The sequence below is a fragment of the Pecten maximus genome, chromosome 14 (assembly GCF_902652985.1).
Source record: "Pecten maximus chromosome 14, xPecMax1.1, whole genome shotgun sequence".
NCBI classification, from domain to species: domain Eukaryota; kingdom Metazoa; phylum Mollusca; class Bivalvia; order Pectinida; family Pectinidae; genus Pecten; species Pecten maximus.
In genome coordinates, this window is record NC_047028.1 from 19,692,091 (window position 1) to 19,819,130 (window position 127,040).

At 34.8% G+C, this 127,040-nt stretch overlaps 3 protein-coding genes and 3 long non-coding RNA genes across 7 annotated transcripts; 4 read left to right on the forward strand and 2 right to left on the reverse strand.

Moving 5' to 3' along the window:
- Positions 1-13,792: 13,792 nt before the first annotated feature.
- LOC117342470 (tumor necrosis factor ligand superfamily member 6-like) lies at positions 13,793-24,816 on the forward strand. Its single transcript, XM_033904636.1, has 5 exons — positions 13,793-13,960; positions 18,685-19,148; positions 19,895-19,931; positions 20,412-20,513; positions 21,902-24,816. Exons 2-5 carry the CDS (start codon positions 18,705-18,707, stop codon positions 22,324-22,326), a joined length of 1,008 nt encoding a protein of 335 aa, XP_033760527.1. The 5' UTR covers positions 13,793-13,960; positions 18,685-18,704; the 3' UTR covers positions 22,327-24,816.
- An 11,674-nt stretch (positions 24,817-36,490) lies between these two features.
- Positions 36,491-85,364, forward strand: LOC117342000. Its single transcript, XM_033903944.1, has 26 exons — positions 36,491-36,553; positions 37,038-37,236; positions 38,453-38,523; positions 40,818-40,852; positions 41,044-41,104; positions 42,043-42,106; positions 42,629-42,709; positions 43,394-43,503; positions 46,028-46,065; positions 63,537-63,619; positions 64,195-64,234; positions 65,947-66,030; positions 66,868-67,031; positions 68,401-71,099; positions 71,660-71,735; positions 73,853-73,955; positions 74,512-74,642; positions 75,097-75,249; positions 75,878-75,966; positions 76,540-76,571; positions 77,680-77,802; positions 78,089-78,165; positions 79,436-79,556; positions 80,897-81,085; positions 81,856-81,942; positions 83,453-85,364. The coding sequence occupies exons 2-26, from the start codon at positions 37,087-37,089 to the stop codon at positions 83,653-83,655; spliced, it is 5,064 nt and encodes a 1,687-aa protein (XP_033759835.1). The 5' UTR covers positions 36,491-36,553; positions 37,038-37,086; the 3' UTR covers positions 83,656-85,364.
- On the reverse strand, positions 45,165-60,118 carry LOC117342002. Its single transcript, XR_004535729.1, has 2 exons — positions 60,054-60,118; positions 45,165-48,340 (listed from the first exon to the last, which is right to left on the reverse strand). It is a non-coding gene; the product is annotated as an uncharacterized LOC117342002 (long non-coding RNA).
- A 73-nt stretch (positions 85,365-85,437) lies between the features above and the next one.
- On the forward strand, positions 85,438-89,942 carry LOC117342003. 2 transcript variants are annotated; one of them, XR_004535730.1, is made up of 2 exons: positions 85,438-86,409; positions 86,505-89,942. It is a non-coding gene; the product is annotated as an uncharacterized LOC117342003 (long non-coding RNA). The 2 variants fall into 2 exon arrangements; XR_004535731.1 differs by having other exon boundaries at positions 86,600-89,942.
- LOC117342004 lies at positions 87,363-88,630 on the reverse strand. Its single transcript, XR_004535732.1, has 2 exons — positions 88,575-88,630; positions 87,363-88,506 (listed from the first exon to the last, which is right to left on the reverse strand). It is a non-coding gene; the product is annotated as an uncharacterized LOC117342004 (long non-coding RNA).
- Positions 89,943-97,198: 7,256 nt separating the features above from the next.
- On the forward strand, positions 97,199-105,071 carry LOC117342731 (protein toll-like). The gene is made up of 2 exons (XM_033904949.1): positions 97,199-97,433; positions 100,075-105,071. Exon 2 carries the CDS (start codon positions 100,203-100,205, stop codon positions 103,983-103,985), a length of 3,783 nt encoding a protein of 1,260 aa, XP_033760840.1. The 5' UTR covers positions 97,199-97,433; positions 100,075-100,202; the 3' UTR covers positions 103,986-105,071.
- The last annotated feature ends 21,969 nt before the right edge of the window (positions 105,072-127,040 follow it).

Sequence of the window (127,040 nt, forward strand, 5' to 3'; positions counted from 1 at the left end):
AGTCCTAGAAGGAGGAAACGGTTGCCCGAGGTTCCTAACATCACTGATGAGTCCTAGTAGGTGGAAACAGATGTATGATGTCCCTAACATCACTGACGAGTCCTAGTAGGTGGAAACAGATGTATGATGTCCCTAACATCTCTGACGAGTCTTAGAATGAAGAAACAGTTGCGTGATGCCGTATAATTTATTTTGGCTCCACTTTATCTTACAGGCACTGAAAATTGCGTGTAGATTATGTGTCTTTTGTACAACCTTTTGATGTATCAGAATAATTAAACAATATAATATAATTCTGTTGTATTATTGTTCATGCTTCAAATGTTTGTGGTCGTTCCTCTACATCATGGATATGCTGCTAATATTTGTACTCGTAAAATACGTGTATAACTTTTTAACTTCTTTGTAAATTAATATCTATTAAATAATCACAAATACCTCGTACAGCAAACAGAGCTAGTCGAAGCGCAAGGCCGGTCAGAGCTAAAGAGAAACCAAATAAAACAAAAAGACCCATTGACTTTCAAACCAGAAGTTAATTACCCGTTCGGTTTTTGCCAACACATGCATCCTATTTAGCAATTAAGCTAATCACTGAATTGTCTGAAAATACGTCAAAGCATTGTTTTTTATCAGTCGCTGGCTTTTGGTAATATTTCGCATGATTCACTGTCATAATTATAAACATCGTTAGTACTCCAAACATATGTGAGCTAATATATATTCACTCATCTCAGTGAAATTAATGAATATACCTTACCATACATTTAGTACTCCTGTTGGCCTAGCTGTTTGTATATTCTAACATAGATATTATTGTCGAAGTTGTAATTTACGGTCATTTGACATGTTTTTAAAAGGAATATGTTGTAACATTCTCAGTTCGATTTTCTTTTTTTAAACAATATCTTGGCGGTTCGCTTTTCAAGTTTTCATCTCATTTATATCCATATGATTAATCTTGTCTGTATTAAAATGCTTTCATATTAAACATTGGGTTGAAATGTTTGCTTGGCAATATAAAAATGTTTGTTATGCAATCTGCTTCTAAATAAACGTAACCTGTGATCCTAATGAACACTTGTCTAAAAATCATATAGCAACGTGTAGCTGTCGTTCTATATTCTGTGGTGAATTCGAGTTGTATTTTATGTGCTCTGTTGTAAAGTTTTAAAAATTACAGGATTCAAAACAAAAGCAAATAGTTCACAAACTGGTTGTGCTATACTTAAGGGTACGTCGGTTAAATATGAAGCTTGGCCTTGATATTTTAAGACTAGGTCTGTTTGTCAACAGCTGGGTCAACAACAATGATAACCAGGTATTCAGCAAAGTTCAAAATATGATAACTGACCTACATCTATAGGTATCATATTTAACAGAGGAATACATTATCTAGACTGGGAATACACAACAGATTCCTAATCCAGAATGGGAATACCTCCAGTATATGCATCATCGCTCATCTTTAATAAAGATATACTGCATATACTGACTAGAAAATAAGGATCCAGGTTGAGGAATTGATGAAAAAATAACATACGTACCAATTAAAAATGTATTTCATAATACTATTTCTTTATGAAACAGATTTCACAATAACTATGAAACGTTGAGGATTGCAATAATATTACCAGAGGATAATGGCAGATGAACTCTGTGTGTAAAAGTGATGCGGAGTCTTCATATATCAATAGATAATTAACCGGTGGGGTCTGTTGACATCTAGTTAGTGTATGGTGGATAAGTAAGGGGCCTTATCAAATGATGTGCTACAGACCAGTGTACCTGGTTGACATTCCAAGGACACCAAAATTTTATAAGTAATTAATCTGATAGGAAGAGTAAAAACAAACGGTAGAGCTCAATTTGGGCAGTCATAGACGAGGGTTAGCTCGGTTATACACCTTGTACTAAACGCTAGTTTAGACGAGTCTGGAAAAAACATATATTAATGTGTTGATTGTCGTAGGTGTTGTGCAACACCAGTCGAGATATGTTTTGTCCGTTTCAGTAGATATATCTTCTGTCCGTTTGGGTATAGAGATATTTGCTGTTCTTTTTATAGAGATATTTATTTGGAACGAAGTTTATTTAGTGTTTAAATGCATAACATGGCTTATATACTTTTATTTCAAATTCAAAAGACAAAAATCTATTTAAAGAACCTTCCGTCATTAAAAAAGCAGGTCAATGTTATCTACATAAAAACACTATAGCTATTTTACCTGAGCACGTGTCAGTTACACTGTATGTTAAATATAACAGATACTGGTGTCACTATTCAGAATATCTAACAGGTAAACATACTCGTCTTTCCGATGTAATGTACTGTAATGTGATGTATAATAATATTTTCTTTTCTCTCTCTCTCTCTCTCTCTCTCTCTCTCTCTCTCTCTCTCTCTGAGTCATGATCTAGATTTTAAATCAGATATCCTGTCCTAGGTGCAACATGATTGTAAACATAGTAATGGAAGAGGGTATGATACCCCGATAGTCGGTTAGTACGAGGTGTATATACCGTGATAGTCGGTTAGTACGAGGTGTATATACCGTGATAGTCGGTTAGTACGGGGTGTATGATACCACGATAGTCGGTTAGTACGAGGTGTATATACCGTGATAGTCGGTTAGTACGAGGTGTATATACCGTGATAGTCGGTTAGTACGAGGTTATGATACCGGGATAGTCGGTTAGTACGAGGTGTATATACCGTGATAGTCGGTTAGTACGAGGTGTATATACCGTGATAGTCGGTTAGTACGAGGTTATGATACCGTGATAGTCGGTTAGTACGAGGTTATGATACCGGGATAGTCAGTTAGTACGAGGTGTATATACCGTGATAGTCGGTTAGTACGAGGTGTATATACCCCGATAGTCGGTTAGTACGAGGTTATGATACCGTGATAGTCGGTTAGTACGAGGTGTATATACCGTGATAGTCGGTTAGTACGAGGTGTATATACCGTGATAGTCGGTTAGTACGAGGTTATGATACCGTGATAGTCGGTTAGTACGAGGTTATGATACCGCGATAGTCGGTTAGTACGAGGTTATGATACCGGGATAGTCGGTTAGTACGAGATGTATATACCGTGATAGTCGGTTAGTACGAGGTTATGATACCGGGATAGTCGGTTAGTACGAGGTGTATATACCCCGATAGTCGGTTAGTACGAGGTGTATATACCCCGATAGTCGGTTAGTACGAGGTTATGATACCGGGATAGTCGGTTAGTACGAGGTGTATATACCGTGATAGTCGGTTAGTGCGAGGTTATGATAACGTGATAGTCGGTTAGTACGAGGTGTATATACCGCGATAGTCGCGGTTAGTACGAGGTTATGATACCGTGATAGTCGGTTAGAACGAGGTGTATATACCCCGATAGTCGGTTAGTACGAGGTTATGATACCGTGATAGTCGGTTAGTACGAGGTTATGATACCGTGATAGTCGGTTAGTACGAGGTGTGTGATACCACGACAGTCGGTTAGTACGAGGTTATGATACCCCGATAGTCGGTTAGTACGAGGTGCATGGATTGGCGTTTCCTACCCGCATTTGTCTGTGTTTCTCCGGAAGCTGAGAAACGGGTCGATGTGTGCAGTCGTGGTTATGTCCTTGGGCAAGACACTTTATCCTAATTGCTCTGAATGGCATACGACGGGCTTCTCGTATGTTGTTCAGTGAGATAGTCAGCAACTACTAAAGTGTGACCCGCCTCAAAATAACCCTGTCTAATCAATGGGCGATCAACTCAATTACCAAACGAAATTAGCATAGCATAACTAGTAATGAGGTAAATGGTAAACAATGGTAGCATGACAAATTATACAGAAGTACTAGACCTTGTAGATAATGTTTAACATATCTACAGTTAATACTTGGAGAAGCATTTTAAATGATATATACATGTGTATATATTAAAGCTTTTTTTAGTATGTCGTATGTACTGGAATTCACAAGTTTCGATTTGGATATAGGCTAACACTATGCTTAAACTTATGACGCTAATGTTGTTTATGCTCATCAAAATTAGGTATATTATTATTTGATAAAGCTTTGATAAGTCATTTTATTTAGGTGTAGCTGTCCTAGGTGATGTAAATATGTTAAAAACACCACTCATTTTTATGGTTAAAATGTAATTTTCAAAAAAATTTGCATAGTTTTTTTTTTCTTCTTTTTTCTTTTGATATAAAATACATACAGTAGATCTTTTTGATCATGCAAACTTTAAAAACTGATTAGGTCTGTCAATAGAATATATTACTTTCAGTCTAATAAAACCCACTACGGAATCCTTTAGTATACTAACCGACTTTTAAAAACAAATTAGTGAATGTTAGGATATACCAAATCTAAAATAACTAAAAACCAAATAACTATTCAGTCTGATAAAAAGTATTGTTCAACAAAATGTTCCAATATCCAAACACTCATTAGAAAGAATTCAAACATATACTACTGATAAAAGTAATATTTCATGTACAAAGAAATTTATTTTTCAAAATTTTAATGTTACGAGCCTCACTTCTGGAATGGTGGTGGTGGTGGGGGGGGGGGGGGGGGGGGGGGGCGTTAATTTACTATTACTGGATGGAGGAGTATCTACCAAGCCACTATTTCTGGGCAAATGTCAGGCTAGAATATTTGTTGAGCGCTGATTACCGTCATGAAAATAAGATAGTTAGAAATAGTTTGGTATTATGTATCACAGCAGTGTAAATTATGGTCGTTAGTGAAACTGCTAAAATAAAATTTAATGTTGTTATATGGGAGTTTATCAAATGATGTATTTAAATAATTATAAATACATTATCAATAAAAATTTATAAAATATCTCAAAATGGAATGACAACCTCTATTTACTTTTTTCTTTTTTTCTTCTTTTTTACAATTATTAATTTTCCGTTGCTTGTTTGCAGAATGCAGCTTTCTGTTCGGTTGAGTTTTTTTCTTTTCATACCTCTATATTTACATTTACTCCGCATTTTCCTATTGACACAATGCTAAGAAGCAGTTGCCACCATACGCCTATAACACCCACTGTCTCAGGCTATAACGCCTAGTGGGTAATGTGACATTAATAAAGGCGGGTTTTTTTGTGTTGGTTTAGTTTTTTTCAAAGGTGACGAAAATGGTAAGACAATGTAAATATAAGCAATGAACAGTGGTTTTAATGTTGTTATAGTCGATATGGCAGCAAGATGTATGGTGGGCAAATGTGTAGCATGGGAACCCTAGCAGTTCCCATGCCATTTGCCAACCATACATTGTACTGCCATATCGACTATAACAACTTTAAAATCACTGATCATTGCTTAAATAATTAATTTTCCATACTTTGCATGCAGAATGCGGCTTTCTGATTGGTTGAGATTTTTTTTCATGCCACTATGAAAAAAATTACGAGAATCCGCAAAAAATGTGACGTCACAATACGACAATTGACGTTGCGTACTGATTTGAGAAAAAGAATCCCATATAAAACCAGTAAAATTGTACATAAAATATGTTTTAAATTAGAAAATTACATAGTATGATGCGCCTCTATTAGCTACAAGGATGTGTCTTTACTACGTCTGCAGTAAGATGCGCCTCTATTCCATCTGTAGTAAGATGCGTCTCTAACATGAGATGCGCCTCTAAGATTAAAATGCGCCTCTAATACGTCTGTTCATGTAATAAGATGCGCCTCTATTAGCTACTAAGATGCGCCTCTATTACATCTGTAGTCAAGTGCGCCTCTTTAAGTAAGATGCGCCTCTATTATATCTGTAGTATGATGCGTCTCTTACGTGAGATGCGCCTCTAATACGTCTGTACATGTAATAAGACGCGCCTCTATTAGCTACTAAGATGCGCCTCTATTACATATGTAGTCAAGTGCGCCTCTTTAAGTAAGATGCGCCTCTATTAGCTACTTCAAACTTACAATGGTGTCTACGAAAAGGGAACAGATAATCTTGCGTCAAAGTACATCACATAAAATCTCGGTAAAGAACTACAATGGGGAGAATTGTCAAGAGGAAACAAACAAACAAAATAAATTTTCTCTTCGTCTACCGTTTCTAATGAGTGCACCTATGCCAGAATGAAAGTGTTATGAAGGAATGACTCCCGCTATATCGCTCTTCGTATTCATGTGTAATATACATTGTAAGTCGCTATCCATATGATCATATCATCTAACAGACGATTTGTCGCTCTGATCATCTAAAGAATTGTTTAGGGATGTCGACTTAGATATATCTGACATGATTTTATGGTACCTTAGAGCGTGAGGTTGAGACCCAATCAGAACCCGATTTGACTTCCTAGATAAAATATTACATATCTTTCATGCGTCTGGTTATTTTAAATTGGCATCAACCAATGATATACATGTAATCAGAAATACTGTTTACTGAAGTGTATGTGTGTCAATATTAACTTGTCAAAGTCTGACATATACAAAGGTCAGATTCATTTGAAATCCACGTATGCTCCTCGTACAAAATTTAAAAAATATGATCCAATGCGGAAGAGACATATTGGTCTAGATGATCGCAAGGGGCTTTTAGTCGGGTGTACGGGTGATTAAAGATATAATGTAAACTTAACACGCGAAAAATGTTGAGTAGTAACCATTGAAAATGCAATTCACGTTCATCCTTGTTATGGAATGCCAAAGATAATGTGTTCCCAACAGTTGTTGATAGCGGGCATTATTTCACCTCTCTAACTACATGTAATTAGTTTTTTGTAATCATTTTGATCAAATTAAGTCCAAGGTCAGATATAAAAAGACAACTATGCTGCTTCCGCTTGCACATAATATGTCCATATAAGTGTTGTAGATTGTTTTTATAGATGTTGAAGGCAACAATTCATTAGTTATAAGATATTTATTTGCTTAAATGAAAACCGGATTTTGATTACAAGCTGATACTTGCACGACGGGGGTATTTTTTTCAATTAAGTTCAATTCAAATATCTTTATTAAAGTATCACACATCAGATTCACACTACAAATTCATAGTAAAATAAGAGTTATTGTAAAAACCTTTTTTTTTTATATATTCACATCCATACAACACTTGAATCTGGTATCCGTTCCACATTTAGATTATGAGTCATTGTTAGACAAAACTTTTTTTAAATCACTATTAAGATAGGATTTGTCTACGTCGTCATTAAATATTATAGCAGGTTTTGGCGGTAAAACATATTACAACAGGATTACTGGGGAGCGCTGACATTTTATCTGTATTATTCCTAGTTATAATTATCAATAAAAAGATGTAACTTGTGTATGGCGGTTATTACTTATGCCAGCATACACCGGACATTCAAATAAACATGCTGCTCATATTCTCTTCTACATAACCCAATAGGATAAACAACACAAATACAACAACTGTATTTCACAGCGACATAGGCACTGACTGATGAATAATCATTACTTATGCCACCATACATCAGACATTCATATAAAACAGGCTGCTAACATTCCACTTGGTATGTACAATTAAAACACAATCTCCTCTCCAATGGTAATCTTTCATATCGTCCCGTTTTAATGCCTACACCACTCCTGAATTTACTCGAATCTCTGTTAACATTCCAATTTCATTCATCTTAAAACTTATCCATTCCTCTCTGCTCATCTGCACATGGCAATGGGAGGAAACCGCAAGATCGGTAGGTTACCATTTATACCTTTCCGCATCTGATCGAGGAATAGAACCTCGGTCGCAAAGGTTAAGGCGATAAGTTTTGTGTTCGCTTCTTGTATCGGTATAAAATGTACCCTCTGTTAAATGTGATATATAATTTAATCTTGTTTATAACAGGCATTTGCATTGGCTTAGAAGTTTATGTTATCAGTCCATAACGTAAACAATGACGTCGCCATTTATGACGTCGCTTTTGATTGGCGATTGTAGCAGGGTAATGATTTGTAAATGAAAAGAGTCCTTAAATTCAGTAAATTTTATAGGGTATAGATTAAACTATAAGGATTAACTAGAATATATTTTAATGTTATTGAGTTATAACACACTGAACACAATCACTGTAAAATTCTACTTTTAATTATGAATTATTTTCTCTTTGACAGGGTAACACCGCTATATCACTCAATCAAAAGTAGCGTTACAAACGACGTCATCTTTTGTTATGTTATGTGCCAATCGGAACTCCTCGGATATGCTTGAAATACTTGTTACAAACAAGATTTGATGATACATATAGCGATGTTGAGAGCAAAACTGTGTATATCGAATAAACTAAACATGGAAACACCATAGGTTGGGAAAGCAAAAGGTTACAATCTAGAAATGGAAAATATCGATCCTAGTTTTCTTGGTTGGTTACGTTTTAGCTCACTATCGTCTGCTTCTGGTTAGTATTAATAGAGAAAAAAATATTATGAAACAGGCAATGCCTGAAAAGAGCGAAGCTAGCAAGTATGCCAATGTACAACATAAACATAAAGTGATAAACGTTTCACCGTTTAAATACGAGAATGTGACCTTATATGACATGACCTTTGACAGTCGTTAACTATCGGTAATTTTCGACATACCGATTCTGCAACTGGAAACTGTTGGTACTTTCCGTCCAAATGCAATCGCAACATCTCGGTTAATTTCCGGCAATCTTCGGAAATATGCCGAATGTTCCCAGTTCCGTCCTCGAAACCATAACTCGAGCTATATTTTATTCTCACGCTATATTTAGATATATTTTTTATGAAAATAATTAGTCAGCATTATGAACACACCAACTGGATTGTACGTTATATATACCTCTGTGTCTAGTATTACTTGACTTCAGATATAACACCTATTTCTGGTAGTTTATAGGTTTGCAATTGTGATGTATATTGGTGTTAGTCGGCCCAGTGCAATAGTATTTTTCTGTCCAAAAAAGATCAATATATGACGACATAGTCAGTTAAGACGATTTCTTCACGTATTTCATTATAGAATCACAAAAATTTTCTATGACGCCTTGTATAAAACTCAAAAACATCATTAACTACTTAATGGTTTTGATTATTTCCATTTATAATTAGAAATTCATTCTAATATCTATCAATATCAACATTATCCTCATTGCCTTATTTTAATATTCAGCATTAAATCGGTGTCTCATTTCTTTAATGCGAAGTAATACTCAAAAATTTGTAAAAGGTTAAGCTGTTCAACCGTCTGTATCTTATAGTGCACATTATGTCACTTTTTCGTCTTCCTTTCTCAAACTCTCACTTTTTATCAATGCATTCTATATGCGTTTCGCTAATGGCCCATATCTTCATCTGAGAACCAACTACTGATAAGTTCGGTAGTGTGGTTCTACCAACAAGATGTTTTGTCGATTTACATGAGATCAGGTATCTGTGGTCACAATCAGGAAGTGCAAGTGAGTCATTTCCACTTGTCTTTGTTTGTTTGAAATCAAAGCTGATAAATCCGTGTAACTTAAACTTCGTTCGTGGCGATTTAAACATGTGACAGCCAGGGACATAAATTTCGTGTGTAGCATGAATCTACCTACGTGTAGTATTATCACTATTAAGTTAAACAGTATATATTTAGTAGATATTAAATATTAACGTACGGTGTAACAATAATAAAAATGTTGTTGTTCCTGTAAGATGTATATTACTGTAATAAACTGTATACACTCGAGCTTTCCTATTGTCATCCATCAGGTTTGTTCTGTTATATTGTTTTTTTTTTTGTAATTCAATTCTGACCAGTCCATTGTCACAATATTAGAATGTCATGGATTTAGTAGTTATTTCAATGCCATATTTCAAAATTACATTGGTGTAAAATACAATTACATAACAACATTAAGCTGTGATCTACATTTAGGAAAGAATCATTTCTATGTATTCGATACAGTAAAATGTTCTACTGTTGTTAATCCGTCCGAACACATTCGTGTTGAAACGGTTTTAATGTCGAATTCGTCTATATAAGCCATCGTATAATGTAAAAGCATAAGTCTCAAATCATTGATTAACATCAATCATTAAAGTCAAGAAGAGGAATGACAAAGAGACATTAACATCACAATGGTAAATTTATTTTTGTATAACTTATTTGATTAAGTTCATTTTTATAACGACACTACAGACAAAGAGTATTCTAGCAAGACACACATATCCAGAAATGATATACATTTTACGATAACCAGAAAAAATATTGTAGTTAGACCGTCGGACCTTTTCTCAAATCACACAAAAAATGAAACGATGTTCCAATTTATTATCAATTAATGTACTATGTATGTTTTCAAAGAAGAAATAATCTGCAAAAAATGATCTGTGTTTTATCGTTAAACATGGTTTTGTGTGGTTTTGCCCGGAAATGACTCAAACCACAAACAATCAAAGGGACATTACTCGTCCATCCCAAACCCGACAATAGTGTTATGAGAGTTTTCGGGAGGTATACCAATTAAGAGACTTTCATTTTCCAGATATCTTTAGTCAGAGACTCTGCTTTAGTTGTTTTAAGTTGCGTTCAGAGTGACACAGCTCAACCTTGGAAACTGAAGTATACCCCAAAAACGGTGAGGAGTTTGATTAACGAATCAATTGCCATTTCTTCTACCTCAGCCAATTATCAGTTATATTTCTTGTAAAGTATTAACGTAGAATTTACTGAGCATGACAAGCGTCCAATACCTGTCAGAATTTGTTGTACGTAAATCCACCTTAGTGTTAAGCCTAAAATGATGCCTAGTTTAATCATTGCCCATTGTAACACACAGGGGTGTCAACAAGTACACAAATCAATACTGTTCAGATTACGGATATAAATAGTTGTAACAACACTTTTGGAATTTTCTGTTGGACGTCTAAGTTAAGTTTTTTTAACATCCTTTGTACTAAAACTTGTAGTTCAAGTGAATAGCTATTCCATCCTAATAATGACTGGATTGAGTTTTTTTCTGCCTTTGGGAAAATCAAATAGTTTTGTATTATTGGGCAATTTCAAGCATACTATTAAAGTATCGCCTGTTTTTAAATAAATATAAAGTTTAATATAAACTTTTCCTTTGAATAAATTCATTTACTTCATTTATTCCAAAGTTCTTGATTAATATAACTGCCAAATGCTTCTACCAATGAGAATTTTGTAACCAGGTTTCATAAATCCGTACCAAAAAAAAGAGAGAAAAAAAAGCATTTTACTTGATAAATCATACTTTGAATTTAACAGCAGTAATATCATAATTGAATTTTAACGAAGTAGGTTTAAATCAACAATACTTTTATTGAGGACTGAAACAAGGTTTACAAAACTCCATACCATCTTCACAAAATTGTCTCTTTTAGAATATGTGAGCGATCTAAAATACTGATTCTTTATGATGAAATGAAGCTATCAGGAAGATGATGATTTAGTGACGTACGAAGTGACATTGACTACGGCTGGAAAAACACTAATGGAATCACCTCGAATTTTGCACACCATTCAGTGGTCTCCTATATTTAGCATTTCCATGTACAGTTTTTTGTGTTTTGAGCAACGATGAACTTCATAGATAAAGTCATAAAATAATGACAACGAAATAGCGAAGGTCACCGGTCAGACCAATATATATACCAGGAACAGTAACATAATACCAAACTACAATAACTGAACTGCTTATCAAAATTAATTAGTAATTATCTCAAGTGAAACTGTACTAATTGGACAATTTAAACATTATGTTTTAATTCTGTCCTTTCAAATGTACGTTAAAGTAGCATATATATATTATATATATCTAAAGAGTGATACCCGTTTCTAAATTTATTAACATATACATTGTACGGTTTAGAATAAATGTATTAATTTGTTCTCTTTGATCTTTAATTTCTATCTTGCTCCTGTTAATTTTCTAAGAATTTTTCTAAAAGTAGATCAGCATTACATCCTGGTTCCATTGCTACATGTATTGTACGGAGTTTACTCAGATATGTGTAATGTAGTCCCCTAGAATACGTGTTGAAATGGGGTCTCTACTTCCTGAACTGGGGCAATATATTAATTCGCTCGAACTTGCTCTTTTTTAAACGTATGACAAGCCAAGCTCTGACTAATTAATGGATCAACATTGATACATATTATCAAATTGTAAAAGCTATTTATAATAATAATATATGATATATTTCATGCTTTTTAGATAACATTTTAAGGGGCATCCCTTCGCTTGAATAAAGTGTAGGTCGTCAAAATTAAACTTACTGGAAAAAACGTATTTTTTATCAGTAGTAAAATGTATAATCTTTACATTTAGTAAGGCAGTTTTACTCTCAAGATAAACCAACGTTCTTCGAGTATTAAGTCCTGAAAATTCTTAATTCGACCCGAAGTGTCACTAATTACCGCAAAGACATACGGTATTTGTATACGATACGCATTTTTCTTGTACATATTGGCGTTAATTTAATTACAATACATGTAGGCACAGACACTCATATAATCATCGTTCGGACAAAATTGTCATCAATAGCAATTGTGCACGTTTCTGATGTCCGAACGAAGGAATGTCCCTTCAATCAAGTTGACGATATATCTAAACATTTTATAAATACTTTATATGCATTTTCATTTGATATAAATAGTGGATCGACATTGCCCCATAAATAAATACAATTTGGTTACAACTTTGTTTTCTATGAGTATTTGTAATGTGTTGGTATTTAAGTTGTTGCCTTTTAACAAATACTCTTCCCTGAGACTTTTATTTGATTTGTTCCGTGATAACTTGAGTTAGTCTGGACATTGACCCCCTCTCGGAGCGTCTTCCGTGTATAATGTGTAAATGTATCTTCTGTGATTGAGTTTCTACTTCACCCTTGAAGTACACACAGGGGATTGACACGTTCCTTTGACAAAAAATGAAAAAAATAACTCCAAGAGGGCGACCACTAGATCAAGTCAAGAACGCAAATAAATAAATGAATAACTAACCCAGAATCCTACCCATAAATCAAGTCCAGAATGAAAAATTAATCCCAGTCCTACCCCTAGATCAAGTTATCCAACCCCTAGATCAAGTGATATAATTGTCGGCCTCTGGAGTTTTGGGGGTTTTTTTCTGTTGTTTTTTTAATTATTTTTCTGTGTCATAAGAACTTGTCAAGCCCCTGTGGGTACACATTATGTACATTCAATGTATAAAAATCTCTATTATATAGATATATTTGTATAATCTCTATTTTCTGCTTTGTAGTAAACAAAGTTCCACGTATAAAACCTAAGATCATAATATTCTTAATACATTAAATACAATGTACAATCATACTCATTCAAAATAAATTTCGTGAGTGTAGTACTCGAAGCAGACAAAGAGGTCATAAAACCCTGGAGGAGGATATGCCGGACTTAGATGAATGTTTTAGTCAGTTCATTGATTTAAAGGTTAAAAGTATACAAAAAGGTGTTACATTATGATATCAAACAAAAGGGATCGGTAGAGTTCCCTCCGATTAATAATCTGATTTATCAATACAAGTGGATGTTACATTGTAGTAACGAGATCATTCACTCTTCTTCCTACAACCAAAGTGTCAGTGAGGCTCAATATCCGCCACTCGTAACAAAACATGTATATATATACAGCGGGGCTACCCCCTCTGTTTATACTATGATATCATTTCCGATATTTAAATGTTTTCGGATCCAGTGACCTACATATATAGAAACTTGGAGTTTTGACGGTGTCATACTAAACTACAGGTAATCATATATATACCTGTACCTGTGCGCGTGGCTATAGCTGTTATTATCTACTGACAGTGGATAGAGGATATATTTAACACTAATGAGTCATTCCGGATTGAACCGGGTTTTCTGAAGGAAATTTAATATAACTATCTTACAAGAGAACCGAAAAGGATATATCTACTTCTTCAGAGGCCATAACATTGGAAAGCTACAAGGTGTCGACACCACAGGTAAGATATAAAATGTTACCGGTGAACGCATGTACTTGTACAATATGTATTCAGATATTGTAAACATTTGGTTCATATGTAAGATAAATAAATAAGCAAATAACTAATTTTCTTTTGCAGATTTTTATTTTGATATTGTATTTGTATTGTTCAGATGAATATTGATAAATACAACAATTTTAGCGACGATCTATATTTACTAATATTAATATTTTACCTGTATGATTGACTGTCATCCGCTACCTACTGTATATAGTATTCAGCGAATTAATTGTACCTCAGTTACATGTTATTAAAGATAAAATCAAATCGAAACTAGCAGAGCATTGTATACACACATGTGTATATACATACTATGGAATAGGTCGCGGTCAAACTAATGTTAATTTCATTACGTAAGACAATTACAGTACCAATTAATTAAATTTGACTTTTCTTTATTTGAATTTTTTAACATCTTTATAGATAAGATTTTTTATTGATAAATATTGTCCCTCACGGAGGACAAAGGATCTGTATATTTTTTTACTAATCTGCCAACTGACAAAGAACACATGTTGTCCGAAATGTCTAACTCCAATACATATTCATTTTAAATACAATATTAGAAAATCGTTTGTCTTATAAACAGTATGTATCAAATCATTTTGTTTTGATCGGGGCAAAATGTAGATGAATATAAAATCATGTATTATTTTAACATTGTCAAAATCAACGAAATCTTGCAGTAGTTTTATATTTTTTTTATAAATAGCTGAGATAGCGGATTTCGTTTTTGTGCTGATTACCAATTAATTATTTTATTCCTCTTGTTAAGAGATACAAGTTTAAAACAAGCTGAAGAAGATATTACATCATATACATGTATGTCACATAAGCTTTAACGGGCAAAGTCTTTTCTTCATCATAATTATATATTTCGCACTATCTAGGTAAAATGCATTTGTGCCGTCATCGCGGTCACTATGACGACTGTTAACGCTGATGTCATTCTAATTGGTGAGCGTCCTATGGTCAGTAATGACATTGGTTATATATAGTGTCACGTTCATACTATCACGACCAAATAGGCCGAGAATCAGGGGCGGAATATTCTAAAATTATTAATTCCTGTACAGGCTCATTATAAAATGCAGACCTAGCCTATAAAAAGGCCACTTATGTTTGTCAAGTGTTGATAAGTACTTCACTGGGCCCAATATACATATGCGAATAACAACTTGTACACTGCATGTATTGCATTTACACCACGGGAGTCACGTCAATACCGATGTCGCTACATGTTATATGACAGGCAGTACTCATATCATTCTGACAGTGTAAGGACAGAAGGAGGTCTAAATAAACATTTTATTGATTGGTTTTATGTGGGGTATACCTCATTTACATATTTAGCAGTTTTACGTTTGCAGTCACCTAGACTTCCTGGAATAAATGTGGAAACGAAAGTAGTTTTTATAGTCCATGATGTATATTAACACTCACGCATAAGTATGTGTAATTGTAGCAGAAATGTTAAATATGTGTAAATTGTGCACTTGTCAGATTTCATATTTCATTTCTCACAGACATACCGCGAAGTCGAGTGCTGCATGTGCTCTGGTCGGGATTTTGATTTTTTGCTTCTTTTATTTTTATTCATATTGCTGTCATCCAAATTCTTTTAAAAATGTTGTTATTTATGATCCGAAAGTAGGTGAAGACCTCGATTTCGGTTTCATAACAACATCATAGCACGAAAATAAATACATTTATCTCTACGCCGATCTAATCACTTATTTATCAAACATATGGTACATAGGTTTAATGTAGCTACCTCGATAAGTATATATAAACGTGAAGGTAAAAGATTATAGTCAGAATCTAGGACAAACCACTAGTTTCGCTTTCGTAACAGCAAGGTTGAGATAACACACGGGAAATCAACACAATTTATCTCTACCCCGAACTGATCAGGCTACATACAGTATCAAAATGGATGTGACTGATCACGAAGTAATCCCGCGTTATAACGTCACCCTAATAATTCATTTTCATAATTTTGAAATGTGGTTGAAATATGATTACATCTTTGTCTTTAGCTCTAGAAATATTTCCCTCGAATTCAAAAAGAAAGTTAAAACAACGATAGATGGTCTTTACTTGAATATATTGATTTGAATAAAAACAACAACAACAAAAAACACAAAAACAAAATAAAAAAAAAAAAAAAAAAAAAGTAAGATTATTGGAACTGCTTAAAGTACATTTTGTATGTACATAGATAAATAGAAAAACTGACAATTAAACTCGTGTAAAGAATATATCTTATTGTATAAATTATTGAAGTAATTTCAAATGATTAGGGAAATAGTTACGACTTGTCTTTTTCCACTTAAGTCCGATGGCGAAATAAACAAAATGGCAAGGTAAGCGATCGATAGAAAATCACAAAAACAAATTCGATAATAGTCGTTATATAATCTCGTAATATCGGAGTCAGTGGGCTAATGAGAAAAAAACAACAACACTTTAAACTATTCCGAATATATTTTTTATACATTGTTTTATTGTAGAAACTTAATTTTTATTTCGAGTTAAGCACAGTCTAATATAAGTTATCAGACCTCGAGATTACAAAGTTGGACTGTAAGTGGTATTATCATCAAGATAACTTGGAAATAAAGAAGGAATCTGCACTAAAATAACAACAGTATTTGCACCAAAGAAAACCTCAGCTTTGATGATATAACCAGTCTGTAGTTCATCCAACACAGTCAGGGGAAGTTCAGTTTGACGATGCGTGTTATAACCCGATAATGATAACTGTCTGTAACCACCAAATAATAACTGCTCCCCGAAGGTCCGGACAGCCGTGAGCTTGTCACCGTTTACTGTATACGCCACAAAAAAAGTGCACCCGGTGACCCCAGACCTAATTTTCCATGTAAAGAGAAACGGGAGTTTGTAACAACAAACGTACATGGACGGAATCACTAGACGTTCAATCGAGTCACTCCCTCGCCCCGTCTGTGTAGTCTGACATAAAGGATGGAAGTTTTTTGTCTAAATTACTGATATGTATACTCTCTGGAGTAACAAACGTTTATTAATACCTCGCCAGGCTCATCTGAAGTAAGGTTGTTAGACAACCTGCTTCTCAGATACGTTATGGCCGAGTTCACAGGAACCGAGATATGTAGAATGCTCTGTCTATAATACATGATTGGCATGGGAAGTGCATTTAGGACGAGAATAAGCGAATTGAACTAGGTTCCTACATAAGAGTTTCGTAGTACACATACCATAAATTACGTGATATCAGCATAGACAAGTCTGTCCAGTACGGACGCGCTCTCAGAAACGGACGACAGACAATGCATACGGACGTGTTTCTGCAGGGACTAGTATTTTATACACCATGATTACAATTCATGATTTATAGTAAATTATCTTTAAAAGAATATATTTGATGCTGAAAGTGAAAAGGTTGAAACTATTAATGTGACCATTTAGGCACCATATGCATCAAGTGTAGAACTAGAGCAACGGTCTAGTGGAATATAGATAGCAGTCGAAATGTTTTTGGTGAGTAAATTAATATATTTGTATAATATATTCATTTTTTTTTCATTTTTTTTCCATTAAATGTGTTACCTATGCTTAATTATGTATACTTTATAGGACAAGTTCATGGTTAAGTCAAAGCGTGTTAGTAAATAATATCAGATTTTATAATTTAACAGAAGGATGTATCATAGTTTTCCATTCCTACCGAAATATTTACATCACTTTTATACTCTATGATTATGATCTGATGATGTCATATATCCTCAGCATAATTAACATATTCGTCTGTCTAATTAACATATAAATGTGTTTCTGTGATATATACATGTAGCAGACTTTCGTTTTCTATACACATGTAGGTAGAAAATCAGCGTCACAAAACGACCCGAAACATCAATCTTTTCCACTTTTTACCTTAATTGACACCCTTCACATGTCACGCGCTGTCACATATGTCGTCATAGTAGAACATTGCTTACACCTGTTTCATAAAAGGTGTAGTGATTCACCCCTATTGACGGAAGGTCGGGGTCACGACCCCTAAAGTGTGACGTATGTAAGGTCTCTGATGCATGACTTGTTGAACAGTATCTGAGAGATGATCAGAAATTATATGTATTACAATATTTATAGTAAACATATAACCGGAAACTAAGTACAGAAGTGATACATTTGTACCTGATCCCAGTCTCTCTAAAGGTACATACTGTCGTGCATTGTGACTGGATTTGATTTGTTTACAAATATCGGACATTTTTTTCTTAAACCGACGAAAATTGCTTTTACAAAATGTGCCTGTTTATTGACAATTACAACAAACAAAAATTTAAGTGTATGTTTGCATTGATTTGAGTTGAGTTTTTAAAATGGAATGCAGACCTCCTGACTGTCATGCATGATTTTGTAGTTGTTATGCCACAAAAACAGGAAATGATAAAATTTTAAAATGTAATCTCTGGAAATTTTATGTGGCATGACCCGCTTTTAAAGTGTTTCAACAAAAAACAACATTCCTACAAAATGATGGCATATTCTGCAAACCATCATTTTCCCTAAAAATAGCATCTTACCGTCATTTGCACGAATATGTAATTTCTAATAGAGCTAATCATACGGACTGTTAATTTTCACACCTCATATTTTCAACATGACTTATCGTTTCAATTATTTTTCAGCTTGCGACCTTTGACTTGAAATGGAGCCCTGCCCAAGCATGCAGTCCATCCAGTCGACGGCTTCATCTTCAGTTCTAGTACCAGACGTTATGCAGCATCAACATAAAAATGGCGACGTTCGTCGCGGGGATATGGAATGCGCGCACGTGCCAAACAATGCCTTTTCCACTCCGAGACGAGTCCTCCTCCTTGCCTCCGCTGCCGTGGTCGTACTCCTAGTATTACTGACCAGTTTGGTCATAATCTTATTTATCCAAGTGACCAATCTTAAGAGTACTCTCAATTCGGAAATTTCCGCGCACGCCAAGGATTTTGGAGAAGTGTGCCTCCCGTGTGGAGAGCTCCAGTTGGGACCGTTTGAAGAGGATACCCCAGACTTGGTTTTACTGGAGAAAGTGAAATCGCCGGATGGGGATGTTTGCTGTGCCAAGTCACCAAACCAGACCAAAATTTTATTCGAACTGGTGAGTGGTCATTTAGAAAGGCAAGAACACCAACAAGTTTTAGTGAATATATATTTTTTTATTTTTGAATCTTCTAATTGAATAACAGGCAAACCCTTTGACTTCTCATACGTGATATCGTTCAAAGGAATTTTATTTGAAATATTGCGAAATTATGTTGTAGATACACATTTTATACGAGTTTATACGTATTAATGAAATTGAAGTATGCTTGGAAGTGATTATTTAGCGAATATTACCCCGCGTTATAAATATATGTTGTAAATCGACGTAAACCGATATAGTTTGTTTCAATGGTTAATCTTCGTTATAACGAAAATTCTCTTTTTAATTTATTTCAAAGTTACTTTTTGTTCTTGAATATATCTCGAATTTTTAATTCAAAATGACGCAGTTAGTTATTTAAGCAGTGATGTAATGACTGCTTTGAAGCAGTAGCTGTCATGATTTTCGAATAAGTCTTTAAATTGGTGATGTATTACTGTATCTATGTAGTATTTAGGTTACGAAGAAATCTCGGTTAATACCTTTTCCTACTTTGGACAGTTTTAATGTTAGATATTAGCCGTATAATTGTCTACATTGGTTTTCCCAAACACCATTTGACCTACAAATCGTGTCAGTTTATCTAAATACTTATCTAAATGAAGTACGGATGAGTCGATATGTTAGGACAATTAGTGTAGAGCAGTGCCCGCCGTATCGGCCAGATGTCATCCGTAACAGATTACCTTATATTTCTACAGCTGTACCAGAAGAAGAAGATGCAGGAATACCGACATGGTAGGTCATTCACTCCACCTCTCATATTATCTCTTTGTTAGGCAAGTGTTCCCATTTCATATATATATATATATATATATATCTCATAAGCGAGACAGATAATTTCCTCTGTTGGATCCGGCCTATTGTATACAAAAGAAATAACAATCGGTCATCCCATCCCTAAACCAAAGGACACTAATAAATCTAAACTAGCGAAATAGCATTGTTCCTCAGTAACCTTCATTTTTTTCTCGTCTCTCATAACATCATAAATATCATATCTAAATGCATTATTTTGGAAAATTACACAATTCGGAGAGCACAGTTTATTTCACAGCTTTATGTGTATGATTGAGCATTTCGACCGTTTGATATAGATATGTTGTAAATTGAAACCATGTATGTTTTCGTTCAGACGTACAGACATGTTATAATTATGGTAAGTGTTTACTTTTGCCTGTAAGATGTGTGTTATAGACATATATATACTTGTTGTAGATATGTTGAAGTCAGAGAACGTTGTGGACAGTGCCCCTAAAACTAATACCGTATCAGCACATCTAGTGGTCAGCGGAGTACAGCCTGCTGTTGCAGACAAATGTAAGTCAATCTTATCCAAATCGTTCGCCGATATCGACCTATACGCTTAATATTCACTGCCCAAACCGAGGTTACATCTCAAAACTCCTGGTGTGGTCACACCACACCTCACACCGGCCTAATCAGAGGTCTCCCCTCACCACCCTTTCCAAGGTCAACCCTCAACACCCTTATTATTGTTCACACGTCACCGCGCAACCATAGATACCCCGATTAACCCCGAGGTCACCTCACCTCCCCACCATAGATAACACCTCACCATCCCCACCCGAGGTCACCCCATCCGAGGTTGCCCCTCACCACCCGACCATAGATAACCCCTCATAACCCCCACTTGAGGTCAACCCCTACCTCAGGTCACCCCTCACCTCCCCCACCTCAGGTCACCCCCACCCGAGGTCACCCCTCACCACCCCCACCCGAGGTCACCCCTCACCACCCGACCATAGATAACCCTTCATCACCCCCACCTGAGGTCACCCCTCACCACCCGACCATATATAACCCTTCATCACCCCCACCCGAGGTCGCCCCTCACCACCCCCACCAGAGATCGCCCCTCACCACCCCACCCGAGGTCACCCCTCACCACCCGACCATAGATAACTCCTCAACACCCCCACCTTAGGTCACCCCCACCCGAGGTCACCCCTCACCACCCGACCATAGATAACCCCTCACCACCCCCACCAACTGTATGACATTTCCATTATCGTCCTATTATGTCGTCAAATTCACAGAACTGTTAAAGGTACACACAGTAACCTAAACCCGACATTGAAATACAATGAATACCATAGTAAAGTTTACAGCGGGAGGGAGTGACTCTATTGGACCTGCCAGATGATGGGGAGGTAACTAAGATAACAGATTAGCTGATTTGGCATTTCTCAAAAGGTTTGATAGAAAACAAAGGATAGGATTATCAACACCTTGTGGAAAATGGCGATAGAAAAAGACAAAAGTCTTCGGAATTTGGTTGGTATCGGGACTCGGCATCACATCAGATTGTTTAGTTCAGAGAACCCCTAACCCGCAATGCTTTGGCTTTGTTTCAAATTTCACTTCTATATTTGTAAAAAAAACCGTCCTTATCGAACTTGCAAGTCTAACAATACACACACATATAACGTGCTACAACTGTTGCGTAAGCCGCTTCATTTTCAACATTTAAAATTTTGAAAATGGTTTGAATAAATCCGAAATATGCAAGAAAAACCCATTTGTGACTAGTTTTAAGTCACCTTTAAAATAAAATTTGATAAGGGTTGGTATTTTCTGAGAAATGGTGAGTTACGTTCCATTTTTATTCTCATTGATTATAACTTTGTGTTTGTGTTCTCGCCATCTTGTCATAGTAATTTAAGATAAATCTGACCTCCTTTCAGCTTATGGACGTTATCCAATCAGAAACTGGAGCCATGATCACGTGATTGCAAATATAACTGGACTATCGTTTCAAAACGATCGCTTGCGTATCAATACGTCCGGTTTATATTTCATCTATAGCCAAGTTTACTTTGATCGGATGTGTAACCATGTTATGCAAGAGACAAATACACCATATCCAATTTACCATTACGTATACCGTTTCAACGTCATTTACCCGAACGGTGGAGAACAGTTGCTGATGAAAAGCGTGCGGACGCCATGTTGGACACAGGAGAAATCCCTCCACGGGGATTATACGAGTTATACCGCGGCCGCTATTAGGATGGCGGCAGGGGACGAAATCTACGTGATGGTTTCCAACATATCCATGGTGTCTCCAGTACCGGAAGCGAGCTTTCTTGGATTATTCAAAATCGGCTGAAACTACCAAATCCCGTGAATTGTAAGTTATATCTGTGATTCTTCCTGGTGGTCAAAACCGGAAGTGAATTAGGTTACCATGGTGCTTTCCTAGCCTATCAACTTATGGATGCTATATTGGATGCCAAGGTGATGATCGGATTGTCAGGGTCGCCGTTTGACGTTGCGCAATAACTTCACCGGGTTTGTATTTTGTGAAAATACTCCTGGTTTGACAAGCAAAACTATTTACCTCGCAATATTGTAGTGTCTTAGAAGAGACGTTATTGGGATCAAAAGTATTTGCAATGGACACGAAGCATTGGAAGTCTTTGTATATATACAGAATTCAAAAATATGGGATACGCATTGCGTTTTACAATGGTCTTGGGTGAATTAATATCAAGAGATTGGCATGTGAGATTCAAAGCCCTAATGACTATGTGCCCGGTGTACTACGAGTTGTGATTACTTTATCAACATTCCATATCGCACCAACTAGCACTGTACCGAGTGTAACTATATTCATTTTCAAACTCATCGTGACGTTGTTTTGAAGTAAACAACACTAACAGTATTCCGTCCTCTGTTTAACTATCGGAGCTTGTGCTGTGAGTCAGGTTCCGTGCTCATATGACACAAAGGACTCCATGTCTGTGACTAGTGCCAAACTAAAGTGCTACATATACCACATCATAGTACCCCTTGATCTCTAAGACATGATCTATGCAATATATTGTACACGTGACTGCCTGCATTGCGTGAAATACACGTGTATATATCTTTGTCACGCGTCAAACAACAAACTGTGATGAAATCTCTTGTTTACAAATTCATGTTTGTTGTTTTTGTTTGTGTGTTATGTATTCTTGTGATATGTACCGAATGTACTGTATACATTTTTAACATATAGGATAGGATAATAATTACTGACCTGAGATTTGTTATTTTCTTCGTGTTGAAGAGAAAAAACCCAAATATTTGTCTATTTTGACGAGATTTAACTGAATTTTACTTTCTGTCGACGATCTTTAAACAGAATTTCATTTCTTGTTCAAATTTAATTGAAATATTTCCATATGCTGTCGAACTTTGTGCCACATTTATATCCGTATTAGATAAATTTGACCATTTTTTTCAATGTTTGAGATAATTAATCCAAATTTCTTTCTAAAATTCACATTTTAATCCCACACCGGATCTCAAACGGCCGTCAAATGCTCACAAGTTCACTTTAGCGATTGTGACCATTTTTTGGTTCTTGTTAAATGCCAATGACGACCCTTTATATTGACAGAAACAAAAATTCAAGTCGATTGTTTATAGGTTGTTTCATTGTCGTTAATTATGACACTGTTAGTTGTATATCCTTTCAGAAATCAGATAACCCCTGATACCGTGCTTATTGATATGTGTGAGGCTGTGTATGTTTGATTAAGCTATTTCTGGCTGGTTTAAATTTCATTTATAATATTTTATGGTCTCATTCGTATATCTAAATGTACACGTACTTGTATAGTTTAATATGTATAGATATTTACGATAACCCCAAGTGTTCAACCGAGTGAAAGTCACTATATATGCCATCCCTGATCAGCGCCTAGCTCATTAAGATATACATTACTCATTGTTGTCCTTATCTCTCCGTCAAAACACTATCCGTTGAGGAAAACTCCTTCAGGTAACTCAAATGTGTGGACATAGTATTCATTTGACATATATCAGACAGTCTATGTCCATGTCAGTCTATGCACGTGCTATTTAACGGACTTAGTTGTAATGAACGCCTTTCTATTTTTCAGAACGTTTTCATTAGTTTATATCCCGACAGATTATTATCTGGGAAGTCTTTGTATATCTGAGGGATGAGAACGCTTAGCCACTATATACAGAGATTTTGTCCCTTTGTTTGGCAATTTGAAGGATTTGTAAACAATGAATTACTTACTTCAGATAATTGTTGCCTTTTGTTTGGTACCGAAAATTTGTCGGAGTAGAAACGATGGAGCATTTGCTATACGGAGTTGTTGCCCTTGGTTTTTACCGTTATTTGTCATCCATGGCTACTATTTCTGGCTTGAGAGATGTTTGGTATGTAAATGTATCGTCCATATGTTAAAGTTTAATACTTGTTGATATAAAACTATGCCTTTGTTATCGTGTTATTACAGTCCCAAGTTTAATTTAACACCGATAACCTCTTTTTTCATAGTTATAATAGAATTTGTATACCCCGAATTTCCTTTGGCCCTACAATTGGTAATGTGACAATTTTTGCAGAAATATGGATGGTATTGGCTCTATCAGTCACGTGTTTAGCTCTTGGTGTAGCGACCAAAGGAAACTCGGGCGCTTATTTGTAAAGTGCCCAGCGTTCCAAGTGCTGTTTATAATATACATTTGTATAGTGTCCTGTGTTCTATGTGGTGTATAATATACATTTATACAGTATCCTGTGTTGTATGATATACATTTATACAGTATCATGTGTTGTATAATATACATTTATACAGTATCCAATGTTGTATAATATATATTTATACAGTATCATGTGTTGTATAATATACATTTATACAGTATCCTGTGTTGTATAATATACATTTATACAGTATCCTGTGTTGTATAATATACATTTATACAGTAAACTGTGTTGTATGATATACATATACAGTATCCTGTGTTGTATAATATACATGTATACAGTATCTTGTTGTTTTAGTGTTAAGTACTATGTTTGTATACATTCCGGCCTCACCACTTAGACACTCGCCCAATTAAACAGATAGCTATCTACATGTTATTACCGCGACTGTTGGGTACACAGACTTCTAACAATGCACTAGTTTCTTCATAATTATAAAATAAATATCCAACGTATTTTTTTGGAAGTAAAGCACGTGCTGTTGCACGCGAGGTAGGCTGTCGTGCCTTTTGATGTGTGTGCATGTCGTACAATATCGAGTTATTTTTAAGGTTATGTAAAGATGTATAGAAGATTATAATATGAAGGTATGAGAGGTTTATCTGGAAATAGTTTACCTAACAAATTTATATGGATAATTTTTGGTTACACGAGGAGCTCTAGTTTGGACTTCAACCATACACGATTTTCTGATTGATGTTCACAAAAACTCAGGTATATCTTCCTCTTAGCATGATTTTCATCTTTTTTTTTATGAACAATGTGGCATTTTCTAACAAGTTGCTCCCAAATTTCATGGAATGAGGCCAGCTCAGTGAGTGCTAAGTGTTAGTTCGTATGTGTATGACAAGACTCAATGTGTGTATGTATGCTTGCGCTTGAAAGAGAATGATCAATGCAAATGGTCTGCACTGCATATTTATATTGAATTAAAACGTAAAAATAAAATCGTCTTTTCGTTTCCTTTCTTTTGAAGACTCTGAATGTTCACAACCTTTGTTTTTGTACAATCTTTTAATGAAGGAGACATGTTTAGATCAAAGAATAACTACTACCCTGATATAAGTATATAATCTACCATTCTATCATTACTTTAACGGCGATGTTTGATTATGGTAGATTCAAAGTGGACGCCACTTAGTATTCTTGTCATTCTTATACAAATATTCGCGAAGGATTTGAATTCGCGTTTGACCCTCTCGCGAATTAACGCGAAAATAAATCCCACGCGAAATATAAGTGATTTACAGTATCGTTTCTGTATAATTTAATCTTGTTCGTAGCAAGCATTTTCGTTGGCTTAAAACAGATCTTATCAGCCCATAAAGATGAAGTAGCCGTTTGTAACGTCGCTTTTTATTGGCTAATACAGTGACAAAATATTTCTAAAATAGAGTTCGTCAATAAAAAGGTTTTCCTCGGGGATTGTGTACTGTAGATTGAATTATAAACGTTATATTGAAGTTATATTTTTATGTTATGGAGCTATTAATAAACGGAGTGTACTCTCATCAAAGACCGCTGCGCTGTTTAGTTATAGCACATTCCTGTTTGTGTGCGATGTCTTCATAACACAAAAATTCAAGTTAATTGTTATATATACTGTAGAGTTGATAAATTTTATGGAGCTAATATTTTGCGGTTATCCCAGAGGGACTAGTTCTCGGGTAAAAACTAAATCGCCTTGTAAACTTTCCACAGTAAACTTGTATGCATTTGTATATAAAAATATTCGCTTGGTATCTAGTTTAAACTTTCTTTTATTTTATTTGAAGCATATCAAATATATACAATAAACAAGACGATATTGGAAAAAGGAACAAGTGTCACAGACACTTATGTTAACCTATCACTATTACTAAACAGCAACTTAAAACTTCGGTAAATGGCAATACCATTAATTAATACACCAGTACTCGCTTACACACACGCTAACCAAATAACTAATGGAAAAAACATATTAAAGTTGTAAGGAGGAAGATAAAACAATATATATTTTTCAAGCCATATTAGTCTACATTAGAAAATCTATCTATTTTAGTATATAATTCTGAGCGGCTAAGTATTATTTTCGCGCTAAAATACTTTTTTCGACAATTTTGATCATAACAATGTTTATTTTACTTAAATAAATACCAAATATTCATACAACTGTCAGCGTACGGCGACAGGAGTCTATCGCTGCCATACTCGGTGACAAGGCGATGACAAACTCCCGGAAGTTCGGGGGGGGGGGGGGGGGGGTGCTGTTCCTCTTGACATTGTCACAAAGTTGTTGACAGCATCATACATCTTCCCACACACGTTGATGGCCTTGTAATACGGAACATTATAATGAAAAGTAGGCCATTATCGCTGATTGGACATATATTTGTGTTTGGTACATGTACCCGCAATGATATTAGGATACATTACCTGAAACATCGTTATAATCTATTGAAGGTATGCTATATGTTCTCGCCTTTCATTCCCTTTATGAGCATAGAAGATAACCAAATGGAATACACTAAATCAAAATATAACTAACAATTTCTATGAGTAATACAATACAATACAAAACAAATACAATACAATATACAATACAAATACAATACCATACAGTACAATACAATTCTTTATTAACGAATCCCGGCCCACATGGGGCAATGTAGGAAATACAATCACAAATAGGTGGAGTGGCCAAAAGACAGATTAATGGACATGCATTTATACTAATACAAATTACAAAAACATAGACAAAATTGCTTGTAGCTTGCTCATGTTGTACCCGATGACTTGGAAGTCAGCTAGATTGACTATTACAAAATCATTATACAATGTGTACAGAAATAGTTTGTATTATTTTAAATTTGACATAATGAAATTAGATAACAACTTTAAAATATCCCCATCTTCATTATTCATCAACCAGATGTATTTTTGTTCTGGATGTAAATTTGAAAAATTGAGAGCTATGAATAAAATTGTACATGAATAGTAAACATTAACACAATGCCTTACAAAGCAAGTAGAGTTGTTATTATGTTTGTGGTATCCTTCTTAGAATGTGTCAATAGAAAACAGCATTAGATGTATTTTCAAATTTATCATGTATTAACTATTTATATACCATTTAACAATGCTTTTGAGTTATTACCATAAACTGTTAAACATAATCTCGTCTCAGTTTCAAGAAAAGAAATTTGTACAGTTACTTGTGTCGGCATCTTATTGTATGGAAGCGTCAGTGAAGATGCTGTCTGTAACAAGTGGATTGTTGTGACACCATAGTCTAGCTACTCGGCCTGACATCGTGTTTAGATGTGTGGTTTTAAACTTACCCATTGTATAACCACAAGGGTCAAGCACCGCCGGTGTAAGTGCGAACGGCGGAAACCACATCTGTGCCGAGTATCTTATGTCAAATTGTACTCAGAACATTCTACAGATCACTGAAACCGTCAGGAAATGTGTAATTCAAGCAGTTATTCCCATGTTGTTTGATGTGTATTAGATTAAGTCGTTTATATTTATAAACATGTTTGAAATACGTCACTTCCTTTAAATTGTGCACTCACTTCCGGTCAATTATCATCGGATTTCTATTTTTCCGTGAGGCCGGTTGGTGTAACCGTTCAATAACACTATAATTTTACATACAAATACAAAGGATTTCCGTTTTATATGTAGTGGGCGAAGTCTCGCTGAGGTCGGTCCATGTTTCACCAACTTCTACAAATTCACGTTTATGAATGAAAATGGCTGCAGATCTAAGCGACAAAACACTAGGGTGACACAAGTACACCGTCTGGAGAGGTGTGCGCTACCAAACATTCTGTCGGTACTTAGCGAGGTCGTTAATTATATTTATAGTATAATTTGATGTTTGATGAAAGGAACTGTTGCATAATTGTTGCATTGAACTGCACTGACTATTTTCCACACTTGTTCGCCGCTCATCATGGGAAAATATACTGCAAACTGCTTCAAAACATCTGCCTGATCCACGCTGTCTGGTTTACGTATAATTCTTCTTGTTCTGAAATTCCAATATTTCTATGCATGATCAAATGTCAGACTATATATATATATATGGTGGGTTTTTTTCATTTGAACATTTTCTATTGAATTTATTATTGGATTTTATATAGATAGTTATTGCTGAAAATTATCAGGCTATAATGAAATGACACACGTGTTTCTGCAGTCACAGATGAATTATCTAGTAGAATTAAAGCAAAAAAATTCACTTCACCAAGTGACATTCCAGTCATGGATCATACATTGAACCTGATTTTTGTAGATGTCTGTCAGTATGTTCTAAAATGATGTCACATCCACAATATTCATATCCTAAAAAAAGCATACTTGGTATTGCCCCAAAAGCTCTGAAACTACAACTTGTCCCAGATATCATGGTACTTTATCATTGTGTAAAGTTTAATCAACATCACTCGAGGAATGAAGCCACAAGAGCGCTGGCAAACTTATTGTTGAAAACAACAAAGTGAACAAACACATCATTAAATTGAAAATGGTCGTTTTATTGATAGAAAAAACGACAGTTTGTGATATGATCATCCTTTCTATTTGACATCATAACATACATAAACATATCAGAACATTTGGTCTTAGGTTGGGGGGGGGGGGGGCACAAAATATGCCACCATTAGTTCCAGATATATAAGCCCTATAGTCCTCCTCTGGGCTAAATAGATTTGGAACCATGACCCCAACTAGAGCGCTGACAACCTTTGATATTACGACCTATACTGTATACATGTACGTACAAGACGGTTGGTATTACGACCTATACTGTATACATGTACGTACAAGACGGTTGGTATTACGACCTATACTGTATACATGTACGTACAAGACGGACAGATAGGAAACCTCCTGTTGAAATCAATAACTATTTAGCACCAGCCGCTTACCTCAATCATTACAACGTAACCAGCGGGGACAGGTTACAACTAAGGTGCATGATAAGTGTGATGATTTCAGTTTCCCAATTGTTAATTTTCCATTTCTAGATAGCAACATTCCTGCATCCTCTTCTACATGTGGTGTTTACATGTTCCAGTTGATTCGAAATTCAAGGGCTTGTTCCCCTTATCACGATTCTCGTGGCAGATGTCGAATAGTGACGCAGAAATCAGCACAACAACGTTTCGAGAGATGCATGTTGATGAAGACCACGGGAAAGGTCATGATCGACATCATGATCGCATTTGGAAATAGTACATAATTTTGTATATCACCTTAGGTGAGATGATTCCAGAGGGGTTTGATGCTTGCTGCGGCATGATATGCCTATTGGTTCTGTCATCACCACCTGAACTCTCATTTGAGATTGAGACCTCACCCTGATTTGACCTTGAACTGCACGGCGGATGACGTCGATGAATCAGAAGACGCTTTCTCTTCTGGACCACCTGGTCATATTCTTCTTTGCAGGAATCTCCATACAAATCTATATTATTGTTTATAGTTTGCCCTCGTTTAGTGGATTTTGGGTTTGAATTATGGTTTCGTTCTTACCTTATTTATTGTTTTGTTATAATTCTATGACAGCTCATGAATATGTATTTATTGTCCTCTTTTCTCTCGCCCACGTGAGCGTTGGCCCCTCATGGGTTCACTAAAAAATACCCTTTAAGAGTCACATAATGTCGCTGAATATACAAGCGCCTATACCAAACCCACGCACCTGTCATTGAGATTACGTAATGCTGTGCGGTACCCAAGATAAGTCCATGTATATTAGGCTGTATAAAAATAAACGCTTTCGGAAAACTACCTGACACGAATGTGACATAAAATTCATCGACCGAAATCAACATGATCACGATTCTTTTACTGAAGATGACATCACCCCGCTGCTTATCATTATTACTACAATTATAGTTTATACGCCCACGTCTCAACACGGCGTCACGACGAGGAACAAGGATATGTAGTGGATCATGTTCATCTAGCCAAGTGTCATTTACGGAGTTGTTGCCCTTTGTGGATTACCATTTTGTTCCCCGTATCTGGGTTATCTATTGAAATATTAGGGTTTTCAGTGCCGTCTTTTGTTGTGTGTTTTTTCTGTCGATCAATTGTATACCACGCTTCTCTGAAAACATATATTTTAGATAATTTGTCGATTGTATGCATAATTATTCTCGACCAATGAAACTCCGCCATAGTCGGTGTCAACAACTTAAGTTACTTCAAACATGATATCGCTTTTTGTTTTGTTTCGTTCAATGCTGCAATCTCATATATTTTCTTTATTGGCATGATTTTCCGGCAGATTTTTTTACCAAATTAACTTTTGGTTTTGAAATTCACCGTTTGTATCTGCATTTATTTACATCTTTAACCTGTACTCCACTTTGTATTTGTATTACTGTTCAATACCAATAGTATGTATTGTGTTGTTTATAATATGTACTTATGGACCGGATATGGTCCACAGTCAATAAAGAATTTTAATTTGAATATAAGGCATTTGATCGCACCAACAATAACTAGACATTCTGCCCTGACAAACAAGCAAAGACGGGTGTACAATTGTGTATAATCCCATCCACAGACACGTGCTACGATGTACGGAAGGGTCTTCTTGTTGGACAGATGCTGGGTGCTATACGGGATATAAGTATACCGGTCCACCTTCAAACATCATCACGCGTGTCTGCGATCCACCGTATATCTTTAGACGGGTGTATGTCCCTTATAATAACCGGGTATCGTAAAGCAGTTATTGTACAGGTCGCTTGTCGTGTGTACAATGGGGGCCTATTTTTAAAACATTTCTTTGTGACGATTTAATACATACTAATTTTAGACTGTCTTCTTGTAGACGCTTTTCTGTAAGCCAATCCCTACATTTTGAAAACCACTAAGTTGTTTCAAGGAACCGAGGAGAAACGGAAAGTTGTTCTGCGGATACCTGTACCTGTTCATCGTATCCACGTATACACGTGTAATAATGTTTTGTTATTAATGACGTAAGTAATATAACACAGGTAATGAGGAAGAGGATGTAAGGTGTGCACTTGTGTAGAAGATACATAAAACAAACTTATTGTACAGGTGTCTTCTATTACGGTATACCAGAATTAACCTCTATATAGGCGGGTGTAAAAAGACAGTCATATTGGAGATTTTCCGCTCAATATTGGGGTTTTGCTTGGTTTTGTATTTTTAGATACGGTCCATCGACAGATGAGGTCATTTATGACTTCTTCTCAATAACAAAGGCGCAGAATAAAGGGGTACGGTGACAGGAAATACATCAAGCATTGTGGGTGTAATCTTTATAATTTTAAAGAAATCTTGAAGATGAATTAATGGACGTGTACTTGTGGTGTTTATATTAAGGTTATCATTTTTAGATGATAGTGCTTCCTAAATAATATAGGGACATTAGAGATTCAATCAACTTGGTAACATTATAAAAAACACGTGTAATATTTCTTTATAATAAATATCCATTTTAGATGTTAATACTATTTTGCAGTGGGCCAATAGAGATTCAATTTACTCGGCAACATGATTATAAAGATACTTGTTATCTTTGAATTATCATAGATATCAATCTTAGATGTTATAATAATATTTTGCAATGCATCAATAGAGACTGTCTGTCTATTAACTTGGTAACATAACTTGAAAGTATTTGTAAACGATGCATAAAGATTGCCTTGCAATAGCAAGGGAGGCTAGAGCACCGGCCACGTGACTCGGGTGAAGTTCCGAGGAGCATGGTTCGATGCTCCCTACATGTTGAGGAACGTACCGGTCTGTGCTTCCATAGTTGTACCCTGGGCAAGACACTTTTCCCTTATTGCTCTGGGTGGCATGCGAAGGGCCTCCCTTTTTTTGATATCGTCCTCAACTACTGCAAGGAGACGCTGCCTCAAAATGACCCTGACTGTTCACGGGGAGGGGTTTCTTGGATCACGAGAAAAAGTTGTTAAAATATTTTTAACATGTGACCGTAATGTAATTATTTGTTTGCATATCTGGTCCCCACACCTAGCATGCTATTGGTATAATACATATTACGTACATCTTGGTTAGTGAAAAGAGGTTGAAAAGGTTGACACCTCTCGTGCGACAGACGGCCAGACGGGAACACGTGATTATGTGTTAGTTCCATTATATTTTACTTTTGATGCCATAACTGTATATTTCACGACGACTGTCACTCATAATAGGTATTATGAACACGTAGAGTATACTTTAAGAGTGGAGAGTATGTAGCTCAGATCTGGGAATTTCCCTGTGGCCTAATGGTAGGGTGTCCGCTCAGAGAGCGAGAGGTCACTAGATTTGGTGTCGTTGACTTGACCACTCCGTGTGTATGTTATAGGAGCTTGTAATGCTTCCTTGGAGTTTGTAATGTGTTTTTCTTCTTCTTTATTTTACAACTATCATGAAACAAGTTATAGCAACTTATATCAATCACCTTTGTTGGCTCGTTCGGAGGCGTGAGAGGGGTGTTAGGTTGGAAAGTAAACGGAATACATGGAGAAAACCCACGTGGTCGGGTTGGTGACCACATACCTTTTCACGACCGATCGGAAAATTGGACCACGACGGCCTACGTGAAAAGGAAAGTGCCACCCGCCCATGCCACTCTGGGCTGTGATTGTATTCAGGGGCGAAGACTTTGTGAAGGAGTATGTGTAACAAGAGGCCCAATGGGCCTGTATCGCTCACCTGCTTCTAAAATGTAACTTTAAAACTGATCTATGTCATTTATGCACATGCTAAGTTAATAGACTCTTGATTCATTCAATTGAAATTGTAGCCTTCACTCCAATTTCGTGCATTTTAATATCTGGTCTCTATATAGGCCTTTTAGCTAGTCAGATATTCTATTTGACCACTGTGACCTTGAATGTTGGTCAAGGTCATTCATTTGAACAAAATTAGAAGACTTTCACCAAAGCATGCTATATCTTCAATATCATGTCTCCTTGTCATTGAGAAAAAGGTGTTTAAAGATTTTAGCCTGTTTTACCCATGTGACCATGAATATATGTCAAGGTCATTCAGTTGAACAAACTTGATGGCCCTTTACCTATGCATACTACATGCCCAATATCGGGTCTCTGTAGTATTCATGGTTATTGAGAAAAAGTCGTTATAAGATTTTAGCCTATTTTGACCCGGTGACCATGAACATTTGAACAAACTTGGTAGCCCTTCATCTCATCATGCTACATGCCTATAATGATCTTGGGCCTTTTTAGTTATTGAGAAGTTGTTTGGTCAGAAAAGTCGATGAACGATTCGCCACGGCACAAATTGTATATCATTTCCTGAATACAGATATCGAGGAAAATATTCCCATTCTTGTATATATTTTCTTGACGACTACGTGCAAGGGGAGATAACCCTTGTTTCAATGCGAGTGAAGTTTACAAACGCCATGATCATCATGTTAGAAATCTAGATCTTAGGTAATATCAGTGAAATATTAAGGTAAAACAATTGTAAAATCAGAACAGATCTAGATATCTAATTCTATTAATTTTGTCCTTTGAAACACACATGGACATTTCAAAATAACTAAATTATTGTACCGTGCGTGCCAGGCATGCGTATGCAGGACACATTTTTACAAACTGTTATAATAGCATGAATCAAAGACTAATAAATCTTAGTATATGCCTCTGCATGGCTCTACCGTCTATCTGTTGAAATTCAACGGTGTTTAGCAATCACATCAATAGTTTAAATGTGTTAGACTCTACACTTAAGCCTCTTTTCCACAAATAACACATAAGCTTTTTGGCCAGGTTCGTTGACATTTGCGAGATCGTTTGTAACATCGATTGGCATGACAGCCATGACAGCCATTGTCATGATGTTAACCGATGCCTTCTCTTCCGTTTTGAATGGATCACTGTGTTATTTAATGGTCGCCTTCAGAGCCTTCACATCCCTTTCCTTTACATTCGGGGTAAGTCCAGGTCGTGATGAGATGTAGATTTATCTGCTTTCGTTCTTGACATTTCAGATTTTTCCTTCGCTAAAGCAAACAGGTGTGGCGAAACAAGGAAGAAGCGAGAGAGAGCATTTTCATTGAGGGTTATTCCGATGAGACCACCCGATACCTTCATTATTTTGTTGATATGCTATAGAGCATGGTCCGGCCCGATTGCACAAAACGGCACTTGATTCTTATTCACAACCCAGCTTATGTCCAGTTTTCATGAAAATGACCCGATTTGAAAAATAAATACGAATCATTCATTTTATTCACTATTGTTTGAGGAAGTAAAGATTTACGGATTTTCTGTAAAAACGCCCGATAATCTGATCCAACATATTCGCACCTTGACTTGTAAATAAAAACTTTTTTTTCATTTCTAATTTCTGTATCTGATAAAAAAAATTGTCAATCGTATTCCATTGTTTACTTCATTAAATGAATCTATAACAAGCTATCATTGATTTCCCTATGTGCTTGTTACAGAAAATAACGGTAAAAATAACACTTATTTTTGTGTATTAATTATTTTGATGGTAAAAACAGCAAATATATACATGTATTAATTTACTGTTCCATTTTTATAGCGTTATTGTTCGAAATAATTGTTCAAATAAACAATGTTTGACTTAAATGGTCCACACACAGGGGCACGCCCTAAGTCTAGTAGGTCTAATACTTATTATGGTATTGTATACGCTTTAATATTTGGCCAATAACAGGTCATTTGATAAACCAGCAACTCAAATTCATCTGATATCAATTATAGTTTGATACATGTAACAGTGTATCCAATGTGATAGCCAGACGTATCCCTGTTGTCCGACAACGGCAGTAGGCATTCCGGCAATAATGCATATTTTGTTTCGAGCTTATGGTTGTTTCATTACATGTTTATATTGCAGTTACATTTATTTCTAGTATTAATTACCTGAAATACTCATATTGGTCTTAAAACCAGCATGTTTCTTTCAATAAAGGGCGGCAATAACTTGACCGGAAGTCTGGGATTATGTGAAAATAACTAAAAGGAACCGACCGTCGGATCCGGAAACAAAAAAATCTCGAAAAGACCGACCTCAAATCATTTAAAAATCGATTTTATACGAAATACTTATATATTTGATTTTATGATGTTTGGTTAATATCAATTGTGTATATAACACCTTAATGACATCATAAAGATCATAAGCTTTTGGATATAGCGAAACTATATGTACTCTAACCCTAATTTCAGCTATGAACCAGACACTAATATTCCAAATATTATATTATTTTCGGGATATACTTTAATACATTAAATTCTGAAAAAATGTTTATATACGTGTTTACGATATTCAACAAGTTAAAACTTTTTAAATAGTAAAAATAACAACATAGTGTGGTTTGTTTTTAGTCTTTTGTGTAACTGGTATAAGCGTCATCGGCCATCTTTGTGACGTCATACTGACCACTGGTCGCGGCTTCAAGACACAAGGCATTGTTTTCTGACGCTTACGGGTGTCCTTAACAAAATGGTATAGAATCTATGCCTTGACATTTCTTCACGAAATGCACACGGGAGCATTTTTCACGCCCTAAGGCCCCAGACATTTGATGCCGAGACATATGTTTGCTTTTAGCATATACTTTTGTATTCCTGCTTCTTAAACTTTTAAAAATTGCTTCAAACTATCGCGACAAGATAAATCTATAAACTGGTAAATCTCCGATATATTTGTATTTTTCGCGGGCTTTTCCCAACACAATATTCAAACGCAGACAAGACGCAGACATTTCGCAAATATTTACTTCCGGTAAGACCGATGAGGAAATTTCACCTCGTGAGATACAAAAACAAAAGTTAAGGTAACAGTGTTGTTTTCTTGTGCCTAGCTGGTGTTTTATTGAATAGATATCTTAAATGTTTTTATGAAATCACGGACACTGAAATACAACATAATGTACATCCCCGATAGGTGTTAACAATCGCATAATATCCAAACTATGATGCAATATTCAACGTTCACTAAAGAGGCTGGATACATATGTGTGAAAAAAAATGGTTCCGCTACAGTAATATTTGCATCATTGCACTGGTTGTTGAAGTGATATTGTATGAATATTGCGTAAAGTGATGACATGTCATCTTCGTATGTTCTATATTGAATTATTCATGTTCTAAAGTATAAAAAATAAATCATTAAAAGTGGTAATCGCATAAATGCGACTAGGCCAGACCAGGGTTGGAGGCCAAGGAAGCATCTGAAATATAGACATATATTATCTTTTAACCAAATAATTACACTTCAAATTAATCTAAATAAGGCTATCTCATTACCATGTTTTTCAGTATGAAGATATGTACTGATCTTGTCGGCTAGACAGGACAAGAAGAGAAGATGAATGCAGAGAGTGGAGGGTCTACCCCTATGGATGACGGAGGACACACAAATGAGTCACTTGTTGACTTACAGGGTCTGGATTTTGACTTTGTCACATCAACAGAGAATGAGAATATCTGGTGTGAGCAGTGCAAAGTCCTCAAGCAGGTATATACTTATGTGCTATATCTGCACATCCCAGATGTGATTATAGTTTGTAATGTTTGGTTTGTATCGTTTAATGTCCAATCAGATGCTGTGGTCCTCTCTTGAGTGCAAGGTTCATGTTTTCGTCATAGGAGGCTGAATGTGGTATCTTCTTGATAGTACAAAACTTTATAGTGCTACCTCACTAAAGGATATAGCCCGAGTTTGCTCTGGCCCTGTCAACATGTCTGGTGTAGGGCCAGAGCGCACTACTATATGAAAACCTGGAATTATCGCATAAAGCGAGGGTCTATACGGACGAAATAAAACACCTAGATGAGACTAAATGGGTGTTCTGGGGTAAATAAATATCTCATTTATCCATATATGTTAGGTAGGTGTTATGTCACACCCGATTTTATTGTATTTGCACCAAATTCTTAGCGACACCAAACGGTGTCGGATAATTCCACGTTTTCATATAGAAGTGCGCTCTGGCCCTACACCAGACATGGTGACAGGGCCAGAGAAAACTCTGGCTATAAAGGATACTGCTGAAGACATCCACCAGGTCATCCCATCTGGTTATGTTACACTGATAACCGGGAAAGCCGACATCCCATTTTCATAATGATCAGCATTTAATTAGCACGAGGGGCAACTAATGTTTTTAGAGACTCGTATATGTCTCAGTCAAGGGACATAACTCACATCCTTTCCTAACAAGGGCAAATGCTAATTATAAACTAAGGCCAAAGCTGATGTTGGCCCGGGTCACTGTCAAATGGAGTTCTTAGGAAGAACAGAGTTGTTTAGAAAGAGGAGAAAAAAACTTACTCACCTCTTGTCTGCAGGTTTTTATACATTCTACTGCAGATATAATTTCAATTTTTCCTTTGAAGCTATTCCTGTTAACTTTCAAAGCACAAAAAATAAAAATGACCAAACTCAGTAATTTACAAAAGAGGCAATTCAAATTATGCATCGGAAGGTAGCTAGGAACTTATTTTTTTCTGCAAAGACCGCACTTATAAAATACACGTACCTCGCAAAAACCCTGGAGTTTCTAATTCATGTAAAATTATCTGCATATATATAAATCTGCTGTAGAAATGAAACAACCTAGAAAAACACAAAATTAATTTGAAAATAGATAGCTTTTGGTAGATATACTTGTATATCAGGAAGAATTTAGTGGTTATAGGAATGGTGTTTAATTGTCAATGTTTATTTTCAGGAACTTCAAAAACTGCAGCAAGAACATTCATTGAACTACACTACCTTGAAGAAGAAGGTGATTTCTACTGAGTAAGTTAAATTATCGGTTTCCTTCAGAGTTACAATTAGTCAGTATCGCATTGCAGTGAATGTACCTACAGTAGTGGTGTACTGTGTAACGATTCACCGATACATCAATATATTTAATGGCAGTGTGGTGCATTGATGCATTGTCTATCCGATACTTGAAAATTTGTAGTTGTCTCCCTTGACCAACGTTAGCTTATGTTTTGTAGTAAACAACATGACTGATCCGGACAAGGCTGTTTCAGCAGCTTAAAAAGCTGACTGTTGGGGTTTTTTCAAATCCAAATTATCTAAATTCAAGAGCGCTTTGTGGGAAACTGACAAAACATATGTTTTTGTAACAAATGTTGACAAAAACTCAAATATTTCGAAAATACCACAAACACAACTACTGTACGATGGCAAACAAGATATCTGGTAGGTCATCAGCTTCTAATATATTGTGATATGTATCGTATCATGACCCTGTATTGCAATACGAATCATATTGCTACCCGCCTTGCGATACACAGCTCTAACCAACAGTTCCCTGTTTTCAGTGATACACATTAAGAGTGTTTCCTGTATGTGTCATGGACTGACATTCTGTTACATTCATTGTGTCACCACAAAGTGGATTTTAACTTTATAATTATATGTAAGAAGGATAATAGTCTTTTTTTTTTATCATACCAGATATATACTGGAAATTGCATGAAATTTGCATGAATTCAATGAACTATGCACTTGACTATATTTATCATTTCCCAGTTTTCTCAGTTTTTTTAATTGGACTGAATTATATAATTACCTCCCATATATGTGGGTTATAATTACGATGACATCACTTTTCACCAGATGTCATATAAAGGTAAAATACAGATTGGACCAAAAAAGGAACAATTTAGAGAGAACTTCAGATATGTGCTAAATTTAGACATAAACTGATCAGTTAAACTGCTTCATTATTGATTATTTAGAACAAAAAATGAATTTGTTGAACAGAAAGAATTGTTTAATCTATTTCATCTATTTACACGTGCACTCACACAAACCCCTACTACAATTAAGCTGTTACGTATACGTATATAAGGAATTTAATAAATGCCTTGTTAGTATGACTAATGCAAAGTAAATGTAGCTATTAGTTCTGATGTGGTATAACTATATATATAATTATAATGAGTCTATTGTAGAATGTCTCATACATCTGTATAGCTAAGATTACTTCCTGTTAAACAGTGCAGTAAGATAATGATCTAGATACACTGCTGCGATATACATGAAGCAACTAATAATATTCCCTGTAGTTACCAAGTCCAGGAAAAAACTTGTTAAAATAATACTCCTATAACAGTTTTTTTTTCTTTTTTTTCCTGTAGAGTATCTAGATATAACAGTTATAAGATATACACTGTTTATATCTCCGTTATAATTTATAATTACCAGGGTGAGAAAAAATCTAGGTTCGATGGCCCAGGGCCAGTAAATTTGGTCTGTGGGCAAGTAAATATTGGTGACTACTTGACCGATTGGCAAGTGCAAAATTTCTCAAACTTTTTACTTTTCCCTTAGAGTAATTGAAGATATTAAGATATTACTAATTCAGTTTAATTGGACCACTATGTTTCACCTTTGGGCAAGTACTTTTGAACCTAAACTTGCCCGAAGGACCAGTGATGCTGAAAGTTTTCTTCCTGCCCTGATTACTAGACACTTAAAAATGAATCCAATTTCAAGTACAGTAATAATAATCTGGCAATAAGCTATTGTCTGGTATGTAATAGGCCCATCCATACCTATTAAAAGTTGAAAAAATGCATTTCATTGTCTTACAATATGCATGGCCATGAGGTAAGGTCTTCTTCAGAATGTCATCAATTTAAAACAACTTGTGTTTGCTTAAATTAAGAAAATTTTACAATGTTTACTTTAGAATTGATTAATTAAGATTTTTTTTTTTATTTTTTTTTTATTATTTTTTAGAAAAATAATGCATCTTTTTAGCAGGAGAGTATTGTTGGAGCAGGGCAAAAAATATCACTGCACTTTGAGTCAAATTAGATGTGTTCACTTGACCTCTGGGCTTATTGGAGCATAAATATAGTAATGGTTTCTGTGTGTTTTATTGAATCTGATTAATTAGACATATTCATTACACATTCCTGTAGATGTGACTGAACTATTGATGAGAAATAACGCAGGTGTTTATTTTCACTGGTAAATTCTTCTATAAATCCATGGATGTATAGTCATGCAGTTACTTAACAATTGATCTCGTAATTTACTAATGAATTCTTAAATGTATTATTTTTCAGCTTGTTGATCAAGAAGTACAAGGCAAAGTGTGAAGATATCCTTTTTGTACTGTAATTATATAAGTAGTCAATCTAAAATGACAAAGTTTCATTAAATATTGTAGAGAAAATCTATCATCACTTTTACTATTTGATATATGTAAACAATATATGTTTAAAAAATCATGTAGATTTCAAAACTTCAATTGTCTTAAATGATATATGTATTTCCTTGACTGATACCTACATCATGACACTCAAAGCAAGACAATGGAGGATATGACAAAGAAGATGGAACAACTACAGCGGTAAGTATCATCACTGTTCTTTAGGTTATAACTTGGGGATAGTTGGAACAACTACAGCGGTAAGTATCATCACTGTTGGTTAGGTTATAACTTGTGGATAGGTTATAACTTGTGGGTAGGTTATAACTTGTGGGTAGTTGGAACAACTACAGCGGTAAGTATCATCACTGTTCGTTAGGTTATAACTTGTGGATAGTTGGAACAACTACAGTGGTAGGCATCATCACTGTTCCTTAGGTTATAACTTGTGGGTAGGTTATAACTTCGTTGGTATTTTACACTTCATCCTCTTAGCGATAGTGTTATGCATCCTCTGAAGTAGTTTCAAAGTATTAGATTGTATATTATCAGAAAATATGATCTGTCAGAAGTTGAGGGAGAAATGAGTTATTAAATACATGTTCATTCATATTAACCACATCGTATAAAATTAGAATATTACATTGTAATTTTAATTCCTTACTTATAAACCTAGTTAATTATGTAAAATTGTCTAGAATTAGTTATAATAAAAAGATCATATGCTAATTGACTTGTGATCAATGTGATCTTTTTAAATGTGTATATTTCAAATATAATTTTTGCTGTCATTATCAACATTCGCAGTAAAAAGTATTTTGTTGCTGTATAATTCTATATAATTATGTGAATGTTTTCAAGAATTTCATCATTTCATACTTTGGTATACAACATGTTGTTGTGTCCGACTGGCCATTGGGGTCTTCAGCAGTATTCTTGAGTAAGGTAGCACTATAAAGTCGGCATCAGTTCTGTGCTATCACAAGGTGATAAAAGACTAACATTCTGCAGCCTCCCAAATCCAACACACACCAAATGCATGCATTCATTCAATGACCGTTAACAAAAACGTTAACAATACCAAACCAAACCACCTGTTACAACCATTATGACATGAACATGATTCTGTTTGTTTTAAGGGAGTCCAGCACACTTAATGTACAGTTGAGCAGTTCATTACAGCAAATTGAACCACTGAAAAAGGTAATTTTAGAAACTTGATATTAGGCAATGCTATATTACTTTTAATATAGAAATATCATATATACTGTAACAACTTTTTCTAATGACGCATATGGATATGGCTTCAGACATGCTAAATCTATGATTTCTCAAACCATTGATGATGAAACAACGATGTCCATATATTATAGTACAGAAAGTAGCATTTCTAATCAACAGACATAATTTATCCTGATTTTCTGTGATCATGAATGTAAAAAGATGGATGTACTTCCCCTTAATAGCTTTGATAGTACGACTTTCAAACTTTTATATCACAAACTCGGCTATAAAAGACAAGGAGAAACTACCTAATAAAATAAAGATGATTTCTCTTCGATTCAAAAAGGAATGAGGACTGGTATTGTTTGCTTTTTTACTGTAACAGTTATATTCTGTCCTCCATATATATATATGTATATCATAACATTGATAGTCAGATTTGAATATTGCATTTTATATTTCATATTTTAGATTTCTCTATTCTAATTATTTTTACTACAGGCCAAACATGCTCTTGAAACTGAGGTGAAACAAAAAGTGAAGGAAATTCAAACCCTACAGGACAAGCTTACAGCATCCTTGGTAACTATATACATTAGATATATTTACATGAAAGGCAAATGTTACACGGTTTCCAAGGTATCCAGACAGCACATTAATTATGGGTATACAATATGTAGACCTGTATTTTGTAGGTTTGGTCAGCATACTTTGGTGACAACTTTCCATATCACTTACAGTAGAATTCCATATGTCCAAAAGCCACATCTCTAAACTTTCAGTTATCCAAACTCCTGCCTTGAATCCCCACATAAGATGTGTTGTTGTATACGCACATATCTTAACATTTTGAATATTAAGTTTTCCTGATCTGTTCTTCCAGGTAATATACATTAACACCCTATCATAAGTATCATAAGAGTAAAACCATGTGTAATTACACTATTGTGATGTCATAATCACATGCCATCCAATAAAAAAAAATCATCTATCTTATATTGAACTTAATAGAAATTGATTTGAAAGTTTTCATGTATATCAAAATGATAAACAGAATTTTAGAATTGTGGCTATATATCATGTTGATTTTATTAAACTCCTTCAATGATTGCTACTCATCTAAAGCCTGATAAATTTGACCTGATGAAGTCATTCAAGAGAGGCCCTCTTTTTATCACATGGGTTAAAAATAAAATTTCTGTACTCAGTATTTAGTAGTATGACAGTGTTATACCCTTTAGTGTAGTGGTGTATTTGTTGTCACAGGCTGTCAGGAAACAGTATGAGTCACTGGCCAAATCAACGACCAGTGAGAAAGAGAAAACCGAAGAGGAGAGGAAGACCAACTCTAAACGACTGAAGGACCTCCAGGCCAGGTACATGTTCCCTCTGTACACACTAATGTAGCCTCCCTAACATAAAATAGTCTTCCTCTGTCATAGAGAGCTGCTTAGTAACACCCAGAGCTCATCCTCTGTCATAGAGAGCTGCTTAGTAACACCCAGAGCTCATCCTCTATCATAGAGAGCTGCTTAGTAACACCCAGAGCTCATCCTCTGTCATAGAGAGCTGCTTATGGTAACACCCAGAGCTCATCCTCTGTCATAGAGAGCTGCTTATAGTAACACCCAGAGCTCATCCTCTATCATAGAGAGCTGCTTATAGTAACACCCAGAGCTCATCCTCTGTCATAGAGAGCTGCTTAGTAACACCCAGAGCTCATCCTCTGTCATAGAGAGCTGCTTAGTAACACCCAGAGCTCATCATCTGTCATAGAGAGCTGCTTAGTAACACCCAGAGCTCATCCTCTGTCATAGAGAGCTGCTTATAGTAACACCCAGAGCTCATCCTCTGTCATAGAGAGCTGCTAAGTAACACCCAGAGCTCATTTATCTTTGAAGGTGATGCCCCAAAAATACTTCACACCAAGTTAAAGGGTTCATTTGGTAATGGTATATGTATGACCCAAGAAGTTATTGATCAAATTATAAATGATTAATTTCTGAGACGGTTTAAGTTCATATTACAAGTCATGTCTCTTATCATCCAAATGCTTAATTATTGATTCATAACATATAATATTATGCTTATGGCATATCAATAAGTAAATTAAATTTTGTCAGAGAGCAATTATGTTCAGACAGTGTCCTTGTCAACAGAGAAAAAGAAGTTTTATTTGTGATAGTTTTTAGTCATTGTCTTCTGCTTTCTTCTGGTACAAACATACTCTTTCAATATAAAACCACCATCCTTAGATCTTCTATGGCTGTATTTATAAACTCTTGTAAGAGAGGATGTTATTGTAATCCCCTTGGTAAATAATTCTTCTTACAAGATGCGGACAGGGAGAATTTGTCATTTTCAACTGATAGACTATATTTATAGTAACAAAGAGATCTATGGTTCTCTCTACCCAGAGGTTCGGGGTTGAATATGTAGTGGATGGATGATAAAACAACCCCTGTCAATCCAATGTTCAGTCTGTGACAGAGAAATTTGCTGGGGAAACTGTCAGAAGATAATCAGTGAAATAAGACTTTGAGGAGATCTATCCAATATTGTTTTTTAATCTGACACATGTATTTTACTTAACTGAAAATCGGTCTTGTCTGACCAAATAATTTTGATGCAAGTACAATTTTGCTACAAGTCTTATTGCCCCATGACTATGCATGTACACTACAGCATGTAGTAGCTGGTGGCTACCTCACTGAGCAGCATACAGGAGGCATATTTCATGCTATCATGACACAAACACAAAAGTTTGTGACTGTCACTGGCCTCAGCTTGCTTGAAAACACAAACTGCCATCAGTAGTGATCGATTAAACCTTGATCTTCACCTGAAAAAGTTGCACTGTCTGTTGCTCTATCAACGGAGCAATCTGACTCTCCTTGGTTTTGCTATCAAGCCAAAAGATTTTGATGTTGGTAAAAGAAAAGTTTCACTCAAAAAATGTCTTTGATGACCAAATGATTTCATCAGTTAAGACAGGCTCTACTATAAAACAAAAAATACAATTCCTGTGTGTGAATAGTTTTTAGATGTATTTTTTATTAAACTTAAAAGATACAGAATTACATAAAAAATTTATATAAAATTACAAGTGTCATACAGAACTTCATATTTATTGAAGTGTAATAAATTCTCCAAGATTGTTGGACTAATGAATCATTGGAATGGACATGTTTTATGCTTTACCGGTTAAATACTTACATATAATGCAATTGATACACTTACATCCTGCTAGACACGTATTGATTACATCATTTACACCAGGCAGTACAATGTCTGAATCATACAGAGAATTTGATTAAAGTTACCATTAATTGATTCAAACTTCAGCTCGGTACAAGATAATTTGATAAAAGTTTCCATTATGTGATTCTGGTTGTACCGGTCTTTATATAACAATGTAGGTAACAATGAATTGCAATTAAATAAATATTGGCCGAAGTAAAAAATGTCTTGATCCTATAGTATATATTTGTATTTTTCATCTACAATTAAATAATGCAGTCTTGGGTACAAATGTCAAGGCACCAACTGGGTGCTATATTTGACCTATATTGCGAGCTTCAGTTACTAAGTTACATATTTAGATGGAGTAGAAGTGGCAAATAAAAACAAATATATATGAAATATAATATAGCTTATATAACAACATATACAATCTGGCAAACCTAGGATTTACTTAGTCATTCATAAGTACAGGACTAGCTCCAATATTAGCTTCCTGGCAGTGGATTTATAGTCATAAGCTCTAAAGAAAAAAAAAAGAAAAGAAAAAAAAAAAGAAAAAAAAATGATTGGCCCATAAACCCCCACCTTACCTTAAACTGAATGTATATGTACATGTATGTACACTATGCTTACTTCATGATTTCTTTTGTGTTGCAGTTTTAACAAACAAGAACAGCTGGTATCTAAACTCAAAGGTAAGCCATTTAATATTTCCTATCATTAACCAGTAAATTTTCCCTTTGGTACTTGTTTGGGTGGGAGTATTTTGTATGAATTCTGAGCCAGGTTCTGTTTTAGAAGTCACAGGTGTATATTTTCAAATTCATTTAATTGTTGACTTTCTTCGTGAAGAAAAAAACAGCCATTTTATATATTCAAGACATTAACTTACATTGTGCATTATAATTATATACACATTAAAATATATATCAAGGACAGTTTGTTTTTACTTTATTATAACGTTACTTTTCTGCTAGTGATCAGTTGTACCCCGCAATTGAAGGGGAATAACTCTGTCAGGACTGTAAAGATTAGCCTCTCTTTTTCAATATTTGGTGACCTTTAAAGTTAATTCATGCTGACAGAACACTGACCGCCAGTGTAATTACTGAGATGAAGCCTAGAAATAGGGGGATTTATGTTGGTAGTAAATCGGTGACTAACTAAAGTTAATTCCTGGAATAATTGAATGTGTATTACGTATACAAGTACATGTAAATTAAAATATATTTCGCCCTCTCATCACTCTTGTCTGATACAGAATGACACTGATACAAGTTTTCACTCTCATCTGTTTATAATATATTCATTCTCATTTGATATAAAATGATGTTGTATTCAGTTTCAACTTTGGTCTGATATAAGATGATATTGTATACAGTTTTAATTCTCGTCTGACATAAAATTATGTTGTATACAGTTTTAACTCTCGCCTGACATAAAATGACATTGTATACAGTTTTACACTGGTCTGACATAAAATGACATTGTATACAGTTTTACTCTGGTCTGACATAAAATGACATTGTATACAGTTTTAACTCTCGTCTGATATAAAATGATGTTGTATACATGCAGTTTTAACTTTCATCTGACATAAAATGATGTTGTATACAGTATTAACTCTCGCCAGACATAAAATGACATTGTATACAGTCTTAACTCTCATATGACATAAAATGATGTTGTATACAGTTTTAACTCTCATCTGACATAAAATGACATTGTATAGTTTTAATTCTCATCTGATATAAAATGATGTTGTATACAGTTTTAACTCTGGTCTGACATAAAATGACATTGTATACAGTTTTAACTCTGGTCTGACATAACATGACATTGTATACAGTTTTAACTCTGGTCTGACATAAAATGACATTGTTAACATATACAGATTTAACTGTCGTCCGATATAAAATTATGTTGTATACAGTTTTAACTCTGGTCTGACATAAAATGACATTGTTAACATATACAGATTTAACTGTCGTCCGATATAAAATTATGTTGTATACACTTATAATTCTGGTCTGACATAACATGACATTGTATACAGTTTTAACTCTTATAATTATCTAGTATAACATTTATCTGCATATATTTTTTTCACTCATATCGGTTTGATATATTGTTACATTGTATGCATTTGTCAGTCGTATATAAAATTTCATCTCATCTATTTGATTTTTAACTTTACATCAAATTGGTATAAAGTTACTCTATATTCAGGTTTCAGTCTTATTTACCTGTATAACATTTCACTGTATAGTTCTCATTTTGTCTGACAAAAACATTTTAAAATATTTCACTTTCTTGTCTGATATGAAATCCCTCTGTACACAGTTTTTATGTTTAGTCTGAATCACACTGTCGGACATTGTACATGTTTTCACACCCTTCTGTTTTCCTTCCTTGCTTTCATTTTGTTCCTCCTATTTTGAATTAACCTGTTTGTAGCACAGCCAATGAAGATAACGATGAGGCCGATGTTGATTCCTATAATGATCATTCCCTCGAGGAAGTAACTTGGCATGTTATACACTTTAACATTCACTGTAGAGTTATACGCCCTTGATTTGGTGGTACAGACAAAATCTCCGGTGTCAGATAGAATAAGGTCTTCTAGTTTAAGGACTCCTGTCACAGACTTTATCTGGGTCCTGTTTAGGTCATTTACATCTGTCCCATTCTCATTCAGCCACATAATTGTATCTGATTGGTTGGCCTTTGTTGGGAGTGCACAAGTTACCTCCCCTGATTTTCCTACCTCTATTGCAATTTTCTCTGGAGGTTCTAAGACGAGGGTGTCTCCCTCTCCACTGACCGCAGTTGTCATGGTGAAACTCAGTAGTAGGAGACATGTTGCTAGAGTAGGTGTTAATCTTTTTAATTTCCTCATGTTTAGTTGAGAATTCAGTGGCCTACTTTGATAACTCAAACTGTCATCACGGACTCTGTGCTATCCTGAAACTGAGAGATAAAGGCCATAAGATTAAGTGTATACCACATTACCTTGTGACAATCCTAGATTGCACACTCATAATCTCTGACTCATTAACAGAGGATGGGCATATTACATAATTATCATTTGTAATTTTTTTGAAGAGTGACAGCTATAGGCAGAATAATTCGTAGACATGGGTTTATTGTTGGATAAGTTTGGTATCATATCAAGCAATAAGCCCATGCCTGGTAATAAGCCATGATTAAACATGTTCAGTGTAGTTAAAAGTTCTGTAAAGTTGTTTTTTCGTTGTGAGGCAGTAATTAAGTCCACCAACTACATTCATTTAAAGTTTAAATGTGCTGGCCTTCAATCTACATAGGTTTATTTACACTACAGGAACAATACGGTAACATGTATCACTTTCCTTCAATCTACATATAAGTTCATTTACACTGCAGGAACAATACGGTAACATGTATCACTTTCCCTCATCTACATGGGTTTATTTACACTTCAGGAACAATACTGTAACATGTATCACTTTCCCTCTATCTACATGGGTTTATTTACACTTCAGGAACAATACTGTAACATGTATCACTTTCCCTCTATCTACATGGGTTTATTTACACAACAGGAACAATACGGTAACATGTATCACTTTCCCTCTATCTACATGGGTTTATTTACACTACAGGAACAATACGGTAATATGTATCACTTTCCTTCAATCTACAAGGGTTTGTTTACACTACAGGAACAATACGGTAACATGTATCACTTTCCCTCTATTGACATGGGTTTATCTCCACTACAGGAACAATACGGTAACATGTTTCACTTTCCCTCTATCTACATGGGTTTATCTACACTACAGGAACAATACGGTAACATGTATCACTTTCCCTCTATTGACATGGGTTTATTTACACAACAGGAACAATACGGTAACATGTATCACTTTCCCTCTATCTACATGGGTTTATTTACACTTCAGGAACAATACTGTAACATGTATCACTTTCCCTCTATCTACATGGGTTTATTTACACTTCAGGAACAATACTGTAACATGTATCACTTTCCCTCTATCTACATGGGTTTATCTACACTACAGGAACAATACGGTAACATGTATCACTTTCCCCCTATCGACATGGGTTTATTTACACTACAGGAACAATACGGTAACATGTATCACTTTCCCTCATCTACATGGGTTTATCTACACTACAGGAACAATACGGTAACATGTATCACTTTCCCTCTATTGACATGGGTTTGTTTACACTACAGGAACAATACGGTAACATGTATCACTTTCCCTCATCTACATGGGTTTATTTACACTACAGGAACAATACGGTAATATGTATCACTTTCCCTCTATCGACATGGGTTTATTTACACTACAGGAACAATACGGTAACATGTATCACTTTCCCTCTATTGACATGGGTTTGTTTACACTACAGGAACAATACGGTAACATGTATCACTTTCCCTCATCTACATGGGTTTATTTACACTACAGGAACAATACGGTAACATGTATCACTTTCCTTCTATCTACATGAGTTTATTTACACTACAGGAACAATACGGTAACATGTATCACTTAAATTTCCTTCTATCTACATGGGTTTATTTACACTACAGGAACAATACGGTAACATGTATCACTTTCCCTCTATTGACATGGGTTTGTTTACACTACAGGAACAATACGGTAACATGTATCACTTTCCCTCATCTACATGGGTTTATTTACACTACAGGAACAATACGGTAACATGTATCACTTTCCTTCTATCTACATGAGTTTATTTACACTACAGGAACAATACGGTAACATGTATCACTTAAATTTCCTTCTATCTACATGGGTTTATTTACACTACAGGAACAATACGGTTACATGTATCACTTTCCTTCAATCTACATATAAGTTCATTTACACTGCAGGAACAATACGGTAACATGTATCACTTTCCCTCTATCTACATGGGTTTGTTTACACAACAGGAACAATACGGTAACATGTATCACTTTCTACACAACAGGAACAATACAGTAACATGTATCACTTTCCCTCTATCTACATGGGTATATTTACACTACAGGAACAATACGGTAACATGTATCACTTTCCTTCAATCTACATGGGTTTATTTACACTACAGGAACAATACGGTAACATGTATCACTTTCCCTCTATCGACATGGGTTTATTTACACAACAGGAACAATACGGTAACTTGTATCACTTTCTCTCTATCGACATGGGTTTATTTACACAACAGGAACAATACGGTAACATGTATCACTTTCCCTCTATCTACAAGGGTTTATTTACACTACAGGAACAATACGGTAACATGTATCACTTTCCCTCTATTGACATGGGTTTATTTACACAACAGGAACAATACGGTAACATGTATCACTTTCCCTCTATTGACATGGGTTTATTTACACAACAGGAACAATACTGTAACATGTATCACTTTCCCTCTATTGACATATAAGTTTATTTACACAACAGGAACAATACTGTAACATGTATCATTTTCCCTCTATCTACATGGGTTTATTTACACTACAGGAACAATACGGTAACATGTATCACTTTCTACACAATACAGTAACATGTATCACTTTCCCTCTATTGACATGGGTTTATTTACACAACAGGAACAATACGGTAACATGTATCATTTTCCCTCTATCTACATGGGTTTATTTACACTACAGGAACAATACGGTAACTTGTATCACTTTCCCTCTATCGACATGGGTTTATTTACACAACAGGAACAATACGGTAATATGTATCACTTTCCCTCTATCTACATGGGTTTATTTACACAACAGGAACAATACGGTAACATGTATCACTTTCCCTCATCTACATGGGTTTATTTACACTACAGGAACAATACGGTAATATGTATCACTTTCCCTCTATTGACATGGGTTTGTTTACACTACAGGAACAATACGGTAACATGTATCACTTTCCCTCTATCTACATGGGTTTGTTTACACAACAGGAACAATACGGTAACATGTATCACTTTCTACACAATACAGTAACATGTATCACTTTCCCTCTATCTACATGGGTATATTTACACTACAGGAACAATACGGTAACATGTATCACTTTCCCTCTATTGACATATAAGTTTATTTACACTACAGGAACAATACGGTAACATGTATCACTTTCCCTCTATCTACATAGGTTTATTTACACTACAGGAACAATACGGTAACATGTATCACTTTCCCCCTATCTACATAGGTTTATTTACACAACAGGAACAATACGGTAACATGTATCACTTTCCCTCTATCGACATGGGTTTATTTACATTACAGGAACAATACGGTAACATGTATCACTTTCCTTCAATCTACATGGGTTTGTTTACACAACAGGAACAATACGGTAACATGTGTCACTATCCTTCAATCTACATATAAGTTTATTTACACAACAGGAACAATACGGTAACATGTATCACTTTCCCTCTATTGACATAGGTTTGTTTACACTACTGTATAATTATTAAACTAAATGAATAGTCATTAATGTATTATTCACAGTAACAGCAACTAATGTTTGAATTTATAAAATTAGAATTTAAGAGTTAACAACTTATATAGTACTGAATAACAGAATAAATCATTGCTGACTAGATCTACTTATATAATAAATTAAACATCAAGCAAGAATGAATCAATCTTACAAAAATAGTTGAGATATTAAACATTAGTTTATAACAATGTGATGTCAATCAAGTTATAATACAATTCAGATTTGGCTTACTCTGATTAAAGTTTAATTACTGATCTTACTCTGGTAGCATTATAAAATTGGTATTGAACACAGTTATATAAAGTACAACCAACATGTATTCGAGGATCATATAAACTTATGTGTAGTCATTTTACAAGTAAAAAAGACATTGGATAATAAAAAATATCCATAAGTTTTAAACATTTGATGTAAAAATCTTAAATTTGTGAGTCCCAGATATTCAATATCCTCATCTGACAGTTCTTAGTTAAATGTATTTCGAAAAAAAATATACAAATATTTTTTGCTTTGTCAGTCTGAATTCAATATCTTTTCGACATTTCATAGTAAGATGTATTTTCCAACAAATTTTTAGTTAAATCAAAGTCTGATGTATCGGATACCCAAACTACTGATTAAATGGTGCCATGATCTGTCTAAAACGTTTCGTTTTTATCACATTGAAGAATATTATATTTTATAGTGTCGCTCTATAACATACCAATAATTCCATGTTGTTTAACAAGTGAGAGCCTGAACACACAATAGATGTAGTACTCAGGGTATTTCATGGCTATTTTCATTAGTGATACAATTAATCAAGATTATGATGAATTGATTTAAATCTGGAAAAAACCCATTATCATTGACATGCATTCTAACCATGTATTATCTTCTGTCCTGTAGATACTCCACTGTACCCATCCTGGATATGACCTAAATTATATATCAACAAAAGTTTCAGATGATTAACTAAAAGTTCAATAACTGATCTGACTCGGTTAGCATTATAAAATGGGTACGGTATGTGTAAATTGACATAAGTACATAGACTCTATGTAAACAGTGTCCAGTGATATGTCATTAAATCAATATGGATTATATACCACTACTGTATGACATGTCCATTAAAACCCTTTAAAAATTCATTGATTTTTAGCTCATCTGGCCCAAAGGGATTTTGATAAAATTTGATTTGGAGTATTATTGGGCTAATGAGATCTTATATATAAACAGAAAGCATGGCTTCCCCTGGGGCAGGAGGGGATGTTATGCCCTATATGGGAACTTGAGGTACAGTAAACCTCCGATTAATTCGAACACACGGATAGTTCGAACACACATTTTTTTCAAGAAAAACAATAATTTTTTAGCTAGTAATAGTTCGAACTCTGGCTGTTTATAACTGACACCATTTCGGATAGTTCAAACTTATCAAATGAAGAACGTAAAGTAAGATTTTTTCCCCCTGTAAACTCCATTGAAAGCTCGTGACGACTCAGCCCCGATGACCGGCCCAGAAAAAATGCCAAGATTTAAATTTGAACAGCAAGCATGTTTAGCGCTTGGTTATTAGATTGTATGCGTGTTCATTAGAATGCGTCTGTGATTTAATATATGCCACATATTTTAGCGTTAATTCATTTTTTTTACATTCCAAAATACACCAGGCACGAGACAACTGGTTGCAAATTTAGGCCCCGACAATGTTTAAATAACATGCGATATTTGTATTCACGCTGTAGGGCAAACTAAGAAATCGTCCGTATAACTAGTGTTAACTTAGCATTATGATTATTTAATTGTGACTGGACATCTCTTAATTATTGCCAATCAAGGTATTATTTGAAAACCTGCGACCTCACGCTAGGTAAGCAGGCCACGCGAGGTGTCGCTTGCGGTAAAGTTGACAGGATCGGCTGCCCGATCGTGCTTAGTGATGTGAAGAGCATTCATATCCAGTCAAAACAATCCACAGGCGCCCCAATTAGTGATGGATAAGTTTGCAGGTATCAACTATGTTTGGTAGATAATACGACTGGGCATATTTAAAAGCAGACATGTTGATGTTCTGACATAATTTTACCAACATATATCGCATATTTTTACAGTAGTGCTTTCATAAACGCAACAGGTTATGCAGACTGCTTTCGATGTATAAAAGAGACCATTTATTACAATAATATAGCGATAGTTTCTGATTCAGATAAAAAATATAACCATGCAAAGATTATACTGTACAAATGCTTAACTTTTGTGTCACAAATGAAACTGTACTGTTTTGGGGCCTACTGTAGCTACGCATTAACCGAGCGGCTTCGCGCAATAACCATAATAATTATCGCGAAATGAAGAACGTTTAACAATCATTTAACATTGAATTAAATAAAATACTATCATTTTACTTTCTTATAAATGTGCCATTGTTCAGACCGCCGTTGTTACGTATCAGATTTACGATGAAAGGTGTTTGTGTCTAATGATTTCTGTCTGCCGAGATTTTCGCCGATTTTGACTCGAATAGTTCGAACTCACGCTTATTTTCTGAAGCATAATTTTGATTAATTCGAACTGGTTCGTCAATATTTATTTAATTTTGTTCGAACTAACCGGAGGTTTACCGTAAATCCTTCAAATCCCTACCTGTCCAGAATGCCTAAATGGATTTAGATGAAATTCGGTCTTATTTGGCATTATTTGGCAAAGGAGTTGACTAGATCTAATGTTGTATAAATGGAGGATGTGGCTCCCTTAATGAATATTGAACTAAAGAACTGTGCAGATCGATCTCTGAGTATTGAACTACAGAACTGCCTATCTCTGAATATTGAACTACAGAACTATGCAAATCTGTAAATATTGAACTACATAACTGCTGATCTATGAATATTGAACTATACAACTTTGCAGATCTCTAGATATTGAACTACAGAACTGTGCAGATCTATGAATATTGAACTATACAACTTTGCAGATCTCTAAATATTGAACTACAGAACTGTGCAGATCTATGAATATTGAACTATACAACTTTGCAGATCTTTAAATACTGTGAACTACAGAGCTGCATGTGGAGATCTCTAAATATTGAATTAAAATGTATTTTGTTAACAATGATGTTGCTGAAAATAATGAAACTGTGATGGATGATATGGACTATGATCTGAATATAGAGTCACCAGCTATTACCTGCTTTCAGAATAAACTAAGTTCAACTCTAAGTTTATAATGATATCTTAGTTTTCAACTGACATTACAAAATATTTTAACAAGCAACATTGATGTTGCCTCTTATTAAATGCTGTAAATAGATAAATATTGATATCAAAGTATTGAACTTGAATGTCTGAACAAAAAAAAAAACCCAGTAAACTAAACTGTCTGAACATTAAAAAAATGTGATTTCTGAGCATAGACCTGTAAAACAGGTCAATACATTTTGTGAAATAATTTACACATACAACAATTAAATCAAATTCAGGACATTAATGACAGTAAACAAAGGAGAACATTGATCAATCTAATTAAGATCTAGATGGTCATTCTCACTACGTTACATGAACATCTAACAACATCCCATAAGGGGTCTTGTTCTGATGACCATTGAGATACATATGTGTATGTCACTTTCTGGGCGAATCGGCATTTTGTCGATGTCATCAAAGTAAAACATTTCGGCACAGTATATAGCTATATGCTTTAGGGACGAAATGACTTGAAACAAATTGACAGATTATACAAGCTTTGCAGTCTAGTCATATAAAATTCACTTCCAAGATTCTGGAAGTAGCCATTTGATTGGCTAATCCAAAAGGTCACCCTGATGTGACCCCTTATGGGATGTTGTTAGATGTTCATGTAACGTAGTGATAATGACCATCTAGATTTTAATTAGATTGAACATTGATAAACACATTTTAAGTTAACATAATGAATTGCCTATGTGTATAATGCAATATGTAGTAGCTTGTGTTATCATTGACCTCACCGACATCACTCAGATGACAAAACTCTCAACAAAGACCACCCTCATTATAAGACCATCTGATGCCTGTCCCATATAGGTGGTCCCATAAGAGGGGGACCACCAGTGTATCAGTTATATCAATGTTGAACTTTCGACATTAATAATTATGAAACTACCAATGTCACAAAAAATAAATTTATTGAAATTTACTCCAAACATGATAAAGCTGCATGACTTCTGCATAATACAATTTGGTATTTTGATATTATGTACCGGTATATAAAATTCAGATATTTATGTTCCAATATCTGATCTTTCTATAATAAATCAAATTATCTCTAAACAGACTGAGGTGATAAATCACTCTTTTTTCATCACTTTGATGACCACTCGATTATTTTCTTTTATTGACCCTCGATCATTTTCTTTTATCTGGGTTAAAGGGAGTGTTTGTGATTTTTGTAAAAAAAAAATACTGGGTATATCATGTTCCTTCATGACAAGTCAGAAAATGGACCTTCCTGATATTGATTGTATTTCATATAATTACAGGCGGTATACTTCCAGTGATGTCCCCACTATTATATCAGCAGTTCAGGCCTGTCAGACATTTTCTTGTCACAAAAAACTGACATAATAAGGCCTTTCATATATAAAAAATGACATACCGTAATAAGGCCTTTCATATATATATGTAAGTAAAAACTAGGGTAGGCCCTATTGGATTTTAAATGGCTCGTTGTGAAATCTATGTATAGTCTTTAGGAATGGTAAAAGAAATACATTGTTTGAGTTAAAATGAGTTCTGTGACATCCTTTATTCCGTACAGATCCTGATGATCAGGTTTTCATAAGTGGGAGACTTAGAGTGGCCTTGTACTGTGATTACACTAGACACATATTCCTGTGTGTGTTGCGGTACTAGTGTAATGTGTTGACAAGTATGCCACTACCTGGTACCAATCTACAGTATATACTGTGTGTTATATAATGTATGGAATAAATTTAACGCTGTACTGCTGTACCAATAGTACGCTGGATTTGTATACTAGGTACAGAATGACATGTTATTACAGTGTAGAAAATGTGTATTATCAATGGTATGCTGGCTGTCTGTAATTCTTTTTATAAGAAACACATATTTAATACACCCACCATTAATTTTATGAGGAGTTAGGTAAATTGTAGTGTAAACACATGTCTGTTCTGGATATATCTTGACGTTACCCTTCAACAGATTTGGTTTATATTTACACAATAACATCATAACATCAAGGTCTACACCTGCTTACATTTAACTGGTCATCATTGGTCGAGTTTAAAGGGTCAAAGGTCAAAGTTGACACCTTCTTCAATGGGGAAGCAATATTGTTCCGAAATAATGCACTATCTTGAGAATCCCTAAACAGATTTGGTTCATATTTATACCATAACATCAGGGTCTACACCTTATTACATACTCATTGACCAAGTTTAATAGGTCAAAGGTCAAAAAGTTCAACTTTGACACCTTCTGCAAGGATACACATGAATATTGTTCAGAATTAATGTTCTATCTTGAGAATCCCTCAACAGATTAGGTTCATGTTTATACCATGGTGTCATGATACCATGTTTTTAACCTGATCATATTCTGGTCGCCATCTTTCAAGGTTAAAGGGTCAAGGGTTAAAGGTATCTCTTGAATGAGACATGATGCATCCTGTCTTGTTCCAGATCTTGAGAATGCTATAATAGATTTGGTTCATGTTTACACACCATTTGATATCAATACACCAAGATCTTTACATAGGATCTGGCTCAGGCATTCATGTTTTACGGACATTCTCTGTGTTAATTGTGTGCTCCGACTTGTTGTTGAGCATTTGATTTAGTTCAGTTTAAATGGCTCTAATTGATTATGTAGTCACAATCTTCAGCCTATATTGTTTACGATTAATGATAGTAGGTTTTATATAATCTGTCCATCAGCCTATTCTTATAATGAGCCGACTCATGTACATGTATATATTGCAGTTCAGTTGATGCATTGCTAACATTAAAGCTATTTCATTGCCCTGGTTTAAGCCACAGGGGGCCATGATAGCTCAATTAGTTAGAGTGTCAGTAAATGTTACCTCAGATGATGATGAAGATCTGAGGTGTATAGTCTCTCTAGTATGACACTAGTTCCTACCAATGTCGGTTTGTATATCTGGGGAAGCTTAGATACTGGCCAGTCTGTACTCTCGTGGTTGTGTCCTTGGGTAAGACACTTTACCCTAATTACTCTGGATGACATGCAAAAGTTCTCCCATATTTTGTTTAGTGAGGTAGTCATCAACTACTAGGAGACCTCACCTCAAAATGACTTTGGCTGTTCATGGGACAATAAACCCAACAAACATACGAGGTATAAGATTTGAATAAAGCCCACCCCTAACTATTAAACCAGTATCTCAATTTGAAAGTTCTTTTGTTGCCCCCAATGGGCTTATACAGGATAGATAAGGTTCAAAATACTCCAATCTGTCACGATCATGATGTACGTTTTATGTACATGTGATTATTGTCTAATGATTAGTGTAGTCGGTCTCATTATTATATTTGAAAGGTAAGCAAAGCACAGCTTGTGTAAATAAAAACCCCTGTAGAAAAATAGTGATAATTATAAGCATTTAAAAATCTCAATTTGTAAGTAAATACCTTGATCATATCAGTATCGGCATAGCCGACAATATCTGGATTTAAATTTTATGAAATCAAATACAAGGATGATTGATCAAATCTGATAACACAAACGTCCTACCCGTAATGGGTGATAAGAGCCGATACATATGTCACCTCGGTACTGATGTCACAGTAACAGGTTCAACACTCGGAAAGTCAGAAATATTTCTGCCATCAAGTTGCCATCTAACGACTTAAATATGTCGACTTTTTCTGAGAAGATGTCAACATCATCAAAAAATATAAACCGAAAAAATATGTTGACTTAATAGTTTACTTACCGAGAAAATATTTTCATGATAATCTAGGAAGTCGATGGCAGAAATACGCCACAGTACAATATAAAGCCGTGTTTCAGACTTCCTAGATAATTATCACAGCATTATTATCTCGGCAATTAAGCTAATAAATAAGTCTATGTATTATCGAATTATGTCAACATATTTGTTTATGATGTTGACATCTTCTCAGAAATATGTCAACATCTTTAAGTTGTAAGTCAGCAAATCGATGGCAGAAATATGCCACCATACATTTGTACAGATTTATTATCTATTTATTTATAAGGTACAATATAAAATGCTGTTTTCAGTTACCTTGCCTAGATTTGTTAAGTGTTAATCAAGATATTAACTGTTACCATCTCATGCCCATACTACAATATATATAAACATTTATGGATCTTTTGCAATATATAGAAATAGGATTTTCACATTTTTTCATATAACTTTTAACTATGTATCTCGGCCATCTTTGTGAGATTTACGTTGATCAGGAAAAAAAAAAATGTTTGCATAAAATGTTAAAAAATTGAAATGATCTGTTTCAGCCAATGAAAAGTCTCATGTATTCATATATCATATTGGTTATTAAGAGAAATCTAAAGTAGTAAGTTCAGTTGAAATCAGGAGACAATTTTATTTTCTCAAATTTCGATAGACCAATGTCGACCTAATTCTACAGTGCTAGTCTTTCTATAATCATGTAAACTAATTATGCTGCAATTCAATTAAATATTGTATTTTTTTCATATTAGGTTTATAGACAATATAAATGCCACTGCATTAAAGAAAAATAGCCTGAACTTTGAAATACTGGTCAATATTTAACACTAGGCTAGCTACTGGTTTTCACCAGCTGATAACACAAAAAGCAGTGTCGTAGGTATGTAGCCTAGATAAGACAACAGGTGCTCAGTACAAATTCTAAGTGAATTTTGTAACCTCGAAGTTAAAGGCTACTGTTGTGATGTTTTGTTTGCAAATTAAATAAGGATTTCAAAAAGTGCTTACACATGTAAATTGTGTCCACCAGGAGTTAAAACAAAAATAAGTATTGATGAGTAAACAAAAAATAGTGATTGTATTATCTGTATATCTAAAATTCATAATTCCCAATGTTGACCTAATCCCTAATTGAAACATTTAAGATAATTAAAGACTTAATGAACTTGGACTTATTTCTGTGATCTTACCTGCTAATTATATACCAGAGGTTCAGTATGTAGACGGTGTGTGAGGAGTTGCTATCTGTTTGCACTGTCTTTCTGATAGCCTATACATGTATATATACCAGATACCTATACCCAATAAATAGTGTGGCGTACTATAACACATGGACTGTACATACCAAAGATATCTATACCCAATAAATAGTGTGGTGTACTGTAACACATGGACTGTATACCAAAGATATCTATAACCAATAAATTGTGTGGTGTACTGTAACATATGGACTGTACATACCAAAGATACCTATACCCAATAAATAGTGGTACACTGTAACATATGGACTGTATACCAAAGATATCTATACCCAATAAATAGTGTGGTGTACTGTAACACATGGACTGTACATACCAAAGATATCTATACCCAATAAATAGTGTGGCGTACTGTAACACATGGACTGTACATACCAAAGATATCTATACCCAATAAATAGTGTGGTGTACTGTAACACATGGACTGTACATACCAAAGATATCTACCCAATAAAGAGTTTGGTGTACTGTAACATATGGACTGTACATACCAAAGATATCTATACCTAATAAATAGTGTGGTGTACTGTAACATATGGACTGTACATACCAAAGATATCTATACCCAATAAATAGTGTGGTGTACTGTAACATATGGACTGTACATACCAAAGATATCTATACCTAATAAATAGTGTGGTGTACTGTAACACATGGACTGTACATACCAAAGATATCTATACCCAATAAATAGTTTGGTGTACTGTAACATATGGACTGTACATACCAAAGATATCTATACCCAATAAATAGTGTGGTGTACTGTAACATATGGACTGTACATACCAAAGATATCTATACCCAATAAATAGTGTGGTGTACTGTAACATATGGACTGTACATACCAAAGATATCTATACCCAATAAATAGTTTGGTGTACTGTAACACATGGACTGTACATACCAAAGATATCTATATCCAATAAATAGTGTGGTGTACTGTAACACATGGACTGTACATACCAAAGATATCTATACCTAATAAATAGTGTGGTATACTGTAACGCATGGACTGTACATACCAAAGATATATATACCCAATAAATAGTGTGGTGTACTGTAACATATGGACTGTACATACCAAAGATACCTATACCCAATAAATAGTGTGGTGTACTGTAACATATGGACTGTACATACCAAAGATATCTATACCTAATAAATAGTGTGGTATACTGTAACGCATGGACTGTACATACCAAAGATATATATACCCAATAAATAGTGTGGTATACTGTAACGCATGGACTGTACATACCAAAGATATATATACCCAATAAATAGCGTGGTGTACTGTAACATATGGACTGTACACCAAAGATATATATACCCAATAAATTGTGTGGTTTACTGTAACACATGGACTGTACATACCAAAGATATCTATACCTAATAAATAGTTTGGTGTACTGTAGCATATGGACTGTACATACCAAAGATATCTATATCTAATAAATAGTGGTACACTGTTACATATGGATTTTATCTTTATTACAAAAAAAGAAGAAGACACAATTAACAATATGATACCTCTACATGGTGTAATATAGTGTAAATCGCAGACTTTTTAATTGTAATGCAATGAGTTTGATTTAAAATGGAAACAGATCAAGCTAATAAAGCTTTATCTGACAATATCTGTCCTTGTTGTAACATTGTTCGGCCAGTTAGAGACATTGACCACAAGTGGCTCTTAAGTATATCATTGACATTACCATTATGATATGTTGCTATTAGCCATCAAACTCAACCAGAAGATTTGTTTTGTTTATAGTCCTTTTGGTTGTCGTTATAACATGTTAATGGATCATTCCATATTTTAATGCATGCTAAATTTGTCCAGTATGTCTTAAAGGTAAAGTTGTAATCTCCAAAATTCTAATTAATTCAGCTATAAAAATGTTCATCATCATACCATAATGATTGTATATACCACTATCAATAGGTCATATCATATGAACGGGTCATTGTCTGCATGTTTACTTCGACTCCTATTGTCTGGACTACTGACCTAAAATGTCACCCTCCTTCTGACCAACATCTTTATCAGTCACCGTCAGTGTTAATGGTTCACACAATTACCACATTAGGATCGGTCAATCACTTGATCATCTACGAATGGTCAATCACTTGATTATCTACGAATAAGTGACAGTCAAGAATATATGAATATTATTAAGTGACATCATGTATCTTTTTGTGAAAGAATGTTGAATTTTGCATGTTGTAAATATTTCTTTGTTACAAAGTGATGATCATCACCGTGGTTATCCAGAACTTTGTGTCTCTGTCTAGTTTTGTTTGTTTGTTTGATAACCTTTTGACTTTAATCTGTCAGATACTTGTTCTTGTGCATCAGTGAATTTTATATTATTTTTTGGCTTTAGAGGGACGATCTAGTCAATCAACATTTTTTTAATTTAAATAGAATGGCAAATATATACTGTCTCTGTTAGGTACATGACCCATAACACCTGAAAATGTTCACTCTAACTTTTTTATCTGCAATCTTAATAGTGAGACGAGATTTGCACATTGATCATGTAGATAAAGCTTAAGATTTACAGAGAAATCAAATGCTGATACGCTTTCAAGATGCCAGTACATGTACATGTTATACAAATAATATCCCATTTACAATTGATTTACAAACAACAGAAAACATAAGCTTGTGTCAATCTATATGGGTATAAATAGTTGATAAGGAGTACAGAACTTTTATTATATTTATTTTATGAAAGATTTTATGACATGATAAAAAATAATACAGAAACTTTGTGTGAGAACCCTTCTGAGCTCAGAGGATAACACTATTGATAGGGCTCCCTGGGCTCCCTAACCCTGGCAACTCCTAATAGTTAAAGATGTGTGTATACAATTATTGCTTTGCTATTATTGTATGCACACATTTATTTTTTCCCAGCTGGGGGAATAGAACATTTGTACCGAAGAAAAAAAAAAACTTGACTAAATTGCCCCATTTAGTTATATAGAAATAATATGGAATATAGGCATAGTTCATCAGCAGGTTCCGATTCGAGCTGTTGTATAAGAATAATGCAGGGTATTCCTCCTACTACATTTAAATATCAATTAACTCACCAGGAAACTCTCCGTGGTGTCCTGTTAATTGATGTCATCACATTAGTTTTACTTAAATTTACCTTTAAAATGGTCGAGTCTAAGTTTTACAAGCATGTCTTTATGGAGTCACAATTTAATATGTTCAACAATTTACTAAGGAGAAAATTAGATTATTTCACAAAAGTTTCTTGGGGAAAAGAGCAAGTTCTAGAAACCTATGGGTGGATTTGTTCATATCAATAAATTAAAAGGCCTGTATTGGTAATTTCAAGGACAGTTGTATTATATTCAATTAATTTTAAATCAGTTGATGTAATTGATATGTTGTAGATGAGAACAAAGCCCTTAAAGCAGAGCATGCAGATGCGATGAAAAAACAGAAGAAACTACAACAACGACTGAAAGTCTCATTGGTAGGTTGTCATAATAACTTAATAGTGTGTATTAATCATCAGATAATTATGGAACGAGGTTGTAACATCTGGACAGTATAAACATTATATTAGGATTTTGTGTTAGCTCCTTATGACAAATATGTAAATCACTAAAGGCCACTTTCCCGATTATGAATATTTCATACAATTAAGAAGCTTTTAATTAAAATCTTTATTTACAATAACAATATATTCATGTTTCATCCCACAGCAAGACCCCTCACAATTCCATGTGGGCCAACAACAAGAGTGATTCCTTTGAAATTGTTGTAAAATATATTAAGTTCATCTTTATATCTTCCTATTCTGTAGGTTATTAAGAAGATGACCTTTGATCTTGTTTCATTTTAAACTTTGATCAGTTAATCTTTTTTCACAAAGAATCCAGGACTAATAAGTGTTCTTAAAAGTATATGCATGCAGTTACAAAATATTAAAGTTTGTGATGCTATAAAGATATTTATCACAACACGTACAGGTGAAAATATACTAAAATAAAGCACCTGTAAAAATGTACATTAACAATATACTGTGGCATGTCTTTCTGTTTGTAGGAGAGGTTTGACAAGTACTGGGCAATACTTAAGGAACATGGTAAGTAATATATTCCATGACCGTTTTCGTTTTTGTGGTCCAAAAGGTTGGTCCAGTTATAGCTAGACCGGTGTTTGTTCCTTTATGAAATAAAGACAGACCTGGCTATTTGATATTGTTTTCAGACGAGCCTTTACAAAGACTCTGAAGGCTTGTATTAACATTTGCAGGTCCTTCAAGATTTATGTTTGAAATATAACATTAAAAAACAAACAAACTGGTTTGTCAGCATAAATGAACAGGCCCCATCCTACTCATAACTGCCATCCTTAATTGACCATAGCTGTTGATAGGATGGTAATCAATACACAGAGGAGGCCGTCCTTAAATGACCATAGCTGTTGATAGGATGGTAATCAATATACAGAGGAGGTCGTCCTTAAATGACCATAGCTGTTGATAGGATGGTAATCAATATACAGAGGAGGTCGTCCTTAAATGACCATAGCTGTTGATAGGATAGTAATCAATATACAGAGGAGGCCGTCCTTAAATGACCATAGCTGTTGATAGGATGGTAATCAATATACAGAGGAGGTCGTCCTTAAATGACCATAGCTGTTGATAGGATGGTAATCAATATACAGAGGAGGTCGTCCTTAAATGACCATAGCTGTTGATAGGATGGTAATCAGTACACAGAGGAGGCCGTCCTTAATTGACCATACCTGTTGATAGGATGGTAAATCAATAAACAGAGGAGGTCGTCCTTAAATGACCATAGCTGTTGATAGGATGGTAATCAATATACAGAGGAGGGCATCCTTAAATGACCATACCTGTTGATAGGATGGTAATCAATATACAGAGGAGGGCATCCTTAAATGACCATAGCTGTTGATAGGATGGTATTCAATATACAGAGGAGGGCATCCTTAAATGACCATAGCTGTTGATAGGATGGTAATCAATACACAGAGGAGGCCGTCCTTAAATGACCATAGCTGTTGATAGGATGGTAATCAATATTCAGAGGAGGCCGTCCTTAAATGACCATAGCTGTTGATAGGATGGTAATCAGTACACAGAGGAGGCCGTCCTTAATTGACCATACCTGTTGATAGGATGGTAAATCAATAAACAGAGGAGGTCGTCCTTAAATGACCATAGCTGTTGATAGGATGGTAATCAATATACAGAGGAGGGCATCCTTAAATGACCATAGCTGTTGATAGGATGGTAATCAATACACAGAAGAGGCCATCCTTAAATGACCAAAGCTGTTGATAGGATGGTAATCAATTGCAATGTAAAACCAAATTATTCAGCCTCTGAACATCAAGCTCCATTTGTAAGAAATTTAGAGTTCAAATTATCACTCTCTTTTGACTGTAGTCAACTGTAGTCTTTATAGAAGGTTGGCCTATTTAGAAAGATGACCATGGTCTTTATAGACAGTTGACCTTTGTACACACGACTTATATAAATAAGTGGTCTGTATCGACAGGTGATCTGTATAGACAGGTGATCTTTACAAACATGACCTTCATACACAGGTGAACTTTAGAGGCAGAGACAGGTGGTCTTTGTAGACAGATGACATAATAGACAGGTGGTCTTTATGGAAATGACATTCATACACAGATGACTTTCATAAACAGGTGTTCTGTACAGTGGTCTGTACAGGTGTTTGATGATTATAATAAATAGACAGGTGTATTTCAGATAATCTTTACAGACACATCATTCTAACATAATTTTTATGTCCACAGACTTGATACCCAAGGGAGAGAAGCGACTTAGAACTTCCACACACCTGGACACTGATGAATCGGACCTTGAAGAGTTAGAAGAAGGTAATACAATCTAGTGTAACTTATAATTACATCTGAAAAAAGCAAGTTGGTTATTGATATATCAACCATTGAAATAACTGAGAATACTGAAATATCAACGAAATCATAATTCCAATTTAAAATTGATAGAAGAGAGCAAAATACAAACAAAATAAGATTTGTATTTAAGACCACTGAAAAAACAAGGAGAATAAGACCAGGTGTTCCGGAAGGGTAAGCGTCTACTGCTTCATCAACAACACCCGCCACACAAATCTAGGTCAAATCCAGGTTATGTCAGTTGGACAGTTCTAAAAATGAGAACTAGGGTGGTGACAACAAAAATCACTAGACATATCAACAAGCACTGACCATGTCTAGTTAGTTTTATATCGCTCAAGATAATAGAATATTTCCAAATGAGATCATGATGCTGGCCATAAAACTTTCCAACCTCATCAACCTGGCATCTCACAACACCTTGTGTGAGCACTTCCGTTTCTGTAAGTGGTAGATTTTTTCAGAATTCATACGACCAGCATTTCTCATATTTTACAAGATGATGCAATAGCTATAGGATATGTAGATGAACGCTTGCTGTCTTTTTGTGTCAATCCAACATGACCAAAATCTTTGGATCAAAGGTCAAGGTCACATTTAGAATTAATTGAAAAAAATTGTTTTATGATCAGTTCAAGCCAATTTCAATAGGGTCAAACACATATTAGGGACCATTTCTGACCTGCCAATGCTCTAGTTCGTGGAAGAAATAAGATTTGAGATATCTTGAATTAACATTAGAAACATGATTATATATATATATATATGTATGAAACGAAAAATATTTTGTTTTTACAGTAGATGATGTATCGCCTCCATTTGTCAGCTGTCATGTCATGCCGGAGAATACTGGGCCTGGCGAGAATGACAAGGACAGTGACGAGGAATCCCTGCTGTGGACTTTTAGTCCCATTGTCCATGTCTTGTCTCCCCTTCCCCCATCACCAGCCCCACCCAGACAGGTAACAGTTCTATCAAACATTAACTTCATTTTCAGAGCCAAGTTGTTTTGTTTGATTGGCATAATATCCTGAATTTTTGAAATTTTCAAATAAATCAAAAGTTTTGAATTAGAACTACATACATGTTTGGGCACTCTTAATTTCAAAGTAAATACATGTATAAAAGTAAAGGAAATGAAAAAAATATAATGTACACATTTTACATGTAAACATTTTAGTGTCATGACACGTATCAGTTGAAAATCAGTTGAATTGAGTATTCCAACATCCTGTCTACTCTGATGTCCAAGTGTTTCTACATTCTGCCTGCTCTGAAACGTGAATATTTTGACATGTACAATATATGTTTCAATGAGAACTATCATTGTGTACTAAAACATCCAATCTAATTTGACCATAATATATTGTCCCACTAGGCTGCAGTTTTATCAGTATTCCTTAACTCTTTTCCATAGCAAGGCATTACAGAAATTAAGGGTGAAATCTTAGTTAAGGAACTTTACTTTAATTCTGTAATGCTTTCCTATTGAAAAATTTTAAGTTAAGGAATATTGATGGGGCCAGGTGTCAGATTAGTGTTACAGGTATCTGATACAGGTAAATCTGACCGATAGATTAAAATTAATCATCTGACAAATATTTGTGTTTCATAAGGTGTCAGATTAGACAGGTTAATATTAATCTGATAAATATGATGTGCCACACAAGGTGTACATTTCAAAAGTCTAATCTGGCCAATACAAGGGCTGATTGATATGTTGTAAGCCTCATATTGAAAGATTTGAATTTTTCCAGACATATTGTATTATTTTTCAACATAATCCCCTTCAGTATCTATACACTTTTGCCAGCAGTGTTTAAGGGCCTCAATGCTACTTTTATAGAACTCCTTTTCTTGGCTGTTCAGAAAGTCATCCACTGCATGTTAGGGTTAGGGTTAGGGTTCCTTAAATAGCTGGCCTCAGTTTTGGAAATAGATGAAAGTCTGATGGAGATGCTCAATCAATTTAAAGCCACAGTCGTGTATGGCAGCCATGGCAATGACAGACTCTTTCACCCTAACCCTAACCATAACAAATTTTGTCCATTTTTCAAAAGCAACTTGTCTTGTTTACTTTATAGAGTGCTTCTTCGTCAATATAAGCAAACCAAATGAATAGTAGGACTTAAAAAGAACAACCTTGCGTACCTCCTTCAATACGAGGCTCACAACGTATCAATCAGCCCTCGTATGTGGTGTCTAACAGTGTCATGTTAGACAGGTTTGTATGTACCACAGGGTGTCAGTTTAAACAGGTTCACATAACGGAAGTAGCTTTTACAGTTATCTTAATATTATAAGATTTTAACCTTTATTTTCTCCTTATAGTGTGACTCACCTGTTGATGGGTTGTCCCAGAGTGATGAAGACAGTCGAGCTCTGGAGTCCAAACTCCAACAGAACCATAGGAAAAAATTAAAAAAACAGAAAAATCAAGTCAAAGGCAAGAAAGATATTTCAGTTATGAAATCTGTGGAAGGGAGGCTACTGCGTCGACAATCTGCCACAGTTATTGACAATGAGCTACATTTATCTGAGGAGGAAAAGTTGGACGAGACTCTTGTTCCAGAGTCTAAAAAGCTTCAAGGTCTCAAAGACAATTCCAACTGTAATCTCAGAAAGGACGATGATTTAGTCCGCACATCCGACACTGCAATTCATACCACACCAGAAGAAGAGGAGAGTGTGGAAATCATTAGTCCTCGTAGACGGAGAAATTCTAGTCGCATTGTATCAGATAGTGATAGTGACACCGGTGGAAATTTTACAAATTCTAGTCAGAAAAGGTCACAAGATCTGGAGCAGTCAGGAGTATCAACAAATAAAAAACAGGCAGAGGGGCAGAACCAAGGCAAATCATGTACAAAAAGTGGGATTAGATATTCCCTACGGCGGTCACCTCGGTGTGACGACATGGTGCCCCTGGGAAAGAGACTAACTAGGTCAATGAGCTCACCTATTAAGGTCAGCCCAAAGGGAGGTAACTCAGACAGAAGACATAGTCCAAGGTTGTCATTAAGTAGTGAAATGGAGTTTTCAAAAAATGAGGACTCGTCAAAAATGCCAAATACTCATAAAGGAAGTAGTAAAACTAAATTAGATTTAGAAAAGTTAAAGAGAGATTATAAAGCGATGCAATCTTCTCATAGAATTCAAAATAGTGTTGAAGATGACGCAAACTCACATTTATTTACACGCTCAAAGTCAAAAACTATTCTGCCTACATCAGGTGCCAAAGGAAGAAAAAATGTGGTAACTGCTAATACAACTGATATCTTGGTAGATACAAAGGCAAATCCCAGTGCATCTGTGATTAGGAGTTTTAAACAAAAGGAAAATAGTGAAGAAAGTGTCTCAAATATTGGAGTGGACAAAAACAGAAATGGAGATACAGAGAGGACTGACAATCACAGTGATAGAATGAAAGGTAGAGTGATGCAAGAGGAGGATAAACAAGGAACACAAAATAGTGAGGAAAAAGTAACGGAAAGACAAAATGCTGACAAAACAGAAACAGAAAGACAGAGTGGTGACAAAATAGAAACAAGAAGACAATCTGGTGACAAAATAGAAACCGGAAGACAAAATGGTGACAAAATAGAAACAGAAAGACAAAATGGTGACAAAATAGAAACAGAAAGACAAAATTGTGATACAGAAAACACAGGACAGAATAGTGAAACAGAAGGAACAGAAAAAATAAGTAGTAAACTCCAAGATGGTCATCTTGAACAAGTTAGTGACAACTTAAAGTGTGATAAAAAAGATGCAACAGAACAGGAAAACAATCAAACAGAAGTAGCTGCTAGTGATAAAATGACAAATGGTGAAACTGAAACTTGTCAGGATAAAACACTGGATAATTGTGCTGTACATAATTCTGACCTGTTTTCTGTACCTAGTTTTAATGGTGAGGAGGGTGAGAGTGAAGCCCGTGAATCGTGTAGGAGTGTTGTATCTCGCCAATCCAGCACAGGATTCATCCTCAAACCCTCAGCCTCAATTGACAGTGTGACAGATCAGACTTTTACTCCTCCACAGTCTCCAAGTCCCAAGTCTAAGTCATCTGAAAGCTTACAACTTGGACAGACTGTAAACAAACATTCATCTGAATCGGCTTGCTTTTCTATTTCTAAACATTCGGAAGGTGCTGCGAATAATGGATCACGATGCCATAATGAAGTTTTTGAGAAAGACCACAATTCCAAAGTGGATATTATAGATCAAACAAAGCCAGTTGATAGAACATCAACATTAAAAACTAGGGTAGAAAACGGTGAAAACATGGCAGAAAGTGTTTCCTTAGTTAAAGACAGTTTTCTCTGTAAGGAGGACAGTGTAGAATCATGTGATAACTTGGGTGCTGACAATTATCTCAACAGGCCATCTGCCTCTACAGACACTGAACTGTCATTACCAGTATACATTCCATTCTCATCACATTCTAGTCAGAACATACATTCTAATGTTACATCTAGTACAGTTATCTCCCCTGAGACGTCACAAGATGGCAGCACCATCTCAGGATCTGTTCGTGTTGGTCATAGTTCCTCATCCTCACTACAGACAGCTTCTCCTGTCTCCCCACTACCTCCTTCACCTATAGATTTTATTATTCCCTTTGCCCTTTCTCCACTTCCTCCTTCTCCCATTCATGAACAAGATCCACTCTCCCCACTACCAGGATCACCCTGGGATGAGGATTCAGCTCCAACTGCCAATATTGGATTATCTAGACTTGCAAACTTGCCTTCTTCTGACAATAGTAGTGAGAATACTCCAGTGGTCACACCTGTGCCAAGCTTTCTTGCTGCCAAGTCAGAATCGCCAATTCCCATTACATGTGGTCCTGCTGGGGAGAAGGCTGGTCATTCTTTGTGTAGCTTTCATGCTGAGGCTCCCTCTGGTGCTATATATGTGAAGCCAAAAGCTGTTCCAAACAAACGTAGTGCTGACCTGAACATAACACAACATTCCAAACCCAAAATTTGCCGGGCTGAAGTGAACCAGCCAACAGCTAAACACAGGTAATGGAATACATAATGTATCTAAAAACAGAAATGATGTCTGTAATTTACAGAAATTCATTATTTGTTTACTTTTCTATTTCATTCCAATATAATTTATCCTTGTATGTTTCTATATTTTAAAAGAACAATTGTAGTTAATGAGCCAAAGCAAACCACATTGAATCTACAGATTATAAATTATCTTCTCTACTGTTAAAGTCCAAATTTGCAAATTTATTTATTGAACCTATATTGTAAAAGAAATTAACAGATAGACTTAAAACAATTGTTTAAGTAAAGATATGATTTAAATCTAATTGAATTTAAATTCAAATTTGTTTAACAATGATTCTTGTTTTAGATGGATTAATTTTTTTTTAATCTATAGTAAGTGCTCTTATTTCAGAGAAGTTTGTGTATTGTGAAGCACAAAGAAATCTTAATAATATAAACTTATGAATGATTTTGTTGTCTTTTTGGAATAAAGTTACTTTTAACTCATTGCGAAGGGACAAAATGGTAGTGAGAGACAAAATGGTAGTGTACATCATCATAATACATACTATTTATATATCTAGAGTTGAAAAGACGTTAGCAGCAAAGAGAAAAAGTACAGACAAGTTACCAAGTCTTGTTTCCCCGGAAAAAAAACTGGTAAGTTCTCATCACAGACTTTGAAGATTGTTTGATTCAGTCTACATAATAACAATGATCTTAAAAAAAATAATCGTAAAATAAGTAAGCTTTAACAACTTGTAGTCTCCTCATCATGAGGTGTGAAGGGAAAATCTGCACTTAAATACATTTTATGTAACCCAAGTATTGTCTCCCTCTATCAACGTCTTTTATCTGATGGTTTTAAGATGTATTCCTTTGGTGTCATACATTGTATCATCTGTATCCCTGTTGTACCATTTAAGGTGTATTCTTTTGGTGTCATATCATCTGTATCCCTGTTGTACCATTTAAGATGTATTCTTTTGGTGTCGTATCGTCTGTATCCCTGTTGTACCATTTAAGATGTATTCTTTTGGTGTCATATTATCTGTATCCCTGTTGTACCATTTAAGATGTATTCTTTTGGTGTCATATCATCTGTATCCCTGTTGTACCATTTAAGGTGTATTCTTTTGGTGTCATATTATCTGTATCCCTGTTGTACCATTTAAGATGTATTCTTTTGGTGTCATATTATCTGTATCCCTGTTGTACCATTTAAGATGTATTCTTTTGGTGTCATATTATCTGTATCCCTGTTGTACCATTTAAGATGTATTCTTTTGGTGTCATATTATCTGTATCCCTGTTGTACCATTTAAGATGTATTCTTTTGGTGTCATATTATCTGTATCCCTGTTGTACCATTTAAGGTGTATTCTTTTGGTGTCATATTATCTGTATCCCTGTTGTACCATTTAAGGTGTATTCTTTTGGTGTCATATTATCTGTATCCCTGTTGTACCATTTAAGGTGTATTCTTTTGGTGTCATATCATCTGTATCCCTGTTGTACCATTTAAGATGTATTCTTTTGGTGTCATATTATCTGTATCCCTGTTGTACGATTTAAGATATATTCTTTTGGTGTCATATCATCTGTATCCCTGTTGTACCATTTAAGATGTATTCTTTTGGTGTCATATTATCTGTATCCCTGTTGTACCATTTAAGATTTATTCTTTTGGTGTCATATCATCTGTATCCCTGTTGTACCATTTAAGATGTATTCTTTTGGTGTCATATTATCTGTATCCCTGTTGTACGATTTAAGATATATTCTTTTGGTGTCATATCATCTGTATCCCTGTTGTACCATTTAAGATGTATTCTTTTGGTGTCATATTATCTGTATCCCTGTTGTACGATTTAAGATTTATTCTTTTGGTGTCATATCATCTGTATCCCTGTTGTACCATTTAAGATGTATTCTTTTGGTGTCATATCATCTGTATCCCTGTTGTACCATTTAAGATGTATTCTTTTGGTGTCATATTATCTGTATCCCTGTTGTACCATTTAAGATGTATTCTTTTGGTGTCATATTATCTGTATCCCTGTTGTACCATTTAAGATATATTCTTTTGGTGTCATATCATCTGTATCCCTGTTGTACCATTTAAGATGTATTCTTTTGGTGTCATATTATCTGTATCCCTGTTGTATCTTTTAAGATGTATTCTTTTGGTGTCATATCGTCTGTATCCCTGTTGTACCATTTAAGGTGTATTCTTTTGGTGTCATATTATCTGTATCCCTGTTGTATCTTTTAAGATGTATTCTTTTGGTGTCATATCGTCTGTATCCCTGTTGTACCATTTAAGGTGTATTCTTTTGGTGTCATATCATCTGTATCCCTGTTGTACCATTTAAGGTATATTCTTTTGGTGTCATATTATCTGTATCCCTGTTGTATCTTTTAAGATGTATTCTTTTGGTGTCATATCGTCTGTATCCCTGTTGTACCATTTAAGATATATTCTTTTGGTGTCATATCATCTGTATCCCTGTTGTACCATTTAAGATGTATTCTTTTGGTGTCATATTATCTGTATCCCTGTTGTACCATTTAAGATGTATTCTTTTGGTGTCATATTATCTGTATCCCTGTTGTACCATTTAAGGTGTATTCTTTTGGTGTCATATCATCTGTATCCCTGTTGTACCATTTAAGAAGTATTCTTTTGTGTCATATCATCTGTATCCCTGTTGTATTCTTTTGGTGTCATATCATCTGTATCCCTGTTGTACCATTTAAGATGTATTCTATTGTAGTGCCTGGTCAAGAGCACCAGTGGTTCACAATCAGCCACTCGGATATCACCAGGGTCAAAGAGGTCACAGGAGTCACCGAAGATCAGTGCTTTGGTGTTGAATGGTGAGCATAATCTACAGTATACTAGTCTAGCTATGTAATAGTGTTATGGAGAGAATTTTCCTTCTAAGATTTAAGTTTTAGCAATGCTTTTTATAAAGATGATTCTTCTTTATTCTATATTATAAAATGTGTAAGTCTTAGAAAAGTTCTATCATTCATTAAGTATTTTGCCAAACATTGTTAAAAAACAAGTTTATTTAATTTAGTTAACAATGATTTAGAAGCATAAGTCACATTGAAAATGCCTAGTACGTACCATCATCCACTATCATAACAAAATACATGCATATTTGTCCAAAATGGCAGAATGAAGTTGGTTTGAGGAAGATTTTGTTACTACTATAATTGAAAACTGTCGTTTCATGTACATACATATACAGACAATCAAAGGATAGAATGTTTTAATAACTTATAACTGCTGTTTTGAAATATTATCTAAACTTGCACTTTATTATTGATAATAACATAATATATTGTACAGTTGACTGTTACCATAGGTATGGCTGTCAGATGTTTGAACTATAAGATCTACATTATCTCCTCTGTCTTATCCCAGTGATACAGATGCTGATGGAACAGTACATGGACTCCACGGAAATGTCGACATCTAAGGCAGCAGAATCTCTACTGGCCGCAGACAAGGACGTGGTGGTCGTTCTGTCGACTTGGATCCACTGGCTTGTACAGGTAATGCAGAATTTTATAATAATAGTAAAATATTGCATTCTCAATAATTGTGATGATATTTGTGTGTGCAAATCTTTTGTATTCCCTAACCCCTTGACAGATTAAGATTCGAATCACACCATAACATCACATATTTCATCATTGGTCAAGGTTAAAGGTCTAAATTCACACTTTGTCAGTTGATGAGGGGATATATTTATGTTTGACCTGATCGCACACTTTGCTTTGAATATCATAAACTCAATAAAATCAACTATGTGACCTTCAAATCTTACACAACCACAATACTATCCTCACCTCATTGAACAACTGCAGGCTGCTTCAGCTTCTGATTTGTGTGTAAGTTTCATATTATCAAGGAATGGTTATTCTTTTCATCATTTGATCTCTTGGTACACACTGTAGATACTATTAGTTTGTGATTGATGATACTGACATTTTGTGGCTCTTTCAGCATCTCCTTTGCTCAACTGTAGAGAGCTTGGCTCTCCTCAAGCCAGTCTATGATGGTGGACAGGATGCCAGCTCTGACCAGTGTCCATTTCTAGCTGACCAGGAAGTCAAAATGCTGCAGTTATACTCAGAACTACAACAGAGGAAATTGTTGGTAAGATAGTTCAGTGGTTAATTACTGGATGGAGTCTTTCATAATTAACTTTCTTGATAAATAATTAAAGAAAAAGCAGCAAATTCTGTCATAAATGTAACAGTTGATACTTAGTACACCTGGGATTATGTTCTGTTTATATATATTTATTTATATTTATATATGTTTATATATTCCTATATATAATGGTATATGTTAACTTTCATTCTCTGCACTCTGGAATATATGGTGGCAAATTAAAGTCTCGGCTCTGTCAACTCTATCTTGCGGATAAAGCAAAATACCTAGTTTTATCCATTGAGGAAATCAAACGAAAGCTGAGGTTGCCATACCAGTAAAATTGACTGGCATAGGATTTGGTTGTCGCTTTTCTGTAATCTTCAAAAGTAATGCATCAGCTTAATTAGAGACTGGTTAGGGTTTTTTCCCGACACTAATCATATAGGTAGTTTGATTTTGCCATGACATATTCCAGGGGGTGCAGAGACTGAAAATGGATGTAACCTCTGTGTTGTATAGGAGAGGTCATTCACTGATCTAGTGTACTTTTGTTGTTATCATGCTATCAACTGTAACTTACAGAGTTCTGTCCCTTTGTTGTTTATTGACATGTTTTTACTTCCTTCAGGATAACTTGAAGCAGAAAGTTTTGGATTCTATATGGTCTTCGTTGAGTCTGTCTAACCTGTTGCCAGTTATGGGAGCTTCAGCTCTGAGGTATGTTATAAAAGAGAAAATCTGTTTATCATATCATATTTAATTTTGTTATTTTATTTGTGAATTAATATAGTCAAATTGCTATGTAGGAAAAATTGACCACTTGGAAATCTTGGCATGAATTTAAGCTTGTGCATTCTTTCCAGCAATGTGTATTTTATATTTAGGATATTTATAAACATTCCTGAACTTCTAAACATGCTTTAAATATATTTGACAATTAATGTGAAGGACATTAATTATTTTTCTTCTTTGATCATTTTCATTGTTCAATGTCACCAACGCAATTCGATATGTTTTCTTCAATATGAAGTCATGTGGTCTGTGATGTTGTTGTTAAGATACTACTGTTACTGACTGTGTACCAAAATATGGAGTGATTTATATTAATAAATTATATTGTACATAGTCATGCAAAAACAACATATGATATTTAAATTGCAAAACCGACATCATAATTATGCTAAAGTCTTATAGCTGAGTATAGGTAAACAGAAATTCTGTATATCATTTTTGATAATTGATAATTGTTGTGAAATTCTGTTATCAGACAAATGTATTATATTGTTTCAGTCGGATGTACACAGGCATTTGTAGACTTAATGGTAAGTTTTATGATAATTTTGCTGATATTACTCTAATTTTGTTTAATTATAATCTTAAAATTAATTTACAGATAAAATATGTATCTGTATAAAAGTTTGTGCAGATTGCCAAATTGATGCTGATAGATTGTCCTTTAAAATATATATAGTTCAGGGTCAATAAACATGAACTCGAAGTAGCTGTGGCAGTATTGCAGGGCAATATATAGTCAAGGGGCAATTGAACATAGATCCTTAGTAAAGGTGGGATTGTTTGTATTTTATTGGTTTTATCGCCCATACACAGCAAGGGCCATTTTGAGGGGAGGTTCCTTGTATATCTGATGGCTACCTCATTGAACATCATACGGGAGGTCTGTGTACTGCCATCCAGGGTAATTAATGTAAAATGTTTTGCTCAAAGACACAACCACTGCAACACAAACTGGTCAGTTTCTCGGCTTCTCGAGAAACATAAACTGCCATGAATGAGATCCTTGGATCTTCACCTTAAAATACATAGGCCATTGCTCTAACTGAATGAACTATTATGGCCCCTTTGAATAGGAGTGTTGAAGGCCAACGCAAACATGTATTGCCATATTTACTAAACAGGGATTAGTTTGTTACTAGGCATGGACTTATTGGCCGATAAAATACCTTTAAGCTGAAATATTTTGAAAGTGTATATTTTGGTTTGGAATCTGGATCAGCAAAATGAAAAATTATCATACATTTAGAAAGCGTATTCATTAGTGGAAATGTTTGATGTCTTTATGGATTGTGGGGAATCTGTGCTTCACAGAAAGTTTTTAATGTTAAATTTGTTTCAAGCAAAACTAAGATATACATGTAAGTATTAGAACAAGTCAGAAAGGGGAAAATGTATATGTTATGTGTGTTGACTTGTATTAGCACACAGCTCAATTGAGTCAATATAATGAAGTTTATATAGAAGACATTAAATAATGAAACAATATTTCAGCCTCTCTGACCATAAAGCTATTGTTTAATATAAATTACAATGATCACTCTTTATCAATACTGTAAGGTGAATCTAATGTATAGAGCAGCTTCTCTTTCTATATTGGTATACAAAAAATGTATTAACAATTTCCTGTATATACAGGTGATGTGGAGAGTGTGCGAGTGATGGTACATCAGCTGTTGGTGACCACTAGTCTCCCATTCCACAGTCTGGGTGTCGCCATCGCTGGGGTGTGGCCTCTAGTCTTATACAAGGCAAAAAAAGGTAAGTTATCTCCCCTTAACTGGTGTTACCTCCATTGGGATTTCTTCTCTCCCCAACAGATTTTTCAAGTTCATAGATTTTCCTGAATGAAGATGTATGTGGTGCTTGATATGTAATGATTATTTTGACTAAATAAGGTCATTATCAAGTTAAAATTACATAATGATGTGACCAAAGAAAGCTATTGTGGATCTTATTTTCACAATTAAAATGCTAGATTAATTAATCAACTATCACCTTATTGCTCTCCAGAGTTTGTCTTTGAAATGTTGGTTTTATATTTTAGATGAACACTCAATGGTGACAGTTGTGGAACAAAGTGTCACTCGAACACTCACAACAGGCAAACAGGACGATGAAAAGGTAGACTGCTCTAAATATAAATTCTAACACGATTCGTTTGCAACGCGTGTTTTGATTGCTTGCGGACCGACTTCTAATCTGCGATAGAACCATGACATATCGTGTTAAGCCACGCCCCGTTTCTAATCAAAACAATATGGCGTCAAGTTCGACTCGTAGCGAAATTCAACACTCTGCACCATTTATGATTGATGACCCGTGATATTGGAATCGAAAGTGAAGAAATCGAATAGAATGAATTAACTTAATAAATTTAACAAAAATCGTTAACATCATTCTTACCGTCATTTATTGATTGAAACGTTCATTTCGTCCGTGTGTAAGCATCTAAGGTCAAGGAAAATCCGAAATGAAATGGAACAAGTGCACACAACTTCACATAACGGTTGAGCCTATAGAAACACATCAACTCTGACTGTAAAAACGCCCATGTCGTTAAGCATACTGCGTAAATCCAAATATTTCGTTAAATCTTCTGTAACAGGACTTTCACAACAATCCAAATACCCCGCTTCGTTAACATACAGACCGAGCTTTCGCTATCGGTCTCGAGTTCAAACCAAATTTCATGTTCTAATCGCCAGTATAGCCACGAAAAACAACTTACTATCCCCTAATTAAAGTATTTAAAAATATGTTTGATGAATAAGTCATTGGAAAAAACATGTGTTACTTAAAAAGGCCAATAACTAAAGCTGAGTAGTTCTGGCACTGATGACCCGTGACATACCTGACTAAAGTTCGTCAGTTAAGTTTATATACGCCCATCAAATTTGACAGGATTATTATGGTATGGTGTAATCAGATGATCTCTGTCCAATATAAACTTTTGTTTGTTTGAAGACCTCCTATATTTTTCGACTGATCTTTTTGAAACTTGGTATGCATTATCATCATAATATAAAGTTGTGTTTCCCCGAAAGGAATTTAGCATGTCGCGTAACTACTCATAAAGCGATCGATACAAATCTTATTTCAGTGCAAGATAGTATATGTTACACTATGTTAAGGCGTTCGACTTGTATATATTTCTCTGCCTCACGGTACTCTCGTTTAATAATGGTGACTTATAATAAAATTACCAAGGGTGTACGACTCTTCTACTATTTACATACAATGAATTCTTCATAAGAAAGTTCTGGCAAGGAACAATAAGTGTATGTAGTAAACAAGTCTTGAAATAGCACAACTGACATGATAGACTCTTTGCCTGTTTTTGTGTGACTGCACTTGTTTGTTTATAACTGGACTAACTTGTTTGTATTTACAGCTGTTGGAGTGTTACTACCGACTGTGTAACTGGTGTCGTGTTACCTCTGACAGTCACATACTGTCCAAACAGCTCCTGTCAGCAATGGGCAGGGAAACCAGGGCCACCAAACCTTGTCAAGGTACTAGTACTATAAACATGGAAACGTTTTAGCTACTACTTCATTGTTTACTTAATTCTTTAATATTAAAGGTTAAGTCATGAATGCTTAAAGAATATCCTTAGATACCATAAAGTTAGTGTGGCTTTAGACAACCTTGAAGGAACTTCCTTTAAAGCACCAGCTAAAAATATGTAATTAAGTTGCTAATATTTGTAAATCATTTGCAATTTCATGGATTACACAAATATTAGAAACTGTGAAAAATTGATATTAAAGGGTAAATTGCACTCTAACTGTATTTTTTCTCTCACAGCAATAAGGTTTATACATGATATTATGTGGGCAAAGCAGACAACTATGGGGGTGGGAAAGGGAGATAACTGTGGAGGGGACATGGAGATAACTGTGGAGGGGACGGAGACAACTGTGGGGATGGGCAAGGGAGATGTGGGGATGGACAAGGGAGATGTGGGGATGGACAAGGGAGATGTGGGGATGGGCAAGGGAGATAACTGTGGAGTGGACAGGGAGACAACTGTGGGGATTGGCAAGGGAGATAACTGGAGTGGACAGGGAGACAACTGTGGGGATGGGCAAGGGAGATAACTGTGGAGTGGACAGGGAGACAACTGTGGGGATCGGCAAGGGAGATAACTGTGGAGTGGACAGGGAGACAACTGTGGGGATGGGCAAGGGAGATAACTGTGGAGTGGACAGGGAGACAGCTGTGGGGATCGGCAAGGGAGATAACTGTGGAGTGGACAGGGAGACAGCTGTGGGGATTGGCAAGGGAGATAACTGTGGAGTGGACAGGGAGACAACTGTGGGGATCGGCAAGGGAGACAGCTGTGGGGTACATAGATCTAGTGTCCTTTGCAGTTTTCTTGTATCCCAATTGAAACATTGTGTCAGGGTGGCATGGAATTATCTTCCCATTTATCCCAGATATGTACACCTTCCAACATTGTAGTGTAACGTAGCACAATCGGCCATGGTTGTGCAATCGAACGTTGGTTTTCGACAATCACCTCCCAATAGAGAGAGTAATGTGATGATTACATTTCCCTTCCATACGTACCTCTTGCATCTGTACACTCATTCTTGCTGCTCACCCAAATGAGAAAATGTATGTGTGTTCTAATCTAGTAGCAAAATTTTACTTCCCAATTACAGTCTTGTTATTTACGAGATTGAGTTTGTTAATAAAACCATTGCTCAGACCACATATAATTAAAAGCATTAAAAAAGTTTGTCTGATCAAATGTTATTAATTCTTTCACATTATCTCAAATTTAGTTCTGATCGAAACGATGACTTTAGATAAATCATAATTATTTGCAATATTCCTTGGATTTCAGGCAAGATATACTCACTGATGCGAAGTCTAGAACTCCTGTTTGTGAAGGAACCTGTCGAGTTTTACTTGATGCATGGTGGTTTGAACTCTGTCTGCCAGAAATGTACAAAGCCAAGAAAAGTTAGAACTGGAGATACCAATGACCAGGCATTTGATCCTGAATACACCAAGTGTGTTTTCAAATTGCTTGGTGAGTTTCTTTGAATATATTTAAATTGTTTAAATATATGATTTAATTTGAAATGTGACTCGCTCATAATGTTGATAATTGAGACATTGAATATATATTTCTTAATACCATTTTCTTTTGAGCCTATCACCATCAGATCAACTCAGTTTGTCTGTGGTCGCTCAGTGTCCATCTGTTAACAGTTCTTTTTAAAAGGTCTTCCTCAAGAATTGAAAAAAGATCTTCATGAAACTTCCGGGGCATCGGTCCTTGTTCGTCATGTATTCCACATAGACATTTTAAAAATTGCCAGCGTTAATTTCTCCAGAGATTCCGAAGCCGCTTCATCAAAACTCAGGAACTTCTTCACTACGGGTCCTTGTCATGTATGCATGGCATATAATATACATATTAGTTTAAATATAGCCATATTGAAATGGACTTTTAAAGCTGTGTTACCCCTATTTCACTGAAATACAAGAGAAAAGAGACAATTCTCTAATGATAAAGGAAAATTTATAAATTGATACAATTTCTCTTATACTGATAATGTTTAATACTTGTTAGAAATAGTAGATTTACAGAAACATTAATTTGCGTATGGATGTTTGGTCACAAATTCAAAATTTGAAATTGCAAATGCATTTTCGCACTGTCGTGCTGGTACATGTACACGAAATTCAAAATTCATTTCTTTATTCTAGATGTTATAGCTGATTTTAGATTATTTAAATTTAGGCGTTGTTATTGTGAGTCCTAGTAACAAAAACGTATGTACAATGTTCTTACAGGTTGTGTACTACCTAAGAAGCGTGATGCCAGGATAAAAAATATCAACCAATCCGTGAAGAATTTACAGAAGGTTTTGAAATCAAATGGTGAGGAGTCCCATTCAAATTTGTTAATGAATGAATTTGTTAATCAAAATATTTAATTTGTATTTTAATTAGTCCACTGCAGGTGTCCATGATCACAAGCTAAATATGTGTGATGGATGCAAATCCATGGTTAATACATATGTATATTTCACCTGCCTTTTCAACCAAAGATGTAAATAGGATATGGGATTTACACATCAATGTTTGACAAGTATACAGACATGGCAGTGCATCTCGGATCAAACTATAGACATATGTAAAGTATATTCATTAATATTCCAATTGCAACAGGTCATAGAGGGGATAAAGGTACAGTTAGTTATTGTATATGTCTGTATGTAAAGTTTACACCTGTGTGTACTAGTGGCCCGATGATGTCCACACTCTACCAAATTTATTTTTATCTTTTTATTATCATGAAACTGCACACACTTCTCTTAACAATCATTTCTTATACAAAATCTTTTTATAATAAAACTGTACACCCTTCTCTTAACCATCATTTCAAATAATACAAAATCTTTTTATAATGAAACTGTACACACTTCTCTTAACCATCATTTCTTGTACAAAAAGGAAAGGTTTGTTGGTATTACGTTTTTCCGCACACTCATCTACCAAAGAATAATGAGGGAGAATTTTTTATTCCACAAGGAAGCAATTAATGAAATCTTGGGCTCTGTTTACTTCAAAGCAGATGAGGTAAGGCCTCAGGGCTGAGAACCAAGTAATTCTTTTTTTAAGCCTTATCTGAATTTTGCACACATGCTCATAACCAGTACCTCTACTTATATCTGGCTTATGTTCATGTACCACCTTAGGTAAAAAATAAGGTCATCATTTCTATAAATAGAATTTACAACATCCTTGAATGCTCTTCCAACATTATGTCCTATGTGTTTGTCATGATTGATATAGAAATCTTGGGTCAAAACTATGTCACTGCTTAGCATGTTCTATATATAGAACTTGTGACAATCTTGCTATATTCGAAGTCTTACCTGGTTGTCATTAAAGTTAGCTGATGATGTTTGATGTTGATGAATAAAATGGTACATGTTTCTCCTCTGGTATATGAGAATTGTTATTAAATGATTTCACTGTATATAATCATGTGACAGATCTAAAATATTGTATACCCTATATCTGTTATCTGACAAAGGCCATCAGGAAATAATCCTGTTACAAATCTTTTAAAATTCAAAAACTGTGTAAATGATTAAATTAATGTTACAAACACTGCACAATTTACCATTTATAGTATTATAAATAGAATATTCTCCTGTGAAGAGAAAATTATACTGTGAATAATAGGGTCTTTATTCATTATGGTGAATGAAGAATGTTTCATGGGGTGATCTTTATAACTTAATATACTTTAATTATTTTACAACAGCTATATGTTCACATCTGATTGGGGTATCAATCCTGATTGGCTGGGTGAATGACGAGTGTGTTAACGCTGTGCTAAATTTGTCTTAGATTTTAATGACTGGATACTTTATTACAGTTTGTGTCGACGTACAGATTTGTGTGGTGGAAACATTGCTGGAACTCTGTGTCCTTACCCCAAGTCTCATCCTGAACATCCTCCATGACTGGTACAACACACACAGATCACAAGTACCTCACTCTCTTCTACAGAAGATCTCCTGGACAAGGGAGACAATGCTGAAGAAATACCCAGTTCTCAAGTGCCAACCTTTCATTTGATGGAGATCATTAATCTGGGTCAAAATCCTTTGAATCTAGTTGATAGCATTCCTAATTCATGGAGTCCACCATTCATTTCATGTGATTCACTACACCATGATAAGAGCTGTATAAAAAAAATATGAATGAAATTTACAGCACAGAGACTGCAGCAGGACTGTAGAGAAGTCATTCCTTCTATTGACAGATCAAAGATATTTTAATACATAGTACATCATTATGTAACATCTGTCATTTGGTGAAGATTTGTGTGTTCTGACTCTTATGAAGATTCTAATTGGGAGTTTTTCATGTATGTATGACTGACATATTTGAAAGTTTGAATGTCTTCTGAAGTACGCAATTGTAACAACATGCAGCAGTAGCTCTATAAATACTTGTTGTATAAAAGGCTAAAGTAAAGTTTCATCAGCCCAAATTTTGTTACATTTCTTGTCTTAGCTAGAGAAATTTTTAGATATTTTCATGAAAAATTTGCTTCCCTGGTAACATTTTTTGAAATACCTGCCCACAGACTAAAGCTTACAAGTGAAATAGTCTCAGAACATCCCTGTGAAGGCAGTAGGTGTCCTTGAATTAAATTAAGATTATGTTTCTGTGCAGAATTTAAAATTTGAATTGAAAGAGAGTAGTAATTATTATATACTTATTGTTAGAAAATAATTTTGTCGATACTAATAAAGTTAAGCTTAGGTAATTCACACGTGTGTTCGTTGTGACAATACCTTTCAATTGGTAGACATTTGCGGACTTACTGACCTTGAAACCTTCACCACAGTATTAATTAACCATACAAGATGTGGCTTTCATGCAATGTACATTGTATTTGACATTTGTTTTCCTTGTCACAAGATCTTTCTATTGGTAGTGCATTTGTGCACTTGCTGACCTTGATCCCAGTAAAACATTATAATTATATTGTGCTCAATTGGTATTGTAACAAAAGGACCTTGTTAAAATATACTATGCTACTATGTGCTTCTGCTGAATATGATAGTGCTTGAATGTGATATTGCATTATAATGTGATTCTGTTGAATGTTCTAAAATTATCATATACAAATGTAGTAATATATTGTATTAACAAAGTACTGCTTAAAAACAATATCCTGCTCAGATGTCACGATGCTAAGATGCTGAAATGATTGAGATATTATGATGACATAAACTTGGATTAAAAGAAATTAGAACTGCACAATGGATACAAGATACATGTATGCTGGGGGCTATTTCAGTTAAAGTTTCATTATTCCCAAGGACCACAATGCTTCGTATTAAGCCCACCCATGTCTATTCCAGCTCATTAATACTGTATTCTTGTCCTACATTAAGCTGTACCCCTACATTAAATTAACGTGGCCGAGTGGTTAAGGTGTCCCGACACTATATCACTAGCCCTCCACCTCTGGGTTGCGAGGTCGAAACCTATGTGGGGCAGTTGCCAGGTACTGACCGTAGGCCGGTGGTTTCTCCCCGGGTACTGTGGCTTTCCTCCACCTCCAAAATCAGGCACGTCCGTAAATGACCCAGGCTGTTAAGAGGACATTAGACAAAATCAACTAAACCAAATCAACGTTCATGTGGTGGCCTCCTGGGTGTATTACAGGGATAATACAATATACATGTATGGTAGTGGTGTACTGTATGTACAGGAGGTGGGGACGCAGTGGCCGAGTGGTTAAGGTGTCCTGACACTTTAACACTAGACCTCCACTTCTGGGTTGCGAGTTCAAAACCTACGTGGGGCAGTTCCCAGGTACTGACCGTAGGCCGGTGATTTTTCTTCGGGTACTCCGGCTTTCCTCCACCTCCAAAACCTGGCACGTCCTTAAATGTCCCTGGCTGTTAATAGGACGTTAATATAAACAAAATAAACAAACAAGTATGTACAGGAGTCCTGTGGTCGGGTAGGGTGTTGAAACTGAATTGTGTGCATTGTGATTACACACAATTTTAAATTGCATGCAAGTACTAAATAAAAGTGAGTATAATTATATGCTTCACCTCTGATATACAGACTTTACCTGACTTAATCTGATGGCTAACTCCCTGGATATTTGATTAGATGAAATGCTATACAATGTAAGGCCAGGCACAGAGTAATGTAAACTTAATTCATTTTTCAAAACAAGTTATAACAACTTATATTTATCACCCTTGTTGGCCCAAGTGTACATGTAAGTGTGTGAGGTGTAGGTGATCCCATACCTTTTCACATCCAATCAGTGAATTGAACTGTGGCTGCTTATGTGAAAAGCAAACTTATTACCACTGTGCCACCTAACACAGTACAACATGCCTATTGAGTATCCATATCACCCATCCCTTTCACCATAGGTTAAATTATCCCCCATCCTCTCCCATCAAAAGATTGATTATCCCATCCCCTACCTCGCATTCCCTCTAACTGATAGATGGACTACCCCTGTCACTCCCAGTCCCAACCTCCCACTCTCCCATTAAAGGTTGGAATATCCCATCCCCCACCTCACATTCCCTCTAACTGATGGATGGACTACCCCATCACTCCCAGTCCCAACCTCCCACTCTCCCATTAAAGGTTGGAATATCCCATCCCTGCCTCACATTCCCTCTAACTGATGGATGGACTACCCCTGTCACTCCCAGTCCCAACCTCCCACTCTCCCATCAAAGGTTGGAATATCCCATCCCTGCCTCACATTCCCTCTAACTGATGGATGGACTACCCCATCACTCCCACCCCAACCTCCCAACCTCCACTCTCCCATCAAAGGTTGGAATATCCCGTCCCCCACCTCACATTCCCTCTAACTGATGGATGGACTACCCCTGTCACTCCCACCCCAACCTCCCACTCTCCCATTAAAGGTTTGGATATCCCGTCCCCCACCTCGCATTCCCTCTAACTGATGGATGGACTACCCCTGTCACTCCCACCCCAACCTCCCACTCTCCCATCAAAGGTTTGGATATCCCATCCCTGCCTCACATTCCCTCTAACTGATGGATGGACTACCCCATCACTCCCAGTCCCAACCTCCCACTCTCCCATCAAAGGTTTGGATATCCCATCCCTGCCTCACATTCCCTCTAACTGATGGATGGACTACCCTTGTCACTCCCAGTCCCAACCTCCCATCAAAGGTTTGCTCTAGATGTATAGTACCCAATTAAGCTATATAGCACATGAAAAGTTACACTATTGTGATGTCATAAATCAGTGAAATCATACTGTATTTGTTTAAAATGAAAATTAATTTTTCATGAATTATCACTTCATATAAAATCAGTAAAGTAATTAAGTTTTTTTTCATTCAATATGATGTTGAACACTTACTTACTAATCTATTTTTTGTACTATCGTGTTACAAACTGATGAACAGTGTTCATTCATTTTATTCCATACTATTAATAATCATTATATATGATATGATGGATATACATGTAGGCTCCTTGGTATTATGGTCAGGTGACACACGAAAGATTGGACTTTGACAGTCATTTACGTGTTGGACCGGCTTCTGATTTATAATGAGTAAAAATTCTTTGATAATTACATGTGGCCATTTTATGTTGAACTTCTTACTGGTCACAGCATTATGTGAATCATTTGTTTATTATTTATATCTTCATTGTCTTATGGTTGTTAGAAAAAGTAACTTTATCAAGTCTAGACTATGGTTAAACATCTTCATACTAGAAACATTTCATTTTTGCAAATATTGCTCTTTTTTTTTTGTTAACTTGTCTATTATTACTTATAAATATTGATATACTGAAAGTTATTACAGGGTTGTAATTTATAATTTCATGTTGGTCCCTTTTTAACAATATTGTTATCATTTGTAATTTACAGAATGTGACATTTTGAGATAAATTTTTGCTTATAGATATATGTACCATAAATATGGATTGGATGATATGATGTATCTACATGTACTTCATTTATTGAAATCAATGTTGGGATTGAACTCCTCCATAAAAATGCTGAGAAATTATTACATTATTGAAAGTGAAAAAAACAGTTCACAGTTCAATCAATCTGCTAAAAGTGATACATAACTTTCACCCAGTGTAAAATGAAATTGATATATTTTTTTTCTCGACAGAAATATAATTATGTAACAATGCATCCAAAGCCTTGTTACCATACAGATTTCTTCCGTATAGTAAGTACTATCAACATATATTTGATAACTTTTTTATGTGATTTGCTTTTCATATAAAAATAGGTACATTGTCCTCTGCTATACTCTTGTTGTTTATTTAAAATCCTTTTGTCACCTGTGAAACATACTCTGTAGAGCAGCTACAAAAACATTCACCATGAATTACGTTGGACACATGTCAAATCAAGGCTAGATTACATCTGTTTAGAATGAGATTTCTGATGAACTTGTTCTATTAAGATTCAGAAGAAAAACATTGATGTTTTGTGCCAATATATCCAGTGTATTTTACATTTTTGATACCTTTCTATGTTTGTATAGTATGTACTGTAGTAAAGAGTTTACTGTGTAGATGTTGTTACTAGATACAATATAGGGGTATACAATCCTAGACTTATTTATATTTGTTAAAATATGATCGGCTTTGGGATAATTAATTTACTCATGAAACAAACTCCTTTAACATAATAGCATAGCTAATTGTCTGATATATCTGGGCTAGGGACATATATAGTTAATGGTCTGACATACCCGGGCCAGGGACATAGTTAACAATCTGATATACCTGGGCCAGGGACATAGTAAACAATCTGATATACCTGGGCCAGGGACATAGTTAACAATCTGATATACCTGGGCCAGGGACATAGTTAACAATCTGATATACCTGGACCAGGGACATAATTAACAATCTGATATACCTGGGCCAGGGACATAGTTAACAATCTGATATACCTGGACCAGGGACATAATTAACAATCTGATATACCTGGGCCAGGGACATATATAGTTAATTGTATGATATACCTGGGCCAAGGACATGGTCAACAATCCGATATACTTGGGCCAGGGACATAGTTAACAATCTGATATACCTGGGCCAGGGACATAGTTAACAATCTGATATACCTGGGCCAGGGACATAGTTAACAATCTGATATACCTGGACCAGGGACATAATTAACAATCTGATATACCTGGGCCAGGGACATATATAGTTAATTGTATGATATACCTGGGCCAAGGACATGGTTAACAATCCGATATACTTGGGCCAGGGACATGGTTAACAATCTGATATACTTGGGCCAGGGACATAGTTAACAATCCGATATACCTGGGCCAGGGACATAGTTAACAATCCGGTATACCTGGGCCAGGGACATTGTTAACAATCTGATATACCTGGGCCAGGGACATATATAGTTAATTGTATGATATACCTGGGCCAAGGACATGGTTAACAATCCGATATACTTCGGCCAGGGACATAGTTAACAATCTGATATACCTGGGCCAGGGACATAGTTAACAATCTGATATACCTGGGCCAGGGACATAGTTAACAATCTGATATACCTGGACCAGGGACATAATTAACAATCTGATATACCTGGGCCAGGGACATATATAGTTAATTGTATGATATACCTGGGCCAAGGACATGGTTAACAATCCGATATACTTGGGCCAGGGACATAGTTAACAATCCGGTATACCTGGGCCAGGGACATAGTTAACAATCCGATATACCTGGGCCAGGGACATAGTTAACAATCTGATATACCTGGGCCAGGGACATACATAGTTATTGGTCTGATATACCTTGTTATGAGATGCAGTTAATAGTCTGATACATCTATATATAGCTAGGCCAATGAGTAGTTAATGTTCTGATACAACTGGTCCATGGGGGTAGTTAATGTCACCTGGATCAGCGACGCAGTTAATAGTCTGATATGCTTGGACAAGGGACTGATTTGTCAAAAATGTCTGGTTGACCTGAATCCAGGACTTTGTTGATAACTGGCATATGGATTTAGTAAAGAGAGGTCAAATCACTGGTAAAACTGAATTACGGACGTTTTTAATTGTCTAGTAAAACTTAACTAAAGCACTATATTTAACATGTATGCTAAAAATTATTATATTCTTAGTTTATTATCTGTTAATGAAATTAGATTTTGGAATTAGTCCAATTTGTTTAACTTAAAGTTGGGTTATAAACCTTTGAAAAACTGTTATAAGTGAAGTACTGTTGTTAGGAATTTATATAAATCTATAGAAATGAGATTCATGTTGTAATGGTGTCAACTTGTTATTACCTTAAAGCATTAAATATTTGCTAAATGTTAAAGGCATTGTTGTTCTTTGCTGATCTTACAATTTATCTCACCTGACACATTTTACCTGTGGCCTAATGTTTTGGTACATCGTCATGGATATTAATGGATATATACAAATTCAAATGAATAAGCAAATATGTAAAACTGTCAAGCAATGTGTCCAAAAAATTGTTTTTTATGATATATCATATGTACATATGTTTAAGATAAGGAAACGTCATTGCTGACAGGCGGCCATTTTGTATTTGTAGAATTTAAATATTTGGGGTTTTTTTGGTGCAATTTCTGTGAAAATACTTTGAGTGTCTCAAATACAACAGCTTAAAAAAGATCCTGTAGACATCTCAGGAAAATTGGATTCAACTCGGAATCGATACACTGAGGATAAACGTCGTCTGCTTCATTGACAATACCCAACATAAGTCTTAAGTCAAATCCAAGTCATGAGAACAGGAAGGGTGAAAACGAATCCACAAAACATCCAAGGATTGAGCAAAAGGGCACAATTCAAAACAATTGTGAGCTAGATATGATAGAGCAAAATGATTTACACCGAGTCATAGTTGTTCCTTCTTGGACTCGTCAGTGATGTGATGTGCTGGCCATAAGGGGCGACCAAAAATCGAATGAAATATAAAAATTTGGACGGGGAGGTATAAAACACCAACATTTCAGAACAAAATTGTCAATTTTCGGATGTCAAAAGATCGTTAAATGTGTTTGAATATTCTTAACTGTGTCACTATTCAAATCAATTAAAACGTGACAAGGATGTTACGGTGACCCTCAGGGACAAGGAGTTTGACTAAATACCACCTACAGTCTCAAAGGATTGAACAGAAAACGCCGGAAACCATACCACATAAAGTAATAGAACATGCCCAAACGAGATCACGGCGACAATCAAGAAGCCTCTCTCCTTGCATGTTTCATTCAGCAGTCCTACTTGTATTGCGGAATTGGTGACAGAGGACATTGCCCCAGCGTATCCAGTTATAATATCTAACCTTGACATGTTAACAGTACGTCGAGAAAACAGAGATGGAAAAACAATAATCACGCTTCTTATATTAGAAAGCTGTTTAGTCGTTGGGAGCGTTTCTTAGAAGTTGCCAGTACACTTATAACCGAGATAAGTGACTGAAAATCCAGTTATGTCCTTAATCCTAAAATCCTGTCGGTAAACCCGATCGAAATGGTCAACAAATTTCTTATTTTTGACAACGAAATACATATGATAGCTAAGTGGAAAAATAGAATTTTAAAATAAAAGAAACGGTTCTTAGTTCAGAAAGAAATAATGTTCAGGAGCATAGAAATATTTGGAAGTGTTCAAAATAGGAATATCTTCAATTATATTCTAGATCGAATTAATACTAGAATAGTATATATTTAATATAACTATGGAAAATATGTTTTAGTCCATTTAGCTCAATACCATCATTTAAATATACATAAGCCAAGCCAATAATAAAACGTTTTTTATAAGGATGTCAGTAATCACACATCATCTGTACTTAGATATGTTTGCTAAGCAATGATTTTCCAGTTTCAGCAAATAAATTCAGATATTAGACGGTATCCTCCTGTTAACGTTATACCAAGAAATTCGAAGATGATGTTGGCGCCCACCGTCGTATGATCTCAATTAATTCTCGGTAAGTTTGATTTTTGAAATTCTTTACCGTTTGTTATCTGCTGTATTGACAAATCTGCCAAAAGTATAGGAATCTTGTGGAAGCATAATATCCTTACATTGTATAAGGCTATGCTTGTATGACTATGATTGAATGTGTCCTTTCAAATTGAGGTCATCATTTGACCTTTCAATGGTTAAATTTGTGAAATATATTGAGATATGGTGCGTATGTGCCTATCATCTAGATTTTGACATTTTCTTTACCTATTGTACGTTTTTCCTTAATCGCCTTAACACTTAAAGCCTAACCTTATGCATCATTGTCTAATACTAGAACGACGAACCAGCTGTATGATGTCCCTATCATCACTGACAAGTCCTAGAACGACGAACCAGCTGTGTGATGTCCCTATCATCACTGACAAGTCCTAGAACGACGAACCAGCTGTATGATGTCCCTAACATCATTGACGAGTCCTAGAAGGACGAATCAGCTGTATGATGTCCCTAGTATCACTGACGAGTCATAGAAGGACGAACCAGCTGTATGATGTCCCTAGTATCACTGACGAGTCCTAGAAGGACGAATCAGCTGTATGATGTCCCTAACATCACTGACGAGTCCTTGAAGGACGAACCAGCTGTATGATGTCCCTAGTATCACTGACGAGTCCTAGAAGGACGAATCAGCTGTATGGAGTCCCTAACATTACTGACGAGTCCTAGAAGGACGAACCAGCTGTATGGTGTCCCTAACATTACTAACGAGTCACAGAAGGACGAACCAGCTGTATGGTGTCCCTAACATTACTGACAAGACCTAGAAGGACGAACCAGCTGTATGGTGTCCCTATCATTACTGACGAGTCCTAAAAGGACGAACCAGCTGTATGGTGTCCCTATCATTACTGACGAGTCATAGAAGGAAGAATCAGCTGTATGGAGTCCCTAACATTACTGACGAGTCCTAGAAGGACGAACCAGCTGTATGGTGTCCCTAACATTACTGACAAGACCTAGAAGGACGAACCAGCTGTATGGTGTCCCTATCATTACTGACGAGTCCTAAAAGGACGAACCAGCTGTATGGTGTCCCTATCATTACTGACGAGTCATAGAAGGAAGAATCAGCTGTATGGAGTCCCTAACATTATTGACGAGTCCTAGAAGGACGAATCAGCTGTATGGTGTCCCTAACATTACTAACGAGTCACAGAAGGACGAACCAGCTGTATGGTGTCCCTAACATTACTGACAAGACCTAGAAGGACGAACCAGCTGTATGGTGTCCCTAACATTACTAACGAGTCACAGAAGGACGAACCAGCTGTATGGTGTCCCTAACATTACTAACGAGTCAAAGAAGGACGAACCAGCTGTATGGAGTCCCTAACATTACTGACGAGTCCTAGAAGGACGAACCAGCTGTATGGTGTCCCTAACATTACTGACAAGTCCTAGAAGGAAGAATCAGCTGTATGGAGTCCCTAACATTACTGACAAGACCTAGAAGGACGAACCAGCTGTATGATGTCCCTAATATTACTGACAAGTCCTAGAAGGAAGAATCAGCTGTATGGAGTCCCTAACATTACTGAAGAGTCCTAGAAGGACGAACCAGCTGTATGGTGTCCCTAACATTACTGACAAGACCTAGAAGGACGAACCAGCTGTATGATGTCCCTAATATTACTGACAAGTCCTAGAAGGAAGAATCAGCTGTATGGAGTCCCTAACATTACTGAAGAGTCCTAGAAGGACGAACCAGCTGTATGGAGTCCCTAACATTACTGACGAGTTATAGAAGGACGAACCACAGCTGTATGGTGTCCCTATCATTACTGACGAGTCATAAGGACGAAACAGATGTATGGTGTCCCTAACATTACGGACGAACCAGCTGTATGGTGTCCCTATCATTACTGACAAGTCATAGAAGGAGAGCTGTATGGTGTCCCTAACATTACTGACGAGTCATAGAAGGACGAAACAGCTGTATGGTGTCCTCATCATCACTGACGAGTCATAGAAGGACGAAACAGCTGTATGGTGTCCCTAACATCACTGACGAGTCCTTGAAGGACGACTCTGTTGTATGATGTCCCTAATATTACTGACAAGTCCTAGAAGGAAGAATCAGCTGTATGGAGTCCCTAGCATTACTGACGAGTCCTAGAAGGACGAACCAGCTGTATGGAGTCCCTAACATTACTGACGAGTCCTAGAAGGACGAACCAGCTGTATGGTGTCCCTAACATTACTAACGAGTCACAGAAGGACGAACCAGCTGTATGGTGTCCCTAACATTACTGACAGGACCTAGAAGGACGAACCAGCTGTATGGTGTCCCTATCATTACTGACGAGTCCTAAAAGGACGAACCAGCTGTATGGTGTCCCTATCATTACTGACGAGTCATAGAAGGACGAAACAGCTGTATGGTGTCCCTATCATAACTGACGAGTCATAGAAGGACGAAACAGCTGTATGGTGTCCCCATCATCACTGACGAGTCATAGAAGGACGAAACAGCTGTATGGTGTCCCTAACATTACTGACGAGTCCTAGAAGGACGAACCAGCTGTATGGTGTCCCTAACATTACTGACGAGTCATAGAAGAACGAAGCAGCTGTATGGTGTCCCTAACATTACTGACGAGTCATAGAAGGACGAACCAGCTGTATGGTGTCCCTAACTTTACTAACGAGTCACAGAAGGACGAACCAGCTGTATGGTGTCCCTAACATTACTGTCAAGACCTAGAAGGACGAAACAGCTGTATGGTGTCCCTATCATTACTGACGAGTCATAGAAGGACGAAACAGCTGTATGGTGTCCCTATCATTACTGACGAGTCCTAGAAGGACGAACCAGCTGTATGGTGTCCCCAACATTACTGACGAGTCATAGCAATAGCAATAGCAATAGCAGTCATCGGTCTTCATATAAGCGTGTCCGCTTCTTGACCACCTGTTTTTATCTTTCTATTTACAGTACGCAGAAGGACAAAGAGCTGCAGTATGTTCCTTTGTATCACTGACGAGTCCTAAAAGGTGAAAAACAGCTGCATGATGCAGGTTACGCTATTTAGGTTGTACTGTATCTAACATACAGTTTTTATTGAAAGGTGATTATGATCTTCTTTTTTACAATCCTGAGAATACCAAAGCGCAGCCAGGATACATCTGTACCAAAGTATAGTATTTGATTCCTTAACAACATTTGATCCTAAGCATCACTGAAGAGTCTTAGAGAGGCGAAACGGCTCTAAAATATGTATTCTTTATTTGCTATTTGCTGCGTCTAGAATTTAATTTGTATTAAGGTCCATCTAAATAGCAAGCCCAGTGACAGTTTCACAAGCACATGATTTACTACTCTTGGTGACATTATTCACAATCACCATTTGCATTTCAAGATCATGACAGAATCTGAGAGACATGCTGTCATTGCGACACCTATGAGCATAACTTATTATCTTGTGTAATATATGTGATCCACATTTTTTTTCTCGTAATTGTATTCTCCTCAAACATGCATTTTTCGCAGGTTTTGCCGAAACAAATTGCATGTCAACAGTAAAACTTATGGTTAGCCATTATACATACTAAAAATTGATTGAATTACTTCTGTTCAATTATTATCAACAAGTTAATTGATTAATATGTCTGCAGATAAAGCATCTAATCTAACTTGATCCCGTGAACACTTTCCATTTACTGGTTGCAAAAAAGAATGCCGGCTTGTTTTACGCGAGGCTGCAGTTATCGCAAGATTAATCAAAACGTATAAATAAGAATGTCCGTCAATTTAGATTTAAGATATGTAGATTATATGTTGTTCTTTGAATAACAGCTGGCTTTTTTCACCTGGTCGATTAGATATATACAAATGTAGCATACATAACTTAAAATCTTCTAGATTATTTTATTTTCCATTTCTAGATAGGAATATCCATGTTTCCCCAACCGACGGTAGATATAGAAATTTATCTCATCTTCAAAGTGTTGTCCCTACACCGCTCACTGGTATATACCGACAAAATAAAACTTACAACTCCGGACAATTGTTCAGTTGAGATATTAAGAAAGTTATATGGTCGTCATCAAAATCTCAGCAGAAAATAGTCTACTTCCTTGTGCATTATGAAGATTGAGGTGTTCGATTCTCGTCAATATACCTAGCACACTTTTTTAGTACCCCGGTTTTTATATTCAGAACATAGCAATCATTTAATGTACACGGCGGCTGTCATCGATGAAGTAGAGAATAGTACCTTTCCTACCTCTCTTTCCCGCTTTCATGGTCTCCGTCAAATTTGGTCAGAAATTACCCTCGTTTTATAGTAATGAATATGTAACAACACAATACATCTGTTTTGTCCTTCTAGGAATAACTAGTTATGCAAGGGACAATCAGCTCGTTAGTCCATCTAGGAATAGTCAGTGATGTTAGGGGCATCAAACAACTGGTTCGTCCCTCTAGGAATAGTCAGTGATGATGTTAGGGACAGCATACAGCTGGTTAGTCCCTCTAGGAATTGCCAGTGATGATGTTAGGGACAACATACAGCTGTTTCGTCCCTCTAGGAATTGTCAGTGATGATGTTAGGGACAACATACAGCTGGTTAGTCCCTCTAGGAATAGTCAGTGATATTAGGGGCAACAAACAACTGGTTCGTCCCTCTAGGAATAGTCAGTGATGTTAGGGGCAACAAACAACTGGTTCGTCCCTCTAGGAATAGTCAGTGATGTTAGGGGCATCAAACAACTGGTTCATCCCTCTAGGAATAGTCAGTGATGTTAGGAGCAGAATAAGCTGGTTAGTCCCTCTAGGAATAGTCAAGGATGCTAAGGGCCAAAATAGTGGAAATTCAGAGGAGAAGTGAGGTAAAATTTAATATATACATGTATATATATAACCGAATTATTATTAAAATATAGAATATGAGTAGTCTCAACCTCATAATTTGATAATCATTTATAGTTGTTTTTGGAGTTAAAGTTACGACGGTTTTGTTCACATATCTGTATTAAAATTGTTTTCAAATCCAAAACGAAACCTTTTGCAGTGCATACAATACTTATTGGTTGGTTCCAAACTTTTTAAGCCAATTTAACCCCCGGGGATATTCATTTCATACCTTACGTCATAAGAGCACCTAGATAACTACATAGAACGCGATGACGATAATCAAAACATAGCCATACTCCTTTATATATTAGTAGGAAACTATACATTAAAAAGTTGAAATAAACAGAAAATGAGGGTTGTTTATTAATTTGACATGTCTAATAAGACTTATGTACATTCTGTATATGTATATCTAAACGTTTTTTGGTATAATTTTGTAGGCTATGAATAGCAATATAAATATGACACGTTTCCTCAAATAATGATAAAATCATATTTAATCAAATGTTATGTGTTATTTCCTTTTTCTCTTCTTTTTAGCTGCAATAGACACGATTGTTACGCGATTGGGATGACACGTGTATGAGGAAATTAACTACAACTAGGTATGTAGACTGTAGAACATCAGGTGATAAATGCAAAGAGCAATCAACAGAACGCGTATAACCTATTACTGTAGTCATCTGACTGGCCTGTCAGTTGTATCCTCTCGGTGTCCTCCTACCTGTACGTCAGGTAAAACACAACAAATTACTCGACCTAGACACGAATTGTGGCGACGGTCGACCAACGAGCCTCTACGCTGATACAGATTACCTATCTTTACCATCGACCCATATAATCTGCACGCAGAAAGACGTTCAGTTCCTGATTAGCATATTATGCCACTTTTGGATTTGCAACTCTTCTGGTCAAAGCGATGATAAAATATCGGAAATATGTAGCAGGTATGTGTTACTGTATATAAGTGTTAGATTTTATCTCCGAAATGTATAACTAACTACAATATTTGTTTTTATGTTTTAATCCTAATTGGTAAGTGTAAAGACAATATATTATAGGAATTAGATTGCTACACGGTATTGTACGTTCATATATGCTTTGGATAAATAATATATATGTGGAGGATCTAATATGACTTTAACCAGGTTCATTATTTATGTCTTATCATGCGTCGTAACTCTGTTGGCCAAACACGTGGCTACATATTAATTATACATTTAGGCCTATATTCTAACAGGTGTTATCCAGCCAAATTACTCATATTATTTTCCGTGGAAAATTTGACCATCTGTTAGTGAACAGCCGTTGTATTTGACAGAAGCCTTCCTGTATTCCTTAGATTGAATTGTAATTCTATATATCTAATAATGGATACATCAATCCATATATAAATTTTAATGTTGAAACCGCCTGCTGGATGTATTTTAGTATATAGCAAAAGGTATATATTGTTCAGGCGCAGAGCAGTTTAGCCATACAGGTACTCCATATTAGTCGGCCATAGTGGACTGTGGCTAATTCATGTTTCCTGTTATGTTATTTGGACCTGGATGGCTGTATAGATAGCGTTTACACCGTTTTTGTGGTTACTACATACCTGTGCTGGTGAGAATGTCTTTAATGGGGCATGCGTCATCTTGCTGTGGGGCACTTAAAAAAGAGCCACAATTCTTACAGAATTAGCATGTTTACATCTTGTCCGTTAATTTAGTGTGCCAAACTATAGCGTTTTCTTAGTGCGGACTTGTTAAGATTGACATTTATGACGAAAATAGTTTTCATTAAATCTATAGGAAGACTTCATTAAATAGAAGGAGAATTTCGTGTTTAGCTAATTAATTTCTAAATATACGTCGTGTTGTGTACTTTTTTTCTAGATTTATGAGACTGTCAATTATCAACGTCACTGTACACAGTAAGATAACATCATTGTATAAAAACCAAGGTAGTATCATGTAATTCATTGAATAAACTCATTAGATATTGCTAAAAATACCACATTTATAATGTATACCTTCGTTTGTTTTTGCATGCCTGTCAAGTCATTGTCAATATTAGCATGTTGTATGCATGAAAGATTGACAGTCAATTTTAATGTACGCATACGCCAATAATGCATGTGTGTTTATTTGAATTCCTTATCATATCCTTATCTTTATCTTACTTTCCTAATTTTTGACATTGTCATAAATATCATTAATTTTACCTGTCGTAAAATAGCTCTGCAGCGGTCTTCTTTTTACACGACCTAATTGAAATTTAACTACTTCCATTGTGTATTGCATATCGTTATCATTGCTATATGCATTTTGTAGAAATACCCGGGGTTTGAGATCTAAGCACTTCAAATAAAGATTTTTTATTATCTTACCTGGCGCTGTAAATCAAAAATACATTAATGTATTTTGGCATCTTAATTGATATTATGATAGATGACTGTAAAAGAAATAATGATAGATTTGACATCATTGTTTAATTGAATACCATTGACAGGTAACACATTTTATCGTGCTTTGTTCCTGTAAGTTACGTTTACCTTAATACAATACATAAAGCTGATAGATAAAATATAGGTACATGTTATATATTTATATATCAGCGTGTCCACTCTATTTCCAAGCTTTCATTGCCACACACCTTCGCCGGGACAATTTCTCCGACTTATTTCACACGTGGCACCGAAAGCTTGGAAATGGAGTGGACATTTTTTGGTATTTAATATTTATAATCCCCTGAGAGAAATTTATAAACATTGTGTGAAGAAAGGGAGTTTGATGCGAATAAAATAATATTTAAAGGAATTAAAGTTAAACTAACAATACATTCAATAAAAAAGTGTGTGTATATACTAATATATAATAACCATTGTCCTCACCAGAATGACACTAGACATTGATGGGCTTTACTCATCCTATTGTTAAAAGGTCACTGTGATATATCTAAGGGGATATATATAATTAGTTCCGACACGATGCGGCATGTCATATGTGGGACAGTATATTATTGGGAGACTTTCATATTGTCGTTTCGTCATTGTTTTAATTTTTGGTGTTACATGTATTTATTTCCGGTGTCGTCCTGATTTATAATGTACAATTTTAAATCATACGTATTTACATTCAAATTTAGATTTTATTCGAAGTTTGATAAAACAATTAATGTCTCTAGCTCTGACTAGTACATCTTTCACTTTGACATAATGTCCTATATATTGACCAAATATTAAGAGTAATTAGATAATTAAATTAAACATGTACATACAATGTTAATGAAGTACAAGAGAATACAGATGACGTATAGCTTTAGATCAAAATGTAAGCGTATAAACGTAAATATGTATATGATTATGTCAACTGTGACAATACTAACTATAACTGAAAATCTTGAGGAAAACGCTATCCTAGATGTTGTAGAGTTTTTACTGTGAACACCGACATGAAAGCGAAATCGTAATCGTTGGTAAAGCGTCATAGTTTGTAGATATAATATAGCTAAATATCTATGAAGATAGACAAATTTTGAAATAATCCAATGTTTCAATCAACCGTTTCTACCTTAAAATGAACACCATTTTTTTTATTATAGGTATGTCGTCCTTGTCGCCGAATCTTTGATGACAATGGAACGACGGAGGTGTAGTGTGAAGTGATGGTGAAAAAGAAACCGCTATCTACAGACTTTCATCTTCCATTCTTATCATTATCATCAAAACCATGAAAGTGAGAAATTTTAAGGAAATCCAAATCTTATTGTGTATTTGCTTAGTCCACAGCATCATGGCATCTCCTGATTCTGATGTATGTGGAATTCCGGCCTGTCGGAATAAAACGAGCCCTCTGCCATCCATCAACATGTTTAGTCTCCATGGAAACTATGTGCCTTTCAAAGGGATAGCGTATTTACTTATTCCACCTCAGGGTATGCACTGCTACATAAATCTCACCACCATTTTACATAATTACAATTTCACTCAGGATCCAGCTGTTGCTGTATTGGCTATCCATTGTCAACAGCCCTTTGTTATACATATGAGTAGTTACGTCGGAGATTCGCTCAGTCATATCTGGTACTACTTCCAGATGCAAGGATGTAGGACAAGCTATAAAAGTCTGAACCGTCTGTCCACTGCCGTCGACCTGAAGACCATTACCATGCCAAACAGGGCATACATACACACCAACGGTTCCGATTGTCTCTCATCGAACGAATCCATTCCTCGATGTCACAGTATCTATAACTTGCATTCTATCTGGATCACCCATTCCCATGGTTACCTGGAACAGGATCTTGATGACCTTTTCCAGTGCTCGGATGTGTTTCCTAATATGACGGAATTAACTATTACAAATATGTCTCTAACTGAACTTCCGCCGTCTATCATCCGGAAGATTCCCAATGTTCAATCTTTAGAAATATCCAACTGCAAACTCACTCTTCCACCTAAAGGTTTTCCATGGACGGAACAATCTGTAAGGCTAAAGGGTAATCTTACAATGGAAGACTATTTCCTTGAACATTATGGAAAACCATTTAATATTCAATTGGATCCAAACCTATACCGAAGGATTCTAAATCTCAACTTTAACCGTATAGCAAATCTATCCAACTTCTCTTTTAGAGGATATCTCCAAATGATTCGGTTGTCAGGAAACGGGATGATAGAAATAGGATCGTCAACCTTTCGACATCTGGTTGGTATTCAACATATAGATTTGTCCTTAAATAAACTTCGGTCGCTACCGGAAGTACTTTTCCAAGGATTAACCAGCTTACGCCATATTGATTTAAGCAGAAATACCATAGCATCTTTACCTCAAAACATTTTTAAAGACGTAACGAATGTAGTTTATCTTAACTTAGCTAACAACGCATTAGTTCATCTACCGACAGGTGTTTTCTCAACTTTATCACACTTAAAAGAAATCCACTTAGAACATAACCAATTGATGACAATTGAGGCCCAGTCTTTTCTCATATCATCAACCACTCTGACTATGTTGTATTTTGACAATAACCCGCTAAAGGTTATACCCGATATAGTGTTTTACCTGCGTTACCTCAATACTGCTTATCTCAGGAATACTTACATATCCTTCAATAACTTGACGGAGCTAACGTCCCGCGTGAACTGGTCTCGGATGACTGACGCCGTCATTGAGTCAACCAGTAGTGCTAATTTAGACCTGAATAAACCAGCTGTCACACTACGAAAGGTAGATCTGACCGGAAGTGCAATAAAATCAATATGGATTCAGACAAATCTAACAAAATTCCAACACACATTTCTTCTTCTTGCTCTTCGCCATTTCCATTTCATTCTGGATAAAAATAATGTTACGTGTGATTGTAATATTGTCACATTCTCAAGATGGATTCATAAGCTTAAGTATGACGGACTGCTGACGGGTAAGGAATATTTCTTCAGAGACTGGGTTTGCATGTTCCCAGTAGAACTCAGGGGAAGGTTACTCCTTGACATAAAACCGGAAGAGACCTACTGTGTCACAAATGTAAGACATTGCCCAACAGATTGTTGGTGCTATAAGCGGACTTTGTCGGATGTGATTATTGTGGACTGTCGAGGTCGAAGTTTGGAGACAATTCCGAGTGTTTTGCCAGACGGCCGTCTCGACTTGTGGTTCCATTACAACAACATCACCGTCTTGGAAAACAAATCATACCTGCCTAGAGTCCGACAACTTGTCCTCAGTAACAACAATGTAGAACTAATCGAAAGCTCGGCTATGTCTTCTATGAAAAATGTCCTTCTTCTTCATCTGGATTCGAATCTTCTGGCGACACTTCCAAGTCAAATTCGTAATATGGAAATCCCCTCGATGTTGCTAAAGAACAATCCTTTTCGTTGCGACTGCCATACCCTTTGGATGAAATCATGGATATTAAAACACCAAAGTCGTATACCAGACTGGACGGATATCGCTTGTAACAGTCACAATGACGATGGGACGCAGTTTGTTGGCCTCCCTGACAAGGAGTTCATATGTGTGGAAGATTTCGACTCGGTGAAACACGTAATCACTCCGGCTGTATCTAGCTCGCTCTCTCTTGCAGTGTTCTTGGTAGCACTTGGCTTACTCTATATCTACCGTCTGGAGGTGAAAGTCCTCCTGTATATCTACTGTGGTATTCATCCATTCGACAAGGACAAGAGAGGTGGAAAGGAGAAAATAGACGCGGTTGTTATACACGCTCCGGGAATTACAGATTGGGTGATGAAAAACATTGTAACCTATCTCGAGGAAAATGCACAACATTACATTATTTGCGAGATGAATAGGGATTTCGTCGCCGGCTTTTCCTATCAAGAGAATATAGTCAGTATCGTTCGGAGGAGTAAGCGGATGATTCTTGTCCTTTCGGATGAAATGACCGACACACACGACATGTTTAAAGTGGCATGGAGAGAGGCACAGGAGAAAATTAAAGAAAAGAGGACTAATTATGTCATTGTGATAGGCCACAACAGACCGCAAAAGAAACTGACAAACAAAGATCTTAAACGGTACCTGAAAAGGGGGAGGTATGTTCATACTGGTGAAAGTCTCTTCCATGAAAAGATATTATACTCGATGCCAAATTACAAATACAATGTTGACAATGAAGGAGTTCGAGGCTTGCCTGACATTCGACAGTGTATACAAAAAACGTATGATGCAGAAGACAAAATGGAAATCCAATTTGACGCATTCCTTGCATACGGCGAAGCCGATAGAGACTTTGCCGTCAACGAACTCAGAAATGACTTGGAGAAAAATGGATATACCTTAATCATACCCGATCGTGATTTCCCGCCAGGAGCATCAAAAGAGGAAAACGTGCTACAAGCTGTATCTAGTTGTCACCATACCCTGTTCATTGTGTCTGGGGAACATCTCGAGGACGAATGGTCACTATTTACCTTCAGATCAGCAAGCGAGAAATCTTTACGTAATAAAAGTAACCATCTTATCCTAGTGTCTGCACACAAAGAGGACATTGTCATTGTCGACGAGGAAGTCCGATATCATATGAAGACACAAGTGGGACTTGATATTAATAGTCCGTGGTTCTGGGATAGACTTCACAAGGCTCTGCCGCCAAAAGGTATTGAGAATGGGCAAGCTCAGCAAATGCTTGTAGAGGACGAGGGAAATGTAGAAGAGATAGAAAGAATAAAAATGCTCAAAGAAGAAGAGAATGAAGAAAAGGAGAAGGAAATTGAAAGAATAAAATTATTCAAAGAGGACTGGGATGAGAATGGCGGAAAGCATAAAGACACAGAGAGAATGAAAATGAAAAATGGGAATTCTATTATCTTGCTTGAAAAAGATATATTTGATGATGAACCCGCACACATGGACATCCAACAAATTGAAGGCAACGAAAGTATATTGTTTAAAGCAAACTTAAATGAAATAGAAATAGTAGATGCTATAGAAGAGGATGACGAAATTCCAAAAGGACAAGAAAGTCATTTGGAAGTTACCTATGTCTAAATGTGAAAGTATTCAGTAATTTAACACTTTTGTTAGGTCGACAAGTTATCATGTTGTTTTTTATGAAGTTTTAAGCATTCTTTAATAAATAACAAATACTGTTACAAATTCTGTCTCACAACAACTTGTAACTTCTACCAGGGTCATTAATACATTAATATAATGAAAATTATTACTTCATTATACGCATGTTCGCACACACAAATTCTTTCTCTCAACAGCTTGCAACATTTTCTCACACACGCGAGCATTCTCTCACACACGCGTACATGATGTATATTCTCGCACACGCGTACATCCTCTCACACACGCGTACATGATGTATATTCTCGCGCACGCGTACATCCTCTCACACACGCGTACATGATGTATATTCTCGCGCACGCGTACATCCTCTCACACGTAAATTCTCTCACACATGCGTTCATTCTTTAACACTCTTAAATTCGCTCACACGCGTATATTCTCTCACACACGCATACATCCTCTCACATGCGTACATCATCTCACACACGCGCACATCATCTATCTCACACGCACGCATTCCTCACATGTGGTGACTGATTAGGATCATTTTTATTCGAAAATGCGTCATTCAAAAAACTAAAACGGTACTATCTTGTTCGCGCTTAAAACTACGCTTTAACATTTTGACCTGAAAAGTGACGTTTCCCAATGCAGTAAAAAGCGAAATAGTAAAAATGCCTCTAATCAACCATCATAGTCACCGCACAAGCACATGCGCGCACAACTATCGAACATTTTAGCTATTTTTCATCATTGTATTAACACAAATAAACATCAATAAGATATTACATCTTTGGTGCTATGAAATGATCATGAAAATGACATCGTTTTACATTCTCAATTATATTTGGATACATATTGTATTTGGTTCCATTAATTATTACTATTTATTTTTCTTCCATAATATCAATTTAATTTCTTAATATTAACAAAAAAATGTTTGTTTTGTTCAGATTTTTTATTTATCTAAAATAAATTCCTTGTAATACTTGCTTCGAGTTTCAATTTATCTATTCTTTAAGGATAATATATGGGGGAGAACAGCATGATCTGAAAGGTTTACACATCAAAAAAATAAAGAGCAAACTACAAATTTGCATCAAATATCCTTTTTTTACTTATGATCATTTATGGAGGCGTAGTCTGTAAGATTTCGTTACCATTAATGTAGCTGTGTATATAAATTCATACAGTCCATGACCAGTACGGAAGTGAGGTGTGAACAATATAAACCACGGAAAGGTGTATTGTAGGGGAAAAGTCTCACGATGACAGCTCAGTATATCATGTCGTAGAAAAAAACAACATCTTGACGTACAATCCCAGACGTAATCCTTCCCAGCGTGTAAAGACCATAGGAGACTATCCCTGTAATGTATAGCTATTCAGTAGCATACAAGTTATATACTATAGACTACTCAGTACAAGTTATATACTATAGACTACTCAGTACAAGTTATATACTATAGACTACTCAGTACAAGTTATATACTATAGACTACTCAGTACAAGTTATATACTATAGACTACTCAGTACAAGTTATATACTATAGACTACTCAGTACAAGTTATATACTATAGACTACTCAGTATAAGTTATATACTATAGACTACTCAGTATCGTATGAATAATATACTATAGACTACTCAGTACAAGTTATATACTATAGACTACTCAGTACAAGTTATATACTATAGACTACTCAGTACAAGATATATACTATAGACTACTCAGTACAAGTTATATACTATAGACTACTCAGTACAAGTTATATACTATTGACTACTCAGTACAAGTTATATACTATAGACTACTCAGTACAAGTTATATACTATTGACTACTCAGTAGAAGTTATATACTATAGACTACTCAGTACAAGTAATATACTATAGACTACTCGGTACAAGTTATATACTATAGACTACTCAGTACAAGTTATATACTATAGACTACTCAGTACAAGTTATATACTATAGACTGCTCAGTATCGTATGAGTTATATACTATAGACTACTCAGTATCGTATGAGTTATATACTATAGACTACTCAGTACAAGTAATATACTATAGACTACTCGGTACAAGTTATATACTATAGACTACTCAGTACAAGTTATATACTATAGACTACTCAGTACAAGTTATATACTATAGACTGCTCAGTATCGTATGAGTTATATACTATAGACTACTCAGTATCGTATGAGTTATATACTATAGACTACTCAGTACAAGTTATATACTATAGACTACTCAGTACAAGTTATATACTATAGACTACTCAGTATAAGTTATATACTTTAGACTACTCAGTACGGGTTATATACTATAGACTACTCAGTATCGTATGGGTTATATACTATAGACTACTCAGTACAAGTTATATACTATAGACTACTCAGTACAAGTTATATACTATAGACTACTCAGTATCGTATGGGTTATATACTATAGACTACTCAGTACAAGTTATATACTATAGACTACTCAGTACAAGTTATATACTATAGACTACTCAGTACAAGTTATATACTATAGACTACTCAGTATCGTATGAGTTATATACTATAGACTACTCAGTACAAGTTATATACTATAGACTACTCAGTATCGTATGAGTTATATACTATAGACTACTCAGTATCGTATGAGTTATATACTATAGACTACTCAGTATCGTATGAGTTATATACTATAGACTACTCAGTATAAGTTATATACTATAGACTACTCAGTACAAGTTATATACTATAGACTACTCAGTACCGTATGGGTTATATACTATAGACTACTCAGTATAAGTTATATACTATAGACTACTCAGTACAAGTTATATACTATAGACTACTCAGTACCGTATGAGTTATATACTATAGACTACTCAGTACAAGTTATATACCATAGACTACTCAGTATCGTATGAGTTATATACTATAGACTACTCAGTACAAGTTATATACTATAGACTACTCAGTATCGTATGAGTTATATACTATAGACTACTCAGTACAAGTTATATACTATAGACTACACAGTATAAGTTATATACTATAGACTACTCAGTACAAGTTATATACTATAGACTACTCAGTATCGTATGGGTTATATACTATAGACTACTCAGTATCGTATGAGTTATACACTATAAACTACTCAGTATCGAATGAGTTATATACTATAGACTACTCAGTACAAGTTATATACTATAGACTACTCAGTACAAGTTATATACTATAGACTACTCAGTATCGTATAAGTTATATACTATAGACTACTCAGTACAAGTTATATACTATAGACTGCTCAGTATCGTATGAGTTATATACTATAGACTACTCAGTACAAGTTATATACTATAGACTACTCAGTACAAGTTATATACTATAGACTACTCAGTACAAGTTATATACTATAGACTACTCAGTATCGTATGAGTTATATACTATAGACTACTCAGTACAAGTTATATACTATAGACTACTCAGTACAAGTTATATACTATAGACTACTCAGTAAAAGTTATATACTATAGACTACTCAGTACAAGTTATATACTATAGACTACTCAGTACAAGTTATATACTATAGACTACTCAGTATCGTACGAGTTATATACTATAGACTACTCGGTACAAGTTATATACTATAGACTACTCAGTATCGTATGAGTTATATACAATAGACTACTCAGTAAAAGTTATATACTATAGACTACTCAGTACAAGTTATATACTATAGACTACCCAGTACAAGTTATATACTATAGACTACTCAGTATCGTACGAGTTATATACTATAGACTACTCAGTACAAGTTATATACTATAGACTACTCAGTATCGTATGAGTTATATACTATAGACTACTCAGTATCGTATGAGTTATATACTATAGACTACTCAGTACAAGTTATATACTATAGACTACTCAGTATCGTATGAGTTATATACTATAGACTACTCAGTACAAGTTATATACTATAGACTACTCAGTACAAGTTATATACTATAGACTACTCAGTACAAGTTATCTACTATAGACTACTCAGTACAAGTTATATACTATAGACTACTCAGTATCGTACAAGTTATATACTATAGACTACTCAGTACAAGTTATATACTATAGACTACTCAGTACAAGTTATATACTATAGACTACTCAGTATGAGTTATATACTATAGACTACTCAGTACAAGTTATATACTATAGACTACTCAGTACAAGTTATATACTATAGACTTCTCAGTACAAGTTATATACTATAGACTACTCAGTATCGTATGAGTTATATACTATAGACTACTCAGTATGAGTTATATACTATAGACTACTCAGTACAAGTTATATAGTATAGACTACTCAGTACAAGTTATATACTATAGACTACTCAGTATGAGTTATATACTATAGACTACTCAGTACAAGTTATATACTATAGACTACTCAATACAGGTTATATACTATAGACTACTCAGTACAAGTTATATACTATAGACTACTCAGTACAAGATATATACTATAGACTACTCAGTATCGTATAAGTTATATACTATAGACTACTCAGTACAAGTTATATACTATAGACTACTCAGTACAAGTTATATACTATAGACTACTCAGTACAAGTTATATACTATAGACTACTCAGTACAAGTTATATACTATAGACTACTCAGTATCGTATGAGTTATATACTATAGACTACTCAGTACAAGTTATATACTATAGACTACTCAGTACAAGTTATATACTATAGACTACTCAGTACAAGTTATATACTATAGACTACTCAGTACAAGTTATATACTATAGACTACTCAGTACAAGTTATATACTATAGACTACTCAGTATCGTATGAGTTATATACTATAGACTACTCAGTACAAGTTATATACTATAGACTACTCAGTACAAGTTATATACTATAGACTACTCAGTATCGTATAAGTTATATACTATAGACTACTCAGTATCGTACAAGTTATATACTATAGACTACTCAGTATCGTATGAGTTATATACTATAGACTACTCAGTATAAGTTATAAACTATAGACTACTCAGTACAAGTTATATACTATAGACTACTCAGTACAAGTTATATACTATAGACTACTCAGTATAAGTTATATACTATAGACTACTCAGTATAAGTTATATACTATAGACTACTCAGTACAAGTTATATACTATAGACTACTCAGTATAAGTTATATACTATAGACTACTCAGTACAAGTTATATACTATAGACTACTCAGTACAAGTTATATACTATAGACTACTCAGTACAAGTTATATACTATAGACTACTCAGTACAAGTTATATACTATAGACTACTCAGTATAAGTTATATACTTTAGACTACTCAGTATAAGTTATATACTATAGACTACTCAGTATCGTATGAGTTATATACTATAGACTACTCAGTACAAGTATGAGTTATATACTATATACTACTCGGTACAAGTTATATACTATAGACTACTCAGTATCGTATGAGTTATATACTATAGACTACTCAGTATCGTATGAGTTATATACTATAGACTACTCAGTATCGTATCAGTTATATACTATAGACTACTCAGTACAAGTTATATACTATAGACTACTCAATATCGTATAAGTTATATACTATAGACTACTCAGTACAAGTTATATACTATAGACTACTCAGTACAAGTTATATAATATAGACTACTCAGTACAAGTTATATACTATAGACTACTCAGTATCGTATGAGTTATATACTATAGACTACTCAGTACAAGTTATATACTATAGACTACTCAGTACCGTATAAGTTATATACTATAGACTACTCAGTACAAGTTATATACTATAGACTACTCAGTATCGTATGAGTTATATACTATAGACTACTCAGTATCGTATGTGTTATATAATATAGACTACTCAGTACAAGTTATATAATATAGACTACTCAGTACAAGTTATATACTATAGACTACTCAGTACAAGTTATATACTATAGACTACTCAGTATCGTATGTGTTATATAATATAGACTACTCAGTATCGTATGAGTTATATAATATAGACTACTCAGTATCGTATGTGTTATATAATATAGACTACTCAGTACAAGTTATATACTATAGACTACTCAGTATAAGTTATATACTATAGACTACTCAGTACAAGTTATATACTATAGACTACTCAGTACAAGTTATATACTATAGACTACTCAGTACAAGTTATATAATATAGACTACTCAGTATCGTATGAGTTATATACTATAGACTACACAGTATCGTATGAGTTATATACTATAGACTACTCAGTATCGTATGAGTTATATACTACAGACTACTCAGTACAAGTTATATACCATAGGCTACTCAGTACCGTATGAGTTATATACTATAGACTACTCAGTACAAGTTATATACTATAGACTACTCAGTACAAGTTATATACTATAGACTACTCAGTATCGTATGAGTTATATACTATAGACTACTCAGTACCGTATGAGTTATATACTATAGACTACTCAGTACCGTATGAGTTATATACTATAGACTACTCAGTACAAGTTATATACTATAGACTACTCAGTATCGTATGAGTTATATACTATAGACTACTCAGTATCGTATGAGTTATATACTATAGACTACTCAGTACAAGTTATATACTATAGACTACTCAGTATCGTATGAGTTATATACTATAGACTACTCAGTATCGTATGAGTTATATACTACAGACTACTCAGTACAAGTTATATACCATAGGCTACTCAGTACCGTATGAGTTATATACTATAGACTACTCAGTACAAGTTATATACTATAGACTACTCAGTACAAGTTATATACTATAGACTACTCAGTACAAGTTATATACTATAGACTACTCAGTATAAGTTATATACTTTAGACTACTCAGTATAAGTTATATACTATAGACTACTCAGTATCGTATGAGTTATATACTATAGACTACTCAGTACAAGTATGAGTTATATACTGTATACTACTCGGTACAAGTTATATACTATAGACTACTCAGTATCGTATGAGTTATATACTATAGACTACTCAGTATCGTATGAATAATATACTAAAGACTACTCAGTACAAGTTATATACTATAGACTACTCAGTACAAGTTATACACTATAGACTTCTCAGTACAAGTTATATACTATAGACTACTCAGTATAAGTTATATACTATAGACTACTCAGTACAAGTTATACACTATAGACTACTCAGTACAAGTTATACACTATAGACTACCCCGTATAAGTTATATACTATAGACTACTCAGTATCGTATAAGTTATATACTATAGACTACTCAGTACAAGTTATATACTATAGACTACTCAGTATCGTATGAGTTATATACTATAGACTACTCAGTACAAGTTATATACTATAGACTACTCAGTACAAGTTATATAATATAGACTACTCAGTACAAGTTATATACTATAGACTACTCAGTATCGTATGAGTTATATACTACAGACTACTCAGTACAAGTTATATACTATAGACTACTCAGTATCGTATAAGTTATATACTATAGACTACTCAGTACAAGTTATATACTATAGACTACTCAGTACAAGTTATATAATATAGACTACTCAGTACAAGTTATATACTATAGACTACTCAGTATCGTATGAGTTATATACTACAGACTACTCAGTACAAGTTATATACTATAGACTACTCAGTATCGTATAAGTTATATACTATAGACTACTCAGTACAAGTTATATACTATAGACTACTCAGTACAAGTTATATAATATAGACTACTCAGTACGAGTTATATACTATAGACTACTCCGTATCGTATGAGTTATATACTATAGACTACTCAGTACAAGTTATATACTATAGACTACTCAGTACAAGTTATATACTATAGACTACTCAGTATCGTATGAGTTATATACTACAGACTACTCAGTACAAGTTATATACCATAGGCTACTCAGTACCGTATGAGTTATATACTATAGACTACTCAGTACAAGTTATATACAATAGACTACTCAGTACAAGTTATATACAATAGACTACTCAGTACAAGTTATATACTATAGACTACTCAGTATCGTATGAGTTATATACTATAGACTACTCAGTACCGTATGAGTTATATACTATAGACTACTCAGTACCGTATGAGTTATATACTATAGACTACTCAGTACAAGTTATATACTATAGACTACTCAGTATCGTATGAGTTATATACTATAGACTACTCAGTATCGTATGAGTTATATACTATAGACTACTCAGTACAAGTTATATACTATAGACTACTCAGTACAAGTTATATACTATAGACTACTCAGTACAAGTTATATACTATAGACTACTCAGTATCGTATGAGTTATATACTATAGACTACTCAGTATCGTACAAGTTATATACTATAGACTACTCAGTACAAGTTATATACTATAGACTACTCAGTATCGTACAAGTTATATACTATAGACTACTCAGTATCGTATGATTTATATACTATAGACTACTCAGTACAAGTTATATACTATAGACTACTCAGTACAAGTTATATACTATAGACTACTCAGTATCGTATGAGTTATATACTATAGACTACTCAGTATCGTATGAGTTATATACTATAGACTACTCAGTACAAGTTATATACCATAGGCTACTCAGTACAAGTTATATACTATAGACTACTCAGTATCGTATGAGTTATATACTATAGACTACTCAGTACAAGTTATATACTATAGACTACTCAGTACAAGTTATATACTATAGACTACTCAGTACAAGTTATATACTATAGACTACTCAGTATCGTATGAGTTATATACTATAGACTACTCAGTACCGTATGAGTTATATACTATAGACTACTCAGTACCGTATGAGTTATATACTATAGACTACTCAGTACAAGTTATATACTATAGACTACTCAGTATCGTATGAGTTATATACTATAGACTACTCAGTACAAGTTATATACTATAGACTACTCAGTACAATTTATATACTATAGACTACTCAGTACAAGTTATATACTATAGACTACTCAGTACAAGTTATATACTATAGACTACTCAGTACAAGTTATATACTATAGACTACTCAGTACAAGTTATATACTATATACTACTCAGTATCGTATGAGTTATATACTATAGACTACTCAGTACAAGTTATATACTATAGACTACTCAGTATCGTATGAGTTATATACTATAGACTACTCAGTACCGTATGAGTTATATACTATAGACTACTCAGTATCGTATGAGTTATATACTATAGACTACTCAGTACAAGTTATATACTATAGACTACTCAGTATCGTATAAGTTATATACTATAGACTACTCAGTACAAGTTATATACTATAGACTACTCAGTACAAGTTATATACTATAGACTACTCAGTACAAGTTATATACTATAGACTACTCAGTACAAGTTATATACTATAGACTACTCAGTACAAGTTATATACTATAGACTACTCAGTACAAGTTATATACTATAGACTACTCAGTATCGTATGAGTTATATACTATAGACTACTCAGTACAAGTTATATACTATAGACTACTCAGTACAAGTTATATACTATAGACTACTCAGTATCGTATAAGTTATATACTATAGACTACTCAGTATCGTACAAGTTATATACTATAGACTACTCAGTATCGTATGAGTTATATACTATAGACTACTCAGTATAAGTTATGAACTATAGACTACTCAGTACAAGTTATATACTATAGACTACTCAGTACAAGTTATATACTATAGACTACTCAGTATAAGATATATACTATAGACTACTCAGTATAAGTTATATACTATAGACTACTCAGTACAAGTTATATACTATAGACTACTCAGTATAAGTTATATACTATAGACTACTCAGTACAAGTTATATACTATAGACTACTCAGTACAAGTTATATACTATAGACTACTCAGTATAAGTTATATACTTTAGACTACTCAGTATCGTATGAGTTATATACTATAGACTACTCAGTACAAGTTATATACTATAGACTACTCAGTACAAGTTATATACTATAGACTACTCAGTATCGTATAAGTTATATACTATAGACTACTCAGTATCGTACAAGTTATATACTATAGACTACTCAGTATCGTATGAGTTATATACTATAGACTACTCAGTATAAGTTATAAACTATAGACTACTCAGTATCGTATGAGTTATATACTATAGACTACTCAGTACAAGTATGAGTTATATACTATATACTACTCGGTACAAGTTATATACTATAGACTACTCGGTACAAGTTATAAACTATAGACTACTCAGTATCGTATGAGTTATATACTATAGACTACTCAGTACAAGTATGAGTTATATACTATATACTACTCGGTACAAGTTATATACTATAGACTACTCAGTACAAGTTATATACTATAGACTACTCAGTATCGTATGAGTTATATACTATAGACTACTCAGTATCGTATGAATAATATACTAAAGACTACTCAGTACAAGTTATATACTATAGACTACTCAGTACAATTTATACACTATAGACTTCTCAGTACAAGTTATATACTATAGACTACTCAGTATAAGTTATATACTATAGACTACTCAGTACAAGTTATACACTATAGACTACTCAGTACAAGTTATACACTATAGACTACCCCGTATAAGTTATATACTATAGACTACTCAGTATCGTATAAGTTATATACTATAGACTACTCAGTACAAGTTATATACTATAGACTACTCAGTACAAGTTATATACTATAGACTACTCAGTACAAGTTATATACTATAGACTACTCAGTATCGTATGAGTTATATACTATAGACTACACAGTATCGTATGAGTTATATACTACAGACTACTCAGTACAAGTATGAGTTATATACTATATACTACTCAGTATCGAATGAGTTATATACTATAGACTACTCAGTACAAGTTATATACTATAGACTACTCAGTATCGTATGAGTTATATACTATAGACTACTCAGTATCGTATGAGTTATATACTATAGACTACTCAGTATCGTATGAGTTATATACTATAGACTACTCAGTACAAGTTATATACTATAGACTACTCAGTACAAGTTATATACTATAGACTACTCAGTATCGTATGAGTTATATACTATAGACTACTCAATACAGGTTATATACTATAGACTACTCAGTATCGTATGAGTTATATACTATAGACTACTCAGTATCGAATGAGTTATATACTATAGACTACTCAGTACAAGTTATATACTATAGACTACTCAGTATCGTATGAGTTATATACTATAGACTACTCAGTATCGTATGAGTTATATACTATAGACTACTCAGTACAAGTTATATACTATAGACTACTCAGTACAAGTTATATACTATAGACTACTCAGTATCGTATGAGTTATATACTATAGACTACTCAATACAGGTTATATACTATAGACTACTCAGTATCGTATGAGTTATATACTATAGACTACTCAGTACAAGTTATATACTATAGACTACTCAGTACAAGTTATATACTATAGACTACTCAGTACAAGTTATATACTATAGACTACTCAGTACAAGTTATATACTATAGACTACTCAGTACAAGTTATATACTATAGACTACTCAGTACAAGTTATATACTATAGACTACTCAGTATCGTATGAGTAATATACTATAGACTACTCAGTACAAGGTATATACTATAGACTACTCAGTACAAGTTATATACTATAGACTACTCAGTACAAGTTATATACTATAGACTACTCAGTACAAGTTATATACTATAGACTACTCAGTATCGTATGAGTTATATACTATAGACTACTCAGTACAAGTTATATACTATAGACTACTCAGTACAAGTTATATACTATAGACTACTCAGTACAAGTTATATACTATAGACTACTCAGTATCGTATGAGTTATATACTATAGACTACTCAGTACAAGTTATATACTATAGACTACTCAGTACAAGTTATATACTATAGACTACTCAGTATCGTATAAGTTATATACTATAGACTACTCAGTATCGTACAAGTTATATACTATAGACTACTCAGTATCGTATGAGTTATATACTATAGACTACTCAGTATAAGTTATAAACTATAGACTACTCAGTACAAGTTATATACTATAGACTACTCAGTACAAGTTATATACTATAGACTACTCAGTATAAGATATATACTATAGACTACTCAGTATAAGTTATATACTATAGACTACTCAGTACAAGTTATATACTATAGACTACTCAGTATAAGTTATATACTATAGACTACTCAGTACAAGTTATATACTATAGACTACTCAGTACAAGTTATATACTATAGACTACTCAGTATAAGTTATATACTTTAGACTACTCAGTATCGTATGAGTTATATACTATAGACTACTCAGTACAAGTTATATACTATAGACTACTCAGTACAAGTTATATACTATAGACTACTCAGTATCGTATAAGTTATATACTATAGACTACTCAGTATCGTACAAGTTATATACTATAGACTACTCAGTATCGTATGAGTTATATACTATAGACTACTCAGTATAAGTTATAAACTATAGACTACTCAGTATCGTATGAGTTATATACTATAGACTACTCAGTACAAGTATGAGTTATATACTATATACTACTCGGTACAAGTTATATACTATAGACTACTCAGTACAAGTTATATACTATAGACTACTCAGTATCGTATGAGTTATATACTATAGACTACTCAGTATCGTATGAATAATATACTAAAGACTACTCAGTACAAGTTATATACTATAGACTACTCAGTACAATTTATACACTATAGACTTCTCAGTACAAGTTATATACTATAGACTACTCAGTATAAGTTATATACTATAGACTACTCAGTACAAGTTATACACTATAGACTACTCAGTACAAGTTATACACTATAGACTACCCCGTATAAGTTATATACTATAGACTACTCAGTATCGTATAAGTTATATACTATAGACTACTCAGTACAAGTTATATACTATAGACTACTCAGTACAAGTTATATACTATAGACTACTCAGTACAAGTTATATACTATAGACTACTCAGTATCGTATGAGTTATATACTATAGACTACACAGTATCGTATGAGTTATATACTACAGACTACTCAGTACAAGTTATATACTATAGACTACTCAGTACAAGTATGAGTTATATACTATATACTACTCAGTATCGAATGAGTTATATACTATAGACTACTCAGTACAAGTTATATACTATAGACTACTCAGTATCGTATGAGTTATATACTATAGACTACTCAGTATCGTATGAGTTATATACTATAGACTACTCAGTATCGTATGAGTTATATACTATAGACTACTCAGTACAAGTTATATACTATAGACTACTCAGTACAAGTTATATACTATAGACTACTCAGTATCGTATGAGTTATATACTATAGACTACTCAATACAGGTTATATACTATAGACTACTCAGTATCGTATGAGTTATATACTATAGACTACTCAGTATCGAATGAGTTATATACTATAGACTACTCAGTACAAGTTATATACTATAGACTACTCAGTATCGTATGAGTTATATACTATAGACTACTCAGTATCGTATGAGTTATATACTATAGACTACTCAGTACAAGTTATATACTATAGACTACTCAGTACAAGTTATATACTATAGACTACTCAGTACAAGTTATATACTATAGACTACTCAGTACAAGTTATATAATATAGACTACTCAGTACCGTATGAGTTATATACTATAGACTACTCAGTATCGTATGAGTTATATACTATAGACTACTCAGTACAAGTTATATACTATAGACTACTCAGTACAAGTTATATACTATAGACTACTCAGTATCGTATGAGTTATATACTATAGACTACTCAGTACAAGTTATATACTATAGACTACTCAGTATCGTATGAGTTATATACTATAGACTACTCAGTACAAGTTATATACTATAGACTACTCAGTACAAGTTATATACTATAGACTACTCAGTATAAGTTATATACTATAGACTACTCAGTACAAGTTATATACTATAGACTACTCAGTATCGAATGAGTTATATACTATAGACTACTCAGTACAAGTTATATACTATAGACTACTCAGTACAAGTTATATACTATAGACTACTCAGTATCGTATGAGTTATATACAATAGACTACTCAGTATAAGTTATATACTATAGACTACTCAGTACAAGTTATATAATATAGACTACTCAGTACAAGTTATATACTATAGACTACTCAGTACAAGTTATATACTATAGACTACTCAGTATCGTATGAGTTATATACTATAGACTACTCAGTACAAGTTATATACTATAGACTACTCAGTACCGTATGAGTTATATACTATAGACTACTCAGTACCGTATGAGTTATATACTATAGACTACTCAGTATCGTATGGGTTATATACTATAGACTACTCAGTACAAGTTATATACTATAGACTACTCAGTATCGTATGAGTTATATACTATAGACTACTCAGTACAAGTTATATACTATAGACTACTCAGTACCGTATGAGTTATATACTATAGACTACTCAGTATCGTATGGGTTATATACTATAGACTACTCAGTACAAGTTATATACTATAGACTACTCAGTACAAGTTATATACAATAGACTACTCAGTACAAGTTATATACTATAGACTACTCAGTACCGTATGAGTTATATACTATAGACTACTCAGTACAAGTTATATACTATAGACTACTCAGTACCGTATGAGTTATATACTATAGACTACTCAGTATCGTATGGGTTATATACTATAGACTACTCAGTACAAGTTATATACTATAGACTACTCAGTACAAGTTATATACAATAGACTACTCAGTACAAGTTATATACTATAGACTACTCAGTATCGTATGGGTTATATACTATAGACTACTCAGTACAAGTTATATACTATAGACTACTCAGTACAAGTTATATACTATAGACTACTCAGTACAAGTTATATACTATAGACTACTCAGTACAAGTTATATAATATAGACTACTCAGTATCGTATGAGTGATATACTTTACAAAAGAATGGATGATGATTTATTGCGAAATCGTAATAATGACGATATCATTGTCGACGGGGGGGAAAAGAGTAAAAAAACATGTTTAGGAAGCTGATACCACCTCATGATTCGTCTAATTAGCCAACATATTTTGTCGAATCATTACGATGTGACGCCCAATCTGGTCACATTTTATTATCATAAATTCGTATCATTTTTTATGTGCTATTTTATGATACGTTACTTGTCATTTTTGTCTCAGGGAAATGTAAATATATATTTACCGTATATTGTATATATATCATTTCCTGTACATGCATTATTTATATGTAGATATCATTTTTTTTATTGCAGGTTAAAGGTCATATTCTTCTTGAAATTTCATAAGAATAAGATGATGACATGGCTTTTTACGAACGAAGCCATATCAATCGCTATAAGTGCCAAATGTGAATCCCGTCACTGTCATTGACAGGGATATAGTGCCGACATAGTATATAATCTGACAGGACTAACCTATGAATTACAAAGTATTTGACAAATCGGAATTTTTCAGCAATGCAGTTTGAGATATCGAGCAATCAATCAATTCAATTTCACAAATCATGGTAAAATATTAAAAATAAAACGATTTAAAATGTACATATATTGCAAATTCTGATAAAAGTCTTAAGTGCTAAAATACTTAATTTATGGAAATTTTGAGTTAAAACTTGTATAATTTTCAAATTAAGACTACCTCGTCATAATATGTTTTATAATATATAAATCCATCTTTTAACATATAGTGACTATGAATTTTGATGCCCAAACATGATATTGTCAATCTCAGGGGAAACCTTGTCCGGGGTAAAATGTCTTCTGTGGTGACCATTCCATGCACCACCTCATCTAAAGTGAATAAATGTATTTAATTCAGTGTACTAATTGTACATGTGTGTATTGAAGTGTTATGTCCTGCTAGAATTGCTACTTATGTTAAACAAAGTATCATTTAAACAAAGTTATGTACATATTTATACTCAGAATTTACTCTGAAACCATGCTATGAACATATTTCTACTAAGATTTTTCTCTGAAACGAAGTTATATACATATTTATACTCAGACCTTTCTCTTAAACCAGTCTATGTACAAGTTTAAACGCAGACCTTTCTCTGAAACTAGGTCATATACATATTTACACTCGGACCTTTCTCTCAAACCAGGTTATGTACAAGTTACTAAAGTATGTACATGTTTACACTTGAAGAGGTTTCTCTGAAACCAAGTTATGTACATATCTATACTCGGACCTTTCTCTGAAACCAGATGATACACATGTTTATACTCAGACTTTTCTTTGAAACTAGGATTTGTACCTATTTATGCCAGAATATCACTCTTAATCAAAAGGGTATATATGTTTATACTCGAATCTCTCTTTCAAACTAAGTTGTATACACGTTTACACTCAAAACGCTTTTTGAAACCAAGTGGCATATTTACTCAAACATATTTAATGAAACCAACGTCTTAACATGTGCATATACCGGAAAATCATACACTTTTTGAGATTTATGGTCAGCACCGGCAATAAACTAATTGGCAGTGTATAAAGAGGTTTAATTATAATAATGTTACGCTAGCGTGTCATATACTAGTGTTAATTATCATTATCTTTATAGTAAATACTGACAGGTAATGAGTATCTTACTGGCCATTCATAATTAACAACCATTTCCGTGAGTAGGTGAAACACGAGAACGTTTTAAAACATGACGTCAAAAATGTGGAGAGGAATATACTTTTAATGTCACTAGCACATGCCCAACTAACTTTTTTTTTAAATTATTATTTAGCACGTTCTCTTAACAGGCATGGCGATAAAGTACACAAGAACGATGTATTTGATTAAAAAAGTTAGCACAACGCTATAAAATTCTAGTCGATAATTTGTTTTGTTTTTAGGTCCTTGACTTCCTCGCAACAGTCAGGGTGGTATAAGGATGGGTGTCAAGGAGACACCAATAGTCAGGGTGATATGAGAACGGGTGTCAAGGAGACACCAACAGCCAGGGTGATATGATATGAGGACGGGTGTCAAGGAGACACCAATAGTCAGGGTGATATGAGGACGGATGTCAAGGAGACACCAACAGCCAGAGTGATATGAGGACGGATGTCAAGGAGACACCAACAGCCAAGGTGATATGAGGACGGTTGGCAAGGAGACATCAACAGACAGGGTTATATGAGAACGGGTGTCAAGGAGACAACAACAACCAATGTGATATGAGGACGGGTGTCAAGGAGACACCAACAGCCAGGGTGATATGAGGACGGGTGTCAATGAGACACCAACAGCCAGGGTTATATTGGGACGGGTGCCAATGAGACACCAACAGCCAGGGTGATATGAGGACGTTTGTCAAAGAGACACCAACAGCCAGGGTGATATTAGGACGGGTGTCAAAGGGACACCAACAGCCAGGGTGATATGAGGACGGGTGTCAAAGAGACACCAACAGCCAGGGTGATATGAGAACGGGTGTCAAAGAGACACCAACAGCCAGGGTGATATGAGGACGAACGTTCGTGAGGCGACACCTATATAAGTAAACAAAACACAGAAAGACAAAACAGTGAGGACAGAAAGGAAATATTTAAGATCCCAAGTGTTGAAATAGAGGCAGACTATCTATTTTGGTCTCTTCTGTGTCCCCTAAATTGAAGACACGGACGATTTTTAAAAAAGGTCCACTTTTTAGCTACCTTCTATGGTCAATATGCTGTCGTGTACAAATGGCCTTAGGTTTGGGCTATCTAATATCCCCTGAACAGAGGACAAAGTAGAAACTACACCCGACCCTACAGGGGAGGGACTTGGCACGAATTCCCAGCCCACGGTATGTCCCAACGGACGGTCCATATATATCCCAACCCACGGCTCATATATATCCCAACAGACGGTCCATATATATCCCAACCCACGGTCCATATATATCCCAACCCACGGTCAATATATATCCCAACCCACGGTCCATATATATCCCAACCCACGGCTCATATATATCCCAACGGACGGTCCATATAAATCCCAACCCACGGTCCATATATCCCAACCCACGGTCCATATATATCCCAACGGACGGTCCATATATATCCCATTGAACAGTCCATATATATCCCAACCCAAGATTCATATATATCCAAACGTAAGGTCCATATATATATACTTTTTTTTTTTATAAAATAACCTTTTTGAAAAATAAATCAGTGGGTAAGAAATGTAATATATAAACTATCGTATATAAGATATTTTTACAGTGAATTATATATGAAGGAAGGAATTTCTAAATATTTCGCATAACTCATAACTTGTATCTCAGGTGCGTATGTTTTACACATATAACAAATATATATGCTAGGGCATGCCATACATCTAATATAATCAATTAAATTCATTCGGATTAATATGTTGAGATAAAAGACTAACATTGTCCGGTAAATTGATATTAAGATGTCTGCCATCTTGTTAGGTAAAGTAAATCGTTAATTCACGGTCCTATTTAGCGTCAGACATAGTTGGACCAGGAACATAAATCAGCACAGGTACATACATAGTGTGTATTCTCACCTGCATGATTTATTTGCGCCGTCACCATAGTCCGTGTTTACCTTAATTAACTAGATATGTAAATCTCAATGCCAGACCTGTCACCGATTTCTTACATACAGAGCCTGGGGTTTTCGGAGTTTTTTTTTAATTTTTAATATTATTATTCAACATCTAAACGTGTATGTTCTGTATAAAACAACCATTGGCTGAATCATTTATAATAAATGTTTAGCCAAACTCATCATAATAGGAACAGAATTGTAACGGACAGAGTTTCATGAATACGTGTAAAATAATTTTAACTAAAATGTTTAAGTGTCCTTTGATTAGGGAACCGCGAAAAGCAGAAAATGTGTTACTCTTTGGTATCCTCTATTCAGACAAGTCGTGTGGAATCAAAGTATCTTCGGCCTTTACTTAAAATTTCCCTCTGGAAAGCATTGCGGAATTCAAGGAGAAACTCTTAGTTAAGGGACCGTCCTTAAATTCTGTAATGTTTTCCTGAAGAAACTTTTAATTTGAATCACATTAATGAAATTCAAACTCTTGGAAAATAGAGGAGTGCTATGATATTTGAAATGTAGCAGGTGTTTGATGGCAAAGTGAATAAGTTCAACTAAACAAGCACAAAATAGGAACGAAATACCGATTTTAATCACGACTTCCGGGAAAACTTACAATGTTTGATATACAATCTCCAGAAACATTTATCTTTGTTTTATTAAACCAAAAATGGAATTTGCATATTATATTGGGGTTAGCTGTACTGTTGGGAAAGTAAAATATTTAAATCTTTACGAATTGAAGCTAAGACAAATTATCTGGCCTCAGAAGTGAAATATCACATGTCGAAAAATGAATAATCTTAGTAAATATGAACTCATTTTGATGTATGAAACTATTAACCATTTAAATCTCGATTATTCATTTAATATCATCGATCCCTGTACAAATGTACAAATCGACAGCTGTCGATGTATCAACAGATTTTTTTATTATCTGAAATGTATCTATATTAGATCGTTATAATACGCCACGCGCCTATGGAGCAATCGTGATCTTCTAGCATTTCTTCACCTATAATTGGTATTTTGAGAAGAAAATTAACGTTATACAAACTTCTTCAATGAACACGTCTAAACACTTACTTAAATTGTAATCCGTAGACACTTAATAAATCTCATTATTGTAAAATAATATTTTCATACTTTCTGATTGGCTAATTCCTGATAAAAAGTCTTATAAAAATGCTGGTTAACTGAATGTTTCTAAAAAATATTAATTGCACTATTTACTTCCCCTTAGCAGTGTCCGCTTTTGAAACATGACAAGCAATGGCTTTGACTGTTAGGATATTAAATTATCATAAGAATAAGTGTTTTGAATGCACTTTAATGTATTAGTTTACTTTTAAGATATTATGAAATATTTGCAAATATTTCACAATTAAAAATCACTCTGTATCATTTCATACACAAGCGTTATTTAATACCTTGCATGATAATCAAAAATCCAAAACAGTCATTTTATAATAAAAGTCTTATAGTATTTTGATATCGATTAAATACCAATAGAGGACCTCCGTTAATATTTTTCAGGTTAATAAAACCAGATATCAACCTTATCAAAAGGCTGTAATTGTATATTTTATAAAAAGTCCATACTTTCATTTTCTGCTACTGATAGAGTAGTAAGGATTCATTTAATGTTAATTCCAACATTATTTAATTCATTATTTTTTTTAAATAATTTATCCCTGTAAATTTTCTGTTGCCAATTATCGTATAGTATATGAGGGCTCATACACATATATTCAGACTCCCTCACACACATACATAATGAGTATTTAATATCCATATGACCATATGCTCCGATGCATACTAACTGTCTTTATTTAACATTTCATTATAATTAATTAGTTGAATGCTTTGTACCACTATGTGGTACGAAAATGTATATTTTGGCGAGAGAATCGGTGAAATGTCGTATACATTTTATACGACCGTCGAAATTTAACGTATCATCGTATGATGTCGTCCGTCCATCCGTCAGTCCAAATTTGTTTGTCCGGAGATTTCCTACATTTTACGACTGATTTCTTTAAACCTTAGGATGTTTGATCCACTTGATGTACACCTAGCTGTGTTTCCATGGAAGCCACTTTGATTCCATTTATTTCAGTATTTGATTTTTGTCCGGAGATCTCCATTTTTCAACTGATCTCTTTGAAACTTGGCATACTTGAAAATCATGGTACGTTGATGTGTTTCCCCAAACGGCATTTTGTTTAAACTATTTTTGTAGTAGTAATTGCCTTTTTAAATTTCAGTATTTATTTTTTTGTCTGTAGATTTCTCCCATATTTCCCAACTGTTCTCTTTGAAAATCTAATATCGGTAGACTTTATAATCAGGATGTGTAGTTTATTCTGTAGACCCTAACCTTCAGTTTTAATCAGATTCTTTCAAAATCTATTCGATTGAACCAATAATCCATTTAAAAAAAAAGAAGAAGAAGAAGAAGAAGGAGGAGGAGGAGGAGGAGGAGTGTCTACTAGGAAATGAGAAAATGGTCGATGACCTAAAGTTTGAATAAATCTTGAATTATTTGCCTCTTGGAACTGTGGGTGTCTGTGGCGTTAATAAGTTCCCATTAGCTAATGTATGAAATCTTATATTCACTAATGGGGCATTTGAAAGCACGTTCTATATATTTATCAATTGATCTGATTTTCGAATATTTCATCTCAAATGTAGTTTGTCTATATACATATCAATGCATTTATATTCATACCACCATACAGCTTCTCAGATGAGACATCACGGTGGCTCAGTTTCGGAATTCTGAGTAGTGGATGACATCTGATAGCCTAATAGCCACACCACTAAAAATACAGTATACATACATATTCTAAAACCTTATGACATCGCAGAATGAACCCCTGATTTTTATAAAGGTATTAGAATGTTGCGGTTATTAACCATTGTCATACATCACTCAAAATCTGGAGACCCAGACCCTGTGACAGATTTATGGACTTACTATGGAAATGTGTAACCGCCAAATGTTATAGTTCTATTTTAATTTCCATCTGAATGTTTCTATGTTTCTATTCTTAAATTCCTCCTTTTTTTTCATGACAAAGTTGTTAGGGTCTAAAATACGATAGAACTGCTGTATCTCTTGTACGGAATAGTGATAGACTCAGTACAGGAAGATACAAATATTCAATAAAGCTTCAATAATGGCTTTGTTTGAAGAAAAGGAACAAAGTGAAATCTTCCTACTAATCATTGGTATTCCATCCCCTGGATTAATGCTGTTCTTTGTCTACATATATGTAAATGTACATATCGTAACCTAAATCTACTCCGTCCTTACAGATATACATATATGTACATATGTGGTACTATGAACGAACAAGACAATTAGCGAACTACAGTATTTTACTGGATGTAGGTCAAAGATAAAAAAATATAGGTCAGTGACCTACTTTTGGTACATGACAGACAGCCTCACATAGGTGAACTCATGCCCTAAGTATGACATTCCAGTAAAACTTTTATATGAGATAGGACCCCGGCAAGCTTTGATTTTGACGTAGGTCAAAGGTCAAAGGTAGCAAAGACTGACCTACTTTTGGTCCATGACACACATCAGCTAGGTAAACCTATGGCCTGTGTGTGAGGCTAATGTTACGTGTAGATGCAATGGTTTTCTATGCCGATTTTTTTATGGGGACTAAAAACTACGAAGTTATGATTTATCTGTATTGCACATACAATATTTTTATTAGGAATGATGTTGATCTGTCCTTACGTTCCCCTAACAGCTGATTGGAATGGGTAAGACTGCTTTGTAGATATAACACATACACTTTAAATATTTAAGACTGTTTACACAGGCTACACATTCTGAACAGTATACATGTATATTATGAAAGCAGAATAGGACAAAGATCTTCCATCCCTCCGAATGTCCAATGTATGTATACTTGTAGTTGCCACTCTATATAATAAAAGTCCATGCCATAACATTCAAAATATGTATAAAAGAATCCAGTGTCAACAAATAAGTGTTCTGTCAAAATCTTAAAATATCACAATATGATGAGAACAATAGTAATTGGTAGAGATTTTATTGGTAGAAGATTAGTCTTACCAATATAACCTTCACTACTAGAGACACCACTCTGGGCCACAATTCTCTGAATTTCCTCTATCTTCAGTCTAGTACTGTATTCATCAACA

Coding starts and splice junctions, on each gene's coding strand:
- LOC117342470 (XM_033904636.1), top strand. CDS start 18,705: ATGGAGCCCTGCCCAAGCATGCAGTCCATCCAGTCGACGGCTTCATCT. Junction 19,149..19,894: donor CCAAAATTTTATTCGAACTG/GTGAGTGGTCAT, acceptor ATATTTCTACAG/CTGTACCAGAAGAAGAAGAT. Junction 20,514..21,901: donor GCCTGCTGTTGCAGACAAAT/GTAAGTCAATCT, acceptor ACCTCCTTTCAG/CTTATGGACGTTATCCAATC.
- LOC117342000 (XM_033903944.1), top strand. CDS start 37,087: ATGAATGCAGAGAGTGGAGGGTCTACCCCTATGGATGACGGAGGACAC. Junction 37,237..38,452: donor AGTGCAAAGTCCTCAAGCAG/GTATATACTTAT, acceptor GTTTATTTTCAG/GAACTTCAAAAACTGCAGCA. Junction 77,803..78,088: donor CTTATACAAGGCAAAAAAAG/GTAAGTTATCTC, acceptor TTTATATTTTAG/ATGAACACTCAATGGTGACA.
- LOC117342731 (XM_033904949.1), top strand. CDS start 100,203: ATGAAAGTGAGAAATTTTAAGGAAATCCAAATCTTATTGTGTATTTGC.